Below are 144,179 nucleotides of genomic sequence, written 5' to 3'. Positions count from 1 at the left end.
CTCCTCTGCTGTTAAATATGATTGTTAAAGCACAGTGCCCTCAATTAACTGAGGACAAGCCAAAGTAATTATCAATACTAAATTGCTAAAATTGTCAACATCATTGAGAATAGGAAAGAGAAATAAATGGGCCTTCAGACAAGGAATAAATAAGGGAAGTGGTTTCACTTGCCAGGAAAATAAAAGCTGTTCTTTATGTCAAAAGACACTGGGCAATGAACCATTGAGATGTGCATAGCCAAAGCTTGCCAGTGACAATTAGAAATTAGCAATCTAACCGTTATCTTCTGTCCTCCAGTTAGTAATAGGGCAGAGAGTAGTTTTTAAAAATGTGTTCACCAGACCAACAGCATCAGCGTCACCTGGGAATTTGTCAGAAAGCGCAGTTTCTTGGGTTCCTCCCAGACCTACTGAGTAAGAATCTCAAGGATGGAACCCAGTAATCTTCGTTTTGACAAGCTTTAACAAGAATCTTTTGGTGGGTCTGACGCAGGCTAAACTTAGAGAACCCCTAGTTTAAAGAGAAGCCAGGAGCAAGTTATTTCTGTATCATGCAGTGACTGAAAGTAAAAAAAAAAAAAAGCTGAGATGAAGTAGTTACAGGAAAGGAAGTAAGAAACACTAAGGGAAAAAGTCTCCAACACAAATCAGATTTACATTAAAGAATCTGGTTATTTTCAGACAGCTGAATCAGATGCTCAAACCTTTTTTAGCATCCTACGCCCACTTCTGGTCTATATCTTCCTCCCACTGGAAAAATCCTTCAGTTCGATTTAATTAGCATTACAGTTTACAATGTGTGTTCATACACATTATCTCATTTGATCCTCATAGTAATCCATGCAATAGGCAGAAATTATTCCCGTTTTATAAAGGAGATAACTGAAACTGAGAGATTAAAGGATTTACATGAAATCACACACGATTAATTAGCAGAGGCAGAATTTGAATTCTAGGCCTTCGGTAATCTGTGATCTTTCTGTTGACTAAATTTAGCTACTTTTGTGAAATTCCTCCTAAAGGATTTATTCCAGAATTTCTCAACCTCGGCTCTACTGACATTTGGGGGGTGGTTAATTGCGGGGGGCTGCATTTGTCATTAAGTAGCAGTCCTAGCTTCCAGCCACTGGATGTAGTAGCACCACCCTACACCACCACCCCCAAGTTGTGACAACCAAAAATGTCTCCAAACGTTGCCAAATGTCCGCAGGAGGGACTGTGGGGTAAAAGCATCCCTTTGAGATTTGTTTTAACTAAACAAGTGATTCTCAAACTTTAGTGTACATCCGAATCGCCTGGAGAGCGTTAAACTTCAGATTGCTGGGCCCCACCCCTAGAATTTCTGATTCAATAAGTCTGAAAGAGACCTGAGAATCTGCGACTCTAACAAGTTCCCAAGTTATGCAGATGCCGTTGCTTTGGGGATCACAGTTTGAAAAACAATGAGCCAAACCATTTGTAAAGAAAATATATTCATAAAAGGTATGTTTGCTTTTTCAAATATTTCATTACACAAAAATAAATAATCTCACAAAACAGCAGCTCTGAAAACATCTTCTTTCCATACATCCACGAAGCTGAAGTTGAAGCTCAAATGGGGTTTCCATTATTAATACTTGACCCTTGAATATTATTTAAATGAAAAGTACTCCTATGCTGCTCAGTGTGAAATCTCTCATACGTCTTACTTCCTACATCTCTTTATGAAATTCTTATGAGTGAGAACATGCAATATGTGTCTTTCAGTGCCTGGCTTATTTATTTCACCTAACATAACGTCCTCTAGGTTCACCCATGCTGTCCCAAATGACAGGATGTCCTTTTTCGTAGCTGAATACTATTCCATTGTGTATATATATATATCATATTTTCTTTATTCATTCAGTGATGAACATTTAGGCTGGTTTGATACCATGGTTATCGTGAATAGTACTGCAATAGACATGGGAGTGAAGATATCTCTCCAACTCACTGATTTCATTTCCTTTGGCTATATACCTAGTCCTGGGATTGCTGGATCATATGGTAGTTCTATTTTTAATTTTTTGAGATACCGCCATACTGTTTTCCACATGGCTGTACTAATTTATATTCCCACCAACAGTGTGAAAGTGTTCCCTTTTCTCCACATCCTCACCAACACTTGCAATCTTTCTTATTTTTGACAATAATAACTAAGCTCTTGAATTCTTCTTCAGATAAATCAGAAATTTCTTACTGGTTTGGTATTCAATTAGGAAAAGAAGAAGTCAAATTGTCCCTGTTTGCAGATGACATGATTGTATATTTAGAAAACCCCATTGTCTCAGCCCAAACTCTCCTTAAACTGATAAGCAACTTCAGCAAAGTCTAAGGATACAAAATCAATGTGCAAAAATCACAAGCATTCTTATAGACCAGTAACAGACAAACAGAGAGCCAAATCAGGAATGAACTCCCATTCACAATAGCTTCAAAGAGAATAAAACAAGACAAGGATGCCCATTCTCACCACTCCTCTTCAACATACTACTGGAAGTCCTAGCCCGAGCAATTAGACAAGAGAAAGAAAGAAAGGGCATCCAAATCAGTAAAGAGGAAATCAAACTGTCACTGTTTGTTTGCTGACAGTATGATCGTTTAGCTCGAAAATCCTAGATCCCCCCAGAAAGTTCCTAGAACTGATAAAAGAATTCAGCAAAGTTTCCCAATACAAGATTAATGTACACAAATCAGTAGCTCTTCTATATACCAACAGCAACCAAATAGAGAATCAAATCAAAAACTGAAACCCTTTTATGACAGCTGCAAAAATAAAAAATAAAATAAAATCCTTAGGAATATACCTAAACCAGGAGGCTAAAGACCTCTACAAGGAAAACTACAAAACATTGCTGAAAGAAATCATAGACAACACGAACAAATGGAAACACATCGCATGCCCATGGATGATTAGAATCAATATTGTGAAAATGATTATGCTGCCAAAAGCAATCTACAAATTCAATACAATCCCCATCAAAATAATATGATCGGCCGGGCGCGGTGGCTCAAGCCTGTAATCCCAGCACTTTGGGAGGCCGAGACGGGCGGATCACGAGGTCAGGAGATCGAGACCATCCTGGCTAACACAGTGAAACCCCGTCTCTACTAAAATAATACAAAAATCTAGCCGGGCGAGGTGGCGGGCGCCTGTAGTCCCAGCTACTCGGGAGGCTGAGGCAGGAGAATGGCGTAAACCCGGGAGGCGCAGCTTGCAGTGAGCTGAGATCCGGCCACTGCACTCCAGCCCGGGAGAGCGAGACTCCGTCTCAAAAAAAAAAAATAATAATAATAATAATAATATGATCATTCTTCACATAATTAGAAAAAACAACTCTAAGATTCATATGGAATCAAAAAAGAGCCCACATAGCCGAAGCAAGACTAAGCAAAAGGAACTAATCTGGAGGCATCACACTACCTGATTTCAAATTATACTATAAGGCCATAGTTACCAAAACAGCATGGTACTGGTATAAAAATAGACACATAGACCAATGGAACAGAATAAAGAACCCAGAAATAAACTCAAATACTTACAGTCAACAGATCTTTGACAAAGCAAACAAAATCATAAAGTGGAGAAAGGATATCCTTTTCAACAAATGGTGCTGGGATAAATGACTAGCCACATGTAGGAGAATGAAACTGGATCTTCATCTCTCACCTTACACAAAAATCCACTCAAGATGGATTAAGCACTTAAATCTAAGACCTGAAACTATAGAAATTCTAGAAGATAACATCAGAAAAACCCTTCTAGATGTTGGGTTAGGCAAAGATTTCATGACCAAGAACCCAAAAGCAAATGCAATAAAAACAAAGTTAAATAGTTGGGACTTAATTAAACTAAAGAGCTTTTGCATGGCAAAAGGAACAGTCAGCAGAGTAAACAGACAACCCACAGAATGGGAGAAGATCTTCACAATCTGCATATCTGACAAAGGACTAATATCCAGAATCTACGAGGAACTCAAATCAGTAAGAAAAAAAAACAAACAATCCTGTCAAATAGTGGGCTAAGGACATGAATAGACAATTCTCAAGAGGAGATATACAAATGGCCAACAAACATGGAAAAATGCTCAACATCTCTAATGATCAGGGAAATGCAAATCAAAACCACAGTGCGATGCCACCTTACTCCTGCAAGAATGGCCGTAATCAAAAAATCAAAAAACAGTAGATTTTGGCGTGGATGTGGTGATCAGGGAACACTTCTCCACTGCTGGAGGGAATGTAAACTAGCACAGCCACTGTGGAAAACAGGGTGGAGACTCCTTAAAGAACTGAAAGTACAACCACCATTTGATCCAGCAGTCTCACTACTGAGTATCTACCCAGAGGAAAAGAAGTCATTATACCGAAAAGATACTTGCACGCATATGTTTATAGCAGCACAATTTGTAATTGCAAAATCATGGAACCAACCCAAATGCCCATCAATCAATGAGTGGATAAAGAAACTGTAGTATGAAACTATGGGATACTACTCGGCCATAAAAAGGAATGAATTAACGGCATTTGCAGTGACCTGGATGAGACTGGAAACTATTAATCTAAGTGAAGTAACTCAGGAATGGAAAACCAAGCATTGTATGTTCTCGCTGATATGTGGGAGCTAAGCTATGAGGATGCAAAGCCATGAGAATGATGCAACGGACTTTGGGGGTTTGGGGAGAAGGGTAGGAGGGGGCGAGGGATGAAAGACTACTAATAGGGTGCAGTGTATACTGCTGAAGCAATGGGTGCACCAAAATCTCACAAGTCAGCACTGAAGAACTTACTCATGTAACCAAATACCATCTGTACCCCAATAACCTATGGAAAATTAAAAAACAAAATGAAATGAAATACCAAAAAAGACACAAATAGGCGAACAAGAAATATTATTTCCTTATTAACATATTGTTTTTGTTCCTGTATACTTTATTTTTAAAAAGATATTCAGTAGGTCAACACCTATAGATTTTGAAACATTTTGAATTACTATGAGAATAATTGATAAACAATTGCTTTCCTTTTTCCACCTTAAGAAAAAAACACACAATGTAGAATGTGACTAGCAATTATTTTACTTTGATGGTGCTAATTGAGATAAAACAAATACATTTCTATTGCATATCATCCTTTTTGGATCTAATTAAACATTTTAAAAACTAAGTATCCACATTTTAACAATCAATAATTATGTAATTAGAGTCTGCATATGTTTAAATGATTGAAAAGTAATAGCACAGGACAAATGTCTTATAATTAATTGGATGTTTTATATGAAAAAATAACAAAATGACAAGGCTAAAGTAAGAAAAATTTGCAGAATTATTTCTTTTAAATGAATTCACTGTATATTTAACTAGGGCATAAATGTGAAATGAAAAATTCAAGCAAATATTTTACCACTTATTCATTTCATAGAAGAGCTATCTGCCATTCCTGGTAATTTTCAGGTTAATCCCAAGATTAAAAAAAAAATTAAAGCAAAATTTAATTTTGACACTTATTTTGTAATTTCTCTTCTCCTTCAGGGTGTTTGCCCCTAGATGTCCTGCAATGCTAAGTGGGTGCATCAACCCCTCTGTCTGCTGGCAGATATCTGATTCACCTCTATGTACCTCTGTGCTGTATTATCCAAACAATAACTACATTTTCATGGCAGTCTTCAATGATCTGCGGTAAAGGAAGTGCTGTGAGCCCCTGCTCCCCTGAATCTTCCCTCAAGTACTTCTCTGGTCATTATTGATAAGACCTAAGCCTCAGACTACTTTCCAAAGTGCCAAAGAGATTTCTAAACCCTGCTATTGTAAAGAAGCATGAAGATCAGTCTCACAGCCACTGTTTCCACATCAATCATTCAGCTCCTTCTTTTTCTCTTGAAACATCTGTTGTGGGGTTCTCCCCTTACCTGCTCACCAGTTTCACCAATTGGTTTGTTACCATTTCGTCATAGAAAGTGAATTTAATTTCCTGAAACTTGTTGATAAAAAAAAAAAAAAGAAAAAAGGAACCTGAAAACAATTACCTGGGTAACTGAAAAACAGCGAAGGTTTCCCTTGCATCTGCCTAATAGAAAAGAAACCAGACTTGGTGATTATTTGGTAACAAAGTAAATTAAAATAAAAAATGTGGGCATTACCCAAAGTGTACTTTATCTTGAATTAGTCACTTGTGCTCTCTATTCAACCTAAATTAAACAAATAATGCTTAACCTACACCTCTCCATAACAGCTTGAATATGCTCAGACTCCATCATCTGAATATTTCAGGGAAATTCTTTTCTATCTTAAACATCTATGTAATTCCCACTGGGGCTGTAGAGAGCCAGAGAGGCATCACATCCATGTTCTTTCCATCCCAGGAATTCAACAAAAAGAAAGATCCAGCCACACCTTTATAGCACCTGCTAAAGTGACAAGGAAATCCTGGTACTATTTAATACGCAAATATTTCAAAGATAACCCTAGAAGTGTTTAAAAGGAAAACTGAAGTGGAAAAAGTACTTCATGCCTTCCTTTATTTTCTTTCCTCAGTATGTTTACTGAACACCATGTGTCACAAATGATGCACATGATGACAGACACAAAAGTAAGACAGCCTTTGCCTTCAGATATTCCATGCTCAAGAGAAACAGACAACAAAATTACCGACCATTGTAGATGTTGATTTTGACTATACGTAAAGATGCCCAGTTATCTTTAAGAGCAGAGTTGGGGGTCCCTAAAGTACTCTTGAGAGGGGATGGTTGAGGGGAGTAAGGTTTCCACAGAGAGGTGGGGAAAGATCTCACATCAATGGCGTGATATAAAAAATGTGTAATTAGCCTTGACGTTTTCACAGTAGTGATTATGAAGAGGTGTCTTGTATACACATTGGCATGGCTAATTCATATTCTGAGAGGAGGCAATACACATAAAGTGATTTAAAGACCATCTGGAACCTGAGGTGTGTTCAGACATGTTGATTTTGTCCCAGTGATATTTAAAGCCTGCTGGAGTCAGTTTTGTTGTGTGTCAAGCTGCTGTGTTTATGAATCTTCCAAGGCTGTTTATTTTAAACACCTCATTTTTGAAATAGCTGATATTCTCCTATGTTTGTCTCTGCAGTTTTAAAGAGCCTTCTCCACTTACACATTGTTTCTTTACATTTCTGTACTCCCTGAGGTTAATAATATTGAGTCAAAATGAAACCTTCACAAACACTTTAAATTGCCCTGGAAATGGAAAATCTCAATCATGGTGATTAAATAATCCCTCCATGGAAAAACAGAGAATAATTTGAGGCTGCTAACAAAGTTAAGTGAAACAAGAGCCAAAATACGGTTTTATTTTACATTTCTTCAATTCCCTTCAATATGTCTTGACATTGTAACATTATTTTTTCTGAGTGAAATATTGTTAACTCCTTAGTCTCTTTTTACAATAAATAAAGCATAAAGGACCATAAGAGACTTAGAATATGGTCCAACGAGAGCAACCCATGGGTTGGAATCAAATAGAACCAGAAGAAATAGGAGGAAATATCCACAAAGTAGAAAACTAAAACTTGTCAATCATGTGAGAGTATTAGAAGAGAGTACATGATATTTTATCAACAGGAGAACAGAGTCCTGTTGTCATTGTAATGAAAGCATAATGATGTATATACATATACACATATGCATACATATCCTCCATATATAGTACACACACATATACGTGCATACACATACATAGAGTGTGTGTACGCACACATATCCTCCATATATAGTACACACATATACGTGCATACACATACATAGAGTGTGTGTACGCACACATATCCTCCATATATAGTACACACACATATACGTGCATACACATACATAGAGTGTGTGTACGCACACATATCCTCCATATAGTACACACACATATACGTGCATACACATACATAGAGTGTGTGTACGCACACATATCCTCCATATATAGTACACACACATATACGTGCATACACATACATAGAGTGTGTGTACGCACACATATCCTCCATATATAGTACACACACATATACGTGCATACACATACATAGAGTGTGTGTACGCATACATATCCTCCATATATAGTACACACACACATACGTGCATACACATACATAGAGTGTGTGTACGCATACATATCCTCCATATATAGTACACACACACATACGTGCATACACATACATAGAGTGTGTGTACGCATACATATCCTCCATATATAGTACACACACACATACGTGCATACACATACATAGAGTGTGTGTACGCATACATATCCTCCATATATAGTACACACACATACGTGCATACACATACATAGAGTGTGTGTACGCATACATATCCTCCATATATAGTACACACACACACGTGCATACACATACATAGAGTGTGTGTACGCATACATATCCTCCATATATAGTACACACACATATACGTGCATACACATACATAGAGTGTGTGTACGCACACATATCCTCCATATATAGTACACACACATATACGTGCATACACATACATAGAGTGTGTGTACGCATACATATCCTCCATATATAGTACACACACATACGTGCATACACATACATAGAGTGTGTGTACGCATACATATCCTCCATATATAGTACACACACACATACGTGCATACACATACATAGAGTGTGTGTACGCATACATATCCTCCATATATAGTACACACACATATACGTGCATACACATACATAGAGTGTGTGTACGCATACATATCCTCCATATATAGTACACACACATATACGTGCATACACATACATAGAGTGTGTGTACGCATACATATCCTCCATATATAGTACACACACATATACGTGCATACACATACATAGAGTGTGTGTATCACTGCCATGTCACTTCCCAGTTGCACAGAGAAAATTTTACTTTTTTATTGAATAGTGGAGTTATTTTATGCAATGACCATCAGTGCTCTATAACTACAGTGATAAAATACTCCCTCAGTAAGCTCTTAGTTATTCTTAAATCACCCTCTCACATGAACTTTCTATAGTATATCTCAACCCAAAGAATTTGCTTAAATTTTAGAAAAGCATGTGTGTCTCTTTAAATTTAAAAATATTAGGAGATTAAAAACTTGATTTCAGAAGTTGTGCTTAACCATTTATAAGTGCTCAAGTAGAAATATTTCCTAGAAACGTTTGAAGCAGTTTTCACAGAGGGATCCCATTAGAAAAACGTAAAAGGGAAGAACTCTCCAAAGATTATGGTTGCTCAGCCAGCATTCACTCTCCCATTCTTCCTCCGGAATACATCTGCAAAGTGTGTACCTTTCCTCAGGCAGCCACAGGGGCCACAGGGAAAGCTGACTCCGCCCTTGTCTTCAGTATAATCTCATTCTCCTTGCCAGCCATTGGCTCAGGATTCTGACCTCTGGGGGACATGAGGGACAGCCTGCAGCAACATCATGTCACCAGCCTGGGGATGAAGGCAGCATTGAAGAGGTCAGAGCAGATAGAAAGAAAGGGCTCAACAAAGATATTATTGAGCCAAATCCTGAAAGCTACCTTGCCTCGGATGTCCTGTGATGGTGAGATTATACATTCTGTATTATTGAATTGGGATTTCAGTTACTTGAAGCTGAAGGGATCCTTAAGACAAAGAAATTATTAAGGTGTCATTTAAATTGTGTTTAAATTAGTGTGCTGTTTTTTAAGTAAGGAATATTGCAAGTGAGATTACTATCTTAAGCCATCAAAAATGACATGTTAGGGAGGCAACAACTTCCCCAAAATGAGTTGTAACTTCTCTATTGATTCAAAAATTGAAAATGTTTGGTTTTCATAGCTAATGAAAGAAGGAAAGAAGCAACTATAAAATAGTTTGAAAACATATCACATCTGCAGGTTATCTGGGTCCCTGAGAACATGAATCAAATGGAATTTTAATAAATTGAACCCCATTTTGAATGCACAGCAGACTGGATGAAGGCGACTTAATATACTTAGCTACTTCTCCAGTGCTGGTATTTTGAATTTTTTGAAGGCCTACTCCACACTAGATATTAGGTATAGCATTTTCACAAGTGTCAGAGTACAATCTGCACAAATCTCTGTAGGGTACGAATCAATATGCCATTTTATAGAAGAAGAAAATGGCACAGCCAGGCATGGTGGCTCATGCCTGTAATCCCAGCCCTTTGGGAGGCCAAGGCAGGCAGATCAAGAGGTCAGGAGATCGAGACCATCCTGGCTAACATGGTGAAACCCCGTCTCTACTAAAAATACAAAACAAAAAGTTAGCCGGGCTTGGTGGTGGGCGCCTGTAGTCCCAGCTACTCGGGAGTCTGAGACGGGAGAATGGCATGAACCCAGGAGGCAGAGGTTGCAGTGAGCCGAGATCACACCACTGCACTCCAGCCTGGGCAACAGAGCAAGACTCCATCTCAAAAAAAAAAGAAAAGAAAAAAGAAAATGGAACTTGATGGGGTTTAATAGCCTGGCTAAGTCTACATGGATGGTGAATGGTAGAGCCAGGAGCCTGGCTCCCAAGACCATGTTTTTGATCACTAGACTATACCTCTTAGGTAGATCAGCATAAAAAATCAATCAATCAATCAACTGCTGTCAATAGGTTGCTAGTTCTCTATTGCTACTATAATAAATTACCACTAACTTACTGGTTTAAAACAACACAGACCAGAAGTAGGAAGTCAGTTCCACTGGACCAAAGTCACAGTGTCACAGGGCTGATTCCTCCCAGAGGCTCTGAGAAGAGAATTCATTTTCTTGTGTTTTCAGCCTCTAGAGGCTGCCTGCATTTCTGGGCTCATGGCCCCTTCTGCCATCAAAGCAACTTATTCCAATCTGCTTCCATGATCGCATCACATTCTTTCTGACTCTCATATCTCCTTCCTTTCTTTCATAAGGACCTTGTGATTACACTGGGCCCACCAGGGAAATCCAGGACAATCCCCTATCTCAAGATCCTCAACTCAAGTACATTTGCAAAGTCCCTTTTCCCTGTAACATTCACAGGTAATTCCCAGGTGATTATGTGGACATCATTGCGGGCCATCATTCATCCCATCACAATAAGACAATCCAAGACAAAAGGTCGCTAACATAGTGAATGAAATAAGATAAGCACAAAAGAAAACTGGGTAAGAAGTTTACTGCAAATAAATGCACACGTTATTTGTGACTTAGTGGCAATCAAAGTCTGAATAAAATATATTTTGTTAGTTACAACAGCATGCCAAGGATCTCAGCTATTTAGAGAATCAGAATTAGCTTGCTTTTTTTTCCCCTCATTTGCTATTTTCATCACTACCACTTACATTAAACACTAGGATGGAAACCATTTACACACATCGAATTCCCAATCCCCTGTTTCTCCCAAGAAGCTCACATGAACTTCTGTCCTGACTGGTCCAGAAACCAGCTATCCTGGTGCTTCCCAGGCTTGTGTAACTGAGATGGAAAGGGAGAGAAGACAGCGGGGATGGAAGAAGTCAAGCCTGTGCACATGCCCTCTTTCCTGGAAAGCTTCTGTTTCCCTCTAGGGTCTCAGTCTAGCAGATCATATAGGGCCCTGTTGCAATTTTAACCAGTTAGGTCTTTACTCATAATGAGATGGGAACCACCAGAGGGGTCTGAGCAGAGAAGTGATGTGATCCAACTTATGTTCTAGCCTCAGATTGGAGAAGGAGGATGGAAGGAGCCTGCTGAACGAGGAGAAACCTCTCCCATGAGGATTCTGCCCTGGTCTCTCATGTGGGCTTAAGCCCACTCCCCATGTTCTCTCTGCTGGGTCATTGCAATGCTGTCTAAGTCCAGGCCACAAGTTTCTTCCCACTCAGGTGAGTTTCTTCCAAAGATGGTGAGCCACCGTCTTTGTCTTGCACACAGACCGAACTCTATTCTGCCCCACTCTCATGCTAACAAACTCTTATTAGCTCCATGTTTCCTATATTATAAAATCCTGACCCACTTGTTTGTTATGGAAGACTGTTCCAGGCCGGGCATGGTGGCTTACGCCTATAATGCCAATACCTTGTGAGGCCGAGGTGGGTATATTACTTGAGCTCAGGAGTTCAAGACCAGTTGGGCAACATGGTGAAACCCTGTCTCTACTAAAAATACAAAAATTAGCCAGGCATGGTGGCACGCATCTGTAGTCCCAGCTACTTGGGAGGCTGAGGCATGAGAATCGCTTGAGCATGGGAGGCAGAGGTTTCAGTGAGCCAAGATTGTGCCACTGCACTCCAGTCTGGGCAACAGAGGGAGACCACAAGACTCTGTCTCAAAAAAATAAAAATATAAATATAAAGAATGAGACTGTTCCCGATCATTGCCCACTTCTCTATGAGCCTTTTTCAGTGTCTAAGTGCACCAGTCTTGATTCTTGTGGTTGAAGATATCATTCCTTCTGCCTCCAATGCCTTTCTTCCCTTCTCCCTCATCACTTCCCCAGGCTCTTTTGATCCATTCTTTGTGTTCCCTTAGAACTGTGTTCATTCTTGGCCGGGCGCGGTGGCTCAAGCCTGTAATCCCAGCACTTTGGGAGGCCGAGACGGGCGGATCACGAGGTCAGAAGATCGAGACCATCCTGGCTAACATGGTGAAACCCCGTCTCTACTGAAAATACCAAAAAACTAGCCGGGCGACGTGGCGGGCGCCTGTAGTCCCAGCTACTCGGGAGGCTGAGGCAGGAGAATGGCGTGAACCCGGAGGCGGAGCTTGCAGTGAGCTGAGATCCGGCCACTGCACTCCAGCCTGGGCGGCAGAGCGAGACTCCGTCTCAAAAAAAAAAAAAAAAAAAAAAAAGAACTGTGTTCATTCTTGTATGTCTATGTTGTATTTTACATAGTGTTTTGGGATCTGCCCAATTAGATGTACTCCTCCTCCTTGGACTACATATTGCTATATTTTAGGCTTTGGATCTCAATAAGATGGAAATGTCAGAACACCAAAAGAAACTAGTCATAGTTTCCTTAGACCCTTTTATTCCTTATTAAATATTGAGCTTTGCTCCAGGCCTTCTGTTTACAGGTGGAAAACATCAATTGTTTGAATATCGTGGAGGTACTGTCTGCTCACTTTTGTCGAAGGTAGAGAGAAACATCCTTCCTACTGAGCTTAGAGTTCGTTGAACGTCCAATTGGTATCTAAATGGACGGAAGTCAGGTTTCTTTTTATTATGTTTCAAGACTGAGAGACTAGAAATTACAGCTTCTTGGTCAAAGCCAGTCACAAAGCCTCCCATTCACCCCTGGAAGGCAAAGCCTCAACGTTGTTTTTGGCCTCTCCCTAAATAGGTTGATGGTGTAAGTCTAGGCAGAAGGATACCTGGACAAAAACATGGAATTTGCGTGTCATTCAACCTTCCTTAGCACAAACACAGATTTCTTTACCAAAAGGGGTGCAATGACCTTTTGGCATACCTCATTCATACACGTTTCTTTAGGTTTTCAGTTATCACGTAGAAAGGTGATTGCATCTCCTACATTGTTGATGGGAGTACAAAATGACACAATCTCTATGGGGAAAATTTTGCAATGTTTCCAAAATTAAAAATACACTTTCACTTTAACCCAGAAATCCCATAGCTAGTAATTTATTCTACAAATATCCTTGCACATGTGCAAAATAACATGTGTACAAGATTACTCATTACTGCATAGTTTGTGATGATAAAAATTTGATAGCAACAAAAATGTTCCTCATTAGAAGATTGTTTAAATCAGGAGTTTTCAACCAGGAGTGATTTAATTTTGGTTGTCACAACTGGAGAGAGGGACACTCATGGCATCTAGTGGGTAAAGGCCAAGGATGCTGCTAAGCATCCTATATTGCATAGGACAGTCTCCACAACAAAAATTATCCAGCCCTAATTCTCACTAGGACTGAGAGTGAGAAATCTTGGGTTAAACAATCATTCACACAAAGGAATATTATGCAGCCATTAAAAAATAGAATAGGAATGCTTTCTGTGTACAGATATTAAAAAATCTTTATAATACATTAAGTGAAAAAAAAAGGTCAGCATGGTTTACTTGTTAACTTTTGTGAAAGAGAAAGAAAGAAACAAAGAAAGAAAGAGAGAGAGAGAGAAAGAGAAAGAGAAAGAAAGAAAGAGAAGAGAAGGAAAAAAGAGGAAAATGCGTGTGTGTGTGTGTGTGTGTGTGTGTGTACACGCACGCGCTCTATCTGCATAAAGAAACCCTAAAACGATACACCGGGAATTACTGAGGAAGGTACCAAATGGGGATTGATTGGACTGGGAGTGCGGGTTGGATGGAGACATAAATAGGAACTATCATTCTAATTTGGAATCACGTGTCCTTATTACTGATTCAAATCAATACATAAAGATTTAGGACACAAAAATAAATAAGACATGTGAAGTCTTTGAGAATAAAGGGATTATGTCTTATTTATCTTTGTGTCTCAATTATCTGACATTATGCTTTCCTTGAAAGAGACAAAACAGGCCGGGCGCGGTGGCTCAAGCCTGTAATCCCAGCACTTTGGGAGGCCGAGACGGGCGGATCATGAGGTCAGGAGATCGAGGTCACCCTGGCTAACACGGTGAAACCCCGTCTCTACTAAAAAATACAAAAAACTAGCCGGGCGAGGTGGCGGGCGCCTGTAGTCCCAGCTACTCCGGAGGCTGAGGCAGGAGAATGGCGTAAACCCGGGAGGCGGAGCTTGCAGTGAGCTGAGATCCGGTCACTGCACTCCAGCCCGGGCGACAGAGCGAGACTCCGTCTCAAAAAAAAAAAAGAAAAAAAAAAAAAGAATTGAGGCGGGGCACAGTGGCTCATGCCTGTAATCCCAGCATTTTGGGAAGTTGAGGCGGGAAGACTGCTTGGGACCAGGAATACGAGACAGCCTGGGCAATGTAACAAGACCCTGTTTCTAAAACAAACAAACAAACAACAAATGAGAATTAAATTCAAGTCAGTAGCTTTCACATTATGAATTACCTATGCATTCCTGAGCATAGGGCTAGTTAAAAAACAAATGAAAAAAATACCTTACTGCCTTTGGCCTCATGGAGGTTACAGTCAGGTATAGAAATAAACACATAAGACAGTTAACAATCCAATTCTTTGGGTGATTTCATGAAAAAACTGAATTTTACTCTATAGATTTTCAGAAAAATGAAAATGAGCTAAATTAAGCTGTGAGCCAATTTATCAACTGCTCCTTTCACTGAACATGCAAATTCGTTCTTTGTTAATTTACAAGGACATCTGACTTTGATTCATAGGTTTACTATTTTAGTTAGTGGATTGAAGCATCGAATTAAAACAGTGACATCACAACAAACTCCACCAGACAAGACAAAGCAAATCAGCCGCCTCTGATTCACTTGAAATTTAGTATCATCCGTCCAGGAAAATGTCACTCAGTACTGAGGGATTGCTGCCCCCAAGAGGCTAATCAAAAAACTCCAAAAGAAAAAGGACGACGTTCAAGAGCTAGGCGATGGCGATTGAGAAGGGAAGACGTGGGCTGGAGCTTTTTTTTAGAAGAAAGTGAGACCTGAGCCCCTAATTCTGCAAGAAAAATGGGAGAAGATTGGAGCTCCTAAGAGTAGAGATGAGTTTGTAGAAAGGGAAAGATAAGAGACTGAACATCCAATAAACATCAAGGGCAGCTGCTTTAGGGAGACTTCTTCTAAGTTTTTACTTTTTTCCTATTTCTGCCCTGTGTTTCTCCACAACTGCTTATGGTTAAAAATCATTAAACACGCTTAAAAGGTTCTGTGCCTATATCAATTATTTGGGAAAAGCTGTGACATTTTATTCTACTCCGCAGTTGGCCAGAGGAAAGAACCCCCCGTCAGAATCAACTATTAAATGCAGTGGAAATGAAAGCCTGCAAACAAAATCACTGCACCTCAAAACTCTCCGTGAAGTAGCAGGCGGAAGGAAGAGACTCTGGAGCCCGGGTCTAATCCAGCCAAAGATGGTGAGGTGCCTCTCCAAAGCAGTTTGCTCCCCAAACCCCTGGGATCTCTTTCAAGACCTTAAGCCCCTACCTCATCAGAAATCCTGCCAAGAAATCCTACCGAGAAGAAATCAGTTGGTTTCCAGAGATCGGGAGCTTAAGTTCCCAAACTCTGCTGCCCCCACTGGGGAGAATATTTTCAACGTAAGTCAGGTTGGAATTCATGTATGAACATTAATCTATGGCTGCATATGTTGTTGTACATATGGGTTAAATAAACATATGGGAGCTATGGTTTCTCTGCTCAAATTTGAAATTGCTGACTTACAGAAATTTCTGAGGAAGCAGAATAGCCTGGTAGAAAGGATTGAGACTTTGACGTCAAAGACACAGTAAATTTCAATTATGATTCTGCCCTATATTTGCTGTCAGTTAACTTCTCTGAATCTCAGCTTCCTTATTCATAAAATACAGATGCATTTTACATAGATACAGTATAAAATGTAGACCTATATTTGTAAGATATAATATAAATTTATATATAGATATCTATGTATATATAATATATGTGATATAATATATTTATATATCTACAGATATATATTTTATATAATATACATAATATAAATATGTATTTATATATAATATATGTAATATAAATACATATTTTTATATATCTATAGAGATATTTTATATATATGTAATATATATACTTATATGTAAATGTAATATAAATATATAGATATATATTTATATATAATATGTAATATAAATACATAGCTATATATTTATATAATATGTAATATAAATATATAGATATATTTATATATATATGTAATATATATACTTATATGTAAATGTAATATAAATATATAGCTATGTATTTATATGTATATGTGTGTAAAGTCCAGATTATAGATATATCTATAGATATATAGAAATATATACTTATACATCTAGATATATATTATATAATATATACATCTAGAGATATATCATACCATATATATTTTATATAAATGAGGATATATAATAAATAGGGATAGATAGATATATTGCTATAGCTAAAGGATTTAGAAATGACGTATATTAAGCATCCATAAATACTATGTGTTCTATAAATGGTAGCTATTATTACCCAGTCATGACTAACCTGTACTGTGTTATACAAAGCAGGAGCAAGTTTGATTGATGTGCCAAAATACATAGTTCAGACACTGAAAAACGACAGGACACTAGGAAGAAAGGGATCGATGTTGACAGGAAATATGAGTAGACTTTACAAATAAGTGAGATGAAACCTGGTCAAAAACCTGACAGTTCATTTGGAAAACATGTCATTACCACCCTGAAATATTTGCAGAGATATAAGATATAAAATTTATGATGTGCATTCAAGCTTGATTAAATATTAGACCATCATGAGAGATTTGTTATCCATATCAAGAAAATCACTTGAGTCATAAGACTATACCTCCTAAATACAGCTTTGATGGCAACAGATCTATATAATCCTGAAAATTAGACCCTGTTTTTAAAGAGGCATACAAGTATGGATAAGAGTTTATCCCAATAAAATATCATATGTTAGAGGCCTTCCTGAAGCTACAGTAACAAATTATCAGAAACTTGGTGGCTTAACATAACACAGAATTATTCTCTCATAGTTCTGGGGGCCAGAAGTCTAAAACCAAGGTGTCTGCAGGGCCACATTCATTCTGAAAGCTCTAGATAAAAATCTTTCCTTACCTCTTCCAGCTCTTAGTGGTTGCCGGCATTCCTTGGTGTCCTTGGCCTGTAGCTGCAGAACTCCAGTCTTAAAAATATTTACAAGAGTCTAAAACAATGCTACTCTTCTCACGCATTATGTTTGTGTTTGAAACTATAGTTTTTTTTTAAATTAAAACTTCATTTCATGGTAAGTGTATAAGTAAAATTTTTAATTTGTGCTTTAATTTTAATATAGTAAGTGTCAACAGAAAACACACAAACACAAATGCTCTTTAAGATTCTCAAAGCTTTTTAAGAGTTAAAATGATCCTGAGAACAAAAGGTCTGAAAACTAACAAGTTAAGATAATTTGATTTACTGAATTTTCATGTGTGATTTATTAAAGACATAGACGTTTCCTAAGAACCTCAGAAAATCTTCCTTGTTAGATTTGTAATTCTGTCTTTTGAAGAATTTGAGAGAACCATAATTTTTCCTGTGTAAGTGTAACTTAAAATATCTTAGGGAATGTCTGAAGTACAGAAGTAGTGTTGATTATCTAAGGTAAATCAATTTGTATTTATAAATTGTTTGAATATTCATTAAAGAATCAGTGATAACGTTGTTCATATTTTTCTGTAGTATTTACTAGTTTGATTTTATAAATTTAATTAGATTTTTTACAAATGTGATTGCTTTCTTGATTTCTTGCTAGTTTATTGTTCATGTATAGAAACACTACTAATTTTTGTGTTGATTTCGTATCTTGCAGCTTTACTGAATTGATCACTTCTAAGAGTTTAAATAATTTAAATAGTAAAGGCTACATTTTTTTAAAGTTTAAAATTAAACTTTTAACAAGTTACATGTTATTTACAACACAAGTAAGAATAATCCTTTCTAAACACAATAGAAATTTAGATATTAAAATATATTTCTAAAACTCATTAGCAGGTATTAGGAGCATAGATAACTAAGAAAAGTAGGTACAGGACAGGCACATTTTGATAAAGGGCCAAGAGATATGAGAAGTGTCTCCAGGAAGAACCCAATAAGTAGCATCCTTGGGGGTGGGGTTGTCAAGAAGAGGGTGTCACAAGGCCCCTGGTAAGTGCAGGGAAATACTAGAGAGGAAGAAAGCCCAGTAGAGGCCGTGGACATTGAGGATAATCTTTATCAACCTCTTAGGTATTAATCCCTTGTCAAGGGCTGAGAGCTTCTTCCAGGATGATTCAATGTGACCCATTCCCTGAGCAGCTTCTTACAGAAAAATAACTTAGCAGACGTAACTTCTTACTTACACAGCTTTTTGTGATTAAGTTAAGATTCTGCAATATCTATCCAAATCCAACCTATACTTTTACAGTTTGAATTGAGTACACTAAATTCCACACCCTCAAGTTGGAGTTGCAACACTCTAATACAACAATATTTTATGAGATTCTATACTTGATATAGCTTATGAACAACTATTCATTAGTCATTATGTTGACAGGTAATAGATATGCAACTTAATAGAGCCTTTTCAAAAATAAGAAAAGTAATTTAAAGTAAATACTTTATTTTTAAATTCCAAAAGGAGCATTTTTGGAAAAAGCAAAACATTAAGTTTTTTTCTAATGTTCTCCAAACAAAAGGTTAGAGAATGAAGAAAAACCCACCCATAACTATGTAATACAACAACTAATAATAATTTAAGCATTTCCTTCAAATCACCTTATACACACATTTTTACATAGGAGCAATCATAGTATAACATAGATTTTAAAGAATTTTTTTAATTTAGCATTTATCATTAACAATTATCCAAAAACTTCAAAATTCTTATTTTATCATGACATCAAGTGAATCATTTAATTATTCTTTAATAGCCAGATAGCTAGTTTGTTTCCATTGTTTTACTCTTACAAAGAAAATTATTATAAACGTATCAGGCACATAATGAAAAAACGTTTAGGAACAATACCAGACAACTGGAAAGAGACTGGTGGATAATCTTTGGTACAAGAGGCATTTTGCTACCTGGCCTGCTCACAAGATCACTAGGTTCTAGGTTCAGAGAAATAAGCAAATAGATACCATAGGAAGTAGAGCAGCAAAGAAACCCTGAAAATTAGGTGGCTGATCCAAGCTAGGGCTGCCTGGTGCAAGGATCACCATACAAGGTTGTACAGTTTGTATGGCCCTGAGCAAGGACACCCAACTAAGATGGGAAGTGGGACAGGCACTCAGCCCATGCTTTTTCAGCCAAACTATGTGCCATCCAAGCTCAGGACTGTATCCTAATTTCTACAAGGACAACAACATCCTCTAACCAAGCCCAGTGCCAAGGAAACCACATCTACCCCTATGAGGTGACTTCTTTCACTCAAAAGCTAGAGGAGGTACTGGCTGTTACGTGAGATCTGAAATACTAAGGTTACAAGAGCAGAGGAGGGCCAAGGAAGAGATGGGGGATGGATGCTTATGATGAAGAAACAAGAAGAAGTTCAGATGCCATGGTGGATTAATTTAAGATAATTGAATATGTGAAAGGATAGAAGCAAGACAGTCAGAAGCAAGAAAGTCTCTCTAGGGATAAAACCCAAAATAATTTTTGGAAAAAAAAATCGCATCTTTTAAAGAGTAACTTAAATTCACTGGTTCTAACATGGTTGTTTGGTTGTTTGGTGTTGACTTCCCATGGCATTCTTCCTCCAATGCTCAGTACTGACAAATACAGAGTTAGTTATGTCCTTGCTTTTAATTATAGTAAGTTATTTTTGCCTGTTTCATGAAAGGTTGAAGAGGCATGATGTAGTGTTTATGTGTGCAGGTATCCAAGTCAAAAAGACACGTGTCTTAAACTCAATCTTTCTGAGCCTCCTCATGAGGTTCCCACATTGAGCGCCAGATATTGGGGGAAACCAGCCCCCGATATTTCATATAGGTTCTTTTCTATTTCCCTAAGTGTCAGCTGGTCTGAGAAATAAAGGGAAAGAGTACAAAAAAGAGACATTTTAAAGCTGGGTGTCCAGGGTAGACATCACATGTCAGCAGGTTCCCTGATGCCCCCGAGCCATAAAACCAGCCAGTTTTTATTAGCAATTTTCAAAAGGGAGGGAGTGTATGAATAGGGTGTGGGTCACAGAGATCACATGCTTTAAGGGCAACAAAAGATCACAAGGCAGAAGGTCACGGCAAAACTAGAATCACTAATGAACTTCCCTGTCCTGCCGTGCACACACAGACCGGTTCAAGAGCAGAGAACCGGTCTGACTAGAATTTGCCAGGTTGGAATTTCCTAATCCTAGCAAGCTTGGGGGCACTGCAGGAGACTAGGGCATGTTTCACCCCTATCTACATCTGCATAAGACAGAAACCCCCAGAGCAGCCATTTCAGAGGCCTCCTCTGGGAATGCATTCTTTTCCCAGGTCTGTTAATTATTAATATTCCTTACTGGGGAAAGAATTCAGCGATATTTCTCTTACCCGTTTTTGGTAACAAGAGAAATATGGCTCTGTCCTGGCTGGCCCACAGGCAGCCAGACTTTAAGGTTATCTCCCTTGTTCCCTGAACATTGCTGTTATCCTGTTCTTTTTTCAAGGTGCCTAGATTTTATATTGTTTAAACACACATGCCTTATGAACAATTTGTACAGTTAACACAATCATCACAGGGTCCTGAGGTGTCATACACCCTCAGTTTACAAAGATGATGGGATTAAGAGATTAAAGTAAAGACAGGCATAGGAAATCACAAGAGTATTGATTGGGGAAGGGATAAATGTCCATGAAATCTTCACAATTTATGTTCTTCTGCCATGGCTTCAGCTGGTCCCTCCATTAGGGGTCCCCGACTTCCCACAACACATCTTACATAGTTATTGTGGAAAAAAGTAAAAGGCACAATACATGGAAACATTTAACATACTATTGGACTCATAGTTGGCCTTCAACAAATACCATTTTTTTAGGTTTACAGTAGAAGTTTAGCTTACTAAATATGAACAAAAAGTTAAAGTTAGAACCAAAGACAGTTTAATTTAGAAAAGACTTTTAAGACTATGGGGGAAGTAGAATATAGATGTAGATGCCATAAGGGTGCAGAGGACATGGCGACATGCCAGTTAGGTCCCACAACAGTGACCCATAGCCCAGCAGCTGCCCTCAGGGTCAGCCCCTCCTTCAGGGTCAGCCCCTTCAACAGCAGTTATCACTACAGGCAAAGAAGCAAGGTCAGGGAGAATGTACAGAAACCAGAGGGAGCAGTCAGAGTCACAATAGAAGAGGGACAACCAACAAGAGCTTTTGGTGGGAGGATGAAGCCAACCACAGATACCCCTAAAGGGTGAAGCTATGGAAATAAATACCCTGGCCTTCCTGTCTTATCTCCATCCCATCTCTGCCAGGGCCTCCCATTGACTAGGAGCTAGGAAAGAAGGAAACCCATTAATGAGAAAGGTCATTCTCTCAGAGCGAAGAGAAGGATGAAGAAGGACAGAAACTGGACCTGGAGTGGTAAATGGAAAATATTCAGTGCACCTTGGTCCCACTGTTTAGAAACAGTCTTTTTTCACCTACACCCTTATTTTCCTCAGCCCCCACCATGACACTGATGTCCCACTCTGGTTGACCTGACAATGAGCTGGCTTAAGCAAGTAGCATAAGCATCCTCTTCTCCCCATGCAAGAGCTTTTCCCAATCTCATCTTCCCATAGTTCTGGTGGCCTCATTCCCCCAGGCCCCCAAAGTCACCAGGTTCTGAGCAGCTTGTTTCCTCAGAAAGACTCCTATCTTCAGTTGGCACCCAAATCTAGACTGCCTGGTTTTCAAACTGATGCTGTGTTCCCTACTGATGCTTTAACTCTTACCCCATAAAAAAGGGGACTCTGCTGAAATTCAACCCCTGTTTTGTGTCCAGGAGACTTGAGAACATTTCCCTCCGGACAAAGCAGGTGGGGAGGGGGATCCATGACTGCTCTTCTTCATGATTCTGCCTTGTTTTTCCATTCTCTTTAAAGCCTACTTCATAGGACTTGGCATTCAGCCCTGATGTGTGACGCTAGTGCCCTGTGTGGACCACCATCCAGCCCAGCAGGGAACACAAAAAATAGCCACTTTGCAAACTGTAGGTCACCTTACTGTAAATGTCAAAAAGAAAGTAGGCTGATGCCCTCCTTAATCTCTAAACTTCATGGGTATACGTAAAACAAATACAAAGGATAGTGAATATGCCTCCTTACAAAAGAGACTTTTTGTAACAGATGTTGAAAGAAAATTTAGAATACGAATTCCTGTAATTCTTAATCGAAAATTGTAAACAATATGTATATGTCATAACTGACATGAAAATAAATCTTGTTCAATTTAGCAAATATCTTTTTAGCTCATACTATGCACTTTGAGTTTTGGTAAGAACAAGAGAAACAAAAGATGGGACTGAGAATTTGGTGAAAATAAAATTGGGATCATTCATATGACAATAATAGTAATAACAAAAATTAACTTTCTACATCATGACCAAATGGACTGATCCTATTCCTATAGCCAAAAATCGGTGATGCCTCTTCCCAGTGCTTCCCCTTCCTTCGAGGAGCTGGCCTGCTCGCCCCATGGCTAGAATGACAGCTCCGTTCTCTCACTGACCCCAAATCTCTGGCCACAGTTGATTTATGCAGGCTTAGCTTCCTGAGCTAGGCTGGTTCAATGGGATTTCCTTGGAATTTTTGACTTTCTGACCCAGAAATCCAAATTAACTCCTCTCTGGCATTAAAATTTGAAAAAAAAACTTTTGTATTGATTATGGAGAAAAAAAAGGGCAGTCTTTCATTAGTGAAACCATGACATGTAAAACTCAAGAATTCAGTGGGCACGTGTCCCGTCATGTGCAGAAAGTGCATGAAATAAGGAAGAAGGAAGCCCACCTACTGAGTGGACACACAGAGGCAAGACCTGGGCCAAAGGCCCTGGTGATACTTGCTTCCCTGGTTCCATCAGTTCTCTGACTCTGCTCTATCTCTTCCCTGATAAGAGCTTTGGAAGCTCAATGCTTCCTGAGCTCTGAGGATACCCTCTGAGGCTGACAGCTCTCACCTAATCAGGTGAAAGCCGCTGCATCTTTAATAAATCTCCTAAGTAACACAGCCTAGCTGCACACATTTCAGTAAACAGAGGCATGTCCTGAGGTGTCTTGCCATAATGGTGACACCCCTAAAGTGGCAGGGAAATCAGGAATGGTCTGAGGCACCACTGGCTGCAAAGGCTGCTAGTGCTGTAGTGAAGCTCCTCCCGCCTCTCCCAGGTTCTTCCACAGGCTCCGGTGCTGCTTCCCCTTTTCTGTAGGCACTCTCTGTCCCCAACCGATGACTGCTTTCTGCCCTGAGCGCTTACTTTCTGCTGTCCATGGTCCCCACATCTCAACCCTCATCAGTATGACCACTCACCTGGTGTTGAGAGAACACAGCTGTCCAGTGGAGGGAATTGTAACTGCCCTAAATTCAGCAGAAACATAAAAAGGCATGAAATCACCTACCAAATTATGAAATATGAGTTCAGTTTTATGTCAGTGTATAAAAGTAATAAATGTTCTCACGATGGCAAACAAAATTGGAGGACTACCAGGGCTGTCTTGGAGAAAGACCTTCTTCTACTATGAAGATATTTATTATTCCAACACTGCAATCCTTTAGTCACCATGTATACCTATAATGTCACCATGTTCATGTACATTCTTCTTGTCACATCAACATGCACTCTCATCTATCACTAAACTCCAGCATTGCTGCTATCAATTAAGGAGTAAATTCTAGGGTGTCACTAAAGCATTAAAACGTGACTTGTGGCCGGGTGTGGTGGCTCATGCCTGTAATCCCAGCACTTTGGGAGGCCGAGGCAGGTGGATCACTTGAGGCCAGGAGTTCGAGGCCAGCCTAGCCAACATGGTGAATCCCTGTCTCTACTAAAAATACACAATTTAGCTGGGCATGGTGCCACACACCTGTAATCCCAGCTACTGAGGAGCCTGAGGCATGAGAATCTCTTGAACCTGGGAGGTGGAGGTTGCAGTGAGCCAAGATCATGCCACTACACTTCAGCCTGGGCAACAGAGCAAGACTCCATCTCAATAAAATAAAATAATTTTTAAAAACATAACTTGTTAATTCACCCATATCATAGAAGTTGTAGCTATCCTAACTAAATAAGTGATTTCATTACTTTAGGGAGGGATAAGAAGCTTAAATTATTATTGCTTAGAAGTAAACTTTCAACTATTATTTAAAATCACCTATGAAAGTCCCACTTCTGGCTTGAATTTTGTTAACTGGCATATTGTTGGCTTAGAATGACAAGTGATTTTTCTGCTACACTAATATATCCATGTGTCATTATGATTTTTATCTCAGGAGTCTTTCCAAACATTAAGAAGCTCTTCTTTATGATCGCTTTATATTATAATTAAAACAGCCACTGGCCGGGCACAGTGGTTCACGCCTGTAATCCCAGCACTTTAGGAGGCCGAAGCAGGTGGATCACCTGCGGTCAGGAGTTCAAGATCAGCCTGGGCAACATGGTGAAATCCCCGTCTCCACTCAAAATACAAAAATTAGCCAGGCGTGGTGGCACATGCCTGTAATCCCAGCTACTTGGGAGGCTGAGGCAGGAGAATCGCTTGAACCCAGGAGGCGGAGGTTGCCGTGAGCCGATATTGTGCCATTGCACTCCAGCCTGGGCAACAGAACGAGACTCTAAGAAAAAAAGAGAAAAACAGTTATCATTTCTTACTATCAGAAACTTATCCTTACCTTAGCATTTAGGTCAAATGCAATGTGTAAAGTCCCTGGATTACCCAGAAATAGATTATAAATGAAATAACTTCTCTAAATGGGAAAAAGTAAGAAACATCTACTTGGGAGTGTACACTGTTGCAATAAGCTGATTTAATGCCAAAGTGGAGACATTTTTAGCATGCTTTCCCAACTGAGGCCAAACAGATGCCTTCTCATTTGAGGGGGTGTCACAGGGAATCATTTGAGCAGTCATCACATATGTATGCTCAACAGAATTCAGCATAAACAATTGGGAAATTGCAGTCTGGTAACAAATTTATGATTAGCTCATTTCTGTAGGTATATTCATACTAGGAAAGACAGGACTGCCTGTTTTCTCTGAATTTCCATTTCTCCAGCCAGAATGGTGAGCTGCAAAGATGACATTGATAATGAAAGTCCCAGAAACCATTAACCATGAATATTTATGGAGTACCTATTCTGCTCAAGGCAGTTTGCTCAGAAAATCAGAGAATCTACTGTATCAAAGATGTTTTAACAACACGCAGCAGCTATTACTACAGTCCATGCCTTGCCTAATCGCAAAGAAGACGGTCTTGACTGTGCTGACATCTGCCCTGGAAGGCATGCCTCCGAGCATGACTGCACTCCTTAATCCTCAACTAAGGACCTCTGCATCTTGGGGAATTCAGTTAAATGGTCCAATCTGGGGGAGAGGGAGGGCAATCCCTAGCAAAGAAGAAAGTTGTGAAAGATGGAAAAGACACGGGACTTGTGGGTGACAGTCTAATAAGGATCATGTACAACAGTGATACATGCCAATCTCGTTACATGGTGGTCACGTGATCCAAGGACCATTTTGTTCCAGCTGTTCCTGACAGCTGTGCTCCTCCCTCTCGCTCAGCACGAAGATCCTGAAGCACCCTGATGACGGTGTCATGTTCAGTGCCATCACCTGCACTGCCTGATTATACTTGCTAAATACTAAGATAAAAATACACTTGCTCTATCTCCTGCTTTCATTTCTTCTCTCTGTCAGTCTCTAACTCTCATGTATTTACCTGCTTCGCAAGTTTCTGCATGTTCATGTTTTTGAATGTACCTGTGAGTAACACTTTCCTAATTCATCTACTGTGTCAAAGAAAATACCTCCTCCACTGCGTCACCCCCATTAAGGCTTGGAGCTAATAAAAAATATCATCCATTCCTTTTTCCTTGAAAGTCATGCAAAAAATCATGATATTTATATATAAAGATGGGTTTTTTTCAATCTAAAGATGTTGAAAAGTCTCCACAGTAGGAAACTATGACCACAGACTGTGTATGAATGCCTGTATCCCATGAGATTCTACCACCGAGTCGCCTGAGATGGTGTATTGAAAGCCCCTTTTAACTTGAACTCTTCATTCGGATTGCATTTGCAGGAAGATTTAAATGCTGTATGTAGGGAATATTTGTTGACTGACAGAATCAATTTAAATGCAAGTCGTGAGTTTTAACAAAATTAAAGTAGTTTTATATAGAAGTTAAGTTCAGGCAAACCCCCATGACTTGCTGCAAAGTGGAATTAGAGTGCAGGCATAGATATCAAAATCTATATTCTTCACTGCTGGAGCTGGCTGATAACAACAACAAAAAAATCCTGAAAGGGACCTGCTGGAGACAGGATTGGCGAGAGCAGGGGAAAAGACAAATGGCAGTGCTTCAGCTGGAGCACAGAGGCAGGACCCGTTCAGGAGCCAGAGGAGGAGCCAGAAAGCAATCCACAGAAGCCATGAGGCCCTGGGGGCCCTGGGAGGACGCAGCAAAGACATGCAGATGGATGGTTCCTCTGTTGGTGAAAAAATTGCAGATCATGTTAGTTGCATTATTGATTTATGGGAAACAATGAAGAAAATATTGGAAAAGATAATATCTGAGGATACCAAGGCAAGGTGGGGAAATCTGATTTGCAATTTTAGAAAAGGAATCCAGTTTAGTGGTCTGGAGCATTCATAGTAGCAAGCCAGAGTCACATGGAAGCCCAGAAGCTCGCTTAATAACTTATTTATTTATTTATTTATTTATTTATTTAGAACCTGAGTTTTGCTCTTGTTGCCCAGGCTGGAGTGCAATGGTGCGATCTCGGCTCACTGCAACCTCTGCCTCCCAGGTTCAAGCGATTCTCCTGCCTCAGCCTCCCAAGTAGCTGGGATTACAGGCATGTGCCACCACGCCCGGCTAATTTTTGTACTTTTACTAGAGATGGGGTTTCACCGTGTTGGCCAGGTTGATCTCAAACTCCTGACCGCAGGTGATCCACCTGCCTCAGCCTCCCAAAGTGCTGGAATTACAGGCGTGAGCCACTGCGTCCGGCCTTAATAACTTATTTTTAGGACAAAATATATGTATAGATTTTATTTTATGCAGAAACACAGTTATGTTAAATCTGTATCTTTGTTTCACAGTAAATTAGAGCTTAGCACAAGTATTATTCCTCCTGTATAAATGATTTATTTAATTGAACAAATTACATTGTATTTCTCCTCAGTTTAAAAATGTAGAGCTTATGGGTTTTCAAAAGGTTCAGGGGAAACATACTAAGTTTCAAAGCCTAAACCTGTTAACATTCCTCCCTTATTCTTGCTTTACCATGATATACTATGCTGCAGATGTTTCTCAGAGACATTCAATGAAAATCTAAGTCTCTTTGTTCATCATTTTTAATAGTCACGTGACTTCAAGTCTTCAAGAATGGTTGAAAGGGGACAAATAAAGAACTCTTTTCTTAAATTAAAAACAAAAAAGTCTTCACCAACTTAAGCATCTGGGAAGCTGTAAACTGAGAGTGATAAAGATTGATTAACCTTAACTGGAGAAAACTCCCACAGACCTTGAAATACTTTTGTGTAGGAGATAAATAATGCAGTTGACTAATGATCTCACAAGTGCAAATATAGAAGATAAACTGGAGACATCTACGGGATCTTCCTTGTTAGGAACACTGCTCAGGTCTTTGTTCTTTGAAGGAAATCTACATTTATGAGCCACCAGATCTGGCCAGTCAAACCTACTTTTCCTTTTGCTGACTGACTGATATCCAGATGACATGAACAGTTTTCACATGTGACACATAAATATGTGCATGCAATTTAAGAGCTTTGCTTGTCGTCAGATTTGGAGAAAGAATAAAGGAAAAAAATCATATGCATTTTTTAATATTTACATATCAATACAAGACTAAATTTCAGTCTGTGTGCCCCACAGTGAGATCGGCAGAAATTTTGCCTGCTTTTTTTCTATTGAGAAGTTCAACAACATTAGAAACAACAAAAAAAATTACCGGTTAACTCTTTTGCAGTATCCATTTTTGTCTCCAAATTTTTGTCTCAAAAAAAAAAACCCTTTATTATTTTCCATAATTGAGAATTAGCGTGCCCTTTTTGCTTAAAAGTATCAAAGTATGACAAAGAATTTCATGCATCCAGACATTAATTGAGGAAGCCGCTAGTGGCCTTTGCTGTAAGAATGTTGATATTTTAAGTACATTTTGAAAGGCTGAGTAAGTGAAAATAAAGAGTGCATCTGTACTCATTGAGTTCCGGACATTTAGATCAGAGATCTATATGTCTCAATAGAAACTCTCTTGATCATTTGTGAGATTTGTCGCGAGAAAGTTTTTGCTCCTAATGAAGTGTTACCAGGAGCAGTTTGAGAGGTGACGTAGGGGGAGGCGGGGGGTGGTTCTTATGGTGAGACTGGACTCAAGATTCAGTGCAGTGACAAAGTCATTGAGCTTTACATGTCAGAGGGAAATAAAGGTTTTCCTTAAACAAAGAAACTCTCACTCGTGTTAATAAGCTTTTCTGAGGGAGAAAGAGAATGATGAAGTGGGGGAATTATACGTATCTTGTATCCGAATTTAGCAGTAAATAATCATTACTGTTAAACCTTAATAGCTATATTGAATACAAATTATTGCGCTGCATTATTTTTACCAAAATAAAAAGAGGAGAAGCTTTTGTCAAATAACTAGATCCAGCCAATTAACACAGCCTTCACCTCACACACTTAGCATTTCTGTGGTGAGAACATTTAAAATATCTCTTAGCAGTTTTCAAGTGTACAGTGCATTATTATTAACTGTACTTACCATGCTGCACAATAGACCTCCAAAACTTACTCCTACTCACTGAAACTTTCTACCCTTTGACCAAGATCTCCCCATCCCCACCCCCAGCCCCAGGCCCAGGTTACCACCATTCTACTCTCTACTTTTATGAGTTCAACTTTTTTAGATTTCACATATAAGTAAGATCATGCCTTACTTGTCTTCTGTGCCTGGCATATTTCACTTAGCATAATGACCTCCGGGTTCATCCACATTGTCACAAATGACAGAATTTCCTTCTATGTTGAGACTGAATAGTATTTCCTTGTTTATATATATCACATTTTCTTTATCCATCCACTAGTGGACAGTTAGTGTGATTTCATATTTCAGCTATTGTAAATAATGCTGCCATAAACATGGGAGTTCAGATATCTCTTCAACATACTGATTTTATTTCCTCTGGATATATACCCAGAAGGTAGGATTGCTAGATCATATAGTCATCCTATGTTTAATTTTTTTAGGAACCTCCATACTGTCTTCCACGATGACTGTACTGATTTACATTCCCAGTAACAGTTTACAAGTGTTCCCTTTTCTTTACATCCTTGCCAATACTCACTTTCATCTTTTTGATGATAGCATTTCTAACACATGTAAAATGGTATCTCATTGTGGTTTTAATTTGTATTTCCTGAATAATTAGTGATGTTGAGCATTTTTTGATATACCCATTGGCCATTTGTACATCTTCTTTTGAGAAGTTTGTTCAGGTCTTTTGCCCACGGTTTGATCTGGTTATTTGGGTTTGTCGCTATTGAGTTGTTTCAGTTTCGTATATATTTTGGATATTAACCCCTTATCAGATGTATGGCTTGCAAATATTTTCTACCATTCTGTGCATTGTCTCTTCACTCTGATCAGTGTTGCCGTGGTTGTGCAGAAGCTTTTTAGTTTGATGTAATCCCGTTGGCTATTTAACTCTTTAATCCATATTGAGTTGATATTTCTATGTGGTGTGACATTAGAGTTTAATTTCATTCTTTTGGGTGTGAATATCCAGTTGTCCCAACACTATTTACTAAAGACACTATTCTTCCTCCCTGTGTGTTCTTGGCAACTTTGTCAAAGATTAGTTGACCGTAAATGGGTGGATTTATTTCTGGGCTACTTACGCTGTTCCATTGGCCCATATGTCTGCTTTTGTGCCAGTACCATGCTGTTTTGATTGTTATAGTTCAGTAGATTTTGAGATCAGGTAGTATGAAAGAGAGATTTTTTATAGGTTTGAACATTTATTTAATACCTGGAACTTTAAGGATGGCGCCACTGCACTCCAGTCTGGGCTACAGAGTAAGAAGACCCTGTCTCCATAAATAAATAAATAAATAAATGTAACTGAGACCATAAGTGTAAAAGAATTTAGTGTAGTGCATAGTACAAAGTAAATACTGAAAGAATATTAGCTCATATTACCTCTTTTTTCTTCTTTCTCTAAAAATTAAAAAATAATAGTAAAATAGATCAGGCGTGGTGGCTCACGCCTGTAATCCCAACACTTTGGGAGGCCAGGGTGGGAGGATCACTTGAAGCCAGGAGTTTGAGACCAGCATGGGCAACAAAGCGAGACCCCCATCTCAAAAAATAAAATAAAATAAATTAACCAGGCTTGGTGGTATGGTCCAGCTATTTGGGAGGCCAAGGCATGAGGATCATTTGAGCTTAGTAGTTTGAGGGTGCAGTGAGCTATGATCACACCACTGAACTCCAGCCTGAGCAACACAGCAAGACCTTGTCTCAAAATAAATAAATAAATAATTTAATTAGAGTAAAATGAAAATGGGGGAACATATGGTACATTGGCATCAGCATAGCTTTTGGGATCAGAGACACAGTTGTCAGTTATTCTATGAAATTGACCAAGATACTGAACTTTTTTTTTTCCCTTGAGACAGAGTCTTGCTCTGTTGCCTAGGCTGGAGGGCAGTGGTACAATTTGAGCTCACTGCAACCTCCGCCTCCCAGGTTTAAGCAGCTCTCTCTGCCTCAGCCTCTGGAGTAGCTGGGATTACAGGTGCCCGCCACCATGCCCAGCTAATTTTTGCAGTTTTAGTAGCAATGGAGTTTTGCCAGGCTGATCTTGAACTCCTGACCTCAGGTGATCTGCCCGCCTTAGCCTCCCAAAGTGCTGGGATTACAGGCATGAGCCACGGCGCCCGGCAACATACTTAACTTTTCGAGCTTCTGTTTTCTGATATCTGAAAGGATGATAAGACCAATTGTAAGGCTTGGTTGTCTACACAATTAAATTTAGATCATATAGGTAAAATACCTACTATATCGTATGTTCGCATTTTATTTTCCTTCTCCCTTCACCCTAATATGTCCCCAAATTTGCTATAATTTGTAGAATGTGGCTCTCATAACTTTTGACTGTGAGAGTCTCCTTCATCCCACAATATCATAATTACTTTTTCAGAACAGTCATGAAACACTGCATTGCCTCTGTCTGTTCCAAACTGTGGAAAAACCCTAGTCTTTTGGACACAATCATTTTATTTGACTTTTTCTGCAACTTATTCAGCTTCATTGTATCTTTCCAAAGGAGCATTGATCAGTCCAAAGAAAACAGCATTCCAATCCATACTCTTGGTTTGTTTATATGTTTAGCATAACTTCTTGGTTCTATTTTCTTCATGTTGTCCTGCATCCTTTATGCTTTTTCATCTTCCAGCACATATCAAGCCAACATCTTCAGGGAGTGGTCTGCTGGGACTGGTTTACCATGCCTCACTCAAGTATCTCCTAGAACAAAATCACAATATACCAAGCACGGTAGGATAAGTCTAGACAAGATGCTGGCTTGTAAATAAGGAATTCAACCAGAAGGTGGCACTATTGCAAAGCCAATGCTATTGTAAAAAAAAAATTTAATGAATTGCTTTGAAGATGCATTTTCTAGGATTTAATTATACACAAAAAATAAATATTGAATCAAATTGTATATCAATAAAAGAATAAAGAAATGTGTACTCCTGCTTATGATAACTACAGTGCAATTATAATTGTAAAACTGAACACATATTTTAAAAGTTTACTATCAGGACAGCATGCTTCTTTACAATATGTAGATTTGCAGTTATCGATTGTGGCCTGTTGTAAATATCACAGCTGTTTAAGCAAAAAGGCTTTTCTGACTCTCATGATGTGCTAGGGATAGTTCTGAATATTTTATACAAAGTCATTTACTTTTTGCAGCATCCCTATGTAATTGGTATTATTGTTGGATTAACATCTCTATTTTTTTCTGGATAAGGAAACTGAGGCACAGAGACGTTAAGTCACTGGCCCCAAGTCACAGAGCTGATAGGTGAGAGAGCCAGGACTCAAACCCATCCAGGCTAACTCCACTCTGTGCACTTAACCACTGCAGTGTGAAACCTCTGAAAGTTAGAGGGAACTGTAAAGTCATCGTGTCTCATTCCCACTGGAAGCAGAAGCCCTTCCTTGGCTACTCCAACAGGACAGTGGAGGAATCCCACTCTTCAACATGAGCACACATCAGGGATCCACGGGCCAAATCACCCCCACCCACTGCCTCCACTCTGAGCAAAGCTCAATGTAACCTGCAAGATTGGTTCTCCCCTTTCCCTTCTAACTCCATAGTAGACCACATGCTGCCCATCATCACTCTCTTTCCTTCACTTTTATTAGTGCTACAAATGCAGCAATGTCTGTCTGAATTCCAGTTTTGATCTGAATTTAATTCTCCCTCACAGTGCCCTGTGTAAACCACTTTTAACTCTAGTATTAAAAGTTAAAACTATTAAGAATATAAAATATACTCTGGTGCACAATATAAATATAAATACACAATATAAAAAAATACTCTGACATCAATAACATAAGGTAGGGGGAGTAAACATGTAGAGCTTTCACATGCAATTCAAGTTAAGTTGTTATCTCGAAATAGGCTATTACAGCTCTGAGGCTCATATGCAAGCCTCATGGCAACCACAGTTGCATTCCTACACACTCATAATGAGCTATCCAAATAGGAAAGTAGGAAAACAATCCACATCTTTTTCAGGTTCTATTTAATGCCAAAGTTTTTTGTTTTTGTTTGGTTTTTTTTTTTTTTGCTTTTTTTTTTTTTTCACATTTTGTTGGTAATTGTGCTGTTTAAAATGGTCCCCAAGTAGAAGTGCTGCCTAGCGTTCTTAAGCACAAGAAGACTGTAATGTGCTCTTGTGGAGAAAACACACAGAGAAACTTCATTCAGGCATGAGTTCAGTGCTGTTGGCCACGACCTCAATGTTAATGAATCAACAGTATGGTACATTCAGGAAAAGGAAGTGGAAATTCATCAGTCTGTATACAAGGCCACTCCAGAAAGTGCTGGAGTTATGTCTATAGTGTATGATAAACTTGTGTGTATTAGTTCATTTTCACACTACTATAAAGAACTAGCTGAGACTGGGTAATTTATAAAGAAAAGAGGTTTAATTGACTCCCAGTTCCACGTGGCTGGGGAAGCCTCAGGAAACTTACAATCATGGTGGAAGGCTAAGAGGAAGCAAGGTATGTCTTACATGGTGGCAGGAAGTGGGAGAGGAGGAAATGCCACACTTTCAAACCATCACATCTCTTGAGAACTCACTACTATCATAAGAACTGCATGGAATAAACTGCCCTTATGATTCAATTACCTCCCACCAGATCCCTCCCTCAACATGAAGGGATTACAATTCAATATGAGATTTGGGTGGGGACACAGAGCCAAACCATATCACTATGGAAAACGTGGATTGATGAGATAACTACTGATTTAAAAAACATATGGACAGCATTGTTTCGAGGCTGAAAGCCAAAGACATTTATGTCATGTTCCTTAGGACAAGGAAAATGTTAAACCTTTCTCAGCTACTGCCTGGCTCACTCATTCATTCAAAAGACCCGATGGCATGAGACGTTGAACTTGCAGCTGAGGCAGGGTCTGCAGATCAAGAGGCTGAGGAAGAATGTTTAAAACCTCTGCTGGAGCAGGTGAGGTAGCAGGGCTGGAAAGGCCACTCTGATTTGACCACGAGGCCGAAGTGCTTCCCTTGGGACTCAGTTGGCCTACAAAGACGCTGTCCAGGCATCCTGCCTCCAGTGTGTGCTCAGACAGTGTCAGTGCCCAGCAGAGCTGACCAGGACAACCACAACAGTGCAGCTCGCCGTCTTCACCCACATGCCAGGCGGCTTGCTCTTCTTACTTGTCATTCTCCATCACTACACGGCCACCAGTAATCCCAAGAGGCAGGAGAGTGAGTGGGGCTTCTCTGCCCAGGGTTCCAGGACACAGTCGGAGGTGAGAAGGAGGGTGTGAGGGGCTTTCACACTTCACTTCAGCCCTCTCCCCATCACAACATACAAATCAATGTCACCTGGATTTTTCCAAACAACTTGTATTTCCACATAGTTTTCCCCAACCCTGCGGAACAAGAAGCTGCCATTGACTCAGTCCCAGGACAAGGCTGATATCTTTTCTACTCCCTCAATATATATATTTTAAAATGCCCGCTAAGTATTGTGCAGGAAAAGGATTGTGTGGAAGAACAGGTTTTGAACATCAGTGAGGCTGGGTTGTTTTACAAGGTAGTTGGCAAATAAACCTACCTAACACGATGGCATTTCAGTTGACAAAAATGTTTCAGCCAGAAGCTCACAGGAACCTGATCCTGTATTTCCTAGCGTAGGAGCAATGTTTCAGTACTTGCTAATTCAATGTTTGCTACAACCTTATAGAATATAAGTACTGTGACTAACAAGGATCACCTGTACCTCCCCGTCATGTTGAACTCGGGCATGTCCATGCTTTCACCAATGAAATGGAAGCAGAGGGGACATGTTGGACGTCCAGGCAGAGTGTTCAGAGCACTATATCATTCACTATGCTCTGTTTTCCATTAACCACATGGTCATCTAGCAATGTTCTAGTCTACAGCTGCTCCATGAGCCAGAGCCTGGACAGAAGATGTCAGGGAATAAATCAGCGATGATCATGCCAGAGAGAGAGAACACGTGGTTTGGAGTCACTGGGATTTGGGGGGTCTTTTGATTACAACATTACCCAGACTATCCTGATAGAGAAGGATCCAGTATAATGCAGACAAAACATCGTGTTGGCTTGGATGAAAACGTTAGCAGTGGAGGTGATGAAAAGTAATCAGATTCTGAGTGTTTTCTGAAGATCAAGCTAACAGGTTTTGCAGATGGATTGGATGGATGGCAAGAGAGTGAGAAGACAAGATTTTTGGACTGAGCAAGTAGAAGCTTTAAAGTTTCCTATAATTGAGAAGAGGAATACTAGAAGAAGAAAAGATCTGGGGAAGACAAGTAGTTAAGTTTGGAGCATGTATGAAGTGTGATATTCTTATTAGACATCCAAGTGTAAATATCAAACAGGAGTTAGACTGTAGGAGACAGGTCGAGCTGGAGACTCACATTTTACCATCTTCAGGATGCTGATGGTACTCAGAGCCAGGCAATTAGATTTCATCATCAAAGGCGTAAGTGTAGGCAGAAAAGAGAAGAGATTCAAGGACTGAGTCCTAGATCATGCTGACATTCAGAGGTCAGAAAAAAAAAAAAAAGAGGAACTAGCAAAGGAGGCTGAAGCCACGAAACAGGAAGACACCAGGAGACAGCAGTGTTCTCAAAACCAAAGACAGTCTCTCAAGGAAGAAGCAGCACTCAACTGTGTCAAATGCTATGGACAATGGTCAAGTAAAAAGATGAGGCTCAGCTTTCGGAGTCAGCACTGTGGAGGTCCTTGAACAGACAGTTTCAAAGGTGAACTTCATCCTAGTAGATTCTTAAGAAAATAAGAGGCGTTAAATTAGAGAAAACACAACTCAAAAGTGCGCAAAGCTTAACCTTGTGCCATCTGGGAAGGGAGACAAGTGTACAGGGTCCAGCTCCAGTATCAAAAGCAGAGCAAAGAAGGTGCATTTGAAGGGGAGAGGCAGGAAGTTGACAACTGGCACACTGCCCCATGGCATAAAAATATCTTAGAGAAACTTCCCGGTTTTAATTCTCTGTACTGTAATGCTATATCAGAACTAAGTACAGCCAAAGAATACAGTTTAGCTCAGTGTTCTCCAAACTTCCTGATGACGAGAATCACCCAGAATCTTGGTTTAAAACACAAATTATGATACGTTTGTACCAGAACTTCTGATTCCGTAGGTCTGATTTGGAATCCAGGTAAACTGTATTTTTAACAAGAGTGCTGGGTGATTCAGATCTTTGGGCAGGTTTGGAGACACTAGTTGAGGAAATATTTGTCTTAGCATTCAAGTAATAGATATCTGCAGCTGATTTTAAAATGCATATAGGGTCTGCATGTGCACGTGTAAATGTGAGTGTATTTTATATATTGTATACTGTATACACACATGCATATATAATGTAATTTTGTTAAACATTTTGTTTTAAAACATATGTGTACAAAATCTTCAAGAAATCAATTAATAAAAAAGACTTTAATTATTTAATTTTTTATAAAGCCTCTTCTCTTTCCTTTCTACCTTCTCCCTATTCCTTTTATGTTCCCCAAACTACCCCCAAAACACCAAAAAACAGCTTTATGAATTCATTGAGAATTGGCTCGTTGTAAACGAATACTTACAGTCAGTTTTAGAAGACTCCAGAGAATTCTATCTGGCACCCCAAAATGTGACCACCCCAGTTCACATGAATACACACACAAAGTGATTTTTATAACCAATTCTCTATTTGTCATTATTTTATTAAAGAAAAAAGAATAGTGCTGCAAGATCAGACATGTATGTTGTTTAAAAAATTAGATTCGGGCGCGGTGGCTCACTCCTGTAATCCCAGCACTTTGGGAGGCCGAGACGGGCGGATCACGAGGTCAGGAGATCGAGACCATCCTGGTTAACACGGTGAAAACCCGTCTCTACTAAAAAAAATACAAAAAAAAACACTAGCCGGGTGAGGTGGCGGGCGCCTGTAGTCCCAGCCACTCGGGAGGCTGAGGCAGGAGAATGGCATAAACCCGGGAGGCGGAGCTTGCAGTGAGCTGAGATCCGGCCACTGCACTCCAGCCTGGGCGACAGAGTGAGACTCCGTCTCAAAAAAAAAAAAAAATTAGATTCTAGAAACAATATAAACATATCTGTCCATAAAATATTTGACAAATTATAAAGTAAATTTTGATGATTTACCTCAAAAACAAGGTCCCTTTACTATATGGCCAAGCTGATTTTTAAAAACATTTCTTGCAAACTAAAAAGTCCTCTTTTAAAAAAAATTCTGTAACTTTAGTAAGTCTTAAGGTGGTAGAATGCTAAATCTGACCAGTTTTAGTTTTGTTTATTGAGTCTCTACTACATACAACCCAATTTTTTGTATATATATACTTTAAGTTCTAGGGTACATGTGCACAATGTGCAGGTTTGTTACATATGTATACGTGTGTCATGTTGGTGTGCTGCACCCATTAACTCATCATTTACATTAGGGATATCTCCCAATGCTATCCCTCCCCACTGCACCCCACAATAGGCCCTGGTGTGTGATGTTCCCCTTCCCGAGTTCAAGTGATCTCATTGTTCAATTCCCACCTATGAGTGAGAACATGCGGTGTTTGGTTTTCTGTTCTTGCGATAGTTTGCTGAGAATGATGGTTTCCAGCTGCATCCATGTCCCTACAAAGGACACGAACTCATCCTTTTTTATGCATACAGCCAAATTTTAACAGCAAATAGTTATTTGCACGTGGAAGCTATTTTTTCTTATTTAACTCTTTTTTTTTTTTTGAAAGAGAGTCTCACTCTGTCACCCAGGCTGGAGTGCAGTGGCATGATCTCTGCTCACTGCAAACTCCCCCTCCTGGGCCCAAGCAATTCTCATGCCTCAACCTCCCAAGTAGCTGGGATTACAGGTGCGCACCACCACATCCATTTTTGTATTTTTAGTAGAGACGGGTTTCACCATGTTGGCCAGGCTGGTCTTGAACTCCTGGCCTCCAGGGATCCACCTGCTTCAGCCTCCCAAGGTGCTGGAATTATAGGTATGAGCCACCACTCCCAGCCTCATTTAACTCATATAACTTCCAGATTGATGGCACAGGAAACAGAGGCCTTGCTAAGGTCAGGTAGCTAATTAGTGGCAGACCTAGACCCAGAAGACAAAACCCTTTAACTCCTGCCTAGATGCTTTTGTTACCATATTGTTGGCTTCTCTTGTTCAATTCAGGATGCTAGGGATCATCATTGAGATTCGCCTTTTACTGAAATCCTACACCTGGCAAGTTTTCCTGACACTCCAAATGTGGGCAGATGGACAGGTTTTATGAAGTCCCATGCAGGTGCAGCAGACGACAACAGTCCCAGTTAGGCAAGTCCAGGCATGAGCCCACTGAGTGAAGCACCACGGGGCAGGAACTACACCTTGAACAATGGCTTCGCTGTCTGATTTAATACATGTCTGCCATCCTCATGGTGATTTATTGTCATAGAATTCAGTGAGAGAATGTTTTTGCTGATGAATATACAGCAGGAATTGAAGGGAAACAAAATAAGTACTACATGCCCTGTTCTAGCAAAAGCTGCTTTAAGTAAGGGAAAATCCCAGATGATGTCAAATAAAAGTGTCAAATGTGAGGATACAAAGGAATCACCTGTCAACCCAAAAGCAGAAGCTGATTGGACCAGAAGCTCACTATAAGCCCCCATCACACACTACATACCCATTTGCTTCTTCTCTGCCTCAGGTCAGGACTCTACTCCTGGTCCATTACCTGTGGCCAGAAGGTAAGTGGGTTACTTTCTTCCTGCCCACTTAGCAGGGACTGTGGGTTGAATGCCTCTAAGGATGGGAGTGGAACTTATATAAGCCATATACAGGCATCTATGTCAGAACTAAAGTAAATGAAGACTTTTATTACCCAAAAGGCTTATGTTTTGGAAACAACTGTACTTGCAAGAAAGTACCTGTTTCCAGCTTCTCAAGAGATTTAAAAGCAAACACATAGAGTTAAATAAACAGATATATCCCAACAAATTAATAGTACGCATGACTAAAAAGAAAGAATAAAATTCTATGTACGAATATTCATCAGGAAATATTGTGAAGCAAAAAACAAAGAAAAAAATAAAGTGCAGGACAGTGAGTATAGTATACTATAGTTTGCGTAGAAAAGGAAAGAAGAAATATATACATCATATTCTTTGTATGCATACGACATTTCTGGATGGATATGAAATTGAAGTCTAGAGAATTTTCCACTCTTCAGGCTGCAATGTTTCTGGACATTCCTTTCTCTCTATGATACTACAACACATAATGTTATCCTGTTTTTGTATTATCCTTTTTTCTCACTTCTAAGAACACCAAGTAGTAAGTTAGAGAGACTATGCAATCGGTAATTACAAAGAGTGTAAACATTTGATAGTAAAATAAATTGCGCGAGTGCACAAAGATTTGAGAATCTATTCTGAGTTAGAAGCAGTGTGAGACATCATTGGGTATCGTAGAACACCATTCTTCGGCCAGGGAGGACATAGTGTAGTTCAATCACTATTTCTGAAGCACTCAAGTGCTAGGGGATGTATAGTTGGGAAGATAGGACTCTCAGATGACCTGGGGTAGTTTCTTCTATCCAGGGGGTTATCCATGAGTAGAAGCCTCCCACTGTCTGTCTAGCAGTTCACACAAGGTTACTAACTATGGAGGGGGGCACTTCCTGTTGTGGATGATGCAGGACAAGAGAGCACCAAAACTGCGAGGATTCTTGGCTTCACCCGGGAAAGAATTCAAGGGCAAGCCAGTCGTATCAGCAACCTTTTATTGAACAGCACTGCTCCTTGCAGTGCACCCAGAGTCAGCACCATATAGGGTCTTGGCAACTGTGTTTATACTCACTTATACCCACTTACAATCACATGCAAATTGAGGGGCGGGCTAATGCAAATTGAGGGTTGGGTTATTTCAAACTTTTTAGGGAAGGGGAGGTAACTTCCTGGTAGTTGCCATGGAAAGAGGTGTAGCTTTTGGGTTGTTGCCATGGCATTTGAGAACTGTCATGGCACTGGTGGGACTGTTTTATGTTAATGAGCAATGAGGGCAGCAAGGGCCTTCACCAGACTGAATTTGCCTGCAACTTGCTCTTGGATGTCTCGGCCTCCAAAACTGTGAGAAATGAATTTCTATTATTTATAAGCCATTCAGTTTACGGTATTTTGTTATAGTACCCGGAATGGATTAAGACTGTCCTCATGGGCACATGATAGAGCTGCTCTTCTCTGTGTCCTTGACTTGGCTGTGGCCATGAAACTTGCTTTGGTTAATGAAATGTGAGCAGAAGTGATGGAAGGTCTGGAAGCTGATGCCTGTTTCCCCATGTTCTTGTTTCTCCTGCCGTGGTGACCAGCTACATTCCAGACAGTGCAGCCCTTACTTGGATCCAAGGGTGTGACAACTTGGAGCAGAGCTCTCAGCCAACCGGAGCGGAGATACTGCATGAGTAGACACGGGCAATGTTTTTCAGCTCACCGGAATTTGGGCTTATATTCTGCCACAGCATAGCCTGGACTATCCCTGATGGACACAGAGGTCCCCAGCAGTTATTTACTGAAAATTCCAGTGAATGTCTCACAACTGGAGAAGGCAACAGAGAGGAGCATAGAAGTGGGCCTCATGCCCAGGATTGAGCTTGCATCTGTTTGTGCTGCCCACTAAGGGAAGCCCCTGACTAAGCCTCTGTGTTTCCCCGTACATACCATCTGCCCTACACAAATAAGGCCATCTGCCACATAATTCTCTCATGTCTTTAAACCTACAGTCTCTAGTGTCCTCTGGAAGTAAATGAATTCACTGTTCTGCCCAGTTTCTACTGGTTCTGCAGAGGGAAGGGTGAGCCTCTGGTCCCTGGGATAGCTGTTCAGAGCCGTTGGGGAGAAAGGGAGAAAAGGCAGCTCTGGTCCCACAGATTAGAGGAAAATGGTGAGAGATTTCACGGTGTTTTGTGAGATACCTGAAATTAAACACACCTCATCACTCCATGTATTAATTTGCTATCAAAAGCACCTACTTTTTCTGTATGAAAAAATCACATTTCTCTTATTTACATAACATTGGCTCTTTTTTGTGTAAAGTAATAACCCTAACCTTATAATGCTAAAAGTACATCTCCCCATCTCTGGCCTAGGAAGGCATTTTAAAAAATTTCTTGCATTAACTGACAATAAAGGATACCATTTTGAAATTGATTCAAATTTGATATAGCTTTTGGGGTGTCTGAGTCTTTTTTTTTTTTTTTCTTGAAATGGAGTCTCACTCAATCACCCAGGCTGGAGTGCACTGGCACAACTTCGGCTCACTGAAACTTCCATCTCCCAGGTTCAAACGATTCTCCTGCCTCAGCCTCCCAAGTAGCTGGGATTACAGGCACCCGCCATCATGCCTGGCTAGTTTCTCTATTTCTGTAGAGATGGGGTTTCACCATGTTGGCCAGGCTGATCTCAATCTCCTGACCTCGTGATCCGCCCACCTCAGCCCCCCAAAGTGCTGGGATTACAGGTGTGAGCCACTGCGCCCAGCCCATTTTTGTTTTGCCTAAAGACTATCCTTTAGTATTTATTTTTTGCTGCCTTTCTGGTGACACATTGCCTCAGCCTTTGTGTCTCTGAAGATCACTTGATCACATTCTCATTCTTGAAGGATGTTTCCATTAGCTGCAGAATTCTGGGCTGGCAATTCTTTTCTTTCAGCATGGGTGAGCTGCCGTCTCATTGTCTCCTGCTTTTCTTCATTTCTGTTTGGAATCAGTTGTCAGCCAATTGCTGCTCCTTTGAAAATAATCTTTTTTCACCAGCTACTCTTGCCTTTTCATTTTTTTTTTTTTTTTTTTTTTTTTACTATGCTGTCCCTGGATGTAGTTTTTTAAAATTTATCTTGCTTTAGGGCCATCGAACTTTTTGAATATAGAGGCTTTCACCAATTTGGAAAATTTTCATAAATTATCTCTTCAGATATTGCTTCTAAAGCATTTTCTTTCTCATTTCCTAAAAGTTTGTTAGAACTTCCCACTATTACATCTATCACTTTTTTCATCTCTTCTGTGTTTTTCATCCTTTTATTTCTCCAGGTATTTTTTAGTATTTTCTTCCAATCTATAATTCTCTTTGGCTAAATGACAGTAACTATGAAACTCATTCTTAATTAAGAAACTGAGTTCTTAATTTTGTTTTGCTTTTGTACTTTTCAGTTCTAAAATTTCCTTTTGGCTCTTTCTAAATTGGTTTGTCTTTTTTAAGTTTCTGATTTTCCGCCCAAATGCTCAATTATATCTTTATCTTCCTGAATGGAGTAAATGTAGGTATTTTGAAGTATTTTGCTTCTGCCAAGTAGCACTAGCTGAGTGGGTTTCAGCCTTAGCTACCCATTAGAATAATCTTGGTAGATATAAAATATCTCAATGCCCAGGCAAAAACCCAGACCAATTAATTCAGAATATCTGGAATTCTGGGAATCTGTGGGCTCAAGTAGCAACATTGTTAAGGCTCTCCAGATGATTCCAATGAACATATACCATTGAGAATAATCACCTTGATCCAAGTTCAGGACTTAATATTATTTATAATGTGATATCCCTCTGGGGGCCAGTCTAAGTTTACATTCCATTTATTCCAACTTCTCAGGTGTGGACTTTGCAGCCTCAACCCAAAATATAGGTTTTTCATGCTGTTCCCACTCTTGGCAGGCTCTAGCCTCCACCCTTGTACCCATAGCCCTGCAAGGCTGTAAAAAACAAACAAACAGACAAAAATCTTTCTCTCAGCTACCTCTTTATGCACTGGCAAAAGCCCTGAAAGGCAAAGCTGTCTCAAATGTTAAGCTTAAGTCTCTGAATTTATGTCTTTTACATAAACTCTTCACCACGCTGTTAGTGCTCTGATCCTTCAGGGAGGTATATTTCAAGCAGATATTTTGTATACATTGTCCAGTTCTCACTTTCACCAGAAGACCTGGTCCAAATTGCTTAGTTTACCATTTTATTACTGGAGATTCAAGTACCTGGAACTTGCTGTTGTGTAATTTACTTTGGTTTGGAGGTATATCTGTTAGCAAAGTGGGTATTTGTCACGATTTGCTGGCATCACTGGAAAGTCCTTCCTATGTTTATGGAATTTCCCACATTTTCAGTTCTGCTCTCCATGTAAGAAATCAGAACTACTTGATCAGGCTTCCATACAGCCAGGCACAGCCTTGTGACTGAAACTTTGCTGATCAGGTCGCCCTGGCTTTTGGACTCTGGTATCTTTGGTAGAAATGGTAACGACGGCTTTTGCCTTTGGGCGGCAGCAGTGGCGAAGCTTCATGCATCCGAACCTGTTTCTTCGGTATGAGCTATTTTCGTTTCGGGTCCTTGGGGTGGGGGCAAATGGGTTCTAAGAAGCAAGGATTCACGTGAGTGCCTGCGCGAAGTAAGGTAGTCAAGGGTTCACAAAACGCTGGGAGAGGCATAAGGCCGCGATGCAAGTCTGACCCCGAGTAAGTAGGAGAGGCAGAGAGGCTGGGTGGAAGCGCCCTGGACCACCACGAGGTCCACGCAGTCCAACTTGGCAAAGCCTGCTGGGGAGTCCTGGAGCCTGAGACAGCTGTCCACGAAGTTGCCCGCCTCCCGGAACAGATAGGCTCCAGCATCCCTCCCGCATCAATCACAGGCTGGGAGACGCCCACGGGAGGTGCGGCCTCGCTGCAATGCTGAGGAAGATTTCAAAGCCCAGCGGCTAGCACATGTAGGATGCTTATGCAATCTCTAGAGTCTTGGGAAATTAAATTTTAAAATATTCTCTAAACGATACGATGCAGCAATAGTTGCAAAGAAGGCGATTCATAGAAAGCTATTGCCTTCCACCGCACCTGTGCCTTGGATTGCAGCCTGAATGGGGCAGGTGATAAGAAAAACATCTGACTCAGCTCTTCCTGCTCTGAACAATGCTGGGTGACAGAAGTTGCTGTGTGTCCAGCCTATTATTAATACTTTACCCTCCGTAAGGTGACTAACGCCTAGGCCTACTGACCTTGTTTTTGCTGCTTCTCCTCCTCTTCCTCCTCCTCCTCCTCCTCCTATTGTCTAAGCCCTTGTTTTATTATTATCTATTATTACAGATTATCCATGCTTCTCTACTTATATTCTATTTGTTTCCAATGAACTGTCACACAAACTGACTTAGCATTAAAAATTTCCCCCAGTGATAATGTCATTAAATCAAAGGAGGAAAAAATGTAAGCACATATATTATGTACAATACTTGGCTTGAAGAAAAACAGTAAATGACTGTATTGAGATTTCAGGGGTTATATAAAATAGTGGGTTTCAAACTGGTACAAAGTAATAGATAGTTTCAATGAAATCAATTTCTAGATGCCTGAAGTCATCCACTTTTTTCTAAGCTTATCTACCTGAGAGCATGCTTGTGGTAGAAAGACGTGATTATCTTTTGCACCTTTTTAGGGAAAAGGAACACATCCTGAATCTTACTATTATGTACCACCTGCAGGTGTAATAGCGTCTGGGACATCAAATTAAGCGACAATTTGAAATACTATCAGTAAAACTTTATTTAATATCAAAGTCCAATAACCAGTTCTATTCATCTTTTTTTTAAAATCAAGAACAATTTTTGTTAAGACCACATTTAGCAAAAAAGTTACAGCATTTTTGAAACATCCCAGAATCTATTATGAGGAACAAGGGCTAGGGAACAAACACCAAAGCATAATAGCATATGCTCTGCTGTGTGTTACGTTAAACCACTTTTCATTTGTCTCATTAAATCCATCTTTTCTCCAATTTAAGCAAAAGATGACATTTGTCACATGAGTGATTCTTAAAATGGGAGCTTCAAAGTAAGTCTGAATTTTGTTCACATTACTTTCTGGGCATATTATGTAATACTTACATATCCTGGTTTTTCTTCTTGAGAATCAATGATTCAATTTTACAAGAGACACAGACATACAAATCTTATCCTTTTAACTAGTCCTGTCATTAATGGAAGCATGACTTATTTACACCAAGCATCTTTTTAAGAGCTCTATTTTCAATAAAAAATTTTTTGTCCTATAATATGTAATCAAAGCTTAAGACTTACTCATGTTGTTGTAATCAACTTTGTAATAACTGAAAGATAACCCAAAAGAATAAGTTTAACATTTTTCTTCCAGGAAAATTTTAAAAATTAATATTTTTTTGCAGATGATAAATTATCAATATGCCTTTCCATCATAAATGCAAATTATATTGGAAAAAATTCTGTATAGAATGGAAATAAAGTTTCCAGAAGAAATAGTGATGTAAAATGTCTGATTTTAAATGTTCAGGTATTTTATAAATAGTTGATGGTAGCTATCAGAGTTACATTCAACTGGGTATATTTACATGAGAAACATGAAAGTTTCATTAAAGAAAGACGATATTTATACTATGCCAAAAATCACATCCTTTATAATTTTTAAAAGTTATGACAGGCCAGGTGCAGTGGCTCACGCCTGTAATCCCAGCACTTTGGGGGGCCAAGGCGGGCAGACCACCTGAGGTCAGGAGTTCGAGACCAGCCTGACCAACATAGAGAAACTCCATCTCTACTAAAAAAATACAAACATTAGCTGGGTGTGGTGGCACGTACCTGTAATCCCAGCTACTAGGGAGGCTGAGGCAGGAGAATCACTTGAACCTGGGAGGCTGAGGTTGCAGTGAGCCGAGATCATACCATTGCACTCCAACCTGGGCAAGAAGAGCAAAACTCCGTCTCAAAAAGAAAAAAAAAAGACAAATTTAGACTTCATTTTACAGCTGTACAAAGGGATACATAAATTTTTAAAAAACATGTTTATGGGATATGTAAGCAAAAAAAGAAAAATCTGGCTGGGCACAGTGGCTGATGCCTGTAATCCAAACACTTTGGGAGGCCGAGGTGCGTGGATTACCTGAGGTCAGGAGTTCAAGACCAGCCTGGCCAACATGGTGAAACCCCATCTCTACTAAAAATACAAAAATTAGCCAGGTGTGAGTGGCGCACACCTGTAATCCCAGTTACGCAGGAGGCCGAGGCAGGAGAACTGCTTGAACCCAGGAAGCAGAGGTTGCAGTGACCAGGGATTGTGACACTGCACTCCAGCCTAGGCCATAGAGTGAGATTCTGCATCATAAAAAGAAAAAGAAAAGGAAAAGAAAAGAAAAATCTAAAGAACATGGTTACAGCAGTCTAATGAAAAGTCTGCCACTTAGGTTTCATAAGGAACTGTTCATTCCCCATTTATTAATTGGGTGATACTCTGGCAAAGTCACGCACACGGTGTGGCAGAACATACTGGGGAGAGAATGTGAGAAGACATATCCACTGTTTTCATTAACCTGTTTTGTAAGCCATGACAGTCAGTTAACTTTGTTTCTTCATCTGTAAAATGAAGTGATGGGACTACGGTTCATTTGAAACTGGGAGCCAATCTATTCTGTCACTGTAAGCTCTATACTGAATGCCTTCTGCAAGTTTGTTATTCTGTTTTCCTCTGTGTTAATTTGAAATTCTTTTCTAGAGGTAATGGAAACAATTGGGAATAAGAAGAAAAACATTCAACTTTTCTCTTTTTCCTCTGCACTAAAGAGAACATGCTTCTCTAAGACTTATGAACTGAATAAATGATCAAGGTATCAGCTGAAACCATTGCATGAAACTCACAGCCATGAGAATAATTTTTGAGACTTCATGGAGGATCTCTGAAACCCTGTGGGTTGGAAACCACATGCATAAGGCTTTCCTTTATACCAGGTATTCTTAACTTGGTGTCCACAGACAGAATCCAAGGGGTTCAAAAACTTCTGTAGAAAAAAGATACAAACCTCTTAATTTTTTTCACATCAAGTATGAATGTAGGTAAAACCAGGGTAGCACTTGCTGTTACGTTACCAATAAAAATCAGTTCATCATAGTGCAGTTTTCACCGCTATCTCCAAATAATTATATTCTTCATTATTTTGAAGTTATGGTAGTTTATTAGCCTTGGCCCTAGCTCCTGTTATTTAATGAAAAAGAAGCACACCTGTAACTATATACACACATGTAAAGCTATTGTTATATAACAAAATTACCTTTACTATTTTTGATAACAGCATTTAAATATAATTTACTTCTTGGGTAATCCTATATATTTCATTGTATGCATTTTAAAACACTGCTTGAGAAATAGGCCTCACCAAATTGCCAAAGGGGTCTTTGGCACAACAGAAGGCTAAGATTACCCTGGCATGAGCATAGACATAAAGATCATTAGAGGACCCCTGTGCAGCTTGCAGCAACTGACAGCAGGCATTGTGAGTTTGGAAAACTGCAAATTACGGCTCTATAATTGAGTGGAGAGCCGTAACGAGCAATCAGAAACTTCAGTGTAAGAGGGAAAAAAAAGATGTTTTTCAGAAATCCTAGAAGGTAAGGATCAGCAGACAGGAGGGGCCCCTTTCAGTCTCGTGCTTTGTTACTGGCTACAAAGGCGAAGGAATGGCCAACAACCCACTTCCTGTTGACTGAAACTATTGCCTGTCTCCACCCTATCGCTCCCCCTCACCACCTCACCCCCATCAAAGGCGCATAACAACTCCTTAACCTGCGACCTTCCAAGATCATGTCCGGAGTTTTCGCCGACACCGCAGGCGCCTTAGCAGCTAACGTGCGTGCGCCGGCTCCCTTGCCTCGGGTCAGCACCCCGGGTCTGGGGCCCCTGCAGCAGCCGCACCAAAAAGTTTCATCCACAACCTTAAGTTTGGAAACTATCGTTTGCCCAGCGAAGGGCTCCTGGCTGGCGGTCTATCTCCTTGCCCGTCTCTCGGGGAGTGTTTCGGTCCGGGACACCAGGACTCTTTGCTTAGAGGCCTGCTGTTGCCTAAAAACCCCAAGCACGGGCCTCTTTAGGACCCCAGGTTCGAGACCCGAACCCTCCAGTAATGTCCTCAGACTCCGCCCCCTTCACTGCAGCCCGGGCAATACTCGGGCCTAGCTCCTGAGAGCGGCGCCGTTGGCTTACGTAGTAGTACGTGATTGGCCACCGCTCCTTGGCAGGTCGGGATTGGTGGGAGACGGGCCGACCCCGCCCCTCGCCCCCGCCTCCGGCCCGAGGCCGCACGGGTGTCCTCGCGCTGCTAGTCCGCGCGCAGCCTGGCAGTTTGCCGCTTCCTCGTCCTCCATCCTGCGTCCATGGCCACCGCTGCGACTGAGGAGCCCTTCCCTTTTCACGGTCTCCTGCCGAAGAAGGAGACCGGAGCCGCCTCCTTCCTCTGCCGCTACCCGGAGTATGACGGGCGGGGGGTACTCATCGCCGTCCTGGACACGGGGGTGGACCCGGGGGCTCCGGGCATGCAGGTGAGGCAGCCCCCGAGGGCCCGGGCGCGGGGGCGCGGGCGGCCGGGGACGCAGGTGGGGACACAGCTTCGGAGCCCGGCATGCCAAAGCCCCGCTCTGCGGCCGAGTCCGGGCCTGGGTGGGCAGAGGTCAGAGCCGGGCGATGGAGGGACCGGCGCCCGCCAAGGGGACTCAGCGGCGCACCATGCCAGGGTCGCTGGGCGGGCGAGGGCCCGGACCCCAATTTGGGCCGTGTTCCCGGCCCAACAAAAGCAGCGTGCCCGGCGCGACTGGCTGGGGGGAGCCTGGCCTCGCCTTTGACCCCAGGGACGCCCCTTCCTTCTCGCTTCGGCGCTGCCAGGCCGGACCCCCAAAGTCCTCTTCCCTCCACGCCGCCTTCCTCTGCAGACCCCTCGTGCCTCGGACGCTGGTCCCTGCCTGACGTTTTTAAAGAGAATTTTACATCTTTTATCATTGGGGTGGGGACACCAGATAGGCAAGTGACATATGAGAACTTAATGTTTAGGGATCGGGAGCTTTGGTTTGGGGAAGAATAGTTTGTCTTTAAGCACGAAAGCTGGGTTTCCAGAAGATAACCCAGTCCGCTTCCGGAATTGTTTCCTGTGGTAGTTTTGTGTATTCTATTTTTAAACGATCCTCTGCAGCGTATTTGCTTAGGGTCATTGAATCTTGTGGCTTAGTCTTCGTTTACGTAAGGAGAATTCAGTTAGATTTGGTTTTGGTGAGCCTCTCAGACCTTATGAAATTATGCGACTTTTTTTTTTTTTAAACCTGAAAGCATAAGACGGTTTTAAAAAAAAATTACTTAGTTTTGCCTTAGGCAACTTTAAAATCTGTAGATTCAGGGTGTCATACCAGAAAGTAGTTTTTTTTTTTAAGTGTGTTGTCTCTCGTTGAAAGCATTCTGTTTAAAGTCCGTAAAGTTTAACTTTTGTACATTTAGCCCTTTGCTGAAATCCAGTAATAAATTTCACTGTTGTTCAAGATCCATCTCCCAGCATCCCTGACTAATCCTACTGTATGCTGATCTCTCGTTGATCAGCCTCAGGCTCTCTTATCCTCCTTTCTACACTAAACACTCATCCTCCTCCCCACAATATCGCTTCCCTTCTGGATCCTTTATCGTGCTTTCTGATTATTGAGGTAGCATTTTGGAAGTAACTAGGGGGAGTCTGGCCGAATCTACTTAGAAACTCCTGGGAATCTTGATTCCTGGTGTGTGTTCTTCAGCACCACTCTGGAATACTGCACACCTTTGATGAATCAGAAGAGGAGCAGGTACTGAATTCCCTCCCAGAAACTGGCGTTGTATAGTTGTCGTTGTATTAATAGCTTAAAGACTGAAAACAATGACAGCGATCAACTCACTGAGGCTTTGTTACAAAGTAATGCTTTCCATTCTGCTGTGGAGTGTGTTTACTTTTTATAGCATGAGTGGGAAGAAAACAGCTGGGATAAGTGGTTCACCGGTTCTTTTGTCAGGATAATAAGAGGGTCAGAAAAGGCTGGAGAAGTGCTGCTTGGTAGAATTTGTTGGTAGAATTTCCAGATCTGTTTCTCACATTCTTGTGTTTCTCTCTCTAAAGTAACAATAATTTTTACCCCACAGCGTTGTTGTGAAAATTGGTTATAAGAGGACTAATTACATGTGACTTTTTTAAATGCTCAAGAAAAATATTAAACTATTTTCGCAATATTTATTTTATTCTTTTTTTATATGTAATTTCAACTTTTATTTTAGATTCAGAAGGTAGAAGTGCAGATTTGTTACATGGGGATATTGCCTGATGTTGAGGTTTGGGGTGTGATTGATCCTGTCACCCAGGTAGTGAGCATAGTACCCAGTAGGTAGTGTTTCAATCTTATCTCCTCCCCTTCCCTTTGGGATCCCCAGTCTTTATTGTTCCCATCTTTGTGTCCATGTGTACCCAGTGTTTAGCTCCCACCATAAGTGAATAGAAGTTTATGCTGGATCTTTCATCACCAACTATTTGGAGGGTAAATACATGTTAGATATTTGCATGTAATAAATATTCAGATAATAAAATACTGAAATCAAATGAAAGCATAACTCTTCTCTTTTAACAACCTTGACTCAGATATTTATCTAAACATAGCCAGTTAAAAGAAGTTGGGTAAGGTGGCTTACAAACAGGAGGATTTTTTTTCCTGTACCTTTAACAGATTTATTTTGTAGATATATGTGTACAGATTAAAGGATGGATAGAAATAAAAAGGAAGGAAAGAATGAAATAGGAGGAGGATGAGGCTGAACAGGCCGTTTGGAAAGCAAGGTTGGGTCTGAGTAAAGGACTAGAGGCAAAGGGAAAACTTGGAAGAACACAGTGAGTTGTCTCAGTCTTTGGTGACTTCCTTGGTCCCAATTCTTTTGTGACAGCTCTGTGGGCATGATAAAGTGGAGGATGGGTGGCATGAGAAGAGTAGTAATTACATAACTGATTTCATATTTCCTCAGCAGGTATTCAGGCACCTACTAGGTGGCTAAGTTTGTGTTAAATGATAGATATAGTCTTGCAAACTGTCACTGTTACAGAGATTGACAGGGGTTATTGGGGGGATGGGGCGGGGATTGGTGGGGAGCACTGGCCAGTAAGAGCTGGGCTGGTCAGGTTTCACAGACCAGATGGAACTTGGACTAGTCCAGAATATATATACACAGTAGCCAGAAGGTCTTCCCTCCACCAGTCTTGTTTCTCTTTGATACATCCTTCACATTTCTAGAGTTATATTCCTTAAAAAAAAAAAAAAAAAACTTGCATTATACCCTCATTTAAAACAAAGCCATTTTGGAATCTCAACTGCTTTTGTGTAAAAATAAAAAAAAAATTGAATGGTATATATATGAGGCCATTTGCCATCCAACTCTGCCCTCCTCATGTAGCCTCAGTTCTCATCATTTCTTATGTCCACAGCCCCTTCATCCCATCTTTCATCTTTTGCCTCTCCTTGAAGATTTCACTCTTTCGCTTACCCAGATGTTTCAGGTCTTTTTGCCAATACATGCCTTTGCATGTGGCGTTTCATCTTCCGTCAAGACTTCTACCATCCATCATCTGTAAACTCCTGCTTCATCCTTTAAGATCCAGGCGGGTCTTGACACTGTTATGTTTTGGGAAATCAACTGATTTAATTCTGTGCCCACCCCACCTCATATTTATGTGTGTGTTTGCCGTTGTGTTAGGGCCTGCAGCTTCAGAGGTGAGTAAGGCCCAATCCCTCCTAAGAGTTATTTAGGCTTTTTGTCCCTTTGTTCTTATAGCAATTTGCTCAGATCCCCTTAATAGCACCTGAAATACTTATTTTAGTATTTCTGTTTAGATAACTTTTTCCTGGTTAACTTAAAAATCTTCGAAACCATCTATCAAAATTGTATGAAATGTGCTTGTAATGTTAAATGTTTTTGTTGAATGGAAAAAATATGTGTGTGCATAATGAAGGAATATAATTTCCTCATGGAGGGAAAAAAAAGGTTTGAGGAGGTTACAATTAGTTTCATAAAAATCTATTTTTACATTCACTAAAATTTTTATTACCTTTCTTTCAGTTAGCTTTCCCTCATTCCCCCCAAGCTGGGTTTTGTGTTCTTACATGTTTTTATATGCTTTCATAGATAGTGTCCTAACCTCTTTTATTATTATTATTATTATTTTTCCCTCAAAGACCCGGTCTCACTCTGTCACCCAGACTGGAATACAGTGGCACAGTGGCAGGATCACCGCTCGTTTCAGCCTCAAACTCCTGGGTTCAAGCAGTCCTCCTGCCTCAGCCTCTGCAGTAGCTGGGACCATAAGCATGTGCCACCACACCCAGCTAATTGTTTTATTTTTTTGTAGAGACAGGGTCTCACTGTGTTACCCAGACTGGCCTGACCTCTATTTATTGTCCTGTTTTGTGATCATCTCTCTACTTACTTTTCTTTCCAACTGACAATAACCTTTCTGAAAGCAAAGATTGTCTTATTTATGTTAATCATTATATTCTCAGAATAAAAGTCACTGGTTAATATTTATTAAATCTTTATTTGCTTAAAAGAATATTTTCAGTATCTTTCCTGAAATTTTAAGTAAATTCATTAGCTTTGTGTTGTTTATGGTAGATTACAAACTTCCCGAGGTGTGTTCTGGTCCTCTCTGTGAACACCCCACCTTTTGTTCTGGTCCTCTCTGCACATGTTTGGCAAATTTTCCAACCTTCACTAACTCCTCTACCTTAATGGTTACAGTGGAGATATACACTAAGATTCTTGACATTTTGGGAAAAGCTTTGGGCGATTTCTGTTTCATCCAGCCATCATAGCCCAGTAAGCCCCAGGATTTAGTACTGAAGCTCTACCCATACTAACTGCCCATGCTTGCAGTCCCTCTTTCTCATGTGACGCCTCCCCGTTCTCAGAGATGAGGGATAGAGTTCCATTGTTAGCGGTTCACCTTCCTCCTTTACTTTACTTCTCCGAAAACACCATGGCAAAATCCTCAGGGGATTTGCCTTTTTAAAACCCTCTCTGACCCTACATTTCTGTTTTTGTCTTTTTATTTCTAGTGAAGTGGTTTTCTTTATCTAATGTTAAAGTAAGAAATTCATGGATAGAATAATTGCACGTATAATAATTTGTAATGAAAATTTGTGTGTGTGGGAGAGAGATCCTTATAAGCGTGTGGAAATAGGTGACAAATAAGCCATTAAATCCCAATAGACTTTTTTCCTTTGCTCATATATTGATAACGAGGTTTCTAATGAGGGATCTGTCTGACCTGTTAGTGCTCTCTTGTTATTCTTGATCTCAAGTCACTCAGTTTGCTTATTGAGGTGAAGATAGGTGATTTGGGTTCTTAGTCCTACTGTATATCTTTCAAATTTCGTATTTATTTGGGGTACATTTTTAAATAGGTTATTTTCTTATATGATTAGTACATGACCTAGCTAGTTTTAATTTTATAGAGTAGTATCAACTTTGTTTCCATTTTTATTTTGGTAGATTTTCTTACATTTCCTCTTTTTTAATTACATTTTTGAGACACATCGCCTATCTCTTCAGAATCAGTATCTAAGTTTTATAGTTGTATCAGGGTTTGGTATGATTCCCACAGTGATTTTTTTTGAATTATGACTTTGAGCTTTCTGAGTTATTAGAATTCTTATTTGTTATGATTATAGGACGGTTCCCAAGAAGTAAACATCCAACTTGAAAATTACCATACATAAATAACAGCTCTGCCTGGGAGGCCTTTATGGCCCCTTCAGCTATCAGGCCCTCAGTTGTTCCATGGCAACAAGATTGAAATGAGATTTGGGGTCCACCAGCCACCCATTTGCTTTGTCTGGTAAAGGAAGAAAAAAAAAATGTGTGCCTTTGTTTTCTTCACATCGTGAATTTCCTTCTCCTTCTTTAGGATGTACCTTAATTACAGAGCTTGGAGGATATCGCAGAGGAAATACTTGGTGTTGGTCAGAAAGACCTGGAGCAGTGGACATTAAGCTTTTTCTTAAAGAGTGTGAATTCGGCCGGGCGCGGTGGCTCAAGCCTGTAATCCCAGCACTTTGGGAGGCCGAGACGGGCGGATCACGAGGTCAGGAGATCGAGACCATCCTGGCTAACACGGTGAAACCCCGTCTCTACTAAAAAATACAAAAAAAACTAGCCGGGCGAGGTTGCGGGCGCCTGTAGTCCCAGCTACTCGGGAGGCTGAGGCAGGAGAATAGCGTAAACCCGGGAGGCGGAGCTTGCAGTGAGCTGAGATCCCGCCACTGTACTCCAGCCTGGGCGACAGAGTGAGACTCCGTCTCAAAAAAAAAAAAAAAAGAGTGTGAATTCACAGGTGGAATTGGAGTCTGAAGACTGGGCTCTTCCACTTTACTGAGTTTCTATGGTTTTTATGTTTCTGTTTCTTTCTTGAGGATGGTGTCTTTTTTTTTTTTTTTTTTCAGTCTTTGTGTCTCTGTTTTCTGTCTGATTCCTACTGGTAACTCAGTACATATTCCCAAATACAACATATTTCCTTTGGAAAGCTAGTCAAGAAAGAGCCCAGAAATTATTTTTTCCATAAAAATGTGTGAAAATATATACTGTTACTTATAGCAATCATGTTATGGCTCAAATGAAAATTTGTGGACTGGCAAGAAATCAAACCTTTGAAAATCAGTCTTAGTGCTGAGTAACTTGGTCTTGTAATTCAGTAATTAAATATTCATTGAATGCCTGACAAGCACTGCTAGGTAGTGGGTATACGTTGGTGAATAAAGTAGACATGGCTCTTGCCCTCATGGAGCTTTCTGTTCTAATAGGGGAAACAGATGAAGATGACCTACCTGTATGCTTAGAAATAGAATTATGTTCTGTAAAGGAAATGAGGTACAATGAGAAAGAATAATCAGGTTCAGGACGGCAGCTACCTAAAGGAGGTCATCGAGGAGGCCTTTCTGCAGGAGGGACTTTAATAGAAAACTGAGAGAAGATGGAGTCCTGTGGAATGACTGAAGAGATAAAGTATTCTAGGCAGAAGGAACCTGTTTAAAAAGTCATGAAGCAGGAAAAAGTTTGGCATGTTTTAGGAATTGAAAGGAGGTTGGTGTGATTAGACTCCTGAGTAACGGGTTGGCAGGGATCAGATGGTGCGAGGCTTTTTATGCAAGTATTCTGAGGGCTCCGTGAATACATCGATGGGCTTAAAGGAGAGGACCGATAAATTACAGCTTGTTTTAATACAGGTTGAGTGTCGCAAATTCGAAAGGCTCCAATGAACATGTCCTTTGAGCTTCATGTTGATGATTTTGGAGCATTTGGAATTTTCAGGTTAGGGTCTCAGCCTGTGTTACTCTTGGTGGGGCCAAGAGTTGGAAACTGAGGGACCACCTGGGAGATGATTCACCTCATGGAGGCAAGAGATGGTGGTGGTTTGGAGTGTTAGGATAGTGGTAGTGAAAATGTGATGGATTTGAGCTATCCTCTAGACAAAGAATTAACAGGATTTCCTGTTAGCTTCACTGTGAGGAGTCAGCTGAAGTAAAGAATCAGAGGAGGATTGTTAAATTTCCAGGGTGAACAGCTGGGTGTGGGATTCCTGGGATGGCAAAGCCTGGAGAAAATCAGGTGGCGGGGGGCATGTTAAGCTTGAACTTCGTTGCATTTGAGGTGCTAGTATGGCATCCAATAATGGTGCCATTAAATGGCACCATTATTACTAAACATTTTTTCCCCCTAAAGCTCTATACTTGTCCAACCCACAGCTCACCATCTTCAGATCTTTTCTCAAATGTTACCGTCTCAGCAAGATCTTCTTGACCAGTCAAACTTACATTGAAATTTCCACATCACCCATCTCCCTTCCCTGCTTAATTTTTCTGTGTAGTTAATTCTCACCATCTGACATGTTCTTTTTATTTTTTTCCCTAATACCCAGTGTGATAGCACATCTGACATGTTCTTTATTTTACTTTGTAATTAACTGAACTGCTTCCTCACTATAAGATCATCAGAGATTTTTGCGTGTGGATCACTGCCCTATCCCCAGCACCTAAAATAGGGTGTCGCCTGTAGTACATGCTCAGTAAATATTTGTTAACTGAATATATGAAACCACTTGAAGGATTCTGTAGTGTTTCCACGATTAAATTTTCTTATTAGTATTTGTCCAGGCTTTTGGCTTAAAACAATTCAGTTCTCTTTTTTAAGTGAATGCAGATTTTGTATATACACACACATATATATGTGTGGGTTTGCATTGTTTCCTTTAGGAATAAAAACCTAAAATCTACCATTCATATTTTAATTTTCTTAATTTTCAGATTACAACTGATGGAAAACCAAAAATCGTTGATATCATTGATACAACGGGAAGTGGCGATGTGAATACTGCTACGGAAGTAGAGCCGAAGGATGGTGAAATTGTTGGCCTTTCAGGAAGAGTGCTTAAGGTCAGAGTTTTTGTCTTCTTTTTGAATTTTTTTTTTTTTACTCTTGCCTCAAAGCATCTAATGTTTTTACCTTACATTTAGTGATGGGGTATTAGCTATCCATTGCCACATAACAGATTACCTCAAAACCTCCTGGTTTAACACGACAAATATTGATTACCTTGGAGTTTCTGTGAGTGAGGAATCTGGGTGTAGCTTAACGGGGTTCCTGTAGTTGAGAATCGCCTTGGAGGTTGCAGATGGTTAGCCATGGCTGTGACTTCAGCTGAAGGCTCAGCTTGGGAGAGGAGGGGAGGTTTGTTTCCATGCCTGAGGGTCACTAGCAGGCCTTATCTTCTTGCCATTGGGCCTCTCCACAGTGCTGCAATACCTGGCAGCACCTTCCCTGGGGGAGTGAGCCGAGACAGTCCCCACAATGAAAGCCACAGACTTTTTGTAAAAGTGATCTTGGAAGGGACCACCGGTCACTTGACTATATTCAGCTCATTGGAAGTGAGTTGATAAATCCAGCACACACTGAAGGGGAAGGGGTTTCACAGGAAGTGAATCATTGGGGCTGCCTTAGAAGAAGCCATTATTTTGTTGTTTGATGAGGTGCTTAGAATTGGGCTGTATTTTTCAATGAGGTTGCCAAATTTTGTTTTGAATACAAAGGTGGAGAAAGTAACCACATCATAGCTTTGCCTTCATCTTTTATTGTCCCTTCATAGTATTCTCAGTGAACTTGAAGAAATACTTAGGCTATAGTAGCCGTTAACTTAAATGGCCGGTTTTGTCTTTTTTGTTTTTTTTTTAAAAACTTCTTTTTTTCGAGACGGAGTCTTGCTGTGTTGCTCAGGCTAGAGTGCAGTGGTTCTGTCTTGGCTCACTGCAACCTCCACCTCCCAGGTTCAAGCAGTTCTCCTGCCTCAACCTCCCAGGTAGCTGGGATTACACCTCATCCAGCTAATTTTTGTATCATTAGTAGAGACAGGGTTTCGCCATTCTGGCCAGGCTGGTCTCGAATTCTTGACCTTGTGATCCGCCTGCCTGAGCCTCTGAAAGTGCTGGGGTTACAGGCGTGAGCCATGGTGCCTGGCCTACCAGCTTTGTCTTATTCTATGTCCTTGGTAGAAAGGCCTGGGTAAGCCAAACATGAAAAATAAATATAAAGCAAGCACAAAGCAGCTCATGAGCTAAGGAGCATAAAGGATGGCAAGAATTTGTGATCCTGTACTCTATCATTTAAAGCAATAAGCAGAATTAGTTTGGAATATAAAATTATGATTAGTTAGCTTTTCCCACCTTTTACCATCTATCTGAATTGTACTTAGGCCTTGTCTTTCAAATAAGCTTTTTGTGGCAGCATATTGGTTGTCTGTGCCTTGTAATAAAGTACCATAGACTTAGCAGCCTAAAACCTTGTGTATTTCTGTATTTATTATATCCCTGATTCCATGGGGTAGGAGTCCAGGCATGGCTTTTTGTGGGTCTCTGCTCAGGGTCTCACAAGACTGCAGTCAAGGTTAAAGGCTCTGCTGAGGCTCAGGCTTCTTTTCCAAGTTTACATGATTGTTGGAAAAATTCATTTCATTGCAACTGTAAAACTCGTGATAGCTTGCTGCTTCTTCAAGGCCAGTAAGAGAATCTCTGACCTTGGTGATGACTCCAGTCTTTCTTTTAAAGAACTCACCTGATTAGTTCAGGCCCACTGAGAATCATCTCCCTTTTGCTTTGCTCAGAGTCCTTAATTGCATCTGCAAAATCCCTTCACCTTCTATACATACCATAATGTAATCATGGGAGTGACATCTCATTAGGTCCTCCCTTCACTTAGTGGAGGGGCCTGGTGTTTCTTAGAAATCTGGCTGTCACGGGCAGATGGCAGCCATTAATAATCCAGGTTATACTTTTCCATGTGTTATGAACTGATGATGTGTGTCCCTACCCCCTGCCAAAATTCATACATTGAAGCCCTATCCTTCAGTGTGATGGTATTTGGAGGCTGGGCCTTTGGGAGGTATTTAGGGTTAGATGAGGTTATGAGTATGTGTCCCCTCAGGATAGGATTAGTACCCTTAAGAGACACCAGGGAGCTCTCTCTAGAGCAGGCTCTTTCTAGGGCATATGAGGACACAGCAAGAAGGTGGCCTCTGTAAGCCAGGAAGAGGGCTTTCACCTGCGCTCAACCATGCTGGCACACTGATGCTGAACTTCCAGCCGCTAGAACTATGAAAAAATAAGTTTCAATTGTCAGAGTCATCCAGTTTATGTTGTGGGTTGAGAATCCCTTATCTGAAACGCTTGGGACCGGAAGTGTTTTAGGTTTCAGATTTTGGAATATTTGCATTGTACATACCAGTTGGGCCTCCCTAATCCAAAATCCGAAATGCTGCAAAATCCAGAACTTTCTGAGTGCCAGCGTGACACTCAAATGGAGCATTTCAGATTTTCGGATTACAAATGCTCAGCCATCTGAATTACTCTAGAGTTTGGCCCGTCTTCCACCAAGTCAACCTTGTTATTAGAATATGTTTCAAAGGGAAACTTGGGATTCTTGTGAGTTATGGCACTCGGGGAAACTAGAGAGAATTCTCAGTAAGTCCTGCAGGCTTAGAGCCATATAAAATTATTACTCGATTATTTATTTATTTATTTATTTATTTATATTAATTTTGAGATGGAGTCTTACTCTGTCGCCCAGGCTGAATACAGTGGTGCAATCTCGGCTCACCTCAACCTCTACTTCCTGTATTCAAGTGATTCTTCTGCCTCAGCCTGCCAAGTAGCTGGGATTACAGGCATGCGCCACTACACTTGCCAGTTTTTTTTTTTTTTTTTTTTTTTTTTTGTATTTTTGGTACAGATGGAGTTTTGCCATGTTGGCCAGGCTGGTCTCAAACTCCTGACCTCAAGTGATCCATCTGCCTCAGCCTCCCAAAGTGCTGGTATTATAGGCATGAGCCGCCATGCCTGGCCTCATTTGTTTTTCAATAGCTGTAGTAATCCCGGCTTTAGATGAACCACACGAACTAATAATATCACTAGTGTTCAAAGGTAGAATTATACATGTATCATATATTGATATCAAAGTCAAAAATGTTATAAGGTTTGTCTTTTCTCAGCTTGGCGACGTATTTCTTTAGCTCTACTATTATGTATTCTCAGCCCTTCATTGTGGGTTTTTAAACTTAATTTTTAATTGTGTTCAGTATGTCTTAATAGTTTAAGAAGACAAATATTTTTACAAGGCTTCTAACAAAAAGAGTTAAATCCCCGTAACACGTCTCCCTACTGTTTTCTACTTCAGCAGTGCATTGATACATTACATTCTCTTCAGTTTAAAATAACTTGCTAATAGTTTTTATTTCCTGATTGTTTTTTTCTAGTCTTAGTCTTTATTTGTAGAATTAATATGTGGAAGAAGAGAGTTTAATTCTGAGGTCCTTTATTTTCAAGAAATTTTTTTGCATTTTCTCATAGGTAACTTCCTCTCCATTGTTTTGCTGTTTTTGGTTCATTGCACATTGGACCTCTTGACTTGATCCTCCAGTTTTTAAATTCTTTTCCACCCTCCTTTTCTTCACTGCCTTTATCTTTTTCCTTCCCGAGAGATTTCCAGCATTTTCTCAACATTGTAACCCTTGTGTGAATTTTTTTAAATTTTGCCTATTTTTAATTGCAAAAGCCCCTTCATGTCCACTGGTAGCATATTTTTGTATCATGTATGCAACATTTTATCTCTGAGCTAAAATTTTAATTTATTTCTATTTCATTGTTTCTTCCCTTTGCTTCCTCCTGTTCTCCTTTCTTAGTCTCCTATTCTGCTTTCTCTTCTTTCTCCCTTTTTCTTCACCCTCTCCTTCCTCCTTCTCTGCCTCCTCCTTTTCCTTGTTCTCTGCTTTTAACGTTAGATATTTTGTTTAGGTGTCTAATCATCCCTGGCTGTCTTATTTTAGCAAGGCACAAGAAAAAGTGATTGGAAGCTCCTCTGCTTGTGTGGGGTCTTTTGGTGGGTTTCACTATAGGGTCATGATAAGATTTAGGGGGACCCCCATCATATCAGTATACACTATATTTTTTCCACTGGGATGCCCTGTTACCTTAAAGAAATCCTTAGCTCATTTGGCCTGGGATTTAGGGGAGGAATGAGCAAGAAGTCTGGCCGTAGGTATTCAGGTGGCCACACCATGCAAGGGTTCTGGAGGGATGTCATGCAGACCCATTTTTATATCTCATCCTTCTTGTATTAGTTCCTTTTCACACTGCTATGAAGAACTACCTGAGACTGGGGAATTTAGGAAGAAAAGAGGTTTAATTGACTCACAGTCCTACAGGCTTAACAGGAAGCATGACTTGAGAGTCCCAGGAAACCTGCAATCATGGTGGAAGGTGAAGGGGAAACAAGACGTGTCTTCTCATCATGATTGAGCAGGAGAGACAGCCAGCAAAGGGAGAAGTGCCATGCACTTATTTATTTATTTATTTTTTGAGACGGAGTTTGGCTCTTGTTGCCCAGACTGGAGTACAATGGCGTGATCTTGACTCACTGCAACCTCTGCCTCCCAGGTTCAAGCAATTCTCCTGCCTCAGCCTCCCGAGTAGCTGGGATTACAGGCGCCTGCCACCACGCCTGGCTAATTTTTGTATTTTTAGTAGAGACAGGGTTTCACCATGTTGGCCAAGCTGGTCTCAAACCCCTGACCTCAGGTAATCCACCTGCCTCAGCCTCCCAAAGTGCTGGGATTACAAGCGTCAGCCACCGTGCCTGGCCCCCATGCAGTTTTAAACCATTAGATCTCCTAAGAATTCATCACCATAAGAACAATGGGGGGAAACCCACCCCCATGATCCAGTCACCTCCCAGCACGTCCCTCCCCTGACACGAAGGGATTATAATTCCACATGAGATTTGGGTAGAGACACACAGCCAAGCCGTATCACCTCTTCTTTGCTGTGTTGACAAAGTTGACATATCAGCTTTTCTCCGGTTCAGCTATGGAGAGTTGCTTGGTTGGTGAAGTTTGGGTGGGATGTGAGATGGGGCAATGGGAGTGTTCTTACACAAATTTTCCACCAGTCTTCTTAGAACTGTATTCTCCATCCATCCATAAAGTGTACTCACACACATGATTTTTTCAGAGATGTACTGGTGTTTAGATATTTTACAGTTGTCAATAAAAGGAAAAATTATTAATCATTGGGATTCTACTTGCATCTCTGCAACTCTTTAGTACACAGTTTTTAGAAAGCAGCACAATGAAGTCTTCAAGTTTCTTTGATGTAGTCATGCATTTATTATTTATTTATTTATTTAAGACAGAGTCTTGCTCTGTCGTCCAGGCTGGAGGGCAGTGGCGTGATCTCAGCTCACTGCAACCTCTGTCTCCTGGGTTCCAGCAATTTTCCTGCCTCAGGCTCCCAAGTAGCTGGGATTATAGGCGCCCGCCACCAAGCCTGGCTAATTTTTTGTATTTTTAGTAGAGATGGGGTTTCACCATGTTGGCCAGGCTGGTCTCGAACTCCTGACGTCAGGTGATCCACCCGCTTCGGCCTCCCAAAGTGCTGGGATTACAGACGTAAGCCTTCGCACCCAGCCATCATGCTTTGAAATGAATTAAATGTTTATAGTCTATTTTTTTCACATAGCCCGTAAACTGCTAACAGACTTTTTATTCTTCTGTCAGTTTAAGATAACTGTTAGGTGCTTTGAACACTTCAGTAGCCTCATTCTCTAAGAATGACATTCCTAGGCCTCCTTGAGAAACCAGTGGTAAGCTACTTATGGCCTATGGTATTCCCATGAGCAGATGAAGGTACGAAAGGGGAATATAACTTTAAAACCTTTTACTGTAAAATATACATACATAAAGTACATAAAACACATACATACAGTTTTATGACTAGTATAGCTAACACCATTGTACCCACCCAGATCAAGATAAAGAGTATTGCCATACATCAGAAACTTCCTGCATCCTCCTACATCACAGCCTATTTCAACTTTGGTGATAATCAGTCCTTTGCTTTTTTGTGTGTAGTTTTACCACATCTGTGTGGCTACATAAAATATATTGTTCAGTTTTGAACTTTACATGAACAGTCTCATTTCATTCATAAAATTTCATCATACATCGTTTTTCCCTTGGTGTTGTGAGATTTCAGTTTCGTAAGATTTGCCCATGTTGTCACGGGCAGCAATGATTTATCAGTTTCATTGCTGTGCAGTATGCCATGGTTTGTACCTACCACATCCTATCCGTTCTGCTGTAATGTGTGTGTATCCTGTGCACATGTGTGTGGATGTCTCCAGGATGTGTCCTTAGGAGAATTGCTGAATCATGGAGATACGTCACTAGGTCATGCCAAACAGTTTTTCCAACTGTGTGTTTTTTAATTGGACAGGACATCTCCTTGACCAAGTGTTTGTATTAAAAGACATTTCCAGGCCGGGCGCAGTGGCAAACGCCTGTAATCCCAGCACTTTGGGAGGCCAAGGCAGGTGGATCACCTGAGGTCGGCAGTTCGAGACCAGCCAGACCAACATGGCAAAACCCCCTCTCTACTAAAAATACAAAAATTAGCCAGGCATGGTGGTGCGCGCCTGTAATCCCAGCTGCTAGGGAGGCTGAGACAGGAGAATCACTTGAGCCTGGAAGGCAGAGGTTGCAGTGAGCCAACATGGCACCACTGCACACCAGCCTGAGCAACAGAGCAAGACTCCTTCTCAAAAAAATTACAAAAAGACATTTCCACTAGCTGTGTATAACAAGTGTTTTCTGACCCCATGATCATAGAGATATTCTCCTATATTTCTAAGAAGTTTCACAGCTTTTCTCTTGTTTGTTCTAGAATTCACCTGGAATTGATTTTATATGCTTAATTTGAAGAGTTCTGTTTCCTTTTTTCTGTAAGAAGACCCAGTTGTCCCAGCACCATGTATTCCACAATTTTCACCCAGCACTATGTATTCCACAATTTTCACTCTAATTTTTAGTGCCTTCTTTTCACTTGGCACCCTTCAAAATGTGGTGAGCTTCTAAAGTCTCTTTCATGTTCTCTTTGTCCCTTTGTTTTTGGATGCTTCCCCCACTTCCTTTAGTCTAATTTTAGTAGCGTTTTGGAATTTTTTTCATTTTACCACATTTAACTGGAAGTCATTTTAAAAATCAACACTTAGTCTTAAATGTTTTTGTTTTTGTTTTTTTTTAAATAAATAAAGATAAATCCAGGCATATTGAATGACTTGGCCAGATTCAGCATGGTACTTAGATGCAGTGGCAGCCAAAGGAAACTGTGTATGTGCCCTGGCCTGTGTGATGAGGCTGGCAAGACTGAAATCATTTGGAAGCAAAAAAAGCTTCTAAGAGGACTTCATCACACGGTACCCTAACACTCAGGTGACGCTTGGCCCGTTAAGAAAAATGTTCGATTTGTTAGGCATCCTCTCTTTAAGAGAGTCAGAGAAATGAGGTGTAATTGGTAATTAAAAAGATTACTTGTATCATATGAAAATCAGTCTTAATACATTGTAGTTACTGTGTAATTAGAACCATTTTTAAGATACCAACTTAAAATGGTCAAATGTAAAGATTTTGTTCTTAGAAATAAAAAATAACTATTTATGTAGAATACTCAAATATGCAAAATAAAATTTCATAATGCCTCATAAAGTTAGCTTTACTCTTACTCGGCTAAAGTTAGATAGCCCTGATTATAACTTTTATTTGTTTTTTTTTTTTTGGTGTAATTTTTGTAATTAGTCTGCCTTCATGGTAAGGAAAAATACATAGTTGTAATTTGAGAAGTATCTGTTTCAATGAACGTGCAGACTTGGATCTCATTTTTATTTAAATATAAATTCTGTTGGATTGTTTCTATTTTGTGATTATATATAACTTAATGCCTTTCTATTTTGCAGTTATTTTAATTAGTTACTTCATTTAATCTTTTGGCATTTCATGGTTTTCTGTAATGTCTTTGTACAAAGAATTTGCTGCTTGCCGAGGGTTACGAAGCCACCTGTGTAGGGGACACTGGTGAATAAATACTCTGAATTTAAAAGCTAGTGACTACTTCCCATTTTGTTGTTGCAGTGCTTTACTGTTTTGCCATGGGCTGTTGCAAAAACATTAAAGTTCAGAATTCCTATTCTCTAAAGAAGGTTAAGTTTTGAGTGAAAAGTGCTAGCTTATATGCCAACATGTTTGAAATTACACATTCTCCAGACATCCAGTTGATTTGGAAGTGATTAATGGCACATAGACCTTCAAAAGGTCACTACGTAGTATTAATAGCTCCTTGAAGCTCTGTGAATGATTGTTTTCCTCTATTTAGTTGTGAGGAAATTTCATCCAAAAGTTTTCTGCCTGGGAAGTAATTGGATGAAGGACATGGGGATAAGTTAAAGATACTACACAAGTGAGGATTGATGAGGCTACCAGCTATGCGTGTTTCAACCTTGTCATTTATACATATTTAAAAGCTGGTTTTGATGACCACAGTTCCATGATTGCAAAGAATATAAATACCCTACATTTTCTTGATTGATCATTCATGTTGGTTGACGCTCAGTTCACTTTGTTGTTCACAAGAATAAGGTAGAGATTTTCTTCCTTTCACAGATAAAGAAGTAGAAGCCTGTGGGTTCCTTCTAGGTAGTGATAGAGTTTGGATTCAGAGCCAGATTTATCTGACTCTAAATCCCATATCCTTTATACAGGATTTTTGATTTCCATGATAGAACTGGGTTCCAGTTTTCAATTTTCCTGTTGTTCGGGCAAGTGATTTGATTTCTCTGCTGCTTTGCTTTCTCTATTTGTAAACTAAGCATACTGTTTACATCGCTCTACTGAAAGTTTAAAGTGTTTTAAAATACTTTGAGATAGTTTAAAAGATTGTTACAAGATTTTAGTGGTTTATTGAGACAGTGTATGTTGAAAGCACTTTTTACGAAACATTGTATAAATGAAAGGTATTATTCTAGTTGATTTATTTATGGATGAGAAAAAGGAAGTGATAAAGACATTAACTGCTTAGAGTATTAAACACATTGTTGTCATACATGAGCATCCTTATCCAATTTAAGCTTGTTAGAGTAGAAGTAATACACTTTTTTGCTCAGTAGTGTATCATTGGAATTGGAAAGCATTTAGTGAATGAACAGGTTACCCTTTTTTTTTTTTTTCTATAGATTCCTGCAAGCTGGACAAATCCCTCAGGCAAATATCATATTGGCATAAAAAATGGCTATGACTTCTATCCTAAGGCTCTCAAGGAAAGGATACAGGTAATGTACAATCTGATACCAATGACTTGTATTCTTCTGACTTGTCTTCTTCCTCAGATTTTATTCCTACTGAAGAAATATTTCATAAAATCTCACTAACCCTTAGTTTTTTGGGGGGTTGATGGCTTTCAAACAATGACTGCTTAAAGATTCTGCTCAATGGAATGTCATCCATGTAAAGTCGTGATTCTTAATCTTGAGTACATGGATAAGCTTAGGGAATCTGTGAATACACTGAATTATATTCAGATTTTTGTGTTTTTTTCTGGGAGATGGGATATAGCTTTCGCTGGATTTTTGAAGGACTTTTTTACTTGAAAAAGGCTAAAGACAGTGAATTCAAAGTCCAGACCACCTTTTCGTTTCTGTTCCTGTAGTTTCTGTGATAATGTCCCTCCCCTGTTTAACTAGCCTTCTTGCTCCCACTTAGTCATCATTTAGTATTAAGGTAAGTGTTAATCAGACCTAAAACTGCTGAAGTGTTAAGAAGCACCAGTGTGCCGTTAGAAAAATAAGAGTGGTAAGCAGAATGATAAAGAGCCTACTTTAAAACAATTCAGTAAACTTTCTGTGATAATGGAAATGTTTGAAATGTTCAGTTTCTGCTCTAACCATTATGGTAGTCACTAACCGTGTAGCTATTGAGAATTTGAAATATGTCTAGTGTGACTGAGGAATTAAAATTTTATCTTATGTCATATTTTAAAATTTAAGTTTAAATAGTGTCATGTGGCTAGTGACTACTGTATTGAGAATGCTGGTACAAGTAGCTAATACAGGTACCTAATACAAGTCTAGGGTTGCAGCTGTAAAATAAAGTATAATCTTGGGAGCCTGATGAATAAGATGTGTGGGCCCTTGCCTCTGTAGTGTTATTTCCCCAAGGCCCTGTGAAGCATAAGATGTTACTCAGGGCCAGGCGCGGTGGCTCAAGCCTGTAATCCCAGCACTTTGGGAGGCCGAGACGGGCGGATCTCGAGGTCAGGAGATCGAGACCATCCTGGCTAACACAGTGAAACCCTGTCTCTACTAAAAATACAAAAAACTAGCCGGGCGAGGTGGCGGGCGCCTGTAGTCCCAGCTACTCCGGAGGCGGAGGCAGGAGAATGGTGTAAACCCGGGAGGCGGAGCTTGCAGTGAGCTGAGATCTGGCCACTGCACTCCAGCCTGGGAGAAAGAGCCAGACTCCATCTCAAAAAAAAAAAAAAGAAGATGTTACTCAGATGACCTTATTTGTCAGTTTCTAATCATTCTGCAAAATAAACAAGAATAATGCATATAACTTTTATTGCATAATATGTTATTTTAAAATTTTGGGCTGGAATGCAGTGACATGATCACAGCTAATAACTGCCTCAACCTCCTGGGCAATCCTCCTGTGTAGTTGGGACTACAGGCACACACCACCACACCCATCTAATTTTTGTATTTTTTGTAGAGATGGGGTTTCACCATGTTGCCCAGGCTAGTCTCGAACTCCTGGGCTCAAGTAATCCATCTGCCTCATTCTCCCAAAGTGCTGGGACTACAGGTGTGAACCATTGCATGACCACATTTTATATAGTTTATTAAATTTAATCAGCTGTGTTGATAGGATATAATTTATATGCAAATATAGTGTGTTAAAGTACAGTGGACTGTTCCTTTAGCTGCATGGGGACATACCATGAGTTGAAGACACTGGAGATAAGGTTAAAACCAATTTCAGTAATACAGAACCCTATCAAGTCAAAGAGGATGGAAAAAAAATAGAGAGGGAGGAAATTGAGGAAGCCTGCATTATCTGTCAAAGTGCAGCTGTAGTCTTAATCTAGTCCTCTGCTAGGCTTATGGCATTTCCCAATTTTGAATGGGCCCAGAATACAACATTTTCTTCCTTTTAATGACTGAGAATTCAGTCAGTTTTCTGAGGTAGTACTAGGTATTCCTGGAGAAGAGAAGGTTTTAAATTGGGGAATATGACACATAACAATACATCTGGATGTGTCTTGGTAAACTTCTCTTAAACCGTAGGTACAATGAATTGACTAACCAGTTTTTAATAAGTGATCCGTGGCTTTATCCTCTTCATTAGAAATGATTTTTTTTTTTTCTTTTTGAGACAGAGTCTCACTCTGTTGCCCAGGCTGGAGTGTGGTGGCTCAATCTCAGCTGACTGCAGCCTTTGCCTCCTGAGTTCAAGCTGTTCTCGTGCCTTAGCCTCTCAAGTACCTGGGATTACAGGCACCTGCCACCCCACCCAGCTAATTTTTGTAAAGACGAGGTTTCACCAAGTTGGCCAGGCTGGTCTCGAACTCCTGACCTCAGGTGATCCACCCACCTCAGCCTTCCAAATTGTTGGGGTTACAGGCGTGAGCCACCACGCCCAGCCAGAAATGATTTTTTAAAACCTCTCTGTGAGAATTGTGTAGCACCACAGCTGTAACAACAAAGTTCACATAAAAATGCCTGTCTAGGTTTACCTGAGCATTTGTCAGCCTAATTATAAGGCAATTTTTCTCTCTTTGCAGAAAGAACGGAAGGAAAAGATCTGGGACCCTGTTCACAGAGTGGCCCTTGCAGAAGCCTGTAGAAAACAGGAAGAATTTGATGTTGCCAACAACGGCTCTTCTCAAGTTGGTGCTAGTCGATTTCATTTAAACATTACCCTAGAACCATATTCCCATAGAGTTTTTAGAGAACTAATAGACTGTTTTTCACAAGTTTTCTTTTTTCACAAATTTTCTTTTAAGTTAGTTAATTTTACTAATTTTTCCTTTATCCTCAAGTCAATGTACATATGTATGAATTTTTAAAACTTAACATATGATACATATAGGGTAAAAGTACAAAAATTGTGTTTAGTTATGAATTCTCCCATGAAAGTTGCACCTGGGAATTTCTCCTGTGCCCCTTCCTCGTCACTGCTCCCTTTCTTTTCCCAAAGACAATCACCACCTTGACTTCTAACACTGCAGATGATTTTGCCTATTTTGATTTGTGTAAAATGGAACCATATAGTATGTTTTTTGTTTTTTTTTTGAGATGGAGTCTCGCTCTGTCCCAGGCTGGAGTGCAGTGGTGTGATCTCGGCTCATTGCAACCTCCGCCTTCCGGGTTCGAGCTATTCTCCTGCCTCAGCCTCCTGAGTAGCTGGGATTACAGACATGTGCTACCACACCCAACTAATTTTTTTTTTTTTTGCATTTTTAGTAGAGACGAGGTTTCACCATGTTGGCCAGGCTGGTCTTGAACTCCCGACCTCATGATCTGCCCACCTTGCCCTCCCAAAGTGCTAGGATTACAGGCGTGAGCCACCGTGCCTGGCCTATGTATTCTCTAATTATATATATTATTGTCACTTTTCTAAAAAGGGATTTCAAAATACTTCATTTTTCAGTTAATATGTTAGACCTCATGGTCCTTGTTTCAAAACATGAGAGGGTATAGTCCTTGGTTCCCATATACTGATTTATGGAACTGATACTGATAAACTGATTATTTCTAAATCACCTGAATTATTTTAAAAGTAATTAAGATTTCTGGGCTTTATCCCCTGATAATTCTGATTTACTAAGTGGGATGAGAAATAGCATCGATATTTGTGGTAGGCTTTACATGATTGTGATTTGCGTGGAATTTAGTAATCATTGGCCAAGATAATTTGCTATCCTACTAGTTTCTGATGTGACAGCCTCAGATTATCGTAAGGACGAATAACTTGCTCAGGATTGCACAGCTAAGTTTCTGAATTGAATCCGTATTTCTTCCCTCTAGGTTAATACTCACACCACACTATTTATAGAAGGCAGATTGATTTTAAGCAATATTAGGTGCTCTTGATCAAAGACTGCTACCTTTTTCAATAAATTGCCAAGTAGTAAATATTTTTAGTACTCTCTTATGACTACGCAACACTCCCCTTGTATCATGAAAACATAGGCAATATGTAACTGAACCAGGAAGGCCATGTTCCAGTAAAGCTTCATTTACACAACTTTGTCACAGGCTAGATTTGGCCCATGCACCATGATTTGTCAACCCCTGCTGGATCTTAATATAGTAACATAGTGAGTCTAGAGATAATATTCGTCTCAATATCAGTATTTATGTGCCTTTCTATCTCCCAGCTTATGTCTGTTTAAACCAGTCATTTCCCTAATTATTTGAGTACCTAACTTATTTTTTATAAATACTCCAGGTTGGAGAAATGTTTTGGAGAGGTAACACATGCTAGTGCCAGTTGTTGTCTAGTTTGTACATAATCGAATGTAAAGTACTTGGTGTTATTAATGACCGCAGAGCTAAAATAAGGTTTCACTTACCCCCATTAAGTGTTTCTATTTAACATAGCAGTTTCTAAAAGAGATAAGATGATTCATGGGTTTTATTATTTATTTGGATTCTTAAGAAATAAATTTGAGATAGAAAAGATCCTGATATAAAAATCTGAAAGTCAATAGATAACCTATTTTGTAGCAGTTTTAGAGTTGCTTTTGGAAATGAGTTAGATGAGAAATATGTAACAAGCATATCTTGGCTAAAGGGAATCACCAACCTGTAGCACAATGTATTTCCCAAAGCAGGCCTACTGAGTGAGTAAATGAGATTAAGTAACTGTTGTTTAGATCTTTACTGTATGAATGGATATCTGCTTCATTGAATTGAACGACAAGTTGCATAGATAGAACAAAATTTTCCTACATTTTTTTCAGGGTAAAATAAATTTACTATTGATTAACATTGTATCTTTTGTTGTATGTTAATACAACTTTCAGAAGGACAGAATGTACTAATGTTAATCAGTTTTCCAATTGACTAGGCAAATAAACTCATCAAGGAGGAGCTTCAAAGTCAAGTGGAATTGCTGAATTCTTTCGAGAAGAAATACAGCGATCCTGGCCCTGTATATGACTGCTTGGTATGGCATGATGGCGAAGTCTGGAGGTAAACGCCATGTATTTTATAGATCTTCATTTACAAATGTTTTCTTATCTACTCTGAAAAACATTAAATGCTCAGAGCTGCACAGAATTTTGGTTTATTCGTGACAGTATCACTCAGCAGAATCATTTGAGGGCCAAATCTGGGTCATTTTGGACAAGCCCCTTGAACTTCTAGTTATGATTTTTGACACTAAACCTGAATTTTATCTGATTTAAATAAACCTGTTTCATTAATAATTTATTAATATGTTGACCATCTGTGTATTTGTAAATGTTTCCTCATTTGTTACTTGAGATAGTGGTACTTACAGGGCTTTGAGAAAACTAAATTTGATGTTTCTAATTTGATGTTTCTAGATATAGTAAGCAATCAGTGTATGCTATTATTGCTGCTGCTGTTTCTATTACTAAAAATGATAATAATAATAATGTGATTTATACCAAGTTACCTATCATGTACGTTTTTCAGTTTCTTTTTTAGTGCCTTATACACTGCATATGTGCTTCTTGGAGTTGGTTAGTCTGCCTTCTTGAGTTACTATCTGCATGAAAACAGGAAGACATGTTAATACACGTATTTAGCCATATGTGTGCTTTATGATTGCTGCAAAATAAAAAACAGGGACTATTTCTTAAACTTGTAGTCATGAATTACTTGTAGTCTGCGTCCCTGCTTATATGCAAAGAATTGCATCACAGGGTGGGGCAGATACAGATCATGCCATGAGAGCTTCCTCACTGCTCTTACAATTGTTCACCTTCACAATGCACCCTTCTCCTCCCACGTGTGCAGGTACTATCTCATCTTTAATCAAGGGTGTATACAATGTTCAGGTGAATGAGAAATTTCTGCTCAATTTGGGGATGATGGTGTTAATAAAATAACTGCACATCTTTCAATCTAGATGATACTAAATATTAATGCACTTTTATGTGTATTCACATATGTTGTTTTGATGTATGCACATGCATACACGTTTTGAAAAATTATTTTTTAGAAGCTTTATAAAGAATAATAAACCTTGATACATCCACCATCTGGGGTAACATGATACAGTCACACTCAGTGATAAGCCTTAGGTGCGTTTTAGTGTGGGAAAGGAGGCAAGGTTAAATTCAAGGAAAATGCTAAATACAAAACAGTATATTTAGGAAGGTATATATGACAAAAGGACTTAGAGAAATACTAAAATATTATCAGGGATTGAGTAGTGAGGCAGTAGGTGTTTTCATTTAAAGTGTTTGCTCTAGGTTCTGAAAACTCTGCAGATTGCTTTGTCCTAGGAAAAGGAATCCGGAGTCAGGATGTTCAGGGTGCCGGTGTGTGTTTCTACAAGGTTTCCTTGGTCTTCACGGTACTTGATAAAGTGACTCACTTGTAGTAGTTTGTTGATAACTATTCTAAGGGTTTTGTTTAGAATTTTTGAGTTAGAAATGAAATTTAATCTAACATTAAATGAAATAAAATCTGAAATCTTAGAATAACATTTTAGAACATTTTATTATAATAAATAAATATAGCATAATTATACTTTCAGGTGGTACTAGATAAAATGTAACTTCTTTGCATAATACAGTATATCCTGTAGGGCTTTGATTTCCAGGTTAGATCAAAATTTTTTGAAGAGAACCTTGAAGATCCCAGGGTACATAAGGTTAATCCAGTCCTGTCTGCAGATGTTCTCATTTCACATTTCAAAAATGCCAACCATTTCTGAAGGGAGGTAAAGTGACCTATTCTTTAAGTACTTTGGGTTTTTTGTTTTGTTTTGTTTGATGACGAATGTCCAGCGGGTGCTGTCCCTTCCACATTTCTGCTAATTATTAAGTGCATATCTCTGCACTTAACGGGTGGCCTCAGATGACTCTACTCTGAGCATCTGTCAGGATGCAGAGCCTCAGACTCACTGTCACTCCAAATGGAACAAAAACTGGTTGAGAGAAGCAGTGTTTACAGAGGATTACATAAAGGAGAAGCTATTAGTTGATTTCTTTACGGTGGATTTTGACCTTGCTTATGTCATGTTTCCTTTTAGATTCTTGATGAAAGCTCTAGATTCTTTCCATAGAAAATTGAGAGATGTGTGAAAATGTCGAGAAATACGTAAAACAAAAGTCTTTTCTCATCATCCTCCCCACTTACATGTACCCTGCTCTGTGTATGAGCCTCATTTTCATATCCTTTCTCTGTATTCTAACTACTACTTGAATTCAGTTAACTAGACCTTCAGAAAGTTATGACCTTGCACCACATTCATACTTCTCCTGTGGAGTTATTTAGGGAGGTCAGTAGTAATTTATGTTTTGATGTGTTGGTTGTATTGTTGAGTCACTCCAGTGATGGTGTTTATAGGAAACTGACCTATGGAATGTGTCACTGTATTTGCTGTGAGAATGTTGTTAAAGATGATGATTTCATTAATTCTTTAATCATGTGGCAGATATTTATTGAATACCTTCTTTGTATCAGGTTGACACTATAGAAGCTACTCCATGGACTCTAGACTCCATGGGAGCAAGTGTTGGGAACGTCTGAACCAGTCTAGGAAGCATTGAGAAAGATTTCCCAAAAGTATTAATGACATCTTAAATTGAGACTTGAAGGATCATCACAGTAAACTAAGCAGAGAGGTAGAAAGGGTGGGGGGAGGATCCGGAGGATGTTGGAGGAACTGTGAGAAGTTTGTTGTGGCCACAAAGGATATGATGGGAGCAAGAGGTAAGGGAGGTGACCAGATGATTATTACGGGCCTTGCTCTGGAGTTTCAATGTTAAAAGCCGTTGGAAGACATGGAAGGTTTTAAGCAGGAGTCAAACGTAGAGGCAGAGCAGGCCATCAGCTCGTCAGGCAACAGAGGTAAGGAAGAGACAGTGGAAACAGGCAGACACATTGTGGAGCTGGGACTGTGCAGTTAGATGGGCTAGGGCAAGGGCAGAGGGAGGACTTCATAGATGACTTCCAGATGGATGCTGGCCGATTGCATACATTTTGGAGACAAGTGCTACTTTCTTTAGCATATGGAAGATTTGGCGACATGCATTTTACCAACCAGTCTCAAGCCTGATTCTGTTTTAGTATGTGACTTGTTTGCTGTTTGCTTCATTTTCCCCATACGTGTTTAGTTTCCTATACGTTGGTATATTCTGTATTATTTGAAATGACATTGGTCATATTAGGGCATGCATAAAAACAAATTTTTAAGAATCCTTTTTTCCAAAGTGTTGTAATTTGTTAATGAAATATGCTTCAGTATTTACGATAAATCTTCTCTCTGTGCTCTGCCAATAGGCTTCCATTAATTTACTTGGCAATTTTGACTGACTTGCAAAGCTTGTTAAAACACAGTTCTTGCAGCTAAAACATACTTACAGCTAAAAACATAATATTGAACTTTTAATGATGTTCGTTTCATTTATGACTTTTTGAATGTTAAGTGTATTTTGTTTTAATCAGGCTATCTTCTAAAGTGTTTGGAATATAATTTAAAAACTAAAAAGCTAGTAAAATGGAAAAAACATGAAGGAAGACAACCATAAAATAATGTAGAAAGTGCTTTTGTGAGAAATAAATGTAAGTCTGTTATAAGTATAGGACTGAAGCTCAGTAAAATTCACCTAGTTTCAAAGAGCTTGTGTAAGCTGTTAGATTCTTGAAGCCGTTACTAAAATAAGCAGCTGGAACTTAGACCTAGGCCATGTGTCTGAACTATCCTAAACTGCTCTAAAACTCTAAGCCAAGTTTTAGCTCTAATTCTTAAGAGTTCAGGTGGTTTTCAACCTAAAGTTTTGTGAAGGACAGTATTTTTAAAGCACTTTGTGCATGATGTAAGAACTGGTTCCTGTAAGCTATCTTACCTCATCCTTACTGCCCACTCTATGAAACAGCCTAAACCAGGTAGTCATTATATTTGTTATGGTAGAAGTAGTAATGTAGTAAAATAGCAGAGAAGACTGTATTACATGATTTTTAAAAAGATAAGAAAATAAATTTTACTGTCTCCATTTCTTTTTAATTAACAGAGCCTGCATTGATTCTAATGAAGATGGGGACTTGAGTAAATCTACCGTATTGAGAAACTACAAAGAAGCCCAAGAATATGGCTCTTTTGGCACAGCTGAGATGTTGAATTACTCCGTTAATATATACGATGATGGAAACCTGCTCTCCATTGTGACCAGCGGAGGTATCCCATTTCAGATTGACCAATGAGATATAGATTTATGAGGTGATAAGTGGTACATTGCAATAGCCCACAGCAACCTTCTAGAGAATTTTAAGCTAGAGATCCCAGCTAAAGGACTAGGTCCAGAATCATAAATGTGATTTAATTCACCTGCAAGATGTTGTTTTTTAAGGTCATAACCATGTAGGATCCAGTCCAAGAATATAAGCGTGGTCCATCATCAGAAAATCCATCAATAGGCCGGGTGCGGTGACTCACGCCTGTAATCCCTTGGGAGGCCGAGGTGGGCGGATCACCTGAGGCTGGGAGTTTGAGACCAGCCTGACCAATATGGAGAAACCCCGTCTCTACTAAAAATACAGAATCAGCTGGGCGTGGTGGCGCATGCCTATAATCCCAGCTACTTGGTAGGCTGAGGCAGGAGAATCGTTTGAACCTGGGAGGCGAAGGTTGCAGTGAGCCAAGATCATGCCATTGCACTCCAGCCTGGGCAACAAGAGCAGAACTCCATCTCAAAAAAAATCCATCAGTAGAATTTATCTTATGAATAGCAATGTTGCCTCGAAATCTTAACTCTTGAGAAATTCACCCATGAGTACAGAGAATCAGATAAAAGAATCCTCACTATGGCGTTGTGTGATTTCCAAAAAGTTGGAAACTGAATACCTATTAACAAAAAAACAGATTTTTTCAACAACTGTGTGTTATTCTTACTATCATACAGTCATCCTTTGGTATCTGGGGGGATTGGTTCTAGAATGTCCCTCGGATGCTCAAGTACCTGGTATAAAATGATGTAGTGTTTGTGTATAACCTACACACATGCTCTCCCATATGCTTTCAGTCATCTCTACATGACTTCTAATACCTTATAGTATGTAAGTGCTATATAAATAGTTGTTATACTATTTTTTAAAATATTTATATTTTTGATCTGTGGTTGGTTAAATTGCATCTAGTTGGTGTGGAACCTGTGGATCCAGAGGGCTGAATGTATTATATAGCAATCAAAATGCTGTGTGTATGAACCCCTAATACATAAATTTATATTGATGATAAAACATGTAAAACTCTAAAACATGCCTAATAGTACTGTGCAGTGTTTATGGATATGTATGTTTATATGGTGAAAATGTTAAATATATAGATGGAAAGATTATGCACAAAGTAGGATGATGGCTACTTCTGGGGGAAGTTCTCCCTCCTTGGGTGGGGGGAGAAAGGAGAATGAAGTGGGATGACTTTAACTCTTTAATGCCCCCCCCCGCCACCTCCCAGTTCATTGAGGTATAGCTTAAGTACAAAAATGTCACATACATACATACATATACTTTGATCAACTTTTATGTAAATATATAAATATATCCAGGAAACCACCACAATCAAGGTGATGAACATACTCCTTACCCCCAAAAGTTTGCTCGCTTTATTATCCAGCCTCTCTCCACCCACATCCCAGGGAACCACTGATTTGTTTTCTGTCACTCCAGATTATTTCACACTTTCCAGAATTTTATGTAAGTGGAATAAAAAATATGGTTTTCTTTCCTTCACTCAGCGTAATGATTTTGAGATTCATTCATGTTATGATTATAAAGTTGGCTCTTTATTTCTAAGTAATAGTTCTTTATATAGCTACACCACAGTTTGTTTATCCAGCTTCTCATTGATGGACGTTTAGATTGTTTTGGTATCTGTTGACATATATTTTTATTTATTTTGGGGCTGATAGCGGAGAGAACCAGTTGGATATGGTAAATATGTACTTACCTTTTTTTTTTCTTTTCTTTTCTTTTTTTTTTTTTTCTTTTTTTGAGACAGTCTCACTCTGTCACCCAGGCTGGAGTGTAGGTGGCACGATCTTGGGATCTTGGCTCACTGCAACCTTTGCCTCCCAGGTTCAAGTGATAGTGCTGCCTCAGCCTTCTGGGTAGCTGGGATTACAGGCGTGTACCACCACATCTGGCTAGTTTTTGTATTTTTAGTAGAGGCGGGGTTTCACCATTTTGGCCAGGCTGGTCTCAAACTCCTGACCTTGTGATCCGCCCTCCTTGCACTCCCAAAGTGCTGAGATTACAGGTGTGAGCCATCATGCCCGGCCATTTAACTTTTTAAGAAACATCAAGCTGTTATCTAAGGGGACTGTACCCTTTTCACTTCCACCGCGGTGTGTGAGAATTCCAGGTGCTCCATATCCTCAGCAACACTTGGCTGTGGTCAGTCTTAATAGTGGTCATTCTAACTGGCCTAAGGTGTTTTGGAGGAAAAAAGTCACATTAAAATTGTGCTTTCCCAATTTTGTTTGGGGAAAAAAATATGAAAGCCAGAATCCGCAACGTTGGTGAATGTTTTCTTGCATGACAGCATCTGGCTAGAGCAGAGGAGACTCAGCATTGCTGCAGACCCCATTCAAAGCCACATAGAGATGCCTGCCTACTTCCCCCAGAGCTCTAACACACTATAGTCCCCAAACGTTAAGGCCCAGTGCCAGTTGTTATTTATCATTGAGCTTGTATTACTGCTATTCTGAGAGTAGTGGAATATTTCTCTATATTCATGTCTTTTAAGAAACCTTTTCACTAAAAGGCTAGTTTTTTGTTTTAGTATTACTTTATATATAACATGTATAAAAACAGTTACAAATCACAAGTTGTACAACTCTTCGAATTACCACAAAGTGGACACTTCTTTGTAACCATAACTCAGGTCAAGAAATAAAACATAATGAAACTCCCATCGTGCCCCTTCCTAATCAGTAACCTACCCTCCCACCTCCTACAGTTAACTACTGTCCTGATCTCCATTGCCACATTAGTTTGGACCATATGATGTTGCTCCTTTTATGATCGGAAATGATAAAATAGTGCCAGTTTCAGATGGTTCAGCCTTTTTTTCATTTATATGCAATTTCAATATATATCGATTTCTGTGTGACTTCTTTAGTTCAGCCTTATTTTTGTGAGCTTTATCTCATAGTACATAGTAGTAGTTTATATTTATTGCTGTATAATTGTCAGTTCTATGAATTGATATACATGTAACCATGTACTATTAATGGATATTGTGGTTGTTTTTAAGTTTTTGAATTTTGTAAACAGTGCTGCCATGAACATTTTTGCGGGTGTCTTAGTTACGTGTGCACACATTTTTGTATTGTGTGTAGCTGGAGGTAGTTATGGCTGGCTCATAGGCTCTGGCAGTGTTCAGCTTTCACTTCAGCCAGCAGTTTGTGGTATGTACTTCCATCCACACTTGCTTTTGTCAGCCTTTAATATTTTGGCAATTCTAGAAGGTACGTAGAAGCATCTTTTTGTGGCCTAATTTCCTTTTTCCAGATGACGAGTGAAATTAAACATCTTTTCGTGTGTCTATTTGCCCTTTGGATATCTTCTTTTATAAAATGCTTTTTCAAATGTTTGAAGGGGGGATTCCCCCTTTTTTTATTGTGATTTTGAAAGATTTTTATATATTCCAGATATAAGCTCTTTGTCAGCTATATATGTTGCACATACTTTTCCTTTGTGACTTGAGTTTTTGCTCTCCATGAACAGGGTAGCAGAGTAATGTGTATTCTTTTTATCATGATTAATTAATATACAAATTGAATTGAATGACCTTTCAGTCCATGAGAATGTTTTGTCATTTCCTCGCCTTTTGTGTCTCTAGGAGCTCATGGGACACATGTAGCTAGTATAGCTGCTGGACACTTTCCAGAAGAACCTGAACGGAATGGGGTAGCTCCTGGTGCTCAGATTCTTTCCATCAAGATTGGTGATACAAGACTAAGCACAATGGAAACAGGCACAGGCCTCATAAGAGCTGTGAGTGTTTGTGAGTTGTTGATTCAGAAGATTAATGATTAATGATCTTGGATATTTTTATGTTTGTAAGTGCTCCTGGTTTACCAAGAATACGTTGAAATATATATACTATACAGGACTTTGTTTAACAAAGCAAAAATATTTACTAATTTATTTTTAAATTATTTTTATTAAATATTATTACAGTAAGTTATTTGCCTAACCTTTGTGAAAAAATTACTTACTTCATACTCGTCGTTTCTAGCAAATCTCCTAACAAGCAATTTTGAGATACTTAAAAAGAAAGACTTCTTAGCCAGCTTTCTCCAGCCTAAGAGGAATTTAAAACCTCAGCTAATATTCTGTACGTCATTTTAACGTAGGAAAGTATATTTAATTTTAGTGATTTTTTTTTTTTTAAGACGGAGTCTCGCTCTGTCACCCAGGCTGGATTGGAGTGCAGTGGCGCGATCTCGGCTCACTGCAAGCTCCACCTTCTGGGTTCACTTCATTTTCCTGCCTCAGCAGCCTCCTGAGTAGCTGGGACTACAGGCGCCCGCCACCACGCCCGGCTAATTTTTTTTTTTTTTTTGTATTTTTAGTAGAGACGGGGTTTCACCGTGTTAGCCAGGATGGTCTCGATCTCCTGCCTTCGTGATCCACCCGCCCTGGCCTCCCAAAGTGCTGGGATTACAGGCGTGAGCCACTGCGCCCGGCCCTAGTTTTAGTGATTTTTTTAACCTAGGAAGGACCATTCCATTCCCTCTACCACTCTCCCCCTCTAACCCCACTCTTTTCTAGCAATGCTAGTTTTTTTTTTTTTTCATTGACTACTTTATTATGTGTCTCCTCCTACCTTTTTGTGTTTATGTACTTATATGTCCAGGTATATGGTGATATGCCTGGAGGTAACTTATAAATTAGAATATGATTGGCTAAGAAAGTATAGGATTATATATATGTCCTTATTTTACTGGCTAATCTGTTTCTATAAATTGTTGCCTAAACTAGACTCTTTAATCTTTTTAACAGATGATAGAAGTTATAAATCATAAGTGTGATCTTGTCAACTACAGTTACGGAGAAGCAACTCACTGGCCAAATTCTGGGTGAGTGTTCCTTGACAGTTGTTAGCCATAGAACCTTAGCCAGTGAAGAGCATTAGATGTTTTTCATAAGCGGATTGAATGTCACAGTGGAAGAAAGAACAGTTGCAGTGAGTGGTTAGATGGTAACTGTATGTCTTGTAGGCCTCATGCCCCCATTCCTGTGGTCACATCTGTGATGATGTTAATGCCGTTCACTGCACCATGCTTAAAGTCTCAACTCTGAGCATTCCTGTGCTGTCCTTTGTGACTCTTCCTTGGTTAGGTCTCCCTCACAGTTCTTCTGAGATGTGCAACCCACAGACTCCTCTGGTGTTTTTTCACTGTCAGATTCACTGCATCCTCACTTCTCTTCCCAGGCAATTTAGGTCTGACAGTCTATCCATCATTATAATTACTGTTGCGGGAAGTCAGAGACCCCAAACGGAGGGACCGGCTGAAGCCATGACAGAAGAACATAAATTGTGAAGATTTCGTGGACTTTTATTAGTTCCCCAAATTAATACTTTTACAATTTCTTACGCTTGTCTTTACTGCAGTCTCTGAACATAAATTGTGAAGATTTCATAGACATTTATCACTTCCCCAGTCAATACTCTTATGATTTCCTATGTCTGTCTTCAGTCTCTTAATCCTGTCATCTTCATAAATTGAGGATGTATGTCACCTCAGGACCCTGTGACGATTGCGTTAACTGCACATGTTTTTCATAAAGCTTGTGTGTTTAAACAGTATGAAATCTGAGCACCTTGAAAAAAACAATATGAAATCTGGGCACCTTGAAAAAAGAACAGGATAACAGCAATGTTCAGGGACCAAGGGAGATAACCATTAAGTCTGGCTGCCCGAAAGCCAGGCGGAACAGAGCCCTGTTTCTCTTCTTTCAAAAACGAATAGGAGAAATATCGCTAAATTCTTTTATATATATATATATATATATACTTTTTTTTTTTAATTATACTTTAAGTTCTAGGGTACATGTGCATAACGTGCAGGTTTGTTACATATGTATACTTGTGCCATGTTGGTGTGCTGCACCCATCAACTCGTCACCCATCAATTCATCATTTATATCAGGTATAACTCCCAATGCCATCCCTCCCTCCTCCCCCCTCCCCATGATAGGCCCCGATGTGTGATGTTCCTCTTCCCAAGTCCAAGTGATCTCATTGTTCAGTTCCCACCTATGAGTGAGAACATGCGGTGTTTGGTTTTCTGTTCTTGTGATAGTTTGCTAAGAATGATGGTTTCCAGCTGCATCCATGTCCCTACAAAGGACGCAAACTCATCCTTTTTTATGGCTGCATAATATTCCATGGTGTATATGTGCCACATTTTCTTAATCCAGTCTGTCACAGATGGACATTTGGGTTGATTCCAAGTCTTTGCTATTGTGAATAGTGCCGCAATAAACATACTTGTGCACGTGTCTTTATAGCAGCATGATTTATAATCCTTTGGGTATATACCGAGTAGTGGAATGGCTGGGTCATATGGTACATCTAGTTCTAGATCCTTGAGGAATCGCCATACTGTTTTCCATAATGGTTGAACTAGTTTACAATCCCACCAACAGTGTAAAAGTGTTCCTATTTCTCCACATCCTCTCCAGCACCTGTTGTTTCCTGACTTTTGAATGATTGCCATTCTGACTGGTGTGAGATGGTATCTCATTGTGGTTTTGATTTGCATCTCTCTGATGGCCAGTGATGAGGAGCATTTTTTCATGTGTCTGTTGGCTGTATGGATGTCTTCTTTTGAGAAATGTCTGTTCATATCCTTTGCCCACTTTTTGATGGGGTTGTTTTTTTCTTGTAAATTTGTTTGAGTTCTTCGTAGATTCTGGATATTAGCCCTTTGTCAGATGAGTAGATTGCAAAAATTTTCTCCCATTCTGTAGGTTGCCTGTTGACTCTGATGGTAGTTTCTTTTGCTGTGCAGAAGCTCTTTAGTTTAATTAGATCCCATTTGTCAATTTTGGCTTTTGCTGCCGTTGCTTTTGGTGTTTTAGACATGAAGTCCTTGCCCATGCCTATGTCCTGAATGGTACTACCTAGGTTTTCTTCTAGGGTTTTTATGGTATTAGGTCTAACATTTAAGTCTCTAATCCATCTTGAATTAATCTTCGTATAAGGAGTAAGGAAAGGATCCAGTTTCAGCTTTCTACTTCTGGCTAGCCAATTTTCCCAGCACCATTTATTAAATAGGGAATCCTTTCCCCATTTCTTGTTTCTCTCAGGTTGTCAAAGATCAGATGGCTGTAGATGTGTGGTATTATTTCTGAGGGCTCTGTTCTGTTCCATTGGTCTATATCTCTGTTGTGGTACCAGTACCATGCTGTTTTGGTTACTGTAGCCTTGTAGTATAGTTTGAAGTCAGGTAGCGTGATGCCTCCAGCTTTGTTCTTATGACTTAGGATTGTCTTGGCAATGCGGGCTCTTTTTTGGTTCCATATGAACTTTAAAGCTGTTTTTTCCAATTCTGTGAAGAAACTCATTGGTAGCTTGATGGGGATGGCATTGAATCTATAAATCACCTTGGGCAGTATGGCCATTTTCACGATATTGATTCTTCCTATCCATGAGCATGGTATGTTCTTCCATTTGTTTGTGTCCTCTTTGATTTCACTGAGCAGTGGTTTGTAGTTCTCCTTGAAGAGGTCCTTTACATCCCTTGTAAGTTGGATTCCTAGGTATTTGATTCTCTTTGAAGCAATTGTGAATGGAAGTTCATTCATGATTTGGCTCTCTGTTTGTCTGTTACTGGTGTATAAGAATGCTTGTGATTTTTGCACATTAATTTTGTATCCTGAGACTTTGCTGAAGTTGCTTATCAGCTTAAGGAGATTTTGGGCTGAGACAATGGGGTTTTCTAAATACAATCATGTCATCTGCAAACAGGGACAATTTGACTTCTTCTTTTCCTAACTGGATACCCTTGATTTCTTTCTCTTGCCTGATTGCCCTAGCCAGAACTTCCAGCACTATGTTGAATAGGAGTGGTGAGAGAGGGCATCCCTGTCTTGTGCCAGTTTTCAAAGGGAATTTTTCCAGTTTTTGCCCATTCAGTATGATATTGGCTGTGGGTTTGTCATAAATAGCTCTTATTATTTTGAGGTACGTTCCATCAATACCGAATTTATTGAGCGTTTTTAGCATGCAGGGCTGTTGAATTTTGTCAAAAGCCTTTTCTGCATCTATTGAGATAATCATGTGGTTCTTGTCTTTGGTTCTGTTTATATGCTGGATTATGTTTATTGATTTGCGAATGTTGAACCAGCCTTGCATCCCAGGGATGAAGCCCACTTGATGATGGTGGATAAGCTTTTTGATGTGCTGCTGAATCCGGTTTGCCAGTATTTTATTGAGGATTTTTGCATCGATGTTCATCAGGGATATTGGTCTAAAATTTTCTTTTTTTGTTGTGTCTCTGCCAGGCTTTGGTATCAGGATGATGTTGGCCTCATAAAATGAGTTAGGAGGATTCCCTCTTTTTCAATTGATTGGAATAGTTTCAGAAGGAATGGTACCAGCTCCTCCTTGTACCTCTGGTAGAATTCAGCTGTGAATCCATCTGGTCCTGGATTTTTTTTTGGTTGGTAGGCTATTAATTATTGCCTCAATTTCAGAGCCTGCTATTGGTCTATTCAGGGATTCAACTTCTTCCTGGTTTAGTCTTGGGAGAGTGTAAGTGTCCAGGAAATTATCCATTTCTTCTAGATTTTCTAGTTGATTTGCGTAGAGGTGTTTATAGTATTCTCTGATGGTAGTTTGTATTCCTGTGGGGTCGGTGGTGATATCCCCTTTATCATTTTTTATTGCATCTCTTTGATTCTTCTCTCTTTTCTTCTTTATTAGTCTTGCTAGAGGTCTGTCAATTTTGTTGATCTTTTCAAAAAACCAACTCCTGGATTCATTGATTTTTTGGAGGGTTTTTTGTGTTTCTATCTCCTTCAGTTCTGCTCTGATCTTAGTTATTTCTTGCCTTCTGCTAGCATTTGAATGTGTTTGCTCTTGCTTCTCCAGTTCTTTTAATTGTGATGTTAGAGTGTCAATTTTAGATCTTTCCAGCTTTCTCTTGTGGGCATTTAGTGCTATAAATTTCCCTCTACACACTGCTTTAAATGTGTCCCAGAGATTCTGGTATGTTGTATCTTTGTTCTCATTGGTTTCAAAGAACATCTTTATTTCTGCCTTCATTTCATTATGTACCCAGTAGTCATTCAGGAGCGGGTTGTTCAGTTTCCATGTAATTGAGCGGTTTTGATTGAGTTTCTTAGTCCTGAGTTCTAGTTTGATTGCACAGTGGTCTGAGAGACAGTTTGTTATAATTCCGTTCTTTTACATTTGCTGAGGAGTGGTTTACTTCCAATTATGTGATCAATTTTGGAATAAGTGCGATGTGGTGCTGAGAAGAATGTATATTCTGTTGATTTGGGGTGGAGAGTTCTATAGATGTCTATTAGGTCTACTTGGTGCAGAGATGAGTTCAATTCCTGGATATCCTTGTTAACTTTCTGTCTCGTTGATCTGTCTAATGTTGACAGTGGAGTGTTGAAGTCTCCCATTATTATTGTATGGGAGTCTAAGTCTCTTTGTAAGTCTCTAAGGACTTGCTTTATGAATTGGGTGCTCCTGTATTGGGTGCATATATATTTAGGATAGTTAGCTCTTCCTGTTGAATTGATCCCTTTACCATTATGTAATGGCCTTCTTTGTCTCTTTTGATCTTTGATGGTTTAAAGTCTATTTTGTCAGAGACCAGGATTGCAATCCCTGCTTTTTTTTGTTCTCCATTTGCTTGGTAGATCTTCCTCCATCCCTTTATTTTGAGCCTATGTATGTCTCTGCATGTGAGATGGGTCTCCTGAATACAGCAGACTGATGGGTCTTGACTCTTTATCCAGTTTGCCAGTCTGTGTCTTTTAATTGGAGCATTTAGTCCATTAACATTTAAGGTTAATATTGTTATGTGTGAACTTGATCCTGCCATTATGATATTAACTGGTTATTTTCCTTGTTAGTTGATGCAGTTTCTTCCTAGCCTCGATGTTCTTTACATTTTGGCATGTTTTTGCAATGGCTGGTACCGGTTGTTCCTTTCCATGTTTAGGGCTTCCTTCAGGGTCTCTTGTAAGGCAGGCCTGGTGGTGACAAAATCTCTAAGCATTTGCTTGTCTGTAAAGGATTTTATTTCTCCTTCACTGATGAAACTTAGTTTGGCTGCATATGAAATTCTGGGTTTAAAATTCTTTCTTTAAGAACGTTGAATATTGGCCCCCACTCTCTTCTGGCTTGTAGAGTTTCTGCCGAGAGGTCTGCTGTTAGCCTGATGGGCTTCCCTTTGTGGGTAACCCGACCTTTCTCTCTGGCTGCCCTTAAGATTTTTTCCTTCATTTCAACTTTGGTGAATCTGGCAATTATGTGTCTTGGAGTTGCTCTTCTGGAGGAGTATCTTTGTGGTGTTCTCTGTATTTCCTGAATTTGAATGTTGGCCTGCCCTACTAGATTGGGGAAGTTCTCCTGTATGATATCCTGAAGAGTGTTTTCCAAGTTGGTTCCATTTTCCCCCTCACTTTCAGGCACCCCAATCAGACGTAGATTTGGTCTTTTTACATAATCCCATACTTCTGCAGGCTTTGTTCATTTCTTTTTCTTCTTTTTTCTTTTGGTTTCTCTTCTCGCTTCATTTCATTCATTTGATCCTCAATCGCTGATACTCTTTCTTCCAGTTGATCGAGTCGGTTACTGAAGCTTGTGGATTTGTCACATATTTCTCGTGTCATGGTTTTCATCTCTGTCATTTCATTTATGACCTTCTCTGCATTAATTATTCTAGCTATCAATTCTTCCACTCTTTTTTTCAAGATTTTTAGTTTCTTTGCGCTGAGTACGTAATTCCTCCTTTAGCTCTGAGAAGTTTGATGGACCGAAGCCGCCTTCTCTCATCTCGTCAAAGTCATTCTCTGACCAGCTTTGATCCATTGCTGGCGATGGGCTGCGCTCCTTTGCAGGGGGAGATGCACTCTTATTTCTTGAATTTCCAGCTTTTCTGCCCTGCTTCTTCCCCATCTTCGTGGTTTTATCTGCCTCTGGTCTTTGATGATGGTGATGTACTGATGGGGTTTTGGTATAGGTGTTCTTCCTGTTTGATAGTTTTCCTTCTAATAGTCAGGACCCTCAGCTATAGGTCTGTTGGAGATTGCTTGAGGTCCACTCCAGACCCTGTTTGCCTGGGTATCAGTAGCAGAGGTTGCAGAAGATAGAATATTGCTGAACAGCGAGTGTACCTGTCTGATTCTTGATTTGTAAGCTTCCTCTCAGGGGTGTACTCCACCCTGTGAGGTGTGGGATGTCTCCCAGTTAGGCTACTCAGGGGTCAGGGACCCACTTGAGCAGGCAGTCTGTCCGTTCTCAGATCTCAACCTCCGTGTTGGGAGATCCACTGCTCTCTTCAAAGCTGTCAGACAGAGTCGTTTGCGTCTGCACAGGCCTCTGCTGCTTCCCCGTTTGTTGTTTAGCTGTGCCCTGTCCCCAGAGGTGGAGTCTACAGAGACAAGCAGGTTTCCTTGAGCTGCTTTGAGCTCCACCCAGTTCAAGCTTCCCAGCGGCTTTGTTTACCTACTTAAGCCTCAGCAATGGCGGGCGCCCCTCCCCCAGCCTCGCTGCTGCCGTTTCAGTTAGATCGCAGACTGCTGTGCTAGCAATGAGGGAGGCTCCGTGGGCGTGGGACCCTCCCGGCCAGGTGTGGGTGTAATCTCCTGGTGTGCCCATTTGCTTAAAGCGCAGTATTGGGGTGGGAATTACCCGATTTTCCAGGTGTTCTGTGTCTCAGTTCCCCTGGCTAGGAAAAGGGATTCCCTTCCTCCTTGCGGTTCCCAGGTGAGGCAATGCCTCGCCCTGCTTCAGCTCTCACTGGTCGGGCTGCAGCAGCTGACCAGCACCAATTGTCCGGCACTCCCCCGTGAGATGACCCCAGTACCTCAGTTGAAAATGCAGAAATCACCGGTCTTCTGTGTCGCTCGCACTCGAATTCTTTTTCTCAGCAAGGAACAGCCCTGAGAAAGAGAATGTGTTCCTAGGGGGAGGTCTCTGAAATGGCCGCTCTGAGAATGTCTGTCTTATACGGTTACAGATAAGGGATGAAATAAGCCCGGGCCTGGTCTTCCGTGGTGCTCCCAGGCCTATTAGGATGAGGAAATTCCCGCCTAATAAATTTTGGTCAGACTGGTTGTCTGCTCTGAAACCCTGTCTCCTGATAAGATGTTGTCAATGACAGTGTGTGCCCAGTGGGACATGAAACTTCATTAACATTTTAAATTTTGCCCTGGTCCTGTGATCTCACCCTGCATCCATTTGTCTTGTGGTATTTTATTGCCTTGTGAAGCATGTGATCTCTGTGACCCACACCCTATTCGTACACTCCCTTCCCTTTTGAAAATCACTAATAAAAACTTGCTGGCTTTGCAGCGTGGGGGGCATCACGGAACCTGCCGATGTGATGTGTGCCCCAGATATCCAGCTTTAAAATCTCTCTCTTCTGTACTCTTTCTCTTTATTTCTCAGACCGACCGACACTTAGGGAAATAGAAAAGAACCTATGCTGAATTATCGGGGATGGGTTCCCCCGATACCTGGCGCACCAACGTGGTTTTTTCTTTTTCCCAAGTGCATGTGGGAACCCAGTTCCCTCTGAAGCCATCCCCAGTTGTATATACATACCCAATAGACCCACGGAATTGCTGAAATTTTGCTGTTCTCTTTAGTAACTTGTATCTCATCGGCAAAACTTACTGTTGGTGTCATATATTCACTGACTCGGTCAGTTTTCACATCTCCTCAATCCATTCTAGTATGTGTAGGATGTACCCCCACTCCCCTCCTTCCTCGTTGCCTTCATTGTCTTTTTGCTGCCGAATCCAGTATCATGGCCTTGACCTTAATGTTACCTTCCTCTTTTTTCTTCACAGTAGTAGCTATTTGAAATTACCTTGAGTATTTACTTACTTATTGATCATCTCTCCCCCATTCTCATCACCAAGCTATCATCTGGTTTTTGAGACATCACTTTACCATCCTTGTAACATGCACCCTGTTATCATCAGTCATTTCATTCTTCCCTCTTCTCTCACTTCTTTTACTTAAGTGTATTTCTTTCTCTACTTCTTTAACTTTCATCCTCTTGAAGTCCTCTTTCGCTAATATTCTTTCCTTTCTCAGATACTCACACTTACAACTTTGAAGGGCCTTGTACATGGCCCTGTAGCTTTTTAATGTTAACTTCATTTTCTTCTTAATGGTCTAACCTCATCTCCTTTACCTAATGTCAGTAGATTTTTCTTGTTTGCTATCAAGCTCTAAGCAGGTTTCTTACACTTTAAAATATTGCTCTTAAGTTCTTCCTAGGGCCTTAGTTACGTTTGCCACAAAAGATACTAGTTCTTTGGGTTAATTTCTGCTCATAATTGTATGTACACATCTTCTGAGGTGTGTCTTCAGGAGTATGTTAACTGGGAAATGGAAATAGAACCACCTATTGCCCCAGTCACTACTAATATTTTACTACCTTGTAGTATATTTTCCCATATATTTTTGTTTTACATCTAGCATTTTTCCCACATTTAATTTGGCCTTATAATTGCTTCCCTACACTAAAGCCCAAGTAGGGTATATCACCTAGAATAGCTGTATCATGTCCCACCAAAAGTGGATGTACCAAAATTTATGTAACCATATATTTAAACAAGGTTTTGGTACTATATGCACTTTGGGAATAGAGGCTGATTATATATTCAAAGGAATTATCTCTTTTTCAGGAGAATTTGTGAAGTAATTAATGAAGCAGTATGGAAGCATAATATAATTTATGTTTCAAGTGCTGGAAATAATGGTCCATGCCTGTCTACAGTTGGCTGTCCAGGTGGAACTACATCAAGTGTGATAGGTTAGTTTCCTGTTTTAGAAATAGATTTGTTTAGAAACAAGCAAACAAAAAACAATAGTTAATGAAGTGTTACCTGTATCTCTATTACATGTAAGACACTGTACACCTTAAGTGTGTCCTTAGGAAACTTACAGTCTAGTAGGGGAGCTGGCACATCTAGAACTGACCGTAATTTAAAGTGGACTGAAATAAGTTGTTTCATAGAAATATAAACGCATGCTTTTAGGTGCATTAGCATATTTAATCTGTAAAATAATCCTGGGAGATAGGTATTTTGTGTCCAAAAGCAAAGTTCTTAGTAAAATGTCTGGTACATAGTAGACTTTCCTTGTTTCCTTATTAAATTTTATTCTTTCATTGTATTAGAGAGAGGACTGGTGTTGAGAGATTAGGCAGTTCACTCAAGCCAACAGTGGGTTTAGAATCAGAATCCCCATTTGTTTTCTTTTCTTAATGATTAAATCCGTCCCATAGGTGTTGGTGCTTATGTTTCTCCTGATATGATGGTTGCTGAGTATTCACTGAGAGAGAAATTACCTGCAAATCAATACACTTGGTCTTCTAGAGGACCTAGGTAGGTATAGGTAGAACACGGGACCAGTACGTATATTTGGTTAAACTTTACATTGTTGAGAAGGGCAGAGTTTTAGAAAAGTTTGCTAGTTTTTTTCTGTTGGTTTTTACTTTTTTCATTATTTTCATTTTGATTAACAGTCTCATCTCAAGGACAGATAATTAAAATAAATGAAATAGTTTCATTGTTACATGGAGAACATCACTATTCTGAGTATAAATTCTTATTCCTATATCCATAATTCTTCATTTATAAGAATTTAAAGAAAAAGTAGGGACTTGGCTATCTTTATATAGTAGTGATGGCCTTGTTTTAAATAATTTTTGATATTTTAACTTTGGTGAAACAAAAGCCCTGAGTTTTTATTATAAAGCATCACAGTTATAGGGCCCACATACCTGTGGCTCATGTTTTTGAAGTTATAACTTACTTTGAGCAATTTTGGGTGAGATCCATAAGTAAACAAGTTCTGATTGAGAAATGAAGTTTATCTCTTTTGGTTCCCTGAAGCCCTCTGCACTATATTTATCTGATTCTGGGAACTAATTTTCTCAAGAGGTGTATTAAGTCCTAATTTATGTAGTTCTTCATTATACCATCAACGGGTACATAAACCTTATGAAAAAGCCTATTTTAATTCCTTTCTTTGGAGTTAATTTATAAAAAGAATAGACTTGGAATTTAGTTCAGCAAATACCTTAGTGCCTACAGTGGGCAAGGCATAACTGAATAGTTTGTGATCTGAGTTTCAAATGCCATTTTAGTATGATGGGACTTCAGAGGTGGGAGCAATCACTTGACCCCTTCATGGAGGAGGTGGTATTGAAGTTGGCCTTTAAAGGATGGATAGGAGGTTGAGAGACAGGAGAAAGGAGTTCTATATGCCAAGAATACCATGAACCCGAAGATGAGCAGGTTTTAGAGTAAAGTTTTTTGAGGAAATAACTAGTAACTGAGTATGTTTGAAGTATAAGATTAGTGGGGAATATTGGAAGATAAGATTAGAAAAATTGGGCTCAGGTGAGATGCAATAATGTTATATTCTTTGAGTTACAGGTATCTTCCTCATTTTCTCTAGGTGATTCTTCTTTAAAAAATAAACTTAATCTTCGTAGTTTATTATAAAATGTCATTGAAAACAACCAGGCTGTGGACATCCACATGGATCAAAAAGCTTTGCTTTGCACTGTCATTGTAGACTACCCCTGCCAGCCCAGCTGAAGACACTCAGTAAGAGTGGCTTAGGATAAGAGCCAAAAGTCAGCAAAGCTTGATGTGTTTTATGTTCAGTTAATACAAGTGTAAAATTATTAAACTTACTCTCTTCTAAAACTGAGTTTGGAATTTTAAGTTCTATCTTATTGTCAATGTAAAAACAAAGTATTAGAGAATGTTTAAACCAGCCTTTGCTGATATTTGCCATAGAGCATTTAAAGAATTATTTTAAGAAAACACTAAGGAGTTCATGAATTATGGGGAAACTTGGATTAAAGTAGATATTGATTCACAAACCAGATGTTCTAAGAATTGAATTTGTTTCATTTTTCATAAACATGAAATATTATTAGAAATAATTTGCTTTAATTATTACATTAGATGGTACAAAATATAAAACATTGACTAATGGTCACTGAGCAGAGCATGTTCTGTTATCTTTGGAAAACACTGCCTCGCATCAGCATTGATTGAGACACACAGCATCTACTACTTCCAGGCATTTGCACGTGTGGCATATTTCTTAAAGACGTATTACCAAATGTCTGGGCCCGGTGCAGTGGCTCACACCTATAATCCCACCACACCACTTTGGGAGGCCGACGCAGGAGAATCACTTGAGGTCAGGAGTTTGAGACCAGCCTGGCCAGTATGGTGAAATCTCATCTCTACTAAAAATATAAAATTTAGGCGGGCATGGTGGCAGGCACATGTAATCACAGCTACATAAACAGGTCATGAAGTTTTATTATATAAATTGATAAGAAAAATATTACTGGCTTTTTTTGAATTTTAAGGAAACATTTCTGTTTCATGAGACTTTGTTTTTTTTTTTTCTTTCCTGAAACGGAGTCTTGCTCTGTCACCCAGGCTGGAGTGCAGTGGCATGATCTCGGCTCACTGCAACCTCCACCTCCCAGGTTCAAGCAGTTCTTCTGCCTCAGCCTCCCAAGTAGCTGGAATTACAGGCGCCCACCACCACACCTGGCTAATTTTTGTATTTTTAGTAGAGACAGGGTTTCACCATGTTGGCCAGGTTGGTCTTGAACTGACCTCGTGATCTGCCCACCTCGGCCTCCCAAAGTGCTGGTATTACAGGCTTGAGCCACCACGCCCAGCCGAGACTCATTTTTAGAATACTGATTTAAACACCCAGAAATGCTTGATCATTTACCACTTTAACAGGCTAGTGGAAAATTAATAAAGAGCAATAAGTAGTCAGAATTCATGATTCTTTCCAGTTATTTTTCCTAATGCTATCAAATACCATTGCTCATTTTGAACACCATTAGTCAATACAGTGCAAACAAGAAGGTAGAAAATCACCGTAAACCTTGTTATCTGTGATATGTACAGGTGACATTTTGGTGAACATCCTTTTAGTCATTCTCCCATGAATTAGTGGGAGATGACACTGTTCAGGCACTTTTGTAACCTACTTGTCATTCAGTATTACATCGTGAACATCTTCACAGGTCAACAGATATTTCCCTAATAATAATCGTTCTAAGATATTTCCTAAAAGAGGTGCCATCAGCCCATTTCAAGAGGAATATATATGTATTGCTTTCACTTCTCTATAAAAATGTAAAGCCAAATTGCCCTAGTGTTTTTACCTGAGTAAAATCGTTAACTCAGTTGGGAGAATGGTATAAGGAGAGTCTGGCAGCCTCTGTGGGGGAATGTATGGCCACTTTGCCAGGAAGGTGCAAGTAGTGTGCTGTTCTGTGCCATTCCTTCTTTACTTGGGGCAGAGGACAGAGCCATGTTGGATGATAATGTGATTATGAATTCTAAGGGCTTTAATTCATCAGACTTTGCTTGGTTGAAGCCGTCAGCTGGGCAGTCCTGTTAGACTTGAGCTATCCAGCATTGCAGCAATCAGGGACGTGAGGTTACTCTGCATTGACATGTGCTATAAGTATAAAAGGTACACCAGATTTCAAAGACTGGGTACAAAAAAAAAATGTCAACTAATTCATTTTTCTTTTTTTTCTATTACATGTTGAAATGCTAATATTTTTGCTGTGTCTAGTTAAACATATTAAAATTAATTGCATTCGTGTCTTGTTAGCTTTTCTTATGTGTGGCTTCTAGAAAATGTGAATTTCTGCGGCCCACATTATATTTCCATTGTACAGTGCTATGTTCGACGCTAAACAAAAGGAACGTTTCTTATGACAGATAAGAGAGAAGTACATTCATCAAAGAGTCAGAACAGTGACATTTGTTTTCTCTCTCTAGATATACCTGACACTGTGGCCTGTCACACATGCCCGGATATGTATATACACACAGACATTTCTGTACGCTTATAAGGAAAAAATAAATGCTGCCTGTGGGAAAATGGCTATGCTGGGTGTTTTTCCTCCATGGATTCTTCATCATAATATCTTTGTCATTATTTGTAATGAGTGCAGTTAGTACACAGTGTTATACTTTGGGTTTAACCAGTGGCTGTCTTAAAAATGCCCGTGTATGTTGAGCTTTCACCATCCTAAGCAAACTTCAATGGCTTTCCATTTAGTGCTGACGGAGCCCTTGGTGTGAGTATCAGTGCACCAGGAGGAGCCATTGCTTCTGTTCCTAACTGGACATTGAGAGGGACGCAGCTAATGAATGGAACATCTATGTCTTCCCCCAATGCATGTGGAGGCATTGCCTTGATCCTTTCAGGTAACCATGTTCCTTATTGTCCTTACATTATTGCAGACAGATATTTTTGTTTTCTGAAGCTCTCATGGTAAGAACATGTGGTAGAATTGATCATTCCCTTGGCACAGAGTAGAATTTAAGGTAACAAGTAACTTATGTGATAATGACAATTTGAATGTGTATTTATTCATTCGGTAGTATATTTGTTAACGACTATCAAGCAGTATTTTAGCTCCAGGGCTAAATTAGTTAACAAAGCATCAAAAATACCTGCTTATGTGGAGTTTATATCATATATATTATGGTTGGGATAGACAGATTTTGAACAAAATAAAAAACTGTTGATGTTGCGTGTTAGAAGTTAATGGATGCTGTGACCAAAATGAGGTAGAGAAGGAGGGGTTTCTAGAGTGGTGCCCAGGATTAAATAGAGTGACACTGGGTTTAGCCAGGACTCACATTTAGGGTAGCCAGGCTGCTGTGAAACTCTCTCCACAGAAATGCCCCTCTTTAAGTTGTCTCTCCTCTGCCTCCTTTCTTCACCCCTTTTCTGACCCACACCACAGTTTCTTCTGCTGACCACATCTCCTCAGCATGGCCTGTCCACACTGGTACTACCAGCATAAACCTGTGATGATATACCACTGTCAAGTGCTACCATCCTTTTCTAGGTTGAGCCCACACTCTTAGGATGGATCCTAACATGACCCTCTTTCTAGTTCTCTTCAGCCTCACCAGATATTTCAAGGCCTCTTGGCCTCCATCTTTGGGTGTACTGCATTCTGCCTAGAAGTCCTTTCTGCCATGTTGTGGCCTTGAAGACTCCTGTACATTCGCTAAGAGGCGGCTCATATGTCAGTTCCTCTGATGGAGCTTCACCTTTTTTGGATTCTCACAAAACTGGTTATTTCCTTGATTTGCTGTTATAACTTCATAGTGTTTCCATGCTTGCGTTGTGTCTGACAGTATCATCAATGTATATATGTTTGATGAGCTCTGGAGAGGACAAGAATGATATAGCACTCATCTTACGAATTGGTGGCCTCCATATTCTTCCCATAAAACAATAATTCCCAACCTGGCTGTACCCTAGAATCATCTGAGAGGTGTTTAATAAATAGCAATCTCTGGGACAGTCCTCAGACATTCTGATTTTATTGGTCTTGAGACCTCAGCATCTTTTTTGCTTGAGTTCCCCTGGGGCTTATAACGCCAACAGCCATCTTGTTTAGTTTAACCCAGCAGTGTTTTAAAGAAAATGTCATTCACATGCCTTTAGGTATCTGCTTTGTACACTTATATTACGCTACAAAACCCACACCAGAGTCTCTGCCTACCACATAATGAGAACATGTGATTTTTGTGGAATGAAACCTTCATATGATGCAAGCAGTTTGAATCAGACTGTTTAGTTCAGGTCTTCAAAAAAGATTTTAAAATGAGTGTTAAAACACAAGACATTAAAACCAGAGAGTCTACAGGTGATCATACTGGTGGGCGGCTAAGGTTTCAGATAGTGAGTGCTACACTACTTGTTTTTGTTTCTTAATTTTAGGTCTGAAAGCTAATAACATTGACTACACAGTTCATTCAGTCAGAAGAGCTCTAGAAAACACTGCAGTGAAGGCTGACAATATAGAAGTATTTGCTCAAGGACATGGTATTATTCAGGTATTGTTACCTATATGAAAAATGGGTTGTAAAGTATCATTAAGATAATATCTGGCCGGGCGCGGTGGCTCAAGCCTGTCATCCCAGCACTTTGGGAGGCTGAGACGGGCGGATCACGAGGTCAGGAGATCGAGACCATCCTGGCTAACACGGTGAAACCCCGTCTCTACAAAGAAATACAAAAAACTAGCCGGGCGAGGTGGCTGGCGCCTGTAGTCGCAGCTACTCGGGAGGCTGAGGCAGGAGAATGGCGTGAACCCGAGAGGAGGAGCTTGCAGTGAGCTGAGATCCGGCCACTGCACTCCAGCCTGGGTGACAGAGCAAGACTCCGTCTCAAAAAAAAAAAAAAAAAGATAATATCTTAGGTATTATTGGGTAATATTTCATTTTATAACAGCGATTCAGTGTATCTGAATTACAGATTATATGGCCATATAACTATAAGCAAAAAGGATACACAAACAAATTTTGTAGTTAAGACAAATCTATTGCACTAAGATCAGGAAATGTAATAGATGGAGGCCATGTAGAGGTTAGAAATTCAAAGCAAAGAAATCGAGGTCAAAAACTGTCCAATCATAATGGCATAGGGATTAGTTCCTAAATTTGGTCACTTGAGAATAACAGTGTGAATAGGGTGAAGTGGAAGATGTGACTGGTATTGTTTCTAAAAATGTAGAATTATCCTCTTAGTTGGGGTACCAGGTAGTTTTGAGAAGTGAATATAAACACTAACTTTTTGTTTTACAACTGAAATCAAATTGATTGGTAATTTGCAACAAAATATTTTTTTGACCCAACTGTTGATACCATGTATATTCTTTTCACTAGGTTGATAAAGCCTATGACTACCTCGTTCAGAATACATCATTTGCTAATAAATTAGGTTTTACTGTTACTGTTGGAAATAACCGTGGCATCTACCTCCGAGATCCTGTTCAGGTGGCTGCACCTTCAGATCATGGCGTTGGCATTGAACCTGTATTTCCAGAGAACACAGGTCAGTAATAGGCTGGCAGTAAGCTGAAGTATTCGCATTTGCTATTTGAATGAGTGGTATCATAATAAAGAATTGCTGTTTGGGCCAGTGTTATGAAGAGAATCCGTGAATTGCCAGTATGATTATTTTAAATCTTATAGTCATAAGAGAAAATATTAGAGCAATTTGGGGTCCTTGTACAATGGCAATTTAGTTAGCATCTTAAACTACCAAAGAAAACAGTAGAATGAGCCTCTGTGACCCACAGCTTTATTAAATTGTGGATGATAAAACATCAAATTCCCTTTCCACTTTACCTGCTTAGGTATAAGAGAGAGCTTTCAGTTGAAGAATGAGAAGTAGAAGCACTCTAGGAGAATTGCAGCTTGATTAGGTGTGAACAAAAATAGTCATCACTATTACCTGGCTGTCTTCATTTCAGTGGAATACTATTACCTGTGTACAGTAATGAAAACATTCACTTACACTCTTTATTTTAAGGTCATACCAGTGCTTGGTGAAAGTATAAATGAATCATGAGTAATCTAAATTGTAAGGAAGATTGTTTGACTGTTTTATTTAAGCTGTGTTTTGGATGCGTTTTACCGCCAACCAAACTAAGTCGCTAAATTTATTTGGGAAGATGTAACATTTTTAAAAGGAAAAAAATACTCATCTTTAATTTTTGGTCTTTTTCGTGCCAGAAAACTCTGAAAAAATATCCCTTCAGCTTCATTTAGCTCTGACTTCAAATTCATCTTGGGTTCAGTGTCCTAGCCATTTGGAACTCATGAATCAATGTAGACACATAAACATACGTGTGGATCCCAGGGGCTTAAGAGAAGGATTGCATTATACAGAGGTATTGATGTATCTTCAATTTTACTTTCTTCACTCTTTAAAATATTTAAAAGGTTAAAAAAAATCCAAAGTATATTTGCAATGTATTGCTTTCTTGCTAAGAAATAACTAGACCTATCCACCTGCCGGGTTATGCAGTTCTTCTGGTGTGTCTATATTCATTTAAGCAGTGAAGTTTCTAAAGAATATCTTTTGTCCTTGTATGAATAAGTAAAAGGAAAGAAGAGGTACAGCAGGACCTTTCAATTAGGTCTTCCTCTAACTGGTCTTTTGTCAGCTACACAAAGCTGCAGTTACTTCTTCTTGTTGTTTGTTGTTGTTGTTTTAAGAGACAGAGTCTTGCTCTGTTGCCCAGGCTGGAGTACAGTGGTGTGATCGTAGTTCACTGCAGCCTTGAACTCTTGGGCTCAAGGGATACTCCCACCTTAGCCTCCTGAGTAGCTAGGACTAGTGGCATGCACCACCAAGCCTGGCTAAATTTTTTTATTTTTGTAGAAATGGGATCTCTCTATGTTGCCCAGGCTTGTCTTGAACTCTTGGCCTCAAGTGATCCTCCTGCCTTGGCCTCCCAGAGCATTGGGATTACAGGTGTGAACCACCACACCCAGCTAGTTATACCTTTTAGTACTCAGATGAAGAAAGCATCTGTTAAACAAATAGTTGTAAACCAGGCATAGAATAGTATCACAACAGTATCTCCACATCTGAAGTTATCTATAGTACTAGTTTGAGCTGATTTTCAGTTGGGAGTAATTAAAATGCACTTACTTTGTACTTGACGTCTCCTTTTCCCATTTGAACTAGTCAAATGTTGCTGTACATTTGTTTGGGCTGTTTGCTATTAATTATGTGACCTAGTGTCAGGAAACTGGTGTCAACTGTGGTTAAGACCTTGACATATTAAGAGCAGATTGATTTATTCTGTCAATAGTTTAGACCTCTTCCTCCTCTTTTAAATGTTTGTTTATGGATACCGAAACTTACCAATTCTTTTTTCAAGGTATGTGGCTATGATATCGCATCCCCTAACGCAGGTCCGCTCTTCCGAGTTCCCATCACTGCAGTTATAGCAGCCAAGTAAGTAACAGGTTACTCACAGCTTACTGTTACTTCTAAGATTTTAATGGCTATTCATGGAATCTTGTGAACTTTTAAGGGTTCACTAATACAGAACCAGGTAATGGGGATTTTGTCTTAGTTCTGCTCCCATTTTTAGGTGTCATGTAGTCAGCCATGCTGTCTCTTGTGCACTCTGAGAGTAACTGATGGCACCTGGCGTCTCCCCTGCCTCTGCATCAAAACTGTTTCCACCAGAGTCACTCTGAGCTCTGCATTGCCCAGTTCAGAGGCTAACTCAGCCTTCATCTGACCTGATCCCACTGCAGTATTTGATAATATTACTTCATTCCCCTCCATTCCTGTCCTTTTTGTCTCCTTCATGTTTGGGATTTACTCTCTTCTCTTAATGCTCCCACTTTTCTAGTTATCTACTGTAGAAACAGAAGTTAAGAAACTCTTAACTTTCCGTCTTATTCCCCGGGAACCAGGGAAAAAATCAGCAGATTATATTACTTCCTGCTTAAAATATATTGGTGGCACCTCCAAGGATCAAGTTCAAGCTCCTTAAAATAGCAGAGAATCTCCCTCGCAGTTATAGCTGTAGCCAGTGTTTCCTGCCTTTCCGTACACAAAGTACACATTTTGGCCAATTCACTGATTTTGGCACTCCAGGTTTCTCAGGACTGTGCATGTGCACAGCTGATAACTTGGTTTCAGTTTCCTGTCTCTTCAGTTAATGACCAGGTGCATTCCTGGTCACCCCTGGGTGAAGGGAGTACCTTCTTTCTGCTTCGTGGCACATTTTACATGCCCCTGAACAGACGTTAGCCAATATTTTGTAATTTTTTATTTAACTTACACTGTTTGACTGTGAGCCCACTGAAGGCACAGGGACTACTGTTATACAGGATGTATGAAATAAATTATCTAGCGGATGAAGGTGAGATTGGGATTGTGAGAGTACTGGAAGCCAAGTGGAAATTCTAAACTAACAGTTCTGTTAGTTACTCTGGTAAATACTAAGTATGCAACAGATATCTGCCCATGAGAAACAGGACGAAATTGAGGAGAATAAATTTAAAAAGTGGTGTACACATGGGAAAATTGTGCAGCAGTTAAATTCTTCAGCCGTATATTCCCTCAAAGTCCAGTAGTAATTTAGACAAGGTAATATGTAAGACCTTCAGGAGTCAGCTGCCACGCAATCTCCTTCAGGAAGCTTCCCAGGCTCCCTAACTCTTCCTGTCTATCTGGAGCATCTTATGTTCAATGTCTCTGATGATGATTCTCTCCATGCTAGACTGTCTAGGGTAAAGAATCATATTTTCTTCTTTGTTACCTTTTCTAGCTCCTAATAACAGGGCCTTATATGTAGTAGGCACTCATTTAACTGTCCTACTGACAAGAATTTGTCTCTAGCATAAAATTTGTTTCCATGGTGGGTAGTTATGAATTTAAACTTTGTTTCATTGATTTGTGACAAAAATGCTTTGAAAGTAGTTTGCCTTTTCTTTACTATTTTACATCATGGGAGTGTTTTGAAGCTACAGGAGGAGCTTAATTTAACATTAGTCTCATAGCTGTAATGTCAGTGACATAAAACTTTGTCATTGATTTTAATATCTAGGACTCACTGTAGCTTGGAATCTGGTAATTGGAAAATTCTGTGAATGTTGTAGAATGCCTTTAACAAAAAAGAGAATGCTTTTTAAATAGTATGTGTGAATGTATCTTAAAAATCGTAAAATAGACAAAAAATAGAATCATCTATACTCTGCTATTCAGAGGTTATCTCTGCTAACCTGCTGCAGAAATTGAATATTGTACATACTGTTTTGTAACCAGCTTCTAAGTCCCTGTGTTTATTTCTAATGAATTGGATAAATTTTGCATTTATCCAATAAAATCCAGAGTATCTGTGGTCTTATAATAAATATATACATTTAATTATTTTTATTAATTTTCAGAGTAAATGAATCATCACATTACGATCTAGCCTTTACAGATGTACACTTTAAACCTGGCCAAATTCGAAGGCATTTTATTGAGGTTCCTGAGGGTGCAACATGGGCTGGTAGGTAAAATTAAAATCCACGTGACCACTTATCTCTGTTTACATTCTAATGACTATAGCTATATGAGGTTCATTTATCTGTAACATGTATTTCCCTGGTACTAATGGTACTAATATATATGTATTTGGGCACCTTAGAATTTCTGTAAAGTTCAAAACATTTTTAAGATCTAGTAATATTTTGCATTGGCCCGTACAGCAAATTAAGGCATCTTAAGATGTTTTTAATATTTAAGGTTTGAGCTTAGTTTAGAATAATGCCTTGTCTGGTAATAATTTTTTTTTTTTTTTTTGAGATGGAGTCTCACTCTGTTGCCAGGCTGGAGTGCAGTGGCATGATCTCGGCTCACTGCGAACTCTGCCTCCCTGGTTCAAACGATTCTTCTTCCTCAGCCTCCCAAGTAGCTTGGACTAATAGGCACGCGCCACCACGCCCGGCTAATTTTTGTGTTTTTAGTAGAGACGAGGTTTCACCATGTTGGCCAGGGTGGTCTCGATCTCTTCACCTCATGAGACACCCGCCTCGTCCTCCCAAAGTGCTGGGATTACAGGCATGAGCCACTGTGCCCAGCCTAATTTTTAAAATACTACAAATCATTTTAAACAATGCAGCGTTGCTTAAACCTCAAACTGTTAAACTCTTAGAATTTTAGAAATAGAGCTTTTAATCTTTGAAGCTCTGTTTATGAGAGATTTTCACTTCAGTGTCTCCAAAATTTTGAGAGTAAATGATTGCCTAACACAAAGCTCTTGAATATTAACGTGTTATAGTCCTGTGAGAGTGCTCATGTCATTCTTTTATACAAGAGCTGTGGGTATACCATATTTTCCTTCACAAGTTATATGTCCTAAATTTACAATTTAACAGTCAGTATGGAGGGGTGTGTCAGTTGTCAGAGCTCACTCAGTTTGATAGAAGGAAGCAAATATGGGCAGTCAAGCAAGTGTCACCCAATTTAAATTAGTAGCCAGCATTGTTGATACTTCTTGGATTTGGCCCCTCTGCTAAGCACTTTACAGAGATTATCTTGTCTAGTGCCATCAGAACCCTATAAGGTAGATAGGTGTCGTTAGTAAAAATGGCTTGTATTTTACTCAGGAGTGTGTTTTTTGTACTTGTATGAAAGTACAAAAATATATTTACATCTGAGACTTTATTGAAAATACAATATTGATACCACACATGTATGACCTGGTTTGGGAATAACTGGTTGTATTTGGTTCCCCATACCATCTTGTGGTCATCTATCTGTATGCAGTCCATCTGTTTGTTACCTGGTATCACAGGAAATACAAGACTTTCCTTGTTTTATGTAACTAGATAAGGGCAAAATAATAGCAAAAGCTGAGAGCTAAAGCAATGAATTAAACAGTACCCAATATTGCCTGTTAATTTGCATACTGGGTTATAATGGAGCTATTGCAGCATTGAGAGGCTTCTAAGGATAATCAGGGGTTGTACTAGACTCATTCATTAAGCATATTTTTCTGTACCATCTGTGTGCCAGGACCTTTTCAACGGGCTAAGGTGGTGAGTTACTTAGACAAGGACCCTGCTTCCAGAGGCCTTAAGAGCATCTAGTCCAAGACATTGTAGTTAAGAGAACTGGATTAGAGGGAGACAGCACAGCGTAGCGGCAAGGCCATGGGCTTTGGAAATTGAGAAGTCTGGGTTTGGATCCACACTCTGCCATACACTAATGGTTACCTGAAGGCAGGTTTCTAAATTTTCTGAACTTCTGTTTCAACTATAAATACAGTTGTTAGTCTGTTGTAAGGATCAGGGATTTTATAGAGTACTTGGTACATAGCTTGTGTTCGTTGGGATTTCGCTCACACTGGACAGTACTTCTAGGGAGTGGACTCAGAGTTGCTGTGTTCAACATTTCTGGGGTACCATTCTCATAGGGCCCCTTGGAGTTGTACGGCTCCAGGCTCCGGTAACCTGTGCACCAGTAAATTAAAGAATACAAATCTATAATACTGAATTGGGTATTTGTTTAGTGATAAATGGCACTGATTTATGATTGGTTTAGGTCGGTATTGAAAAGAATTTATTTTTTGAATAACAATTATCCAGTAATCTAGAATGCAAGTAGTTCAGAGCATTTAACAGTCTTAGTTTTATTTCAAATAATTAGAAATATTGTCATAACACTGGATTTTGTATTCTCAGCAACTGACTAGGTCCTGAGAGCTGTGTGCCCACTTGGTTTTATGAGCCACGGGATTGCGCCTTGCTTCAGTTCCCTTCAATTAGCTTGGGTATTCTTTAGAAAAGCTGCCAATCTGGCATTGCGGTGATCTTGGCTTACCTCCAGCGCTGCCTCAGAGTAAAGTTAAGCATGTGTAGTCCTGCCAGGTTTTGTAGAAGCACACAGGACAGAAGTAGACCAAGAAGAGAGATTAGGAAAAGTTATCAATGAGGAATTGAGGCATGATAACAAATAGAGGTTTCCAAAAATACAACCTACCTACCTTTATCTGGAATTGATTGGTTTGCAGCTAAAATGAGGAGGGATTTTAAAAGGTACCCAATTAATAAAACTGTGTATGCATCTATGGACAGCCTGCTGTTTCCAGGTGTTTGCAGCATCATGGTGGTGGTTCATTTTAATACCAGTTTCTTTCTTTCCCATAGAAAATCTACTCCTCTAACTTTTTAAATATTTTATTGATTCTTTGTTTTTACGGAAATACGCAGATTTGAGTGTATCATTTTATTTTTGATTCCTATTAATTCCCTACATGGGAATTATTCCCTAAGTGGGCATTATTAAAGCCACTTATGTCAATTTTAGGTCTTGTAAGTTTAAAGCTTTGCTTCTTCCTTTCTTATTTTAGAAGTGACAGTGTGTTCGTGTTCTTCTGAGGTATCAGCAAAGTTTGTTCTTCATGCAGTCCAGCTTGTGAAGCAAAGAGCATATCGAAGCCATGAATTCTATAAGTTTTGTTCTCTTCCAGAGAAAGGAACACTGACTGAAGCTTTTCCTGTCCTAGTAAGTTTAACTACAGTTTATAATCCTAAAACAATTTATTTGCCTTTTTGGTATGGGCTAAGACTAAGTATTTGCATTTCATTTTATATTTTGTATTTAGCACATTGGGATATTTTTTAATGCCAAAAAAAATGAAGTAGGAAGATAGAAAATCTAATTAGGGTACTTGAAATCAAGTTGGAGGTAATTATCTCTGTAATTCTTGAATAGTTTAATTAAAGAAACATACTAGTCTGGTAGATTCTGGTGTCTTCTAGTTTGGACCCTGATTTAGATTATTCTTTGTTGTACAGTAGATTAATTTCTTTAAGACTTGTTTGCATGTCACTTAAGTTATTTTCCTAATGCTGTGTTGTTAAGAAGCTATAAGGCTAATTTGCATTAGAGGAAGACTGCTACTGCTTCATGTCTAAGTTCTCTCAAATGATGGCAGCACTGCATTCTTATCTGTGGTGTTGGAAATGATGACTAGTCTTTCTTCCACAGAAGGTGAAAGTACTGATGTTCTTCCTTCAACTCGCTCCTTTGTATTTTCAGTTGGTTGTGGGATTTTCACAATATCTCTTTGTTTCTGGTTACTTTTCATTTGTGTTCTTCCATGGATCAGTGTTGCATGATTCATCTTTTTAAACTTTTAAATTCACTGATAGCTAGAAAACGTACTTTAAAACTCAGTGCTAAGAGCAATTTTTTTTTTCTTTTCTTATTTTTGTTTTTTAACAGGGAGAAAGATGTAAATGACCGTAATGTCATTTTGTTTTGGTTGCCAGGCAGCTGTGAGCCCAAACTCAACTGTGCCTATTGAGTATGCCTTACAAAGTTGTAGTATATTTCTTGTGTCATTATACTTGATTATTTTTCTTTTGGTCCAATTTTTTTATTTCACTTTGAAGTAATCAAATCACATTTGCTTTATTATATGTGCTTTCAGAAGCTGCCTAGGATCTTTTATGACAAGAAGCATAGGGTTATGAGTAAATAACTATATATATTTAAATACTTGCACCACATCTTTGCAAATATACATGCAAATGATTTGTCTAACTCTTAGCATAGCTGTTCAAATTTTTGAGTTTTATTGCTACAAATAGGAAAAGTTTGAAAACATGGAATTGCTCTGAGACAGCTAGTATTTATATTCTGTAATTTGAGAAAAATAAGAGATATATTTTATTTACTTTTATTTGCAGGGTGGAAAAGCAATTGAATTTTGCATTGCTCGTTGGTGGGCAAGTCTCAGTGATGTCAACATTGATTATACCATTTCTTTCCATGGGATAGTGTGTACTGCTCCTCAGTTAAACATTGTAAGTTCTATAACATTCTCATAATTGTTAATGTCAGTTACTTGTGTTATTGGAGAGAATTTCATTGGTTAGATTTAAACTTTAATGAGGGGAAATTACCTGTGGTTCTGAAGATAACAGTAGGCTTTGTGTGTGGGTACTTATAAACTTTATATTGGACACATTTATTTTCGGTACAAAATATTGCTTATTTTTCATAAAGTTTGAGAAAGTAATTTGACAAATATCCTTTGTAGCATGCGTCGGAAGGAATCAACCGTTTTGATGTTCAGTCCTCCTTGAAATACGAAGATCTGGCTCCCTGCATAACTTTAAAGAACTGGGTCCAAACACTACGGTATCATTTAATGTTTAAGGGACTACAAATATTGAATAGAGATTGGGGGGATCTCTTACACTCTGATAAAAGAGCCTTTTTTTAAACCCACCTGCGTGCTGGAGGTGAGAATTTTATCCTTGCTGATCTCTGCAAGGCAGCCCCAGTATCAGCTTCCAGCTTCACTGTCCCACCTGACCAGCAAAGTCAAAGATGGTGGGTAGCTGATCCCTATCATGACTAGTTAGGATCAGTGGACATTCACCTTTTTATTTCTTGCCGTAAAAGAGCAAGTTAACATTCTCTCTGATATTATTTTGTGAGTCCTAGTGCAATCATTTGTAGAAACTGCAATACTGAAATTTTTATTGAATGGTAGAAACTTAAGTACTGTAGCCTGCTGTTTGTGCCTCAGCACCTCCCCTTACAAAAGCAGGGCACTGTGACCTGTGTGCACATACTCACTGTGTTATAAAGATACCTGGTTTCTGTTGTTTAATCTGACCTTAACTCATCGGCATGCAGCCTAGTCATAAGTGCATTAAAATAACCATTTAGGGACAATAGTCAGTGACATGGTAATGTCTAAAGATGCACCACTTCCTAGAATTATCAATAAAAATTAAAACATCCAGCTTTTGAAGATAGATCCAATTTATATCATCCTAATGTTGTCTTCCTAAATCTAAAAATATTGGAGCTAAATTTAAAGGAGTAGATTATGTTTCACTGACATTTTAAACTATATTTAAAACGTGCTCTTCAATGTCAGTTTTCTCCTTTATAAAATCTGTATGTTAGCAGCTTCCTTCAGAGGACTACTAAAAATATGAAATACCATTCCCTCGGCCAGGAGGAGGGCTGAGTGTGGCCCCTGCTATCTGGTGAGCAGCAGGGGTCTGGGGAGGTCTGTGCTTTGCACAACACAGTACTGTCAATAGTTTGCACAAGGGGTCAAAATCAGAACCTGTCTTACCACACTTTTAGTTGTCACCCTAGTGTTGGGATTTGGTTGTGTTAAGAGCTATTTCTTGGTATTTGAAAATGTTTTTGCCATACAAAGATTGCCTTTGTAATATTTATTGCAAAATTTAAACTGTGTGTATTGATATGATTCAATCAAAGAATTATGTAAGTTAATGGTTAAAATATTGTAGAGTATACTGAGAAGGAGAGCTCTCAGGAAGGTTCATCTGTCACTTTTTGCAATATGTTACAGATTTTGTTGCTTATGATTTTATTTGTCTGTTTCAATGAACTCTTGAATCAAACCAGTTATGTAGTTTCCTCATTACAGCCCAGTGAGTGCAAAAACAAAACCTTTAGGATCAAGAGATGTTTTGCCAAATAACCGTCAACTTTATGAGATGGTCCTGACATACAACTTTCATCAAGTAAGTGTTTGCCTAGTAAAGGATGAACTTTTGTGTTTTATTTATGATTCATAAAATCAAAAATGGAAGGACAGTGTATATGGTGTATATATATAAAACAGAATCAAGTGATTAACATTGGTTAATCTGGAATTACTCTTTAGGAAGTTATAATTTGTAATTAAATGCCATTCAGTCGTAAAGTCACAAAACGTAATTGAGTGGTGACCTAACCTTGAGCCTTAGTTGATAAAATCACTGATCACTGTCCATCTGACCCAGGGATGATTAGAAGGCTCAGAAATACCATCTGTCTTCTGATGATGATGCTGGGCCTGATTGCTTTCTGTGAAGAAGGCACTGGAACAGGAAAAGATCAGAGTAGCTCCCAGGTGGAATGGGTGGCGGAAGTAATGGAGGCCAGTGTAAATGCTGGATCAATGAGATTTCAATAATACTGTTACTGAAACACATCAGTTTGGTTATAATGTTAGGGAAATGAATCGGTTTCAGTGAGTTTTCAGATTTCAGTTTTATAAAGTAATTAGAGGTCCTGAAATATGTATATATTGCTTTATTAATGAATACACATAGCCATGTGTGTGTTTTCAGAGGTTTGTAAGAGAGCAGTGACTTTTCTAAGTGCCAAAATACTATGTGTTCTATATTTTCAAAATTTTTTGCCACACGTACTTTTCATTTTTAAATGAAAAAGTCTCATGTCAATAACAATATTAAAAATTTGCATTATCAAATTATATGCAAATCATGCAAAGTAATCCTTTTTTTTTTTAATAGCCCAAGAGTGGGGAAGTAACTCCAAGCTGCCCACTACTTTGTGAACTATTATATGAATCTGAATTTGACAGCCAACTGTGGATTATTTTTGACCAGAACAAAAGACAGATGGGTTCAGGTGATGCCTATCCACATCAGGTATAAAATCGAGAAGTTCCTTCCTGAACTAACAAAAGCCTGGTTTATTGTTATGGTAACATTCATACTTTAAAAAAAGAAAATGATAGCTTTGCATTTAGTACTTTCACAAACCACAAGAGCCTGTTTGTTGTAGTTGGTGAAGAACAGATTGTGTCAACTCTTTCACCATGTAGTTGCGCTGAATTAGAGGAGGACAAAGGTGAAGCTTGCCACATTGGCCAGCATAACTTTTGATGTGTGTAGTGTTTCTCCTTCCTATACACTGATTCTACCTATCTGAAGGTAGATCAAAGCATACATCAAAGATATGTGAACCTCTTGAAATGATCCTAAGTCTGAGGGGGCTAAAGAGAGCACTGCAGCGGTGGCCACGTGTCTTCAGTTGATTTGTACTTTTAAATTTGCTACCTCACTGGACAACTCTGTAATGAGCACTTACTACATACCAGGCACTATGCTTTGTGCTGTTTTATTGAAGAGAAAAATCACATAATTTATAGATATTTTATCCCTTAGAGATTACTGCAAAGAAATGAGACATTTCCTGTAACATGTATAATTTTATGCTGACAAATGAAAATAATTTATGGAGATTTTTTTCAATTCGTTGTTAAAGGAATGATATCTATTTTCCTCAAAGCAAGTAGCAGTCACATCTCATTACAGAATGGCCTACTGCAGTGCTATTACTTTGGTTACTTTTTAAATCTCAGAAAAAGTGGCTGACACAGGATACAGCGTCTCATCCTCTTGAACCTGTTAACTGGGTAATAAACTTGTATTCCTTGATCTCTATTGGTTTCCTGTTTGTTTCAAGTCTGTAATAAAGGAGTGATATTTTGCTTGTAATTGGAAGATCAGCTGGGCATGGTGGCACATGCCTCTGATCCCATCTACCCAGGAAGCTGAGATGGGAGGATCGCTTGAGCCCTGGAGCTCTAGGCTATGGTGCACTATGATTGCACCAGTTAACAGCCACTGCACTTCAGCCTGGGCAACATAGTGAGTCCCCGTCTCTAAAAGTAAATAAGGATTACCCGTCTCTAAAAGTAAATAAGTTATGTGTGTGTGTGTGTGTGTGTGTGTGTGTGTGTGTGTGTGTGTGTGTATTTGTTTTAGATATTCTGTGGTGCCCCAATTTTGCTAATGTTTTTGGAAGGAATAAGGGCTTTGAAGTCAGACCTGACTCCCGCTGTCTTATAGTTTACTCTGTGTGATGTCAGGCAAGTCACTTGATGTCCCTGGTCCTGTCTGCTCACCGGCATACTAGGGACTTTGTGTGTATATGAAAGTCTGGATAGTGCCTTGCACTGTACCTCACATACTATAAGCGAGTCTGTGAATGGTAACTTTCACTGTATCCTCTTTCAGTGATTTCCGCTGACTTGGTTAAACTTAACTTTTCCCAAATGTTGTTTTTCTTTTTTAGTATTCTTTGAAACTGGAGAAAGGAGATTATACAATTCGACTGCAAATTCGCCATGAGCAAATCAGTGATTTGGAACGCCTTAAAGACCTTCCATTTATTGTTTCTCATAGATTGTCTAATACCTTGAGCTTAGATATTCATGAAAATCATAGTTTTGCACTTCTAGGGAAGAAGAAATCAAGCAACTTGACATTACCACCCAAATATAACCAGCCATTCTTTGTTACTTCCTTACCTGACGATAAGTAAGTGATAACATTGCTTTTACTTACTGCCCATCTTATACACTGTAGTACTTTTAATGTAAGTTTATGACATCTAGGCTAAATTTGGAGTATGTTGTCTTTTTTTTTTTTTTTTTTTTTGGCTGAAGTCATTTCTTCCTTTGATTTTTGAAGTCTTAGCTATGGGAATGAATTCAATGTGGAATTGTTTTCATGTTTTTCTCCTTACTTGTCTTTGTGAAACTTTCTCTTTTGTTGCTTTTTTTCTCTTTGAATTCTCTTGTTTAGAATACCTAAAGGGGCAGGACCTGGATGCTATCTTGCAGGATCCTTAACATTGTCAAAGACTGAACTAGGAAAGAAAGCTGTAAGTATTGGTTTTCTAAACACTGAAATTACCTATTATAAAATTTCCATTTCTTTAAAGATAAGAATTAATTCTACATTTCAGAATGGGTAAAAGAGAAGATACTCTTGGGAAAAAAAATTTAATCCTTTTTTCCCAGGTTACTAGTGAAGGTCAGTTAATATTTAGTTGTCTTTTAAAATGTATCCTACTTTTGAAATATTTAGGCTTCTTTTTCACAAGCCGGCAGTACTCAGGCCCTGAACTTGTCTTACCTCCTGTGGCTAATGCACTTGAACTTCCCGTGAAACACATAAATACAAATCAAAATTGGCTTTAAAAAATATGATGTTTAAGATTAGAACATGTTATAGAAGTTTAACCAATATAAGATTATGGACATAGGAATAAATCAGATTATCTTGGGGTGCTTTTAAAAAGTAGAACAATTATTACTCTAAAACATGCTGCTTCACACTTCTACAGACCTTTCTCATTGGAATTTCACATGGTTAAGTAGGAAAATACGAGATACTTCTTTTGGTATTACTTTTTAATTTCAGAATGATGCTTTTTGTTAGAAATATGTTTGTTGTTGTTTAGAGATAAACCTTACAATTTTACAAGTACCTACCTGTTTTTGTTTTTTCCTTCTGTGTTTTCATTAAAAATGTATTAGGAGAATGGTGTTTATATAGATCTATCACCTTTTGTCATAAAAATCATTTTTGCTCAATGCCAGTAAAAGTTGTCATTCTTAACAGTTTTGTATCTCTCTTTACTATTACTTCTTACAGAGCTGAGTACGCCTGCTACATAAATGCTATTATCAAAATGAGTAGATCTTATATATCTTAAGAATTATATTTATTTCTTGCCAGTATTGAATCAAAGGGCATTTATTTACTGTCATTGAAGCATAATTGGGGAAGTTTGTGCTTAGAAAAAGTTGCCTACCCTGACATTTCTTGGGTCTCGTTTCAGTTTATACTGTTTATACATACATACTTTAGTATAATTTGAAGTAAATTAGTAGTTAATGATTTGCAATTAATACGTGCACTGATTTAAGAAACCCTGGTAGTCTTTTTTGTAGATTTCATTTCACAGGAAGCATAGCTGCTTCAGCTATTGGGCTTCAGCTGTGAATTTTCATTCAGATGACAGATGACACTTCTGAAGAGTCTGTTTACTTGTGAAGAGTATAACAGAAAAGCATTATTAGTAAAATAATGGGCTTTTAGCAATTCAGAAATAGTTACTACTTCCCAGCTATATTGTTTTAGAAGACAATTGTGAAATTAAATTACAAATATGTGGTGTTAACTATGGTAGCGCTTTATCAAGGGAGACTTTCCTGGGAGAAGGCAGTAACTTAAAGCTGTTGAGTTCATAGTAACTTCCATCACATTGTTTATGTAATCTTTTCTCAGTGGTTTAGCATTTCTTGTTTTTTGGTAGTTGGGAAGGTAACTTTTACTTCACTTTGACTTTCACAGTAACTTTGTTGCTTTTTATAGGAATGCATAGGCTGTGGGGTTGTTGTGGTACCCTTTAATCAGATTAGACCATCAACTAAATTTACTATTTTAAGAAATGCTTTCATAAGTAATGGATTTTGATCTACTAAATTTTTCAATAAGAAGTTGACACGTACTCTTAGTAATAACATATTTGAGTACTTTTTCTTATTTAAGAAATGAAAGTGGCAATGTTGCTTTCTTTAAAAGCGTGCCATCTTGATCACAGACCTGAGCCTTCTAAGTGGTATGACACAGGTGGAACATCAACTGAAAGACAATTAGACAGAGGTTCTGTCTCCATCCTGTGTAGATTATGCATGTTTTCTTACAGAATGTCGTTCTAACTCCCAGGGGCAGTCTGCAGCAAAACGACAAGGAAAATTTAAAAAGGTACTGATTGTCAGTTCTTAAAAAAGATGTCTTAAAGCCTTATTTGCATATTAAACTTTTTTCTGTCACTATTATAAACTTTTTTTTTTTAAATGAGTCTCCCTTAGTTTCCTTTCTTTGCATTCTGAAGTATAGTGCTGTTAGCTCTACTTACAAGCATTGTTGACATACTGCTTTCCTAAAGGGTTTTTTTTTCCCCACCATAAATTCCTGGAAGACTCATTTTCTCTGTGTATATAGAAATTTTAATGCTATTCATTTCTTGCTACAGATATGATAACAAGTAACAATATTTGAAATTTTTCATATTTATAATTTTACAGAGAGATGGATATGATAGTTTTTTTTTTTTAGCCATATAAGCTAAAGCACTTAATTATTTTTAAAGTCTAAAAGCACTTTTAAATTGGGTGATTTGATTAATAAAATATTGCAGCTTTTTAAAGTGAACTTTATTCCCTGCTCTTGTGTCCATTCTGGTTCTGAAAGAACAGAAGCAAGAAAGAGCGATGGACGTCGCAGGAACAGAAGTAAGGACTGTTCACTGACAATGAAAGCTCACGCTAAGACCACAAACAGATTTTAAGGCCATCGCTACTAAGTGGTCTGATCCGCCTCTCTGCAGCATATTCAGCAATCTTCGATTTACTGCTGCGGCAGATTTAACTCAGAAAAGAAAATTTCTGCTATAAATATATTTTAGGGCCAGGCACAGTGACTTATGCCTATAATTCCAGCACTTTGGGAGGCCAAGTTGGGCAGATCCCTTAACTCAGGGGTTTGAAACCAGCCTGGGCAACATGGTGAAACCCTCTCTCTACAAAAATTAGCCAGGCGTGGTGGCACACAGTTATAGTCCCAGCTACTACTCTATGGGAGGCTGAGGTGGAAAGATCGCTTGAGCCTGGGAGGCGGAGGCTGCAGTGAGCTGAGATTGCACCACTGCACTCCAGTCTGGGCGACAAGAGTGAGACCCTGTCTCAAAACAAAACAAACATATATATATATATATGTTTGTGTGTGTGTGTGTGTGTGTGTGTGTATGTATATGTATGAAAGGGACTGCATATTTAATACACTTTCTGGTGAAGACCTGCTACCTCATTCAGCATTTTCATGATTTCCTTTTAAACAGAAAGAATTACAGAGGGAAAATCAGTAATGTCTTAATGTATAAACAAAAGATAACTTTATATTTCTTATTTCATAGTCATATGGAACTGGGGAATCGCCATTCTATAAACAGCTTAAATTCCTTTATTAAAATGTCTTCTGAAATGTCCGTATTATTACATAATAGTAAATAATTTGTCCAAACAAAATACACATAACTAGGAATCATCTTTCTGGAGAAAGATCTAAAGATCAGTATTTCTCACCTGGGTGTCTTGATCGATTTGGGGGCCACGTAATGGGATAAAAACAACATTTTTTTTTTTTTTTTTTTTTTTTGAGACGGAGTCTCGCTCTGTCACCCAGGCTGGAGTGCAGTGGCCGGATCTCAGCTCACTGCAAGCTCCACCTCCGGGGTTTACGCCATTCTCCTGCCTCAGCCTCCCGAGTAGCTGGGACTACAGGCGCCCGCCACCTCGCCCGGCTAGTTTTTTGTATTTTTTTTAGTAGAGACGGGGTTTCACCGTGTTCGCCAGGATGGTCTCGATCTCCTGACCTCGTGATCCGCCCATCTCGGCCTCCCAAAGTGCTGGGATTACAGGCTTGAGCCACCGCGCCCGGCCAAAACAACATTTTTTTAAAAATAGGAAATGTCAGTTCATCAGACTCATAAAATTGTAATTTCATTTTATGTATTAATGTGTATATCTTTGGGACATTGTGAAAATAGTTTGCAAGTCACTGCTTTAGAGAACAAGGAAAAGGTACTCTAGGAATCTATTAAAAATAGAAGGCACTTATCACGAAAGCCATAGCAATTATTTTTCTTATTTTAGTTGACCTTTTGCAAGTTTTGGTAGATTTTGTTTGAATTAGGTTGTATAGTTAAGAAAACATTGAATGAATAGAAAGGCATTTACTTGATGATTAGTAAAGCTTCATCTGAAGAACTTAGCAGCTAGAGTTATCTCTGCTTCTTCCTTTCTGTCTTCAATGCAAGTACACAATAAAGCTCTTATTTTAGAAATAATTAGTATTACAGTTTTATAGTCACATTACGAAGAAAAAAATACATGTATGATTCCCGGTTGATGAAGATAAATAGCATTTTGTATATAATTCTTAATAGATTTTTTTCTCTGGGTTTCAGTGACTTGACTTGAAAAAGTATGTCACCCTTTTTAAAATTCCTTGTGCCGGGCGCGGTGGCTCAAGCCTGTAATCCCAGCACTTTGGGAGGCCGAGACGGGCAGATCACGAGGTCAGGAGATCGAGACCATCCTGGCTAACACGGTGAAACCCCGTCTCTACTAAAAACTACAAAAAACTAGCCGGGCGACGTGGCGGCGCCTGTAGTCCCAGCTACCCGGGAGGCTGAGGCAGGAGAATGGCGTGAACCCGGGAGGTGGAGCTTGCAGTGAGCTGAGATCCGGCCACAGCACTCCAGCCTGGGTGGCCTGGGTGACAGAGCGAGACTCCGTCTCAAAAAAAAAAAAAAAATTCCTTGTAAAATGCAATAATATACTTTTTTTTTTTTTTTTTAAAGAGTATCACTCTATACTCCAGGCTAGATTATACTGGCACAATTGTAGCTCACTGTTTCCTCCAGCTCCTGGGCTCAAGCGATCTTCCCACCTCAGCCTCCCTGGAGTGGCTGGGACTACAGGCATGTGCCACTATGCCTGGCTAATTTTTACTTTTCGTAGAGAGAGGTCTTATTGCCCAAGGTGGTCTAAAACTCCTGGCCTCGGACGATCCTACTGGCTCAGCCTCCCAAAGTGCTGGAATTACAGACATGAGCCACTGCACCCAACCTGAATATTGTCACTTTTAACAGATTATAAATAGCACTCAAATATGATACACATCTTTAAAATGGTTTATGTGAAACTTTTAAAATTTTGAATATTCAGTTACTAATAATTTTAAGAACTAAAGAAATTGCTGTTTGGAACCACAATTTAACTTACAGTGCATTGTGTTGCCCAGAGAGTAGATATTGGTTTGGCAGGTGAGTTTGACTTTCTGAATAACACTGTTTGAACACTGTTGAAATGCTTCTTGAATAGCTGGAATGCTTTTTTTTCTAAACTTAACCATTAAATACATACTGTAGAGAAATCTTCATAGCATTTCTGCTCTGAAGATTCTTCTTGACTGTCTCTTTAAACCATAATCAAGATTTCTCAAGATTAAAGGTACAAAATTATTTCTATTAAATTGATACTATGTTAACTCCTTGAGAATTGTCATAAAAATATTAATATTGGCACAAAGAAGAAATTATTGTGATACAGCAAGTGACAAATAGCGCCATTTTTCTTTTGATTATAAATTAAAACTACCAGGTTTATAATTTTTACTAATAAAAAAATTGCCTGTCCTGAAGCATCTTGTAGGATTACACTAACTTTTATAGTTAATTTGATATATTTAATATGTAAAATGCTGATTACAAAACCTTGATTTTTGTTTCCCTGAGATAATTCATCATAAACTTTCTTTGTCTCTTTTTTGCTTTTAATGATAGTTTGAGGTTGCTAGGATATCTTCTTTCCTACTTTTGATAGGTCTTGTTAGAGTTAATTGTAAATCCTAAATTAATTTTAAAGATGGCTCTTTTTTTTTTTTTTTTTTTTTTTTTTGAGACGGAGTCTCGCTCTGTCTTCCAGGCTGGAGTGCAGTGGCCGGATCTCAGCTCACTGCAAGCTCCGCCTCCCGGGTTCCCGCCATTCTCCTGAAGATGGCTCATTTTAAATTCAATTCTCTTTTCTCTGTTCTGTACTAAAACAATAGCAAATATCTCTGAGTCTGAGGAGGAAGTGCCTCACAACATATAGGCTACCTCCCTAAGAGCAGCAGACCTCTCTCCCTGATATGGCGAGGAGGTGCGGGAAGCTCAGGGAGAAAGACTGGAGACCGCTCGTTCTAGCACACTAGGTGGCAAAGAAGCTCAATTCCATGGAAATTGGAGCTATATTAACAGAAAGTAAATATTGGAGGCCACTTAGCCCCTTCAATTCCTAGATGTGTTGTCTTTACTGTACTGATGACACTGATGCAGTCTGTTTTCATAAGAACTTGCTGGTAGAAGATCAGCTCAGATTTTGCGCTTACCTTGGCTTTGCTCAGGGCAGTGCCTGCCCAGAGAGTGAACCTTGAGAAGGAGAGGAGGAGGACAGGCAGCTGGGTCCTGAAAGAGCTAGCCCAAGCAGTAGACCTGTTTCCTTTTCCCAGTCTCATGTTTCACATAAGGACTTTGTTTACAGGTTCTGGCTCCCTGACCTCAGAGGGAGAATGACAGCCAGTGGCTACAAATGGATTTATATGGTTATCTGACATCAAAGTGGTTTTCTGTGCTTTAAATGAATCAGTATGGAGATAGCAGTTATTATTTTGTGTTGGAATACTATTAGAACTACAACCATAGTTCCTGGTGTTTACTGTTACATCATTTTATACCCTGAAATTGTGTTGATTTGTGAAAATTGTTAAAATGGGAATGTTTGTGTAGTATATGCTCCTAAACATCCTATTTACGGGGAGGTGGGGACTTGCAATATTATTTTTTTACTCATCCAGAGTAAAGCTTTTTCAGTGAATGTCTTTTTGGTAACATTTGTTTCAATTTTATGAACTTTGTTAATTAAAATGAATATAGTATTTTAATTTAGCACCATTTTAAATACAAACCCAAAGATAGAAATTGAGGAACTGACTTAATAAATAATAACTTAATTAAGGACACCCAGTTATTGTGCCAAAAACAAATCTAGCAGGTATAGCTTGTGATTTCATTTCTCAAATAATGCTTTACCTTTCACAAGTCAAGATTTATCTGTGAATAAAATAAATACAGTTACTCTCCATTTCTCTGCTGCTGTCTTCAAAGCAAAACTTCTCAAAAGACCCACAGACATGTTGACTTCCATTCTCTTTTCATCTCTGTCTTCTCTGGCCTGGACTCTTCTGCTGTCCCCTGACACTGTTCTTGTCCAAGGGGGTCAGCAGACTCTATGCTGCCAGGTTTTCAGTTCCTTCCTACTTCATCGTACACTGCCTCTCAGCTAGGTGGGCAGTTGATCATTTTCCTTCTTGCTGGTTTTTCCTCAAGGCTTCCATGATCCCAGGTGCTTTTTGTTTTCCCTTTCTCACTTACAGAGCTGCTTTTTCCATTCTCCATCCCTAACCTTATTCATCTACATATTTTTCAGCATTGTCGGCAAACGCATTGGTTCTACCTTTAAAGATCTCGAATCTGTTCATTTTCTCCAATTTTGTTTTTAGTCTAAGGCGCTGCATAGGGTTTCCTAGGTTTGTTTCCTAACTTGTTGTTTTCCTGCCTCCATGTTTACTCTCTATAATCTATTTTCCAAATAGAACACAAACCAAAATTTTCATCCATACAGGAACTAGAGTCATTAAACAAAAGCAGAAATCTTTAATCATGTCACTGTCTTTTGTAAAACTCTTCTGGTATGCTTCTTAGTGCACTTAGAATACTATATATAGTATTTTTTTTTTCTTTTTTAAACCATATTCTCTCAAGCCCTACTGAAGTTGGCTGCTGCCTGCTTTCTCAGAAGATGCAGCTGTGCTTGCTTTATACCCAGCTCAGGTCTTTACACTTGCTCATCTTCTCCTTGTTCATTTAGGGTCGTTTGCATAAGCTATTACCTCTTCAGAGTGGCTTTCCGTAGCCGTTTTGTGTACATCGGCTCCCCCTTGTTACCTGACAGTCACTCTATCCTTTTATTCTGTTTTGTTTTCTTCATATCGGATGTCAGCATCTGGTCTGTTCTTTACCTATTCGAGCATTACCTGGCACATCGCGGGGACTCAGTAAGTCCTGTTGGTTTAATGAAGGTGTAAATGTCCCCTTAAATTTACTTAGAGGATCTTTTTTTACTTCGAACTTATTTCATCCCTTTCTCAGATTTAAAATGTGAAAGGTTAGTGTACTTTTGTCATCTGTCTGCCAAGGAAAGCCGAGAATACCAAATATACGCAAATGGAGAAAAGTGTGTTCTTATCTCTTTTATTTTAAAGGAGATATTTGAAGTATCAGTACTCAGCATCAGTTTGTGAGAATATTACTGTGACCAGAGATTGGAATTTTTGGTGTATTGTGACCCCTAGAATCTAGAATACAGTGTAGTACAACTCAGGTGCAGCCCATTTTACATGACATGTAGCTATTGAAGATGATTTTGACATATGTAAAATTAAGCATATTTGTCTAAGAATCTCTCTCCACATTCGTAGGATGTAATCCCTGTTCATTACTACTTAATACCTCCACCAACAAAGACTAAGAACGGCAGCAAAGATAAGGAAAAAGATTCAGAAAAAGAGAAAGATTTGAAAGAAGAGTTTACTGAAGCGTTACGAGATCTTAAAATTCAGTGGATGACAAAGTAGGTTTTTAAATGTATTTCAATTCTTTAAATGTTTAGTTCTATTTTCCCAACTATAACAATATTGTGTATATATACATAGACCGTATTTTAAAATGTTAACAGCAGATGGTAGGATTATAGGTGCTTTTAAATTTTCCTCTTTTTATATAAATGTGTAATTTATTTAAATTATAAATTTGTAATTTTGTGATTAAATGTTTTAATTTTTATTTTAATCACTCTAATTTGTTCTTGGAAGATAATTATATTGGAAAGTATAAAAAAGAAAAATCACTTTTGCCCACAATTCATAAATAGTCATTGTCCTCATATTATATTTTTCCTCTGTGTTTGTACATGTAGCAGTGTGAATAAAATTAGTTTCCGTTTTTCAGTAACTTTTTTATTATGATTTAACAGCCCTATGAAATACCGTTTGTAATGTCTGTGTTGTATATGGTTCTATGGATGCAACATAATCTATTTAAACATTTTATTTTGCATATATATATTTATAGCTTTTCTTCCTGATGCTGTGATAAACATTTTTATACATAAAGGTGATTTTTTAAAATTTCCATCATATGGCATTGTAAAAGTAAAAATCGTCTTGCTATATTTTGCCAAATTGCTTTCTGAGATGAGTATAATAATTTACACTCACCTAGCCATGTATGTGTGCTACTACACAATGCAAAAACGGGCCATTACTGCTGTCTTAAATTACATCTCTAGTTATTATTAAAGGAGAGCTTTTTAGATGGTATCGTTCATTATTAGTGTAGCTTCTGACAGTTGAGCATATTCTTCACCTTTTTTTCCTATTCAGACATTAGATGTTTCTGGTTTATTAAAACTTTTTACATAAAAGATATTAATGCTTTTCTGCACTTGCCACAGATTTTACTCTAGTTTACTTTTTGACTTTGGGCTTACTTTTTACTTGAAATTTATTCTATGTAGTCAAGTCAGTTGCTTTTTCCATCTGTTGTGCAATATTTCTTTTACTGCTGATATTTTATGGGAATCCTCTTTAGCTGATTACGTATGCATCCTTGCAGTTACATGGTTTTAGAGGGAATAGAAGTCATCATGATGTGAAAATATTTCCCAGAGATTGACCCATTGTAATGTCAGTTCACATGCAAATATACCTTTCCCACTTAAAACTAAGTTGTATCTCCACTGGAAGTCAAAGTCTTCAGGTCTGTCTCTGCCTGATTTTAGGATGTCGTAAACAGTTGACAATACAATATAAATTCTTCAAAAATGAAATTGCAGAGATTGTCTTCTGGCATGACAGCCTGAGGAGACCCATGATGCTGGTCCCCAGTAAAACTAGTGAAAATTATTTAAAAACAAAACAAAACAACTTTTAAAAGCCCCTGGAAATGGTCCAAAGGACATACAGCAAATGAAGAAACATCTATTCAAAAATACCTACAAAAATTGGGTAAGAAAAGCAAGAGTCGGTGATATTTGAGCAAAGACCACTGCCTCCCTTTCCTCTCCCAGTTCAGTGAGCCGGAAACTTTACTTCCGATCTTGCCTTCAGGAGCTCCAGCTCCTGGGGGAGGAAAGGCTTTCCTCCTTGGAGAAGCAGGAAGTAGGTCATCATTTCTCATCCTGACCTACTGCCAGTTGCAGCGGCTCAGTTCCAGCTGAGTGCTGTCAAGAGGTGGGGACTCTGTTCTTCTGCTAACCCTTACTTGTAAAGTACTGTTGGGAACACTGGGGCCCTAATGTCCAGGAGGCTGTGGTTCCATACCACACGAGGCAAACTGAGAAGACCACAGGAGAGTGCTGAGCTCCTTAAGTGGGTGTGTGACTCAAAGAAAAACATGCCATTCTTCCACTCCCTGTTCCAGAGCTTGGACTTAGTGATTTTGCCAGTGGGGCCTAAGGAGTTCATAAAACTGATAGCTCCTAATTTCTTCCTGAAGGAATTGACTTCATTTGCAACAGAAGATAGAGAAGTCCATGTGCCTAAGGGTTCTCTCAAAAACGGGGAAAAAAGGAATGAAAAAAAATGAACAGAGCAGAGCCTCAGAGAAATGTGGGATACCATTAGTGCACCAAAATCCATGGAACAGGAGTACCGGGAGAACAGAGAGAAAGCAAAAATATGTCCAGTGAAATAATGGCTGGAAACACCCCATATTTATTGAAAGATATTAACCTACATATCCAGGGAACTCAATGAACTCAAAGTAAATGGAAAGAAATCCACAAATAGACATAGCATGTTAAAATTACTGAAAGTCAAAGATAAGGAGAAGATCTTGAAAGGAGCAAGACAAAAACTCATCACTTATAAAGAAATACTAGTAAGGTTAACAACTGACTTCTGAGCAGAAACAGTAGAGGTCAGATAGCAGTGGGATTCTGAGTGCTCAAAAATCTCAACCAATAATCCTATATCCAGCAAAACTATCCTTTAAAAATGAAAATGAAATTAAAAATTCACAGATAAACCAGAGAATTTGTTGCTAGCAAACCCACCTTATAAGAAGTACTAAAAGAAGTTCTTCAACCTGAAAGCAGGTGATCTCAGGCAGTAATTTGAATCTACATTGGTGAGAGTGGGGAAAGAAACACTGGTAAAGTTAATTATTATGAAATTATAAAAGCATGAAGTTCTTTTTTTCCTGTTAACTAATTTAAAAAGCAGTTCTATGACTGTTGTGTATATATTAGGCCTATGTAATATTTAAATGTAATATTCTGTAATATATATTTACTGATAACACAAAGGAGCAAAACTGTATTGGGCTAAAGAAATGACTGCAGATAGTAAAGTAATTATTATAACAATTGATTGGTGTATAACAGTAATAGATACAACAGATAGAATAATACTACAGAAGGAAGGAGAGGGGAGTAGAGCTATAAATGCATAACATTTCTATATCTCACTGAAGTTAAGCTAGGAAAAATCTGAAGCTGATTCTTATAAGTTAAGATGTATATGGTAAGCCTTAGAGCAACCACTAAGGAAAACTAAAAATAAACTGAAAAAAATCATTAAATAAATTTAAATGTTCATTTAAAAATATTCACTTAATACAAAAGAAAACTGTAAAAGAGGAGCAGTGGAACAAAAAAAGACATAGGATACATCAAAAACAAAAAATCAAATCGAAGACCTAAGTCCAAATATATCAATAATTTAAAGTTAACAGGAAATTAAGAGAATCCCATTTACAAAAACATTGAAAAAAATAAAATGTGTAGGAATATGTTTAGCAAAAGAGATGTACGAATTATACATCAAAACTATAAAACATTGTTGAAAGAAATTTAAAAGACCTGAGTAAATGGAAAAGGTATTCCATGTCTGTGGACTAGTAGACTTAATATCATTACACTATTCTTCATATTGATCGAACGATTCAGTTGAATCCCCGTCAGAATCCTTGAAGACTTACAGAAATTAACAAGCTGATTCTAAAAGTCATATGTGATTTCCTGAGACTCAGAATAGCCAGACAATCTTGAAAATGAAGAACAAAGTTGGCCTCACACTTCCTGATTCCAAAACTTAAATACAAAGCAACAGTAAACGAGACAGTGTTATACTGGCACGAGGGTAAGACATATATAGATTAATGGAATAGAATTAAGAGTCCAGAAATAAAACCATGTGTCTATGGTCAGCTGATTTTTATTTTTGGCAAGGGTGCTGATGCAAAGACCATTTAATGAGGAAAGGATAGTATTTTCAGCAAAGGATGCTGGGATTGGATAGCCATATGTGAAAAGAATGAAGTTGGACCCTTGCCTCACATCATATATACAAATTAACTCAAAATGTATCAGAGAGCTGAAACTATAAAACTCCTCAGTGAGGACATAGTGGTAAACTTTCATGATCTTACATTTGGCAAACAATTTTTAAAGATACCAAAAGCATAAGTAACATAAGAAAAAAGTAGATAATTTGGACTTAATCAAGATTAAAAGCTTTTGTGCTTCAAAGCATAGCATCAAGAAAGTGCAAAAAAAGGCCTATTTGCAAGTTATGTCTTTTTAAGGAGCTTGTATGCAGAATATGTAAAGAATGCTGACCTTTTTTTTTTTATTATTATTTTGAGGCAGGGTCTCTCTCACTCTGCCACCCAGGTTGGACTGCAGTGGCACGATCATAGCTCACTACAGCCTTGAGCCCCTGGGCTCAAGGGATCTTCCCACTTCAGCCTCCCAAATAGCTAGGACTACAAGTGCACGCCACCACGCCCAGCTAATTTTTTTAAGGGATGGAATCTCACTGTGTGGCCCAGGCTAGTCGAACTCCTGACCTCAAGTAATCTTCCTGTTTCAGCTTCCCATAGTGTTGGGGTTACCAACATGAGCCACCTCCACACCCAGCCCCCAGAATACATAAATAATTCCTACAATTTTGTAATACAAAGGCAAATGGCCCAATTTTTTAAATGGGTGAAGAATGTGAATAGATATTTCTATAAAGATATACAAATGACCAGTAAGTGCATGAAAAGATGCTCAAAATCAGTAGTCTTCAGGGAAGCGCACATAAAAATCACAAGGAAATACAACTTCACACTTACTAGGATGGCTAGAATCACAAAGTCAGATGATGAGTTTTGGCAAGTATGTGGACAAGGCAGAATCCTCAGACATTGATGGTAAAGAAGACAAAAATGATGCAGACGTTTTGGAAAACAATCTGACTGCTCTTCAAATGATTAAGCTTAGTTTCCATATGGCCCAGCATTTCCACTCCCAGGTATATACCCAAGGAAAGTAAAAACCTATATTCACACAAAAACATGTTCATGACAGTTTATAGCAGCATTATTCATAATGGCCAAAAGGTGGAATATCCATCAGCTGATGAATGGACAAACAAAATGTGATGTATCCATACAGGGGACTCCTCTTCAGCCATGAATAGGATTAGTACAGGCTCCAACATGAATGAACCTTGAAAATAGTATGTTAAGTGGTAGTAGCCAGTCGCAAAAGACCATGTATTATATGATTCTATTTATATTAAATGTCCAGAATGAGGAAATCTATAGAGACAGAAAGTAGATTAGTGGTTGCTTAGTGCTGGGGAGGCTGGGGAGATCTGATAGCTAAAGGGTATGGCAGTTTCTTTTTGTATTGATGAAAAATATTTTAAAGTTGACTGTTGTGATAGTTGCATATATCTGTTGCTATGCTAGAAAACGTTGAAATTCACACTTGAAATGGGAAAATTGTGTGGAGAAAAAATTGAAAAGGTTTACCTAATAGGTGTTTTAGAAGAAAACAGCAAAAAATTATTACCATTCCCTTACAAAACTTAAAAAACCTCACAATGTCTTTTGGAAAAAAAAAAATTATAATTAAGGTACAGTAGTTTTAACATCTAAAATGAAAGTGTTGATTTTGCCCTTGTATAATTGTTAGGGAAAAGAGAAAAACAGGACTTAATTTTTTTTGTACTAAGAATTAGTGTAAATTTTGTTGTCTACAAGTTAAATTTATTTTCATAGAAAGTTAGTTATAGTATCAAGATCCCAGTCAACCTTAGTTTTATGCTACTGTGGAGTTTTGTTAATACAGTAAGTGACTTTAATGTAAGTTACCCACTTCTGGTGCTAGTTACTTACCATTTGTATGTTAATTTGTTTTTATCCTGATACATATAATCAGGTAGAATTGAGAATTTTATTCAGCCTCTGCATCAGGGAACGTAGAATAACTTTATTCATTCAAGACTTTAGAATTTTCAGAAAAGTTTAAATTTTTATTTTTTTTAGAATTTTCAGAAAAGTTTAATAGATCTTAGACATTTTTAAATCTTTTCATCCTTCTAGCTATTTGTGAACGTGCTTTTCTTCCTTTTAAATAAATATAATAGCTGGTATGTAAGAAAGATATTGAGGCATATTTTTATTTGGATATCTTATTGAACTCTTAATTGAAATAATTTTCAGTTTTTATTTTATTTTTTGTTTTTGTTTTCTTTGAGATGGAATCTCACTCTGTCACCAGGCTGGAGTGCAGTGACTCAATCTCAGCTCACTGCAACCTCCGCCTCCCAGGTTCAAGTGATTCTCCTGCCTCAACCTCCTGAGTAGCTGGGACTACAGGCGTGTGCCACCACGCCCAGCTAATTTTTGTATTTTTAGTAGAGATGGGGTTTCACCATGTTGGCCAGGATGGTCTTGATCTCTTGACCTTGTGAGCCACTGCACCCAGCCCAGTTTGATTTATTTTGTTTTCTAGTTAACCATTTATACTACCTGCCAATAATGATAATCCTTGTCAATGACTATACTTGTATTTCAGATTAATGTCTTATTTTGTTGGCTTAAACTTCCAAGCAATGTTAAATAATAGAGAAGACAGAAATACTCTTTTTAAAAGAAAAAGTAAATATTTATCTCCTTCTTACATACATAGGCTGGATTCTAGTGACATTTATAACGAATTGAAAGAAACATATCCTAATTATCTTCCTCTGTACGTTGCTCGACTTCATCAATTGGATGCTGAAAAGGTTAGACATGTTCATTCTAATACATCTTATTTTGTTTGTAATTAGATAAGGTTTGTGTTTTGAGGAAAAGTGCATTATTATCTTTCTCTTCTGTTCTTGCTAACCAAAACATGTTTTCTCAAATTGAATGTTGTATTAAGCTGTTTTCATGAAGGTTATTATAAGACCTAGCCACTACTGTGAATTTAGTTTAGGATTCTTGCTCATGCTTGGTCAGTGAGATTAGTAGTAGAGAAGATACCCTAAGGACTGTTTTCATGACCTTAACCTAAAGGGTAAGGGGCAGAAGGTAGTAATCCTGGCCAGATGGAAATCTGAACACCTTCACTGAAAGGATTCCTACTTTGCATTAACTTTGTTAATGATTCCCATTTGTGAGAGTTGGCTGTAGTTCTAGTCTGTGATGAGGTGGACCAGTTCTCATTAGTCATCAAAGCAGTGGGAAAGTGCTGTCCTAATCAGATAAAAATCATCAAGGGTTCAGAGTGAACCAGAGGGTGTTTAAAGGAGATTTCTTAAAAGACTTTAACAAGAAAGAGGCAAATTGTTGGGAACATCATGGTAATCACAGTTAGACTGTTGATTATAATGTTTACTCTCATCTTTGTGTTTTTCATGATGGATCAGAAAGAACTGGTTTCATCAGCTAGGGCTTTTTTTTTTTCCTCCCTGTTTTCAGGTAGTATGCAACTAGAGTAATAACAATAGCCAATCACATTTCTAGAATCTTAAGAAATATAGAAAAGGAGTTACCTTTGTTAAAAAAAAAAAAAAAGAACTTTACATTTTTATGAAGTTTATATTTTGCTTACTTTTACCATTGTACTCCAGCAGGGAATGTAAATAAGGTATTTTTATTATACATCTGAGCTCAAGTTTTATAGAGATATCAGCAATTAGAAAAATCACTTTAGGAGAGAGCATGGAGCCCCTGGGTTCAATTCTGTAGTTTACTGACATTGCAGGTGTAGCTCTCATGGTTGAGACAGCAGAAGTGAAATTTCTTTCGTATGCTGATTGATGTACCTATTTTTTATTACTTTTTTTTTCATCTCCAGGAACGAATGAAAAGACTTAATGAAATTGTTGATGCGGCAAATGCTGTTATTTCTCATATAGATCAAACAGCCCTAGCAGTTTATATTGCAATGAAGACTGATCCCAGGCCTGATGCAGCTACTATAAAAAAGTACCTAACCAGTAAATAATCTTTCTTGCATCTCATTTCTTAGTTAACTTGTTTTAAAAGTAGGGACTAATAATATAGAGGATATTGCTTTTCTGATGTTTGTTATATCCTTATAATGGGAATTATCACTATTTGGATACTCTCTCCTTAGAAATTTTAAAATAATTTTGTCCAATATTTTTAAGAGTAAGCCCAAGAAAAGTAGTTTGCCTTCTCTGCTGTTAAGTACTGTCAAGGTGGAGAGATATGAGTATCTGTGATCAAGCAGTCCAACCACTTGAGAGTTTATGTGAATTGGACCATATCAGGAAGACAAAAATTAACACTGTAAAATTAATATTTAAAATGTTTATTGTCCAATAACATGAAAAACCCAATATTTGGTTTGTAGTGAAATAAATGATAAAAAATAAAATTAGGTAAAACTATCTGGCAACTTTTATGAAACTGGCTTTATAGTATTACTTAGGGAGAATAGAAGGAGAGAATTTATAGTTTTGCCTTTATAAAACCTAATGCTGTTTGTAAATAGAGAAGCTTCCCTGGGTTTATGACTGGTTGGTATGGTTCCTTCCATGTTGGTATAATGGTCCGGTGACTCTGAACCAAGCTACCGTTTGGTCACTTTCACCCTTCCATGAACTCTTAAACCATCACCTCATGGTAGCTCTCCCAATGTCAGTTACTTGTTTATCACTTTGGTTCATTTTCAACATAACAGGATCGTTAACTAGGTAGAAATATCCTGATTCTTTTGTGGTTATTATAACTAATAAACCAAAACTATTCAGGCTGCCTGAAAATACTAAATTTTCCTTAAAAATTTTATCAGTTTTAGTCAGTATTTTTTTCTACATAAAATAGTTGGATTCTAAACTGCTAGAATTCTTTCCATTATATCATTTATATTGACACTATAGGATCTTACGAATCTTACAAGCAATAATTTGCAAGTGGGATAGAATGTATTTAAAATTAGTTCTTTGATCACTATTATTACCTTTTCATATTTTTCAAAAGAATAGTCTCAAAACATTGCCATTTTGTTGTTGTTAATAATAATAGAAAATACAGCCGCCATTTATTAAGTGCCGATTATGTACAAGGGACTATTGAGGGCATTTTAAATACATTGTTTTATTTAAATTTAGTCTTCCAAACAATATGAAAGGCAGAGGCCTTTGTATCCCCCTTCTAAGGAAGAGAAAACTGAAGTTCAGAAGGGTTAGATGACTTGGCCCAGGTGCCACTGCTAGGAAGTCGGAAAGCACATAGTCAAATCAGGATCTGCCTCCACAGCCCATGCCCTTTCTTTTCTCTGTATATTCTTACTGCCTTCTTGAGAAGGTTAACATAACTCATTATTATCTCACAGAAAAAGGAGCATCATCTGCCTCCCATCCATCCTCGTTGTGTTCCTTTCTGTCTCAGGGTGATCATTGTTCATCTTATTACAAGAGGAGGCTGGCCTTGGTCACTTTAAAACTGTCTTCTGCAGATCACCAGTGATAACCAGTTGCTAAAAAAGAATGGCCCATTCTGAGTCTTTCTTGAGCTCTCTCCAGCCCCTGACATTAACTATCCCATATACTTTCTAGCTTTTGTTATTTTTTATACTTTCTGAAAATAACATGATTTTCTCAAACTCAGGTATTACATGAAAGAACACATATGGTTTTCTCAATTTTACCATCCACAGAGGAAACTCAATCTCAGATTACAGTGAGCCATAAACTAATACAAGATTAGTGTTACTTTGTTATTGGTCTTTTTTAATCACTGTTTTTAATCTTTTTTTTTTTAATTTCTACTCTTTGGAGATTACTAGACATTGACTATCATGGCTATTGGAAATAAGCTTTGATAAAACTAGAAAGAAGCCATAAAACTTCGTAAAAATGCTGAGAGTGGAGCTGCTTTAAGTTTTTAGCAACACTGGGTCAACTTGTCTATCCTTATAATTAAAGAATTTCTCTCCAGGCCTTTGCTTTGGCCTGACTGAAATAGACTCTGGCCAGGTTGTGTTTGGACAAAAGACAATATTCAGAGTTGAAATATTTTACAAGGTGCTATCAGGAAATACTTAACATTTCTTACAGATCTCATCTGTGGGCAAGTAGCAGCCAACTTAAGCATTAATTTCTCATTTCCATGCAAAATTGCTTTCTCTTAAATCACTAACATCAAATATTATAAAATGCCATTTTCTAATCTTAAAAATGATATTAACTTTTTGTTAATTTGATTTCAAGGTATTTATTGAGCAAATACTTCATGTAAGGCATCACTGAATGGGACTTAAAAAATAAACAAAATAGTCTCTACTCTTAGGAGACTTATCATCTAATATAGAAGATGAAATTGCCAGATAGGAAATTATTAAGAGATAATGAAATACAAGTATTTTTAAATAAATATTTCAAATTGTAAAAACCTGTAGAAAGAAAATCTGACTTTCTCCTGAGTGGAAAAAGCCTCATGTATTAAAAAGGTATTCAATCTCAGCCAGTCAGTATACAACCTAAAGAGAGGAAAGGAATACTCCAGATATGTAGCATTTAGAGTACGTGATCAGAGGATGCTAAAATAGAAAGGGATCTTACAGCTAATTTAACCCAGGTCTGACAAATGCAGATTACCTATGTCACCCCCAGGTTGCCTTCTGATTTCTGCATCATTCCAGCCCTTCTCTGGGCAGCCAGGATCCATCAGGCAGCATTTGCCGAGTCTGCCCTGCAGACTCTGGCCGAGCGACGGATGAAAGGAGTACTCAGACACAGGTATCCAGTGAAAGAGCGGGCTAGGGGACTGCCAGCACTAGGAGCCGAAGAGAGTTAGCAGTCCCCCTAAGCCAGCGATGCTCACATTTATTTAGTAGAGATTTAATGACAAAGGTGTGGAACAAACACAATTTGTGGGTAATAAACATTGTCGACCCCCCGAGTAGAGAGCAGTCCTGCACGCAAATGCTCAAAGGTTGGTTTTTGGAGACAGGAGTAAACAGAGTTATCTAGATAAGTTCCTTTACATTCCCTTGTTACCTGCCCTTTGCTCTCTGGCTCCAGATAAGAGAATTTGGCTGCCTTCAGTCAAATCCTCTTTCGAAGCTTTTGTGAGACCTCCCAACCTTCCAAGAAAGTTTGCATCTTTCTCTCTAACTTTTACCCACCACCCTGACCGGTGTCCTACATCTCCCCCTTTTCTGTTTTTTGCATCAGGTTTTGTTGATGGAAGAGTACAGATGTGTGCAGTAACCAGTTTGTCTGGCATAGTGGGTACTGCTTGTATTCCAGCTTTGCATTCCTAGAATTAGTAAATAATATAAGACAAACATGAGTATAATCAGTAACATGCTTTTCCAGTCAAGGAGTGACGTGTAGTGTTTCTTGGCACCTCAGTCCAATGTGTGCCGTTACTAAGGAACCTACTGGGGGTGTGTTAACCCCTTCCAGCCAAGCAGTTACATTATTAGAGCCGGGGAAGGTGGTGTCTGCCCAGGTAACAGGGCAGAAGAAAGGCAAATCTAAGAGATGAGCCCCGTAAAGGTAGCAGGTACAGGTTGCAGGCAGAGTGAGATAATATGAAGGTTTAATACCCTATGAGAGTTGCAGTGTACAACAGAAAGTATAGCAAGGAACAGATTATCTGGAGTGAATGATATCTATGTTTAGAGCAGGATTCGCTTAGCTTCCTGAGTTTTCTTCTTCAGCATCCCCCAGGTAATGTCCGGGGCTTGTGTCATCTGAAGAAGCCACATCATCCAGGGCTATGGGTCCTGCAGGGTCATTTTATTCATTTCTGGCACCAGATTGGGTCCTAACCATGCTATGGTATGGTTTGATGCCTCGTGCTGGAATCCAGAGAGGACCTGAGGGGGTGTGAACACAAGCATATCTTCTTCCCAACGTTAACAATTCATTTGAACCACACCATACATTACTGTTTATATCTTTCCATAAAACTGCAGGGTTTAATGTCTTGAGAGGTTTTAGCAAAGTGCTTTTCTATAGCTGATTGAAATATATCATTTAGATTTAAAAAGTAAGGGTAAATAAGGCTTGTGCCAGTGGTGTTGCAGGGTCCTTACTCATATTCCTTTGTTGTTGTTGTTGTTGTTGTTGTTGTTGTTGTTGTTTTCTGAGCATATTTTTAAGGGCAGATTGGACACGTTCTACTATGGCCTGTCCTTGGGGGTTTTAAGGGATGCCTGTGGAATGGTGGATGTTCCACGTGTGACAAAATTGCTGAAATGTTGAGCTGGCATAAGCTGGACCATTATCAGTTTTAATGTTTGTGGGCCACTCCATAAATGCAGAAGTTAAAAGAAAATGTTTAATAACATATTAGGCAGACTTTCCAGGAAGAGCATGTGTGCTGATTAGGTGAGAATTGGTATCAACAGATACATGTACATATCTTAGTTTTCCAAATTTAGGGACGTATGTAACATCTGTTTGCCATAGCTGATTAGGATCTAGTTCTTTAGGGTTAACACCTGTTGAAGGAGGGGACGTGCCTGTGAGCTGGCAGTTTGGGCATTGCAGGATAATGTGTTTCATCTTTGGGTAAGTTGAAATTGGTTAGATAATTTTCTCCAATTTTGGTGGAAACGTTGATGTGAATGGGTGGCTTGGTCAAGCAGTGACATCATAATCTGCAGGTCTGCTTGATCATTGCCATAAGCTAGGGGGCCGGGCAGTGAGCTGTGGGCCTGAATGTATGTAATGAAACTAGGATGTGTACGTTGATCCACCAATTGCTGAGATCAAAGAAAAACTGTACACAGGGTGGGCTCGAGAGTGGACTTAATGAGGGCTGTTTCAAGGTTTTGCAATAAATAAACAGAGGAAACAGAGTCACTAACAATATTGATAGGCTGAGCAGAAAAGGTCTCCAGGGCCAATATTAAGGCTCCAACCTCAGCTCTCTGAGTGTTATTAAATCCAGAACAAATGAGGGAATTGTGTAGTCTCCACCAAATAGCCACTTTCCCATTTTTTACCAGAGCCATCAGTAAAAAGCATTAAAGCATTAGGTATGGTGAGGGTGAACCACTTTTGTAGGCATAACTACAGGAATACAAGATAAGAACTGAAGTAGTTTATCAGCAGGAAGGGCATGCTCTATATGGCCTGTATAATCAGAGAGTACTATTTGCAAGTCTAGAGATAACGGCAAGACTGCCTTGAATTGCTTTTTACTTAAAGAAATTCTGATGACATCAAGGTCATAACCTAGCAACTGATGGCATCATCTGCAGCCTGAATAGACGACTTTACTAACTAGCTGGATATAGGGAGATAGAGTTTTAGTTCTGGTATGTGAGCAAAAAACCCATTTTAGGAAGCATAGCCCTGGGGACATCTGTCCTATTAATCCTGTTGGGTAATGCTTAGTAGGAAAAACAAACAACTGAACTGAATATTGAATATTGTGGGTCTGTGTGATCCAGTTGCCTCTGAAAAATAGCATGCTGTATTTCCTCAATTTCCCTTTTTGCTGCAGGAGTTAAATACCTGGGAGAGTCTAGGGCTGTATTGCCCTTTAGGATAGAAAGCAGGTTTTGTAATGTATCAGTAGTTATGCCCAAGGTGGGGCCAAGCCAGTTATTGTCGCCTAGTAATTTCTGATAATCATTTAAGGTGTATAAGTTGCTAGTATTTAATTTAACTTTTTAAGGTCTTACTGACCGATAAGTTAGAATGTATCCAAGATATTTCCAAGGAGAAGACAATTGTACTTTTTCAGGTGCTATGATTAAACCTCTTAACTGTGTATTCTTTATGACAGAGGCATATAAACTTAAAAGTACTGGCTCTGTTGGAGCTGCTAGTAAAATACCATCCATAAAATTAATAATCTTGCAATTAGGCAAGTCTTTTCTACTGGGGAGCAAAGCCTGATTTACATGATACTGATACAATATTCCTTGAGAAAGTACTTTCCAATGAAATTGGCACGCTGGCCTCTATTGATTGCTAGTATTGTAAGCACAAATTTTTCTCTGTCCTGTTCTGCAAGGGGAATAGTATAAAAGCAGTCTTTGAAGTCAATAAAGTCAATAAGACTATAGGCCAATCTATAGGAATCGCCGCTGGGGAAGGGAGGCCCTGTTGAAGGGGCCTCATAGCTTGCAAATTAGCATTGATAGCCCATAAGTCATGCAGAAGTCTCCATTTGCCAGACTTTCTGGGAATGACAAAAATGGGCGAATTCCAAGTGCTGTTTGACGGTTGTATATGGCTGGCTTTTAATTGTTCCTCAGCTAATTTATGGGCTCTTTGTTATTTCTCTCCCTTTAAAGGTCACTGTTCTAGCCAAATAAGATTTTGAGAGAGCCTCATCAGGGGTAGGGGAGGAATAACAGTGGATCTCTAATAACATTATTAGAGATCTGCAGAGTGACCTCAACCCTCTTGTAAATGGACTAACGGCTCCATTTTTTTTTTTTTATGCTTTTCCTTATATCTTTATAAGTGTTAAAACTAATGGTTCATACACTTAATTGCCTTGCCGATTTTGCATTACCAGGCAGGCCAAGAGCTCCCCTTCTAATGCCACTTGCCTAAGACAGGGTCCCATAGCTGTAGCATATTCTTTGTCTTTTCTCCAGTTTATTGGAGGAAGGAGCTCAGGCAAAACCTCCATTCCGTCTTTGTTATTTTGCCCAGCGGGGCTGGAGGAGAAGGAGGAGGTGTTAAGGTAGATAGATGATGGCTCCTCCTCCCTTCCCTTTGTAGGTTCTTCTGTGTAGAGGGGGACCAAAGCAGCCCTAACTAAGGCCCGTAACCTTAGAGATGTCACTGGGACCTGTTGCCCTTGTGCATGATGTTGTTTAGGATTTCTCCCGACTTGTTCCCAGAGCTCTATGTCTAGCCTACCTTCTTCCAGGAACCATGGGTTATGGGAAACAACAGTTTGCATTAGGTCCCTTAATTGAGCCTGTGAAAACGAGGCTCCACTAGCTTTAAGCAGCTGTGAAAACGAGGCTCCACTAGCTTTAAGCAGCTGTTTCAATACTTTTATATACTGTTGCTGTTGAGCTGATAACTGTTGCCCCATGATGAAACCCTAGCCTGAACAATTCCCTCGAACTTGGAAATCCCAAGCGGGCACCAATGACTTACTGACTGCGCAGTCTCTTCACCTTCATTTTTGAGGGTTCCATTGTGATCCATTGCAGCGTTCCTCACACGGGGCACCACCTGCCAAGTCTGTCCTGCAGACTCTGAGTGACAGATGAAAGGAAAGGAGTACTCAGGCACAGGTATCCAGTGAAAGAGCGGGCTAGGGGACTACCAGCACTAGGGACCGAAGAGAGTTAGCAGTCCCCCTAAGCCAGCGATGTTCACATTTATTTAGTATAGATTTAATGACAAAAGCTTGGAGCAAACACAATCTGTGGGTAATAAACATTGTCGACCCCCAAGTAGAGTGAATGATCAAAGGTTGGTTTTTGGAGACAGGAGTAAACAAACTTATCTGATAGGTTTCTTTACATTCCATTGTTATCTGCCCTTTGCTCTCAGGCTCCGAACAAGAGAATTTGGCTGCCTTCAACGAAATCCTCTTTCAAAGCTTTTGCAAAACCTCCCAGCCTTCCAAGAAGGTTTCCATCTTTCCCTCTAACTTTTACCCACCACCCTGATCGATCTCCTACAAGCATTGGCCTGGGTGTGGAAACCTGCCTTGTCAACCCATTGCTGTTCCAAGCCCCTTTTCTGCTTCACAAAATCAGGATAGTAGTTGTGCCTGACACCTTGGGTTATTGGAAGGCATAAACAAAGGACTGCTGAGAAGACATTTAAGGATGGCACCTGGCATCTAAGAGTAGAGGAGGGGAAGGAGGGTGGGTCAGGCAATGACAAGCCATGCAGATGCCCCACAGCTTGGAAGCCCCAAAAGTCTACTTGTAAATCCTTTTCTTCTTAATTCCAATGTAAACAAGCAGTACCCAGAAACATCTCCACAAAAAGGGAGTGCAAGTTGGTTCTTAAAGCTTTGAAATGCTGTGCTGAGCACTGAGGGATCTTTTAGGCATAGTTTCATTTACATTGCAAATGTATTGGGGTTGGGAATTGTCCTCTTTGATGAACTCTGCCAGTCTGAAGGAATTTCTCAACAGCTCTACTATCCACGTTGCCTCCCTGCTCACTTTCAAGGTACCAGATCAAATGGGCTTTGAACCTCTGAGAATACCCCAGTCTCGGGCAATGTTTCAGCAACAGCATTTTCCATGGTACTTAGCGTTCATGTTCCCTGCCATGCGGCCTCTTAGATTAACAGGACTCTGGTGCACAGGATGAATGTGGGTGAGCCCTGGAGCCGTCAAGTTTTTGGGCTGATGGCTGTCTTTCCTACTGCGGATCCTTACTGATGGCATAGTCCCGGCAGGTGTCACATGCTACACATTTCCCTCTGAGTCTTTCAGAGTCACTCTTAGCCGTTAGTTTGTTCCACAGCTAAGTGCCTCATCATCATTTTCTCAGTACTTCTAGTCCACATTTTTTTCATGTGTATCTGACATGAGTTGGACAGAATGCCTCAAATAAGCATACATTCGAGAGACTAACACTTTCCCCTGGAGTGTAGGTGGTGGTTGTATTTCATTCAGCAATGATTTATTGAGTTTCCATTCTGTGCCGGGCACTATCCTAGGCACTTGGAATGCATTGAAGAAAACAAAGATGCCTGCCCTGGATCAAGGCAGTGTGCCATAGTGATTAAGAGCACAGATTACAGATTTCTACTGCTAAGCTTAGAATCCTGGATCTGCCACTTCCTAAGTGGAGGACCTTGAACAAATTGCATAGTCTCTTTGGGCCTGAGTTTCCTCCTTTGCAACATGGCAGTAATTAATAGTCTCTCTTACTCAGAATGGTTTGAATGTGAATGAATTAACATGTTAAAATGCTGAGACAATTGCTGGCACATTCAGAGTAAAGCATTGTATTTGGTTGTCCTAGTCATGTACTGAAAGTTTTAAGTCATGACCTCTGTGTGTATATATATAGACAAATATGTAATGATTGCTGTCTATAAGAAATCTGAAAACTCAGAAGACATTGACCTGATTAAGAGTTATATAGCTAAAAGAATTTAGAATAGTGATTAACCTTTCAACTCTGTTGCTTCTGGCATTCTGTATGTGTAATATAGTAGCTCATTTGATGTTTATTAATAAGGCATCTTATTTGATGTACAATACAAATGTATGTACCTGGATATACAGTATTTCTGCATTATAAATCTTAGGCAAAAGAATACATGAATTTAAGTTCAGATAAGAATTTACTTTTAAAGGCAGTTTACTGATATCTGAAATATTTTTTAATTTGCTGTACAGTGACATGGACAAACAAAAATCCACCCTCGTAGATGCCCTTTGTAGGAAAGGTTGTGCCCTGGCAGACCATCTTCTTCACACCCAGGCTCAAGATGGAGCCATTTCCACTGATGCAGAAGGAAAGGAGGAAGAAGGAGAAAGTCCTTTGGATTCTCTGGCAGAAACATTTTGGGAAACTACTAAATGGACTGATCTTTTTGACAATAAGGTAACCTTTCTGCTGCTTGTTTCGGCAAAGTTCTTGGGGTTACTCCACAGACCTCTCTTGTGCCACATTGCTGGTTACAAGAGGAAGAGGTAAATGGAAAAAGTTAAGCTGGGCTCCGAAGATGACATGTTTAGCATAGTACTTCATGTTTGTCTCACCTTTTTTTAAAAAACATTATTTTATGGGCCTGCAAACTGGCTGTTAAACCATGATAATTTTAAAAACAGTTTAAGAATATATGTAGTAGGCTTTTAGTTAAATCAGTTATGTACGTAGCTAAATTAAGAAAGTCTTCTAGAAAATGCCTTCAGGCCTACCCTTCTCTATTTATATGCTAATTTGTTGGTGGTAGGAGATTGGGGGCAGGTTGAGGGGGCATACTGGTTAGTTTAGATGTTACTTATTTTCCTCAAAACTCTTGAACTTCTAAATAATTATCATCTTGATTTGTAGCTAATCAGTTTTAAAACCCAATTCGGAAAAGCATTGTTGATGAACTTTTTTGGATTTTGGTTACGAAAACATTGTTAATTTCTTTTAGATCTCTACTATAATTCTTGCAATCGAGATTATACAAGTCATTAATCTTCTTTTCCTTTGAAAATAAAGAAAATAAAGTAAATGGAGTCAGTAGGATTTCCTTCGCTTATCACAGACCATCGTTTTGTTTTAGTAGACGGATGCTTGTTCTCAGAATTAACTGGTAATTTGCAGTAAAGAACCCTGGAAGTGGGAAGAAAATTATTATATGCTTCAGATTTTTCAAGCACAGTACGGTTGTGCATTTATAGAAGGTACTCAGTTATATTTGGGAAACTGAAAGAGTCAGTATTGCAGCAGAGGTCAGGAATTTGAATCTGAAATTAGACCCCTTGAGTTTGGCTCCTGTCTCTACTTTTATATGTGACCTTAGGCAACTTACTAAATTGTGATACCTTAGTTTCTTATCTGCATGACCTGCCTTAGGCTGTGATGAGTGAGTGTTAAGTAGCTGCAGTGTCCCCAACAATATTTGCTGTTACTGCGAACAAACAAGGGAACAGTTATTGAAGGCCTGCTATGTGCCAAACACTGCTTACCACTGGAAACATAAAGATGAATAAGAACCTGGTTTTTGTCTTTGAGGAATCTAACAGAGATTGACAAACACTTGATGAACATCATAATAAAATTGTTTTAGGTCATTCTATTTTTGCAATACTACTACTATATTAGGGGCCATGCATTCTGTTACCGGTTTACTGTGTTTATGGCAGCGATTGTTAAATACTTTAGAATACAAATCAGTGTCATAGGATTTTCTTTCAGTACATTCTCCACATTCCAAAGTAGAGACCAAAAATATATATAAATGATTACAAGTATATTTGACAGATATAGTAATTACAGGTAAAAACTTGTACCAAAGAAACCATGCTTATATAATCTAATACTTGTTTTTTGACTTCTATCCTCATTTGCAATTTTGGCAGTTTATACTGATTCTGCATTTTGTATTTCTATCCTGATTTGCATCTTTGTAATTATTTATGTTAGCTCTGGTTTCTTATGCATGAAGAGGTATTTTTAAGTGGATTTCCACAGCTAATAATTTCTCGTATTAGTTTTCTTCCTAAAAAACAAATGGTTCATTCTGTGGAACACTCAGCTCTTTTGAAGACACTGATTATCTTTTTTTTTTTTTTTTTTTTTTTTTGAGACGGAGTCTCGCACTGTCGCCCGGGCTGGAGTGCAGTGGCCGGATCTCAGCTCACGGCAAGCTCCGCCTCCCGGATTTACGCCATTCTCCTGCCTCAGCCTCCCGAGTAGCTGGGACTACAGGCGCCCGCCACCTCGCCCGGCTAGTTTTTTGTATTTTTTAGTAGAGACGGGGCTTCACCGTGTTAGCCAGGATGGTCTCGATCTCCTGACCTCGTGATCCGCCCGCTAAAAAGTTTTTAAAAATGTACTCGATATACCATATTCATTTCAAAAGCTACACTTCTGTTAAAGCCTTAATTTTATTGTTAAAGCTAATGCCTTAAAATTTAAATTATTTTATAAACAAGCTTTATCATGTTTTACATTGTAGGTTTTGACATTTGCATATAAACATGCATTAGTAAATAAAATGTATGGGAGAGGCCTTAAATTTGCAACTAAACTTGTGGAAGAAAAACCAACAAAAGAAAACTGGAAAAATTGTATTCAAGTAAGTGATATTTAAAATGTCACTGTTAAGCATCACTTTGATGTTGCATAGTGACAGGATAACTAGAAAGGATTAGGATTGTGATATAGAAATCATGGTTTTATTGTGACCAGTTATTACACTAATTAGCATAATGTGAACTATAGAATAAATACATGAGAGACAGTCAATAAGCTGTTTAAATTTTAAAAACACTTTTCACTGCTATCCAAAAAATTGATACTAGCCTCAAATGTTTTCAGCAAGGGCAAATGCATTTTGAATATTGTAAAAGTAGAAGCCAGTTTTTCTTTATGAAGGAAACAATTCCTTTTAAATGCACGTTGCCTCACCTCTAAAATGGTTGAACTTCTGGAGTTTATATTTGATTTTATTCTTCATTTGAGATGGTAGGCATTTTTTAAATTATTTTACCATGTATCATATTATGTGCAGAGAAATTCTGTAGTTGAGCTTTCTGCACAAGTTAGTTGTCAAGTAAAAAAATTAGCTGAATTCTACAGAAGTTAGTTTAGTCTGACCTCGTCTTTGTACATGCATAATTGGTTTATGCCTAAAGGATACATTAAGGCAGGGGAGTTTGGTGGTGCCAGATTCAGCTAAAGGGCAAGTCCAGGTTAATTATACTTTATATGTAAGGTACGCTTTGGATGTAAAACTGACCAGTAGGTTCCTCTGAAAATGTTTGATAATTAGAGTAAGATATATTCATATTTACTCTTAGAGCTTTTTGTTTACCTTCACCAGTCAGTCCAAATTGCAAGACATTTTAAATGAGCTCCTCCAGATCTTTGACTAGATTAAGAGAACTCTTTCTGGAGCCAGGTGTTGATATGTCTAATGTGGTTCTCATCATGTGGAATCTGATCCGTGAGCACTTAGGTTTGTAAAGCCAGTGATCCCTGCCGACGTTCACATCAGGGAGTGTTTCTTAACTTGTGTGCCCTCCACTCGGCGCCGCGCTCCCCCCCCTCCACCCCCCGCTGCCTGTTCTCCACACAGCAGCTGGAAAAGATGTCTTTTTACACCTGCTGTTGAATCTCCGTCACATTTGGAATAAAATCCAAACTCTCCCCTGTGGTCCATAAGGCCCCTCCCTACTTCTCCAGACTTATTTCATATCACACTTGCCCATATAAACTCTGCTTCTGCCACACCAGCATCTCTGCTTAGCAGAAACAGCCACACCTTTTCCTACCAAAGGACCTTTTCCTACCAAAGGACCTTGGCACCAACTGCTGCGGCTGGATGGAATGTCTTTCCCAGATTCTCACACCAATTTCTTCTTGTCGTTCAGACTCCACTTACGGGTCACCTCCATAGAGATTCAATCTCCATAGAGATTCCTCTAACTCCCCAGTTAGTTTATATTGTATCAAATATTATATCTACTGTACACGTGATAAATATCTTATTACTTGTTTATTCATTTATTAATTTCCTTATTTGTTTTCCCTGAAAGTGGGAGGTGAATTTGTTCCATGCTCTTTTCCCAGTGTTTGACATGATAGTTACTCAGAAAAAATGAATGAAAGGAAGTTAGGTTGGTAGGAAGGAAGAAGGGAAGACAGGGTAATAGGAAAGAGGGAAAAGGACAGTTGGTAGGGATAATGATGAGAAGAATAGGTTGGTTAGTAGGAAAGTTGGTTGACAGTAAGAAAAGTTGGTTGGTGGGAAGAAAGATCAGTGGGTGGGTGACAGTTGGTAGAAGGAAGATTCTGTATGCTACTACCTTACTGTTACTAAATATTTAATACAGAATTTATTCTAATACTGAGCTTAAAAATCTGTCACTTCCTTTATAATAATACATTATTGTATTTTGTTGTAGCTGATGAAGTTACTTGGATGGACCCATTGTGCATCTTTTACTGAAAACTGGCTCCCCATCATGTATCCTCCCGATTATTGCGTATTCTAAAATAGGAAACAAGACTTTAAATTTTAAAAAAGGAAGTTTTATAGTGAATGGATATAAAAACAAATTTGTGGCATTTTTAGTCTAATGCATGTTTTCATCCACTATCCAATACTGATTATTAAAATGACGTGTATTTATCAGAGAATTCACTGACGTGTGGCTTAATACATGTAAATCTAGACCTCTGACATCATGATGTTTTCTTAATGCCTCACATTGCTGGCACGGGGATGTGCCCTGCCTGCCAGCACAGAGGACTTCGAGTTGGGTTGCAGCTTATGACATGCATGATAGGTTTTGGAGGGTAACTTTTAACTGCAAACCTGTAAAGTTCTATTTTTTATTTTATAAATGAACAGGGTTTTAACATGCTCAACTTGAATTTTTTTCAATTGTATGAAGGCCTTAAAAAAGCTACATTAAGCGTAGCTAAAATTATTTATTGGACTAAAAATTAACAGAACTTCATTTCCAGATTTTTTTTTTTCTTTTTGGCAAATGTTTACATTCAATTAAGGGGGAAAATAGAACCAGCACAAATGAGTGGCAATTGCTTCATCTTGGGGTAATCACAGGCAAATCATTTTCACATCCTCTAGAAGTTCAGAGCATCAGAATGAACTCTGTGAATACATGTGTAAGTGCCAGACAGCTGAATCTTTATCAGGTATTGTAAAGATACACATATGATATGTTTATTAAAATTGAAATAATGTAAAACACGTGAATAAATTTGCAAAACCAAGATCACAGTACACCATATGCACTCTGGTACCTTAATTTTTTTTTATAAATAATAAAAGTGAATATTGAAGCTTCTTAAAGTTGGTCTTAATTTTTCATAAATAAAATTTGGGGTTATAACAGAAATAATACATTAAATACGTAGACAAAAAATTAAACATAAAGTAATCTATTTTACAATGTTTCTTACAGGGTTACAAGTATTTGAATATATTTCCAATTCTTGTGTGATTAACTTTTTTATTATTTTTATCTTTGGCTACTACATGTGCATCTGTCGTCATTCCTCCACCAAATAAACAGACACAAGTAGTATTAAAAAGTTTATGATCCCTTATCTAATGGCAAATTGTGTGTATGTATGATTTTTTTATCTTGTTCTCTTAAAATTTACTGCTGCAAAAGGCCTACCAGTAATCCTGTCTAGTCATTCCTGTTTTTGCTGTATCTCATGAAAGTGTTAGAGCCTTTATGAGAAACATAAATACATGTATGTGCCCAATACTAGTTCTGTGGCCCCTTTCCAATAAGAAGAGGCAGTTCCCAATTGTTACTGGGAGGAGTTTTGCCATCTCATGGGATTTCTTTCCTTCCTCATGTTAGGCTGCTTCCTGGGAGAACTTCTCTTTACCCCAGAAGAGCCCCACCTGCTCCTCTTCTTAGGCACCACAAATCTCAAACCCTTTCTCCACCCCCAGCTCTAATGAAATGTACAGGGACTGGATGACTGGAAGCCGCAGCCTGGGTCTCTGCTGTCTCATCCTGGCTCAAGTACTGACAAGCCAAATCACTTGACCCTCATGCATCTCCTTAAGAAAATCATGGTGTTGAATCAATGTGACTGTTCCAACTAGAAAATGAAATAATTTTGAATAATTTGAATTAACTGAGTCTTTGCCTCCACTGTGTTTCCTTCTCTGTCCTCCCAACAACCCAGCATTCAGAATACATGTGTCTTTGTCTTTGTCTTTCCCTTTAGGATCTAAGTCAGAGAAGCCTTCATAGGGAGATAGGTAAGAGGGATCCTTGCTGTCTCCCCTAAAGGGGAAGGGGAGGAAAACTTGAATGGAGAGAATTTTCTGAGGAGTGAAAAAGTGAGAAACTGAACTTCATGAGCCTGAGTCTGTGTTAACATAGTAAACCAAGGGGAGAAAAATTTATCGGTAGTCATGGGTGGTAAACTGAGAAAGGGTAGCTGACTAAGTAAAATCCCGAAAACCGGAAGAGGAAGATGTGAGTGATGCTCTAACATGAAGGGTTCTTGGGCATCCCAGTCAGCAGGATTTCTACCTGCCCTCCTGATACCCTGAGAGCCAGGTCAGGATGTGATGGTACAGTACCTGCCAGCACTTTGCTGCAAAATGCCTCTGCACTCAGTGTTGCAAGTGTACTGTTGTAGTTTCATTTAGAACCCCTGATTTGTGAGAGGATTTCAAACATCAGGCAAGTATGTAATGAATTCAAGCCGAGTCCTCTCGAGGGACAAACACGTATAACTACAGGTCCAGTGTCAGTGCCAGCTGTCAGGTTTTCACTGTGCAGCTAGGGTTGCCTGCTTACTCAGTCATGTCAAACAAATTCACTCTGGAATCGGCCAGGTCTTACCTAAAATGCAAATAGAATACAAAACAACTGAAAATATATTTTGTAATTTCAGTTTATGTGTGGTTTTAAAAGTTAAGCTACCTCAAAACTCAGCTGGTCTACAATAATTTATTTTCACTAGTAAGTGTTACTTGCCTGGAATTTGGCAGATCTAAGTTGGGCTTGGGCTAGATGGTTTCAAGCCTGAGTCATTAAGATGTAAAATTTACAGAAACAACAGAGGATTGAGGAACAAGTTAAACGACACACTAATGATGCAGTCTGCATGATGCAGTACTATGAAATTCTACAAAAAAAGCAAGATGAAGGGAGGATCAGATTTAAGAGACATAACTAATTAATCAAATTTGGACCTGGTTGGGTTCTGATTGAAACTAAAAATAAATGTCATGACACTTATGAGACAATTGGAAACTTGAACATTGCATATTTTAATGTATTATATTAATATAAAATTTTAGATGTGATAGTATTGTGATTATCTTGTATAGATACAAGCTGAATTTACAAAAGGAATGATTTGTCTGATTTGGTTCAAATTAACATGGGAGCAGAGAAAGTAATGGTTTAGATTAACCACGGTTTTCCATGAATTGAAATACACTTATTTAGCAGAATATTGAGCTATAGTTGCCATATAATAAACTGCACATATTTAAAATATACAGTTTGTCTTTAAAATTTTCTGTAATAGTGTAAAGAAAAAGATAACTAATCATTTCAGCCATTCTAAAAGGACACTTGATTTACAAAATAAGCATATGATCGCATTCCTTTGCCCTGGAAATGTGAAAAGTTTAAAAGATTTAAAGGAACGAGTTTCATTGCTGTAATTTTCTTAGTAGATTCCTCTACACTGTGTATTTGAAAGATCTAGGATTTGAAAGAAAATTTGCATAACATTTGGGACAAACCATGGGTTTTTTAACAGCTTTATTGAAGTGTAATGTACATATGATAAACTTTAACCATTTCAAGTGTGCAGTTTAATGTCTAGAATGCAGCCATCAGCAGAGTCTGGGTTTTTAGCACTTCCGAATCATCTGAAAGAACTCCCTCAAGCTTCTTTTGTAGCCAGTCTCCATTCTCACCCCTAGCCCCAGACAGCCGGTGAACTGCTAATCCTAAAGTTTTTCTGGAAATGTCATATATGTGGAATCACAGTTTTAAATTTTTTGTGTCTTTTGCCTAGTGTAATGTTCTTGAGTTTCAGCCACTTTGGGTGTATCTGTTCATTCCCTGTTGCTGGTGTGTATACTGTGTTGTGTGATGTACCACATTTTGTTCCTTCACCAGTTGATGGATGTTTGGATTGTTTATATTTGAGGCTATTAGGAATAATGCTGCTGTGCCGCTGTGAAAGTTTGTTTACAAGTCTTGGGGCATATCTTTTCAAGTAATGTGTAGATAATCTGGGAATGAAATTGCTGAGACATGGTATATTTCTTTTTATATTGTAAGAAACTAGCAGACCATTTTCAAAATGACTGTACCATTTGACATTCCTACTAGCAATGTGTGACAGTTACAAGCTTCATACATCCTCATCAGCACTTGATGATATCACCTTTTTAACTTTGGCCATTCTACTGGTTGTGATACAGTATCTCATTTTAATTTGCATTTCTCCAGTAAATAATGAACTTACTAGACATTTGTATATATTCTTTGATAAAGTTTCTATTCTGATATTTTGCACATTTTTTCAGTTGTTGGATTGTCTGTCTTGAGTTGTGAGAGTTTGGACACAAGCTGTTTTTTAGATGTGTGTGATGCAAATATTTTCTCCCAGTGTGTTTCTTGCTATGTTGTCCAAGCTAGATTCCTGGATTCAAGTGATCCTCCCGCCTCGGCCTTCTGAGGAGCTGGTACTACAGGCACATGCCACCGCACCTGGCCCAGTGTGTGTAATAGTCTTTTGAAGAACAAAACTTTTTAATTTTCATAAGGACCAACTCAGCATTTTTTTCATTTACAAGTTGTACTTTTGGTATCATATCTAAGATACCTTTCTCTAACTTAAGGTAACAAAGGTTTTACCCTATGTTGCCTTATAGAAGTTTTACAGTTGTTATAGCTTTAGTTCTTATATTTAGGTCTGTGATCCATTTCAATTTAATGTTTGTGTATAGTATGAGAGAAGGATCAAGGTCGTGTGTGTGTGTGTACAATTTGTTCAAACATCACTAATTTAAAAGACTATAATTTCCCATTGAATTACCTTGGCATCTTTGTCACATATCATTTAGCCATATATGTGTGAGTCTGTTTCTGGTCTCTGTTCAGTTGATGTATACATCTATTTTTAAGCTGAAATCAACTGACTTGCTTACTAGGCTTCATACTAACAAATCAACGTTTTCCAGATTGAGTGACTTTCCTGATCTTGCTCACACAAGACAGAGAGGCAGCTCCAAGTAAAATTGGGTGGAATAATTGGGAGTCACCAGGCAGGCACCCTGTGCTTTTCACATAGTATCCAGATGTAGAAGACACACTGCCTTTTCCTAAAACTTATCTTCTGCTTTGGGGGTTCTGATCTTGTAAGTTCTATATCCTAAAGGAGGACATTGCAAAAGGAATGTTCATTTTTCTTCCCTTTTGCTTGAGAGAAAGGCGACTTCTTTAGCACCATATATATATATATATATATATATATACACACACACACACACACACACACACATATGTGGGAGTAGGGGGAAGCATGATTTCCTTTTTAAAAAGAAATTAGTCTTAAAATCTTGGAAACAGGTTTGTATCAGGTAGATCCTGCTGTTGATGAATCAACTATTTATTTTAAAAGAAGAAACCTTAATCACCATCAAGAAAAATTGAAGAGTATTTAAAAACATCACCAAATTTACCTTAGAGACTCATTCTCAGAAGGCAATATCGATAAAGGAG

The 144,179-nt window shown here is 38.9% G+C and overlaps 1 protein-coding gene across 9 annotated transcripts; it reads left to right on the top strand.

Moving 5' to 3' along the window:
* Nucleotides 1-48,686: 48,686 nt before the first annotated feature.
* On the top strand, nt 48,687-139,747 carry TPP2 (tripeptidyl peptidase 2). Of its 9 annotated transcripts, XM_033177323.1 has the most exons (31): nt 48,687-48,953; nt 56,757-56,885; nt 66,058-66,153; nt 68,664-68,768; nt 70,955-71,079; nt 75,099-75,262; nt 78,929-79,083; nt 80,095-80,171; nt 88,984-89,111; nt 89,586-89,685; nt 93,428-93,576; nt 95,111-95,226; nt 96,058-96,226; nt 96,910-97,067; nt 98,067-98,143; nt 100,093-100,199; nt 103,044-103,198; nt 104,389-104,505; nt 104,742-104,842; nt 106,119-106,215; nt 106,993-107,130; nt 108,563-108,807; nt 109,075-109,153; nt 111,007-111,045; nt 117,424-117,575; nt 123,972-124,068; nt 125,127-125,257; nt 127,912-128,037; nt 134,604-134,811; nt 136,883-137,002; nt 138,834-139,747. In XM_033177323.1, exons 1-31 carry the CDS (start codon nt 48,789-48,791, stop codon nt 138,921-138,923), a joined length of 3,915 nt encoding a protein of 1,304 aa, XP_033033214.1. In that variant the 5' UTR covers nt 48,687-48,788; the 3' UTR covers nt 138,924-139,747. The 9 variants fall into 9 exon arrangements, 7 of the variants coding, with proteins under 7 accessions (XP_033033214.1, XP_033033215.1, XP_033033216.1 ...); XR_004428978.1 differs by lacking the exon at nt 127,912-128,037 and having other exon boundaries at nt 125,127-125,268; XM_033177324.1 differs by lacking the exon at nt 111,007-111,045.
* The last annotated feature ends 4,432 nt before the right edge of the window (nt 139,748-144,179 follow it).

This window comes from Trachypithecus francoisi, unplaced genomic scaffold, assembly GCF_009764315.1.
Source record: "Trachypithecus francoisi isolate TF-2019V2 unplaced genomic scaffold, Tfra_2.0 Lachesis_group18, whole genome shotgun sequence".
NCBI lineage: Eukaryota > Metazoa > Chordata > Mammalia > Primates > Cercopithecidae > Trachypithecus > Trachypithecus francoisi.
This window is presented reverse-complemented; position numbering and strand designations above follow the sequence as displayed.

Coding starts and splice junctions, on each gene's coding strand:
- TPP2 (XM_033177323.1), top strand. CDS start 48,789: ATGGCCACCGCTGCGACTGAGGAGCCCTTCCCTTTTCACGGTCTCCTG. Junction 128,038..134,603: donor AAAGGAGTACTCAGACACAG/GTATCCAGTGAA, acceptor TTTGCTGTACAG/TGACATGGACAAACAAAAAT. Junction 134,812..136,882: donor CTGATCTTTTTGACAATAAG/GTAACCTTTCTG, acceptor TTTACATTGTAG/GTTTTGACATTTGCATATAA.